Below are 118,633 nucleotides of genomic sequence, written 5' to 3'. Positions count from 1 at the left end.
CCCCCTGCAGAGGCCAGTTCTCAGATCTCCCTTCCCCTGTGCCCACCTGCAGCAGCACCCCTGCACTGTAACAGAAAGGTTGCTGAAGTTCCAACATGTCACAACAAAGATTTAGCTTTAGGATTCATAAATGTTTCTGATTTTCTTCTTTTCCACCCCCTAATTTTTTACCAGGGAAAAACATTAATAGTGACCATCATTAACAGTTTCTCCATATGGATGACGAAAATGTTCTTTCTAGCACAAATAGCTAATAGATGGAAATAATATTTTTATCCTAAAAAATCATAAACTTTGTGCATGTCCTTTTTGAATTTTCATTTCCAAGAATTCAAAGTCACAGCAAAATGTGAGTGATTGAATCAGAAAAAAATTGAAATAGTTACATTATGTAATAAGAAACATTTTCCATGCTTATTGGTAGCTGCAATTATTTTTAATATTAATATTACTAAAGCAGACACAAACAGAGCTTCTAGAGGTAGCATAAAAAAAAAGCTCCTAACTTCAGAAAGGAAGAAACAATCAATTATTCAATTTTTTGAAATACTGGGAATATCAAGCCAGTCTAATAGCTGGTGGTTTTAATTCTTCATGTCAGAATTTAGAACCATGTAGGAAATAATTTCATGTTTATTGACTTAGAATAATTGAGATTTCTGTCTTCTGGAATCTGTGAAACAGGCTCTATTCACCTGCTTTGTTCCTGATCTCCATTTTCAGGTGGAACAATTTAAATAGTGTATCTTTCACTGCCAGGTTCCTTCATGCTGTCAAGGAAGAAAGTTTCCATTTTACTTTTTATTTTTCAGGTCTCCTTATGCTTATTTAATGAAGCATAAATATGGATGGCACCTTTTTCCTTACAGCAGCTGAAAACATACAAAAACACATTCAGCTGCAAAAGCACCTCCTTTTTAGCCAGCCTTTAAATAGTTCCCTTGGTTTCCATTATTTTTACAGAGACCTTTACTTCCTTCATACATGCCAACCACACCATCTCCAAACAGCTGTCCACAAAAACTCATCACACTGATGTCAGGAAAAGAAACATATGGAACACTCAGAACAAGAAAATTCTTGCACACAGAGACCCATATTACTACTAACTTCATTTTCACTTCACTTCTTGATGGAGTAAAATGTCTATGTCATTCTTTCCTCTTTAACTGTAATTAACCCCACACAGAGTCTGTCAGGACTATTTTAAAGTACTTATTACCTAAAATATTGATCACTGATAAGTCCTTATTAAAATATGCCTAGAAGTACCAGAATTTTATGCATGTGCTGTTTTCTGTTTCTGGATTGAAATCATCAGGTTTTGCCAGAAATATCTTGTCAAGCATTCCCTGTGCCAATGCCAGAGTTCAAAAACTGAAGGCACCCCTGAAAAGTCAGAAAAGATTTTATCAAAATATACAACTGAAATGTCTGCAGGAGGTCTGCAGGAGACAGACTGTGCATGGCTTTTACTTTTCCTTCAGTTTTCTAGACCTTTATCTCATGTTTGGTAAACATTTTGTCTGAATAAAATATTTCTTATTCTCCTTTTTCCTCATATTCCCCCTCATGTTCTATACCTCATGGCCATCATTTGTCCATATGCAAGGAGATTTTTCAGCTGGATCTCTGGGGCTCAGTTTTGCCTTTCTACAAAGAGAAGGAAAAATTCAGAAATGAAGGAGAAAAGATAAAGCCCCAATTAATTCATCTTGAGTGAATAGGCAAACAGGTGCAGCTGAGCAGGGATCACCCCTCCAAAAAACTCTTATATTCTTTTGGTGACATTTAATTATACTTTTCAAAATATCTCAGCTCTAAAAAAACAGGCATTTCATTTCAAAGAAAGGAGAACATAGCAACATTCTCTTATACAGAGATGAGAAAGCACATCTATGAATCATAGCAGAAAGCCAGCTAACCCTGCAGCAGATTCTTCTGCCAAGCAAACCTAGAAAGGACAGAGTTTGAAGGATTTTTGCATTTCCTCAAACTAAACCATTGATGAGCCTGCAATATTAACACAACCCCACACTGACTCCCAGGAGCCCTGCTCCTCAGCTGGGACACTCCATCCCAAGCTGACACATTTCATTATGGCTCTGTTGTGTTTCCAGACCCTTTTGGGGTCACCAAAAGGGCTCAGCTACAGAGCTGATCAAGGATCCTCTGCACACTAATGGATATTTTACAGCTGGGCTTTTTGGAACATGACAGATTTTGTACACGTCATGGATTCTAAAGAGTTCCTATAAAGTGTGAAAGAAGAGTGAATTCTAGAACCAGAGGAACAGCTGCAGGACAGAGCTGTCCCCCAAGTCTCAGCCAGCAGAAAAAGAACACAATTTAAAATAAAAAATAGGGAGGAGAGATCTTAAGATGCTATTTCATCCATTAGGCTGCAAATTCCACCATTTCTGTGGGAATATAAGAAATAATTAGTCCTGAGGAAATATTCCACCTACTGAAGGACAACAGAAAAATTACAGGCTCTAGAATACAGGTAACAATTAAAAATGTGTCACTTGTTCTTTCTCAATGCTTCCTTCTTCCTTTAGTATTTACCCCAGCCCAGACATTTTCATTACAGCTAATGTTAAGAACAGTTACCCAGCCTCAATACCCACTGGGCAGGAAGCTGTAAATTTTTTGCTTCTCAAAAAAAAAATTAGGAATAAAATAACCAGACTTCAGGAAAAAGCCCCATGCAAGTCCTGGAAGAAGACTTAGAAAATCACTGACTTTTTTTGTGCCACAACATTTCCTGCAATGCTACTTTTGGAGTGAAAGAGATTTCTCTGTGCACACAAAGGGTGTTCCACACCTATCCCTGGGGAGCCTACCAAGAGCACAGAAGGCACTGCTCAGTAATGGTTTTATTGCAATGGAACCTGACTGCAGAAAAAAATAAAAGTTGCTCCACAACACATAAGACTTGCCTTAACTTAATTAGGAATGCCTTTAATCTTGTCTTGGATAGGGAGTTATTACAGATTAGTTACAGTCAGACTAGGAGCTCCCTGCCTCTGTTCATTTCTACAGAATTTCAGGAAATCTGCATGTGAAGGAGTGGAGATGGGCCAGGGAGACTGAAATATAACTCCACATAAGAACACATCATCAGATCTCAAAGGTATAGAACCCAAAATGAACTTTCATTCACAACTGAACGAGCAAACCTCTTCATTCTACTTAGATAAATCATTACATTCCAAAACATCATTTTTAAGCCCTTTGTGTACTTTTATTATACAGCCTGATAACTGCTGAGATACCTGAAAAGCACCTTACAAAACACATGAATATTTTATTTAGGTGGGTGATCATAGCTGATGTTTCCTACCCATGAACTTTGACATCTCCCTACACAAAATGCAAGTTCCAGCTTGAAGTGAGCCCATGGATAACAATTTGTTTGGGTGCCACAGTGCAAGGCAGCACAGCAGGTCTATTTTGGTGTGTGCACTGCATGTATAAACACAAGCAGGAAATAGAAGCATCTTTCCAGCCTCCTCACAAAACCACCTTTTGCAATTTATTATCTCTTACTAAAGCCTACTGTTGGCTTGATTGAAGTGTGTAGGTTGCACTATACTTACCTGCAAATAAAGCACCTTCTTCTGGTTCTTAAGTAACTTCAGAAGCTCTCCCTGTTATTACATGCCTCCTTTTCAAATTATGAATTTCACACCCTTTGCTGCTTTTGTGTTTCATTTAAAGCCTTGTTTATTGGTAGCACAAAAGTAAAGCTTGACTAGCAATGCCTGCCTTTTTCTTTTCATGCTTTCCCTCAAGGGATGCAGTTCAACTCACATTATTGATGTCAATTATTCATTTCTGAAAGTCTTTCAAGTAAGTCTGAAACAAGCAGGTTCCAACTTTTTCTACATTCAGAAAGAGGGAAGAACCAAATTAGAGAGTTTCCATCCTTTCATACATATGATTTAATCACAGAGCATGCATAATCATCTTTCCTGACAGATAATGTTGAAGTTAAAATCTATATTTAGATGGACTACTGTACCCAGCCAAAATCAGGTTTTCTGTGACAGGACCACAGGATTGCTTCTTATGACTTCAAATGTAAGGTTGCTTTTACAAGCAAAAGACTGGTACATCTCAAAAGGCTTAGGACAAACATGTTAAAAAATAAAGTAGGTAAACCAAATTACCCCTATGGCTGATTTTATTTAATATAAAACTAAAATGCATTCATTTGGTACATACATTTTATTACTATTTAAACTATTTTATAGTCTTTGAAAAATAAATCACTCATTTTTCCTGCATTCAGAAATGTATAATTAAAGAGACAATTCTACTAAGTTGTAAAATACCTAACTCTGTAAAAGAGTTTTTATCCACAGACTGCAAACTCAGTAACTATATGATCCCTCATGTTCATGTAATGTTCACACAAGCAATATTTTCCTTTAGTCCTATTTTCAAAATTAGAGAGGTCTGTTCACTGTGACAGAGAGCACATTAGATCTTCAGATTATATGAAAAACATAGTTGCTGTCTGCTATTTCCTTCAGCTTTTCTCTTTTGGTAAAATGCTCACCACAGGTCAAAAAAACAAAAAACTAGAAAATCAACCCTGCTGGAACAAGGGGTGGGTTTGGGTTTTTTTTTTTCAAAATTGGCTGGAGTTAGGAAAACAAATTGAAAAGCTGCTAGACAATCTAGGTTTTATCCTCAGGTACTCCAGGAGCAAATGTGGTTTACACATCAATTTATATATATCCATATGCACACAAACCCAAAATGATGAGGACTCTCAACATTGTGACTCCAACACCAAGCTGTGCACACTGACTTAGTCATGTGAATTTCTGTAAGTTCAGTTAAATGCAGGTTACTGAATTCCAACTGCTTATTTTAAAAATTACAAAATTTTGCTTTCCATGCTAGTTTTGCAAGGAAATAAATGACACAGATGCACTGCCAGCCTGTTGGTTCTTATCCTTTCCCTCATAACTTTTGAATGAATTGGCTAATTTTAATCAAATTTGACAAGAGGACTCTGTCTAAAAAATTTGAAGTTCCAACAAGTTTCCATGAGAACTGACAGTTGAGTAGGAGATAGAGACTGACATGAGTCTTCCAAGTGAGGAAAATATTGCTGTGTAAGCTCAGCAATTATCTATTATGCTTGAGATACCCACCAGTTGATGATTGTGTATGTATCAGCCACACAACCCTCTTGCATGGGATTTGGAAGCAATTACAGGTCTCCCATTTCTCTGCCAGCCACAGGCTGGGAAACAGGGGAGTGGCTGGCAGAACATTTTGTAGGTTTTAGCAACGAAAAGTGAATGAAGAAGGGAGCTGTAATTTGATTGGAAATAACTTCATTTGAAACCAAGCTTCAGCATATGCACTGTAATCAATTAAATGTGTTAAATTCCAAAGTGTTTATAATCATGACCCACTATAATCTGGAACAATAAAACCCAGGATCAGGTTGGAAACCGTCACTGTGGCACTTGGGGTGAGTTACCAAGGCTGCACACAAGCTGCTGCTGCATTCTCAGGGCCAGTTAAAGGAGCACCTTGGGAGCCAGCCCTTGCTCCAGGAGGCCACAGGCAGTCCCAGCCTGCTCTGGCTGGATGCTCAGGAGCCCTGCTGGCAATTGCCCAGTTGGCACTGGGGTTGCTGGTGCCACATCCTGTGGTAACACCTGAGTAACTGAGTATTTTTGAATGCTTGATACAATGTGAAAGAACTCTTGTACCTTTCCAGGCCTTTGTCTGATGCTCCTTGGCTCACACCTGAGAGATTCCCAGTGATGCTGGCTCCTCACCTCTGCCCAGTTCTGCTGATGGCAGCCCCTGGCTCTGAAGGTGATGCTGTTTCTTTCCTGTCTCCTCAGCCAGGCTCACCAATGCCATGGAACAAGGAAAAACAAGCTCCCATTAGTCCTTACCCCTGCTCAGCTCTCCTGCTTACTCAGGACAAGGATTGCATTACCTTTGTATGCTAAGGCATCACACCAGGACCTTATGTTCTGTTATTTTTCTACTACTATGAATCCTTGATCTTTTCCAGTCATTGCTTCCAAAGACAGTATTGCATTCTGCTGATGAAGTACTTCACTTACATCTGCTCAGACCTAATAAACACTCCAGAACTGGAGGTCCATCACTGTTACTCAAAATACTTGTTTGAATTAGCATTTAGGCAGTCATATCCCTCCCTCATTCAGATGTTGCAGAGCATAAATGATAAGAAACCATTCCAAAGAAATCTGCATTGCAGTCATAATCAAAGTGAGTAAATAAAGAAAAGCTGACAGGCCCTCACACAATAGGCAAATTGCTGTGATCTTCACAGAGAAAGGTAATGGGGTTTTTTTTTTCTTTTCTTTTTAATACAGATTTCCTTCTAGTATCAGAGGCCTTCATGTTAAATTAAATATTTTTAGCACCCACACAACTATCTAGAATTAAACTGCAGCAGTTCCTTCGCATCTAAGAAAGCAATGATAGATCCCTGTGATTCTCCTGTCCTTGTACAGAATCAGAGAATCGTTTACTAATAGACTGAATGCTTCCACAAGCAGAAATCACACAGCTCCATCTTGTGGAAGATGAGATTCCTTGTGAAATGTCAGCTCAGTTCATCTTCTGTCTTTGGTAATGATTTAGCCTTAGATGTTTTAACATATAAGTTTTACCTACCACAGACATTTCTTTTCATATGTGCTTTACACAACTTCACCAAGAGCAGGAACAATCTGCCCAGGGTTTTTATTTATATTCTCCTGTTTTATTTTATTTACCCATAGTATTCTCCCAAACTGGTCCATACTTCAGCAGCTCACATTTGTACCAAGTGGTGCAGAATCAGGTAGCTAATTTTCTTTCTATCTTCTTTCTTTGTCCTGTAAGAGCTTGAACACCTTGCAAAAGGGTCCTCAGTGAACACACCATAGATAATATTAAATATACTTGATTTTCAGCCTAGGAGTACTTCTTAGCAGGAAGCATTTTCAGCACAGTTTGGATGACATAAAAATACAGAGCAGCAGAGTTTTCCTCATTGATGTAACACAGAACTTGGATCTGTAATGTTTCCATAATCTAATGCCATTGAGGTAAACCAAGTCAGAATTACTTTCAGGTCAGATGAACTAAGTAACTTTTCACAACACTACAAAAACATCCTAATGAATTCTGGAGACAACTGTGGGATTGGTCCTTATTTCCTTGTTACCGAATCTTTGTCCTTTTGAGAGCTTTGGAATGGTTTGGACATCAAACCCCAGCCCCAAAAACATGCACTCAACATAAACCTCTGTGCCACACTAGCAAGAAAAAAAGAATGTTTATATTTTTGACCATATATTGTACTTTGGGATAGCACATTAAACCACAAGTACCAACACAGGGCTACAAACTGAAATCCACCAAAACAAAAGTTCCTTGGGCTTTAGGATGGAACACTTCTTAAAACCTTACCATGTATTTGGATGTTTCCAGCAAACCTTGGTGTTTGAAGAAGGCATTTCTCATAAGTCACAGTCAAATTCTCTATGAGATTGTCCCAGCCCACATTCCCTGAAGTTTCAGAAAAAGCAGAAGTAATGTGACTCATGGGACTACTCACAGATGACTCTGGAAACTTATTTCCCATTAATTTTCAACTGAAATGCGTGAGTGGTCAAAAATGACCACAAACCTCCCCTTAAGTCTTTTAAGTTAATTAAAAGTATAAAGGATCCTAAGTATTTTCATCTTTTAAATCAGTTTTTAATTAATTTTCAGAGAGCCAGAAGTCCTAAGAGAAAAGTAAGGAATTGCTCATAGAAACTTCTATCCAAATCTGAATGATGAATGTCAGCATGATAACCAAAAGTAACTGCTTATTAAAATAGTGGTTTGGACTATATTAATACATATAGGCAAAAGAAAAAACTAAGTAGAGAAAATTCTCCTAAAAATCATCCCAAATATGTATTTTTAACTAGCATTCTGGGGCCCAAGGGGGAAAAAAATAGAATAGCATCATGATTGTTTCCCTCCAAAGGATATTCTTTATTGTCCTGTTGAGATGATTCACCACAACTTCATTCCCCTGAACTCATCTTCCACACTGAGAAAGGTTATGGCATTCCTTCCTCCTGGCAGGAGTCAAAATAGCAACTTTTGAGATATGACTGACAAGAAAAATACCTCATCTCTTCCACTAGCATTTTTTATTGTATGAAATTTCTGGAACTGTATCGACTTGATTTTATTAAGTCTTGAAGTGATCTTTGTTTCTCTTAGAAGTACCCATATTACTATGAAACACTAAAACCCAGAACCCACAGAAAGTATGAAGAAAAAAAGCCAAAGGCAAAGACCTTTCAGGGTTCATACACCACCCCACCAACAGCTGCCAATCCTGACACGACGCAGCTGCCTCTGAACGAGGGTGGATGCAAGAGCTCAGCTTTGTCCCAGGTTTCAGAATCTGCCAAGGTTGGCAATTAGTGCCAGTCATGACAGGCTTTTCTTTGATATGGACACCTATTCAAGAGATATTGGATTTATGCTATCAAACTACTTTGCAACCTTCAGTTACTGCCAAGATTAGCCATGTAGATATTGAAACCATATTCCTCCATCACAGAAAGGCTACACTGTGCAGTTACAGCTGGAAGTGCTCTTAAGCTTTTCAAGAAGGTGCCAAGAGACATCAGCTAGAAAGACCAAGTAATTTGTCCAATAAAGCTGCAATTATTTCCTTCCCCAAAAGCAGAGGATTAAAAATCCTGTTAATCAGGATAAATATTGAGAAAGTATTAAAGCATCATTACAAGACAAACCAAACCAGAGTTGCTGACTATTACAACTCTACGATTACTTTATAGTGATACAGTGTTGCCTATGTTGCTTAGAAACCACATAATTACACACATTTAATCAGCCTTAACCTATGTATTTTCATTACCTTAATACATACCATTAAAATTCAAATGTTATCAAAATACAACATTACAAATAATTTCGTATTTCCTATTTTATATTGAAAAAACATATGATTAAATGTTATCTTTGAGGCAGGGCATCCTAGTTAAAAAAAGGACAAAGGACAGTACCAACACCTCCATCTGCTTGTTTCCCACTCATTTATCTATTCCTTTTCTGATCTATGAGCATTTTGAATAAGGTATTGAAAGTGTAATCCCAATTTCCCTGGTAATCTAAATGGGAGATTTGACTGCAGGAGAAATCAAACACCAGCCTTAGAGCAGAGGGAAATAAAAAGCAAAAAGCCTGTAAGACTTTGCAGGTAACCAGTTTTAATGTAAAGGCCGTTGTTTCATTATGCATTAATAGGAATAAGATTCTTTGGATTCTAAAGTACTTTAATCAAGGTTCAAGGGTTTTTAAGAACCTCATTATGTACCTCTTTTACAGGATTATGAATATTTGCAAATGGGGTCATGTGGTAAAGCTTCAAAGGCTAAAAAGTTAGATCAAGAGATATTTTCTAAAACTCTTCAAAATATTTCAAAATCAGAAGAGCTGCCCCAATATGTATTGCCACATTCAAAGGATCAACCTTCCATTTGAATCAATTTGTCATATATATTATATGTATTACTGTTCCCTTTGAATCAATTTTTCTTATGTATTATATATATTACTATTCTCCTTCCTCACTGCTTTCCTGTGATGATGATGAGGTCTGCAACATTTCATCCAAAAGTAGTGTTTCACTCAAATAAAAGAAAAAGGTACAAAATTAAAGCTCTGTATACTAAACGAAGTTGATTAAATAAGCTTAGTTTACTTGACAATAACATGCAAAGATTAATAAACAGACTTAGATTATAGGTGATCACCTCTATTGCAGTTTTGTGCTTCTTATGAGGAATTTTCTGCTCATTAGAGGAACAAGAAAAATCAAAATGTAATAAATAGGATAGGTCAGCAAAGACAGAATGGGGTTTAAGCAGTAACACTGCTTGGAAAAAAGGGATCTCCAGCTCTCTGTCCATAAGTGACACTTCTGGAGGCTCTCCAGGAAGGCAAGAGCCAGAGTTTTAAGCACATGGTCTGATGCTGTTGTCTTATTGCAGGGGTTCCACACTGCTGTCTCCTTACCACAACAGTTCCACACCTTCTTGGTGTTTCTCATGGGCAGCTCCTCACAGCACTGACTCTTTCTCCTTCCCAAAGCAGCCACTGACTCCAGTTCCCTTCTCACCCAGCCACCCCACTCTTTTCTAGCACTCTGCTTCTCATTGCTTACAGCTGTGGCCTGGTAAAGTCAGGCCTGCTCCTGATCTTTGCTAATTGGCCCAGCTGCAGCTCCTTAGGGGTGAGATTCCTTTCTACACTACCTTTAGTTTCTTATATTCTATCCCCCTACAGTCTGACAGCACAGGAGGGACACATTGTAACATATTGAACCCAAAAAAGCTTTCACAAGGGGGTACAGTGAAATCCAGAAAAAAATTAGTCCAAACTTCCCTGAAGATATTTTTGAATTGTATCTGTGAGGGGCGTCAGCCCCACAGCCCCTGCACACAGAGCGGCCTCTGGCTCTCACCCACGGGCGCCACACCCTGAGAGCAGCCCTGCCAGGGGCTGTGCTCAGAACCGAAATGGGTTTTGTACAGGGTGGAGCAGACTCACGTCTGTGAAGATCCTCCAGAGGGGAGACAGTGGTTGATTACAGCACCAAGGAAGAACAAAAGGCAGATTTGGTACACCATGAGTGTGTCAAAGGAGGCACAGCAGAAGAAATAATACCCATAATGAGTTATTAATGGTACTGAAATTGTACCATTCATTTGTTAAAATGAATATGCTTGACTGTAGATTTTCTTGTCAGTCTATATATTTTGATTTTGTGCACCACACAGCTCAGCAGTAAATTACTGCAATTAACTTTGATTCCTTAGGATCCACAGCACTAGCATTTCCACATCTCGTGACTGAGGCTGGAATTCAATTCTAAATTCTTGTCTAAAGAGCCCTTACAAAGTAAGTGGTTACTCTGAAAAGTGCTGACAAACTTCAGCAGAAATTCTATACAGATCTATTTCTCATAAGAAAAATATTTCCAAAAATACCCCAAGAAAATTTAGTTTATCCATCACAGTAAAGTTTGAAAAAGAGCTGAACAGCTTGAGTTAATTCCTTAACAAACACCTTATGTATTCAGTCACCATTTTTGGATTCCAAAGACAGACATTTCAGTGAGAATCTTCGCTTACAGATAAGATGTTTTTCATGCTGTTCCTTTTAAATTTTAGTAGCACATCCACTGTGAAAGTAGCACCGTTCCATCTGTGCCCTTCTAGAGAGTCAGACACTTTATCTCATAACAAATCTGCCTAGCTCACTGGTTTTTGGCTGTGTGAGTACAAAAGAACTTGACACAACACAAACTGCAAATAATCAGATGCAAGGTGTAACTCTCTGGATAAAGTTAGAGCCCTGCCTTGGTTAGGAGACACCACAAATCACATGTCAATAGAGGGTGGGCAAGGGAGGAGAGATGAAATATTAGAACTAGGGGAACCAAGAGATTACACAGGAAAAAATCTGCCAGGAAATAGCAATAACCCATCCTCTGAATGAAATTTGACAAAGTGTAAGGAGAGTCAAGACAGACATTTATTTCTGATGAAGAACTCTAGTAGTTTAGTCATTTCTCTAGTAGTTTCATGTCTATGTATGAGACATGCTTTCCTGGTTTTGTTCCCATAACTTCACAGTGAGCTACTGGGCAATTCCCAGCACTGAATTAATTTAACTTCCAAAAGAAGGGTCTGTGATTTGTAGAAGTCCCTGTGTGAAACAATTGCTGCTGTATCACTAGAGTATAACCCAGAAAATGATACATAGATAATGGAGATAATGGAGAATTTTGTCCTGACTTGGAAATCCTGTCAAGGGATCATGATCAAAGAGGCAAAAGCCAGCACAGAACTGGACCAAATCTACTCTCCAGCACTTTCTTTTTACATCACAGCAGACTTCAGGGACCACAAAGAGCATCTGATCCTCTTTTGGTAGAGCACAAGCAAAGAGGGTTTTACAAGCTATAACACTACTTGCTCCATTTGACTCCACTCTGAAGAGCCAGGAAAATGAAGCATGTGCACACATCTCAACCACTTACAGCTCAAACTCTGACCTAGCTGCACGAAACCAATGCCCTGTGAAGTGGCACTCTTACATATTCCATTAGGCTACAGATCTGGGGAGATAATAGAGGTAGTTCTTTAATTGCCAAATTATTCACTGTGGTTTTGACAAATGGCTAAGATGGCTGGTCCCTTTCCCAAAAGCACTCAACAAATCCCCTTTGCAGCTCTCTTATAAAGTTACCTTGCACCATTCATCTGGTAAATAAAAATCCTTGGAAAAAATGGAAACAATGAGAAGGCAGTTCCAAGCATATTGAGACAGTTGTAATTGCTATGGAAACCATATCTAGTAATAGTCTTGCTTCAGAGCATCAGAGGCAAATCATGATAAACTGACAGCAAAGCAAAGTGTAATAAATACTGCCTAAGAATTCAAAGTTCAAGATTCAAGAGAAAATGAAACCAGTGCAGAGGAAAATCTTTCATGGCCTCCCATCCTCCGGGTTCCTTTGCAGCACATCTCTGTGGATGAGCACTTGGGGATTGATTTCTGCCCAGGCTTCCCAAACTGCAGCTGAAGCAGCGCTCAGGGCTGGCAGCATCGTTACAGTGGTTACAAAATACAGGGATACAGGTTCTTTAGCCTAGAAGTTATCCTAATGTTATGGCTAGAAAATTTAGGAAACCTGAAAACATGGAACTCCATTCAAGCAATGTCAATTTTTTCAAGCTCCAAGGAGACTGATAATAGGGTCAAAGAGGGTAATGGGGTCGTGGATTCAGAGATCATGAATGACAGCAATTTGCTTTAATGGTTTACCCACCTAAATTAAGGTGCGTAAAATAAGAAGCTACTAATCTTAGACTAAAAAAATCAAATTATTTTAGAATATTGTATGCCTTGCTTTCATTTCTGTATATGAAATACTCTCAATTTATGTGGCTGTGTCTGTACTACACTAACCTGTTAATGGATAGGTCAGAATATTTCCAACACTTCATTTCCTTCCCTTGCAGCAGCCTACCTGCTGATACACCAGAGGTTATCTCCCTACTCTTCCTCATCAACCCCAACAACTCTTTCTGAGTTTCACCACACCAATCCTCAAATCTGTGTTCTGAATAAAATCAGACAATGCAAGATGCAAATATCTACCACTCCAAATCCTGTCCAAAAGTCATCACTGCTGAAGTGCCAGCCTTGATTCTCCCCAGGTACATCATTCCCAGAAAGAGAACCCCTCAAATATCACTGCAGAAGAGCACTGCACCTCCAACACTGACACTCCTTTTGCTTTCCTCAGGGACATCCCCTCCCATTACAACCTCAAAAAGTAAAATTCCACAAACACTTTCATTTATAAAGGCTTACAGTAATAAATCATTATTGTTGTTGTTTATAAGCAACAACTTCTGCTTTTTAAAAAGTTACTTTGTTTGAAAATTCCACACAGCTGCCCATAAATGGTATCTGTGTAATTAGGGTTTGGGTTTATGACATCTGAATCTTGTCTTTCCCACCTTTTTTTTTTTAATTAGGGTCTTCTAAGCCATAGAAAGCAACCAACTTCCCACAAAAAAAATCTATAAACATCCATTTTCTATGCTACAATCAGTTAGATGGGAGCAAACAACTCCATTTTGTCAGGAGAAGCACGGGATGCAAATTTGTGCTAACATTATTCTGATAATCAGAAGGCAAACAAGAACTATTTCTCCCCTAATGCCATTTGTTTCAGCACTAAACCACCAACATTTTTTACATCAATGTGGGCAGGCAGGATGTGAACCTTGCATCCACCCTGCCATGTGGTCACAGCCTTCCCAGGAGAGCTGCTGTCACTCACAAAGGTGCATTTATCCAACCACCAAATCACACCCTGGGCTTTCAGAAAAAAGAGTGACCAAAATATACAGCAAGTTACACAATCAGCTACACACAAACACTTAAACACTTGTTCACAAGCCAAAACAATGTTTGGTTCTAAAAATTAATTAAATAAAACCCCCTTTTGTTCATAAAACATAAAGCAATGTAACACCAATAAAGCAAGGACATTAATTTGGCTTCTCTAAAATCTACCACTGGGATACCACCAGAGTTACCAAACAAATGTATTAAAACTGGCAGGAAAATTGACACTTCTAATAACATTCATAACATTATATTGTCATCAATATTTTTTTTTTTCATTTAGGATCAGAAAACACAAAATCTTCAACTCAAATTGAAAAAAGCAGATTTGCATTGCCACTACCACACAACAACTCTGCACTGGCCACAATGGTGCAGATGTTCCTCACTGCACCATCAACGTTTGTTAATAACAAAGTAGGTTATTTGTAAAATTTCTTCTATTAAATGAGCACCTAAACATCATTGAGTGCCCATGGGCCTCAGAAATGTGTGAGAGACTTGGACACATGGAATGCATTAAAACATTTCCTCTATCTGATATTTCTATATATTGCTACAATAAAGAAACCTCTTTGCATTTCATGACTTTTGCATCTAGAAATTATTAAGTAGGATAGTCTACACAGTCACCACATCTATTATTTATATAAGATGCAGAAAGAGGGGGGGAGAAGTCAAAATTGAGGATACTGAAGTACAAACTATATGTATGTATCTTTGAAGTTTTAAACTTAGCTTTGTATTGTGGAGAAAAAAACATCCTGTGGAAAACACTGACAGCTGCTTAAGTCTAATTCAGAGTTTACTTCAATGACACTGGAGGCACTTGCTGTGACTTGCATGGCAATCACACCTAAGGGAAAAGGGGGTTGGTAATTCCAGGGTGTCCTGGTCTGGCAGAGCCAGGGCCGGATGAGAACTCACCTTTCCCTCACTAATGCTCCCTATCCATCAGACCAGAGCCCAAATATCAGCTCTTTTATTGCAGCTCATTCTTTACCCAGCCAAACCATGTCACATTTCATTTTTACAATGGCCTCATTGAAAAAGAATAATTAGGTTTTCTTTTATAGGGGTAATATTTTTTAACTTATAAAGAATGTTCTGTATGTAGACTGCTGGAGAAAAATCAATTTCAGCCAGTTACAGATCACAGAAAGTGCCCCCCTCAAAACTACCTATTCTAAGAATATGAAATAAATGTGGCAGGTCCTAATCAATTTCCAGATGATAAACCATAATTTTTTTCAATTTCCAATGTATATCTAAACAAAAGACAAATACTAATATTTCTAAATCCAAACAACAAAGCAAACCATAGACACAAAAAATCCACAGAGTTGGCAATCTCACCATGTTTTTTATATGAGTTATTTAAATGTTGTTTTTCTTCTCACGGGGAGTCCTCTTCAGCTCTTTACATGACCAGTAATAAAAGTTTATAATTATGGCACAAAAGATCTGTTACAGTTTTCAGACAAGACTGTTGTCATTACCCAAGTGAGCAGATTAATCACTTAGTCATGATTTTAGCATTTTCCTCTTTCACAGTAATGAGAAATAACTTGTAAACATTAAAATTTAAAAACAAATTAGTTGTCAAAAGTGTATCATAAAGACTAACATGAACATTGCTGCTCCAAATAACAAGGAGTGAGCCAAACCCTGATCCCCTCTGCAGGGATTTGTTCTATTGCACTGGCAGGCAATTAACCTGACTTGCATTTACTGTTGATATGATAAAATAAATAGTTCTGTTCATGCATTTTTAAAATACACAAGTAAATGTCTTCCTTGGGATGCTGATAATGGGCTGCACTGATCATCTCACATCAGTTTGAAAGTAACTTATAATTTGTGTGTGCTTACTATTTTATATGGAATGAAACTCTGAAAGTTACATTAAAAACATGTTTAAAATGAAAAACAAACCTTGATTGTTGGATATACAAATGTGTTCATGCACTCCCCTGAATAACATTCTCCCAGCCTATTATTCCCAAATTTAAAATTAAATAGCTATTTCTTAGACAAATTTTATTTATCTTGTTCCTAGTCAATTATTTCTTGTGTGTTTATTATTTTTTTCAATATTAATCTAGTGTTTTGCAAAGAAAAACTGCACAAAAATAAATTGCAAGATTTAGGCCTAAATTCTGGTCTCCAAAGGTAAGAAATGACAGCCCTCTGCTGGCTAACAAATATGTACCCACAAGAAGGACATTTCACAACAGCTTTACATTGATACAACATTTAGCCCAAGTAAAAAAATATAAAAATATATTGAGTAAAAATAAAATTGTAATACAGGGATGCCTGAAATATTTTATCTGGATCCATAGGAAAAATTCTGTCTACTTCCTGTAGGGCAAGGAAATGGCTGAATCCTGAATTATATGGACAATTCTGAATACTGAAATTCCTCAAAGAAGTAACTTTATTGGGCTTCAGTTTCCCATATAGTATTCAAAACCAGCAATAAATGTGAATGTAATAATTGTGTTACTGTCTTTGTTTTATTCAATTAAATGACCTACAGTCCACAAAAATGAAAAGTTGTCCAAAAAAAAACCAAAACTGATTTTCTGACATTTTTATGGTCTGAAATAAGTTCTAAATGCAAACATCAGAGAGCTTATTGGCAGCCAGATAAAAATGAGAATCACAGTATGGTATTTGCCACACAGTTAGCAATGTGATCCAACTTGCAAAGAAGAAACTGTTTAGGTATCAGCATAAAATTTCATAAACATGAAACGTGCATGAGAAAAATCAAGACCAGTCCCTATATCTTATTAATTTTTGCGTGTTTTTAAAGACTAGTTTTCTACTTTGCTCTGAGGACCTGTACTGCTTTTTAAAATAGAAAGACATACATTGTAAATAATCTGCATTTTTCCTGCATTAATTTAAAATGTTCTTTAGCATAATTCTGACTGTGTGGAAAATTTACAAATAATGCTTTACAAAGTGTTCTTTCATTAACTGTGCTGACTGGAACCGGTGTGCAGTAAAGGAACACATTGGCAGCATGTGCTTTATTTTCCCTCATTAGAAAAACACAGAAACCCAAAGGAACCCCCACTGCAGCTGCCCACAGGTGACAGCGTGAAACAAAGAACTGAAAGTGTTTATTTGAATATATTTGACCGTTGGCTCAACGCCTGATAACGGCATTTTACCCAAAGCAGGGATTATTGACAGACATAACTGGAGTAAATAGGAGTGATGGGAGCATTTAGCGCAGGTTCCCGGGATGGAAGGAGCCCCCCAGCCCTGCACACAAAGCCGGCAGCTTCTCCTTCCCTTTCCAGGGCGGGATCGCGACCCAGCCGAGCCGGGGCCACCCCGGGAGCTCTGAGGGGTGTCCGTGCCACGGCAGGGCGTGGAACTGGGAGATGTGAGGGTCCTTTCCACCCCAAACCCTTCTGTGATTCCATGATGCTCGGTGAATGGCAGGGGAAGTGTGAGGAGTGCCCCGCATTTCCAGCTGTTTCTGAAAGCAGCTCTGAGCGCCTTCACCCTCTGCACACAAACTGCACTGACCGGGGCGGGCACCACGGAAACGGCGAGGGGCCGATGCCTTGTGAGAGGAGGGCTCAGGAGAGTTTGGGTTTGGTGCTTAAAAGAACCCAGTAAAGAATAATGGAATCACAGAATATTCTGAGTAGGAAGGACCCACAAGAACCATCGATTCTGGTCCTGCACAGGACACTCCGACAATCCCGTCCTGTGCCTGAGAGCGGTGTCCAAATGCTCCTGAAGCACTGTCAGCCTTGGGGCCGTGCCCACTGCCCTGAGGGGCCTGTTCAGTGCCCACCCTATGGATGAAAAACCTTTTCCTCGTATCTAACCCAAACACAAAATGATTGGAGAGGACCGGCTACCTCGCATTTCCACTCGGCACACACTCTCCGCACGGGGAGAAGCGGAGGCTCATCTATGGGAGCCCTCTGTGTGTGGGGTCCCGTCCCCGCCCGCTGTGGGATCCGTGAGGGGACGGACACTTCCCTGAGGCCCCTGCCCGCGCGCCTCAGGACCCCCGCGCGCGGTGGGAACCCGCCCGTCCTGGAGGACCGCGCGCGGGCCCGGCAGGAGGCGCTGTCAGTGAGCGCGCGCACGCGCGTGCGCGGGAGCGGTGCCGCGATGGCGGCGCTGCTGGAGCACGAGAGCCAGATCTTCCTGGAGCTCTTCCACCGCGACGGGCTCGTCGTGTGCGCCCGCGGGCTCGGCATCGACCGCCTGCTGCTGCGCTTCCTGCGCCTCTACTGCGAGCCCGCCAGCCTGGTGCTCGTGCTCAACACCAGCCCCGCCGAGGAGGTGAGGGCAGCTGCCAGCGCCCACCCCTTCCCCTCCCGGCGCGGCGGGCGCGGCCCGGGCACGGCCGGCGGCTCCCCGGGCTGGCGGGAGGGTGTGCGGGCTCCGGTGAGAGCAGCGCGGGCGCGGGCCGGGCGCTGTGCACCGACCCCGGCACAGAACCACGGAACGGGTCAGGCTGGTCGGGAGCACAGGGCTCATCTGGTGCCGCTTCCCTGCTCAGGCAGGGTCGTTCCAGAGCACACAGCACAGGATTGTGTCCAGATGGGTCTGGAATATCTGCAGCGAGGGAGACTCCCCAGCCTCTCTGGACAATCTGTCCCAGGGCTCGGGCACTCTCAGGGAAGAAGTTCTTCCTGGTGCTCAGGTGGAACTGCCCGGCCATCAGTTCCTGCCCGTTCCTGCTGTGCCATTGCTGGGCCAGGGAGCAGAGCCCGCTCCCTGCTCTGAGCCCTCCCCGCTCACACTGACAGGCACTGCTGAGGTCTCCTCTGAGCCATCTCCTCTGGAGGCTGAACGGCCCCAGCTCCTTCAGCCTTTCCTCACAAGAGAGAGGCTCCAGTCCCCTCATTCTCTTTGTCACCCTCTGCTCCCGCAGCTCCGTGTCCCTTTTGTCCTGAGGTGCCCAGAACTGGACCCAGCACGCCACTGAGCAGAGGGGCAGGGTCACCTCCCTGATCTGCTGGCAATGCTCTTCCTGATGCACCCCAGAATCTTCCAGGACTTCTTGGCCACAAGGCACTGCTGGCTCAGGGACAGCTTGTTGTCCACCCGCAGGTCCTGGGGAAGCTGTCAAACCATGCACATTCGGGATTGGGGCAGTTGGATTTCTATTCCTGCAGCACAATGAAGTCCTAGTAACACTAATGACCTAAAACAAATACATAACATAAGTAACCAGTAAGGAGAAAGGGATGAAACATGCTTGTCAGACTTGATGGGTTTGTCCCTAATTGTACACAAAAAAGCTGCTCTTTTTCCTCTGGAACATCAGGAAGGGCATCAAGAAGGGGAGATCTTAGAGGACCTTTTATAGCAACCATAGGTGAATAAAGATCACAGCTATAGTTTATAAGATTGAGCTTGGTGTATATGATCTGCCTGCTGTAGTCATGACTATAGGTGATGGCACTAAAAGATGATCTCTTCCCAATTCTTTGTTCTTAAGGCAGTATTAAAATTGCATTTTCTCTGAAAATGAGATATTGAAATATAAGAAAATGTAAGCTCCTTGAAGTGTCAGTTGCTCATTTTTATGTAAGTATTGTCCAGTTACTATTGACTATGTAGATTTTTTTTTAAATCACCTAGATGAGTTTGAAACTGAAGAAAGTATGTCAAAGAAGAAAAAAATCATAATTATTCTGACTTATTCTAGTATGTTATACTGTCATGTCTTGTTTTTGACAGCTCCTCAAAATTACCAGAGTATTTAAATTACCAGAGTGAAACAAAGGTGCTTTATGGATCCCTTTCTCTGGATACCACAATAATGCCTTGTGTTTTTATTGTGTTTGTTTAGGAGTATTTTATTGATCAGCTGAGGTCAGATGGAGTTGTTCATCTCCCTCGACGTGTTACCAATGAAATTGCAAATAATACTCGATATGAATTTTATACACAAGGAGGAGTCATCTTTGCAACCAGTCGGATCCTTGTGGTAGATTTCCTTACTGACAGAATCCCTGCCAATCTCATTACTGGTAAGAGCTTAATGAAATAAAGGTAAGAGTGTTCTGTTTGAAAATACACAAAGCTTAAAAAAAAATTCTATATGAAGAATTCTGCTAACAGGTATTGAGGTCAAAGTTATTCCTTTTTTTTTTCCCCCACCAAGACTGAGGTGAAAGAAGCAAATATGTAGTTCTTTTGTTCCTTTTTTTTCCCTCTCAACTCATTTGATTTATTTAATCATACACTTTAAAAAGGCTTTCAAAGAGGAATAATTGATTGCACTTGGTGAAATAGTGTCCTGGGGTCTATTGGACACTGGCCTATCATTAAAACAGATTTTAGATGTCATGCTTTATGAGCCATGCACACTACCTGTATTTTTGCATTAACAAATTACTCCTGATGACTTCTCATAAAAAAAATAGCTTTGTGTTGACAGCCTTGGATGCTATGCAAATACCAGTATTTTGAAGTAATGCTGTTACTGTAATTGTAAGGATTTGGAGAATAGCTTGCAACCTTTTTTTTGTAGTTTTATAGAAGCTATACATGGAAGATGTGAGAGTTACCCTTCTCTTCTCATGTTCTGTTCCCCTTCTCCCCCAGCCACTCTTTTTTTTATGTTCCTGGAAACCCTGTTACAGCCTGGAGAGCTGGAAAAAGAGAGCCAGGGATTTAAGAATATTTTACTGTTTTCTAAGTGTTAACATCTTAATGATTAAACATAGCTGAATATTATATGCTTAGAAGAATGTGATTTTCTGCTTCAGAAGCTGTACCTCCTTCCTTTTAGTCAAGCTACAGCAAGTTCTACTGTAAAACATTTTGAACACTTATGCTGGAGTCAAAGAACACCAGATTTCTAAGTTCAAAAGAAGTGAATAGATTTTATGGGCAACCTGTGGTAATTTCTCTATTTCTCGTGCCTCTGTCCTCTCTACCCTACCAAAGAAGAAGAAAAAAAAAAAAAGATGAAAATAAGGAATACTGTAAAGTTTTAAAACTGGTGCTGTCCTTTAGTACCACAGAGCTGTGACAGGTTTTGCATTGCCACCAGAGGTCGGTGTGAGAGCAGCTGCAATCGAGTGGTGCCTTCATTGCCAGCCTCCCAACACCTGGGTCTGTGTGTGAGATGGTACAGCAAAATCTTGTAGTAGTGTTTCATGAGGAGATAACAGCAAAAGCCTTTCTAGGTGTTAAAAATGTCGTTTGTTAAATCAGTGTGAATTAACATCTGATGAACTCATAAATCCAGCTAAAGAAGATAAGAAAAGATCACTGCAGTGAAGCAGAATTATTCCTGGTGGTTTTAGCTGAGTAGAAAGGATGTACCTGACAGCACAGTGAAACTGATGCAAGTTGCTGTAGTAAAAAGTGGCAAGTTGTTTCTACCAAGGCTTACAGAGCAGGTGTGAACTCCCTGCATAAGCAGATGTATGTTGACTAAAAGCAGGAGGATATTACAATAAACACAGTCTTACTGACCTGTTAGAAATTCTGTCTTTCCTGTCGTGTCCATCTGGGGTCACATCTTGAAAAATTTGGACAATGTTCAGAGATGATCATTATTATATACTGAAAAACTTGCTTCATAGGACAGATTTATCAAATTCTAGATAGAAAAATACCTTGTAGTGGATTATTTCAGGACTTAATTATGAATGGTGAGCAGTTATATGGAAGTCTATTTTCTGGATGCTTTTCCATTTAGCAAGCAAAGGCATATTAAACCCAATGGCTGTGTGCTGAGTTGAGGAGACTTATTGCAGAAATGAAATGCTCTGTAAGTTTATTAGCTTATGTAGGCACAAGGTAAAACCTGTGGTGTTTGATGTCCTTTGCTTCCACTTTAGAAAGGCATTTATGATTCCCCTGGAACAGATACCACATAGACCTGAATTCAGTAGGGAGAGAGAAAATAATGCAGTGTGCTGTTTAACATGATTAACATGAGGAAAAACAAGCCTTGGTTTAGCAGGTCTTGGCTGAGTGAACTGTGAACTCCGGAAATGTTTGCCTCAAACACGTAATTAAATTAAACTCTTGTTTCATTTCTCTTTATTGAAATGTGCTTGATAAGTCTTTTATTCCGACTGCACCTATAGCCATGAAGAAAACTGGTGGTGTACTCATATATTTGATACTTGCTGTCCTTGAGTGTGAATATGGGAAAGTAAAGCAAAATAAATGTTTTCAGAAGTTCTTTGATTATGTAAACACTTGAACTGTTACCAATTAAAGTTACTTGACAAGTCTGTAATTCCAGAATTTCTCTAAACAAAAGAATTCAACTATCACAGCCTCGAACACATCAAACTTGCTTTGTTGTAACAATGTGTTATGTCATGCATCTGCTTTTCCTGCTTTCAAGTTATGCCTCAGGAGTAGAGAATTTTCCTAGCTAGTAAGTCCTGCCACTCATTCACAAGCTTTTTTTTTTCCTGTTAAAGATGCATTATTAACCCAATTCTGTTATTTGGCAGTTCCATGGTACTGAAACTGAGGAGTCACTTGTTTCAACCCCAGAAAATTTGTTCATTTTAGAAGACTTAATTCCTGTATTTAAATAACAGTAGAAGAATAAGACAGTTGTGAGGAAAAATCTGTACAACTTGGACCTTTCTATATTTTTTTTTAAATTGATTATTTTTTTCTCTTGCCAGGCATTTTGGTGTACAAAGCACACAGAATCATTGAGTCCTGTCAGGAAGCGTTCATCTTGCGCCTTTATCGCCAGAAGAACAAGCAAGGCTTCATTAAAGCTTTTACAGATAATGCAGTTGCATTTAACACTGGCTTTTGTCAAGTGGAAAGAGTGATGAAGAATCTTTTTGTTGGGAAGCTTTATCTGTGGCCAAGGTGAGGCACTTCTTTACTTCACTGGACAGTTAATCTGAAAGGAAAGATGAAGGATGTTACAGTGGGTTTCTAAGAAAATGAGGTGTGTGCAGTCACACTGCTAATCTGTGTTGCCTCCTCTATTCCCAAACAAAATTTTTTCAGTTTTTGACAGAAATAGTGTTAAAGATGCTGAATTTATGAGAGTATTTTTGAAAATGGACTTCAATTGACTGTATTAAGGGAATGAGCCTTATGGCAGAGCTCTCCTGTTAGTCAGCAGAAATTGCAGCAAAAAGTGACATTCTTTACAGTTTAAGAAAAACTTCTCTTACTAAACAAGAGTACTTAAGCCATGAAATGACAGGAAAACAGTCTCTCAGTTCTGCTATTCATGGACGTGTTTGTTTCCAGCTGTTATGAAACTCCATGCATCTCTTTCTGCATCTCAGATTATTTCCATCTTCTTACACACCTACGCTGTGTATGAAGAACATTTCTTGATGACTGTTAAAAAACGAATTGCCAAAATGTAGCATGCACGGAGTCTTCCAGGAAGATCCACAAATGGAACTGAACACTGATGACCCAGTCAGTGCTTTTGCCCTGGGCAGGGGCTCTGCCCATTTGTTCTGTTAGTCCAGGCTGGAATGTGTTTCACTCCTTCTTAATGAATGGCTCCTCTGCATTGTAAATTCCTTAACAGTCTTGCAGTATCCCAGGGAAGTAGAAGTGGACATAGCTGGGGTAGGAAAAGTTGAGTTGAAGCTCTCTAGATTTCCTTCCTTGACTTCCATGAAAAGACCTGGGGCTGCAGGCTGCAGTAAGGGAAATGTGGAGTTGCAGAGGTCAGCAGCCATGGGGCTCTCTGAGCCTCCTCCTGCCAGGAACAGTCTGGTGGCCTCAGTGGGTCTGTGCAGCTGGAGTGGCTCCAAGGACAGGCTTCCAACAAGGACCTGCAGGTTGGCATTGCAAGCTGGAGCATCATAAAATCTGCTGGTGCAGCTGTGTGATTTCACAGAATTTATGAACCCCTTCCAGTTTCTCCCTTATATGATTTTTTAGGTGTGTTTTAATATTTGTTATGTGTGATGATGATGCAGAATCCAGTGCAGTAATTTTCCATGGATCATTCACCAGCACTGTAGGCTCACATGACTAGAATGACTACACTCATAATTGTGGAACAGATGGTTTTCCAAGGCTGTTCATAAGATTGCAGTCTTCACATCAGTAGAAACTGATTTTGGAATTAACTTAGTTGTTTACATTTTAAATAATTGTAATTGTAGTTTGTACAAACTTTTGAGTAATTCTAAGTCAAATAAAACTATCCATGTAAATGTTAAGAAGCTGTTTTTCTCTTAGATTTCACATAGCAGTGCACTCGTTTTTAGAGAAGCATAAACCTGAAGTGGTGGAAATCCACGTGGCCATGACCCCTGCTATGCTTGCCATCCAGACTGCAATCCTGGACATTCTGAATGCATGTCTGAAGGAACTGAAACGTTACAACCCAGCTCTTGAAGTAGAAGATCTATCTTTAGAGAATGCTATTGCTAAACCTTTTGACAAGGTAACAATTTTGATTGTTCTCTAGTGTCTAAGTAACGGGCTATAGATCTCCAACGTGCCTGCCATGCAGACAGAAATGTTATTTGCAAAATAAATAACCAGCAGCAGCTGAGTGTTCTCCCATGACATGTTTATTACTGGGACAAGGGGATGGAATGGTGATGTGACAGTTGCCAGTAGGGTTTTTGATGTATTGGTGTTACTGTTCTTCCTTCATTTCCGAAGTCCCAAGAGTAAGAACATCCCAGTTCGTGGTTATAATAATGATTGTTGCTGCTGTTATTAAAAAGATAGCTGCAACTTCAGCTCAGAACACTTTGGAGATAAGTATCAGTAATTGCCATACACATACTCCCTTTTTCCTTCTGAATTTCTTGCTTGTGTTTTTTTTCTCTAGTAGGAGAAGCACTGTGTGTACTAGACAATATGCACATGCATGCATCTGCTGTATCTTTAATCATTATGTATGTCAATAACTTTGGGTTCACTGTTATTTTTGACAGATCTGCAATGTTTGACACACATATGCTTTTGTTAGGGTGAAATCAACTGTCATAGTGTAACACAGTTACTGGTTAAGTGTGATTCATTCTGGATGGAAGGCCTTCTAAACTTTAAATATTTGAAGGTTCTTTCTTGGGATCTATAAGTTGCACATCTTCATGGTACCTATCTTGATTTTGGAAACTAAATGACATTATAATGGTTTTTTCTGTACCTAAGTAAAGGACATTAGATACTAAATACAACAGGCCAGTATCAGTAAAACAAGGCTATTTTTTTATTATTTCACTATTTTATTATTAGATGGTGAGGAAAAAATTTACTGAAAGCATTAAATTATGTCTGCTAATTGCTGAAATGTGTTTCATAAAGACATCTATATTATGTTAACTTTGTTTTGATATAAGTTACCATATTTTAGCAAACATCTCACCAGTACATATTTATTTTGGTATCTGTAATAACTTTGGAAAACCAGAGCCTGTAAAGTTAAAGTGCATTCTCAGCTTGTTAGAAGCTATAGTGCAATACATATGTAGTATGTATATAGTGCAATATAGTGCAATGTTTGACACTCCAAACTTTCCAATTTTCATTTCCAGACAATCCGCCACTATTTAGATCCTCTCTGGCATCAGCTCGGAGCTAAGACAAAGTCTTTGGTGCAGGATCTGAAGATCCTACGTACTTTGCTACTGTATCTAACCCAGTATGATTGTGTCACTTTCCTTAATCTCCTGGAGTCACTGAAAGCAAGTGAAAAAGCTTTTGGTGAGAATTCAGGTAAACATGGAATAACCATACAAGTTAATGCATGAAACGGTGCAATGTTGATGTTTTTTAATTATCATTCCCAAACATATGAAGGTACCTAATTAGGTTTTACACAACCAGCCATAAGGACGTAGGTTTTTATTGACAGATAATTCTTTCATCTTCCCACTTAACTGCTGTTACTTAACAGAGTGAGATTTGCATCACATTTTTGTCATTTATTAAGCTGGTGATTACACAGCAAGCAGGTAGGGCAGGTATTCCAGCTGAAGATCTGGGGCTTTTATTGCAGAGGGTTGGAACTCATACACATTGCAGATGTCAAACTACTACTGCTTCCTTCTCATTTCCTCCCCAGGCTGGCTGTTCCTTGACTCCAGTACTTCAATGTTTGTGAATGCTCGCGCTCGAGTTTATCGCATTGCAGATGAGAAACTGAATCAGAAAGGCAAAGGCTCAGGCTCTGAAAAACGTGATGTAAAGAAGGAAAATGGTACTGATCATTCCTAATTTCTAATTTTAAGTTTAAGAGTGTCACACGATTCCAAGTGCTTCGCATCTTATTACGTGTACTCTGGTTCCCTGCTTGAACTTCCACAGCTCAGGATCTCAGTCTGTTAGCTGGGATAAATTGAGATATAATCTTAGTTCCAAAAGCATATGATCAACAACGTCAAAGAGTCACGACGTAGGGATTCTCCTCAGCTTGCTCAGCTGATCACTGAGCTTTTGTGAAATTGTGCTTGCATTACATTGATGTTTAGCTTCATCTTTATTATCTTATGTGAAAGAGTAGGAGGCTGTGGTTGCTTTTATTAAAAAAATATATTCAGGAGTTTCAGAATTGAAGAATGAGTGAATACTTTAGTGTTTTGCTTCACAAAAGCATTTATCTCCATTTTTAAATTTCAGAGTGTTCTCCACCTCATTAGCATAACAAGTTGCATATGTAGGCTGTTGAATATCATATGTGCCAACAACAATCACACTAATGACATCTAACCACTGCTTTAAAGTCTGAAGGATATTTTGCCTGCAAGAGCTGCTATGTTCAATCTTACTTTGTTTCAGAACTGAAAAGGGAATTGGTTCTAGAAAGTAACCCAAAATGGGAAGCTTTGAGAGAAGTACTGAAAGAGATTGAAAATGAGAATAAGAACAGTGACAACCTTGGCGGTCCAGGTGAGAGAATATGAAACCCTGCAAGTTTTCCATTAATCCTGCTGGTTTGTACTTCTACTTGACCTTGGAGAGAAGGAACTAACCCTTTTCTGTAGTTTTATCAAAGAGCTGGTTTAAATTTAGTAATTTGTGGCCTCAAGATGAGGAATTTCTGTACATTATGTACATAAACTATGTAAAATTAAACTTTTATTAGGTCTTGCTCTAAAAGAGAAATGCTGTTCCTACAATGCAATACTTTTTAGGAAAGAACCTGCATTATTCTGAAAAAACATTTTAGGTTACATTTCAGAAGTGTACTGATACCTTAGTTCCAAGCCAAATAAAAGAGATATGGAGATTTATAATGATTAAGGTGCCATTCACTCATTTCTGAAGTTTGGGTTCAGAACAAAAATAGGGGTTCTGTCTTACACCCTTTCTAACTTGCACATTCTTCTCATGCACCTGAAAATTTGCTTTGCATGGTTTGCATATAAATGAGGTAGAAATTAGGAGGCAGGGAAGAGAGTCTAACTGCTTTGCTGCCTTTCCTAATTTAGGGCTTTTCATTCCCTTAAAATTCAGCAAGTTTTATTTTAGGAAATAGTAAGGGTAAAAAAGTGCTCTTTTCTCCCACCCACAGTGTTCTGACTCTGGGTAAGAACTGGCTCTCTCTCCCAGTGTTGTAGGAGTTTATCTGAGTCAGCTTGCAGGGAATTGTTATTCACCAATGTCAATAATACTGTGTGAAACATGTGTTTTGTAGATTCTCTAACACAGCTGACAAATTAGAACGGTCTAAATTAAGTTCTCTCTTATTCCACATCTTAAAAATGAGTAGTTGTTCGAGTATGTTTCAACACGCACTGTATCTGCCTCATTTCCAGTGGTCAGAAGGAAAATTTATGAATTTAGATATTGTAAGAAAAAGAAATGTTGAACTTCCATTAATCTACTCTAATTTTATTTGGTACAAAAAGCCATGCAATTTAGATTCTCTCAAAGTTCAGAGCAGCTGTGGCAGCCGAATGTGAAGGCATTTGGCAGGCCCAGGGCTTGGATCAGTGCAAGCCATTGGCTCGGGAGGTGCTTTAGCTGGGTAAGAAGCACAGCATTACAGGCTGTAAACATGGTATTGTTTCTTGACTGCAGGGCAAGTGCTCATTTGTGCCAGTGATGACCGAGCCTGTGCACAGCTCAGGGAGTATATTATTACTGGAGCAGAAGCTTTTCTAACAAGACTTTATAACAAAACCTTCGGGAAGGACGAGAAAGCTGGAGAAGTGTGGATTAAGGACAGAAAAGCCACGAAGTCCAAAGGAAATGCCAAACCAGACACAGGGCCTCAAGCCAAAAAGGCCAAACTGACGGCTTCTTCAAAACAAAATAAACAGAAGAAGCAGCAAGACCGGACTCTAATCCAAATGATAGGGAAAACTGAGGAGGAAAAGAGAGAAGAGGTCGAGGTGGAAGACAACAAAGAATTAAGTGGTAGCCAAGAAAGCAACACTGAAGAGACCATTCCTGAAGATTTTGATTTCAGCTTGCCCTCGGATTGTTCCTATGGGATTTTCAAGGACCCACTGACAATTATCCACCCGCTGCAGGGCTGTGGGGATCCCTACGCGCTCACTCGGGTGCTGCACGAAGTAGAACCCAGATATGTTGTGCTGTATGATGCAGAACTCACTTTTGTTCGGCAGCTGGAAATCTACAAGGCAAGCAGGCCTGGGAAGCCTTTGAGGCAAGTTGGCTTGGCCAGGGTAATTCTAGTCTGAAAAGAAAAAATTGGAAGTGCAGTGTCAGCAGTCAATGCAGAACATGCTGCTGTTCAGTTTCATTAGCTACCTTCCAGTTCCTGTTGAGCCCTTAAGTTTAAACAAAAGCAGAATGTCTGGTGTACCCAAAAGATAATTTTTACTTTCCAGCAGGTATTTAGTCCCTTAACAGCAGAAGCATATCTGTTAAAAAAAAGAAACAATTCCAAGATCTCTGCTTCAATGATTTTACTGGCAGTAGATCATTTTCAGGTGGTGTAGTCTCATTTTAAACCATCTCTGAAGATACGATTTTTAAAGAAAAGGATTCATTTTTGGTTTAATTAATTTTCACATTTCCTGATGTTCATCATGCTGAAGACCAGTAATTCAGAAATTGTAACAGAGAAGCAAGTAAAGGAAACACAGTAAAGAAAATTAGTATTTGCAGTTATAGCAACTGACAGAAAGATCACCACATTGGGTATATGTATTTAATACACCTGGAAATTGCAAAACTCAGTTTTATGAATAAATGTCACATACTGATTAAAAATATAGAAAACTTAATATGCTATTAACTAACTTGTCAGGCATTTACTGCTGCTAACCTTAAATTTACTGGTTGTGAATTTTTTAAACTTAATACAAAGTTTTATGACCTCTTTTATTTTCTCTTTTATACCTACAGAGTTTATTTCCTCATATATGGGGGCTCCACAGAAGAGCAGCGCTACCTCACAGCTCTGAGGAAAGAGAAGGAGGCCTTCGAAAAACTCATTCGGTAACACAGTTGAACTGCCCTTAGAATTAGGGTTTCATGTAATTCCCCAATACTAATTCAAGTAATTCAATATTAATTCATGTAATTCCCCAACATTTTAAATAGAGTGATGTTCTTAACTGTGTGAAGGCTTTAAATAAACTTTTAATTCAATTCTTTGTCAGATGTAAAGACTACTTTCCTATTGAGAATCACCAAAAAGTCAAAACTTTCCTTTTCAAAGCACCTGGTATTTCTTTCATTAATTTTAGCAGGATTTAACATTAACATAAAGGCTAATCAGCATTGCTTGAATTTTTTCCTAATTGTCTGTGAAGTTCATTTGTGTAATTGTGTTTTTGCAGGTAACATTTCTTGTAAGATAATTTCTAAAGCTCTTATAACCTAAGTCAGTTGGGTAAACAAAACATTTCCTTAGACTGTATAAGACAGTATTTTTACTGACAGTGCCTTCTCACAGGTTACAGTGCTATTGCTAGTCATTAGTTCCTTTGTAAAAGGAAAAACCTAGAAAGACTCGGAAAATTGCATTTCTGATTGGGCTTGCATTTAGTATTAAACTATATATAATTTTACATCTGGATGAAGGGTATTTCAATCTTCTTTACTCCTGCATTTGCAGTTTTTAGTGTGTGTTTGTTTGTGGTCCCTTAGAGAGAAGGCCAGCATGGTTGTTCCTGAAGAAAGAGAAGGAAGAGATGATACAAACTTAGCTCTCCTCAGAGACGCCAGACCTGCCTCTGTCTCTGCTGACACACGCAAAGCAGGTGAGCAGCTCCTAGGTCAGCCTTGCAGCCCAGAGCTTCCCAAAAATCCCTGAACTATTGCACCTTAAATCTCCCTCAAACTGTCTGGGGCAGAGACACATTGTACATTGGCTTCATGCTGAAAAAACATTATTTCCCTGTGACAATGAACTGTGGTTTCCTTTGAAAGTACAGGTTAATGAAGTATTTGACCATTAAGATGGATACCATTTGGATTGTTCCTAGTCAGGTTCTTGGTTATGAGGCTGTCTAGTGCTGCTTGTAGGAAGAGAAATTAAAACATAGAAACTGAAGTCTACTGATGGTCAAAGGCAGTGTTGTCCTTGAGCTAGTAAATGATGGGGATTTCTTTTCATCTTGACAAAACATGCTGCCTGGGTAAACAACTGCACATTATGGGTGTGATCACTTCCTTTGTAGTCCTTTTTCTTTTGTTGCAATTCCAACCATATTTTTGTTCTTTTCCTCTGACAGTATGCTATGCCTCTGCCTGTTTTTCTTTACTGTTGTTTCTGTAATCCTGCTCTCCTTTGCCACATGCTCTCTAATCTTTGCTATTACATCTTCTGTAGCCTTGGTGCTGCAGTCTTTTTATGTGTCCTGCAGATCTGTAGAGCGCAACACATAATTCCCACAATAAAGTGCTGTATTTCTGTGGGAAAGAGCTGGAAATAAAAGGGATCAGCTTCATTATCTTGTTTTTCAGGCAGCCTTTTAAAGATTTCTCTGATTCATTTAAATAATTTTCATCTACAGCTTGATCTATTTCATTGTCACCTATACAAAGCTTTCAGCAAGCAGCATGGTAGTTCTATCAAGCTGCAGAGCATGCTCCATAAACTACAGTATATGTTTAGGCAAGTAAAACAGTTAAAAATCAAATGAAGTCTGTATTTATTGTACTGCTGAATTTGAGGTATAACTTAAGATGAGAAGTCCATCCATTGCAGAAGCCTTGGCAGCACACAGGAAAACAACGAGAGCAGGATGTATGGGGATAACTGTGTTTACTTTGCCCTTCAGGTGGACAGGAACAGAAGGGTGTCCAGCAAACCATAATCGTGGATATGCGGGAATTCCGTAGCGAGCTTCCATCCCTGATCCATCGCCGTGGCATCGACATCGAGCCCGTGACGTTGGAAGTTGGGGATTACATTCTAACCCCTGACATCTGCGTGGAGCGCAAGAGCATCAGCGATCTGATCGGCTCCCTGAACAACGGCCGGCTGTACGCGCAGTGCGTGGCCATGTGCCGCTACTACAAGCGGCCAGTGCTCCTCATTGAGTTTGATCCTAACAAACCCTTCTCCTTGATCCCACGAGGCTCTTTACAGCCAGAAATTTCCAGCAATGATGTTACTTCTAAACTGACCCTTCTCGCACTGCACTTCCCAAAGTTACGAATCCTGTGGTGTCCCTCTCCCCACGCTACTGCTGAAGTCTTTGAAGAGTTGAAACAAAACCATCCCCAACCCGACGCAGAAACAGCGATGGCCGTCACCGCAGACTCCGAAATTCTCCCCGAGTCAGACAAGTACAACCCTGGGCCTCAGGACTTCCTGCTGAAAATGCCAGGGGTTAATGCAAAGAACTGCCGTGCCTTAATGACCCACGTTAAAAGCATTGCAGAGCTGGTGACGCTGTCCAAGGACGAGCTGGCCAAGATTTTGGGTAATGCTGCCAATGCCACACAACTCTTTGACTTTATTCACCTGACCTATGCAGAGGCACTAGCCAAAGGAAAAAGCAAAAAATGACTCATGAGATTGTTCAACACGCAGCACAGATAAGCTTTGCTGGCACAGTACTTTGGCAAATACATGAAATATTTTAATAAATGCCCCCTCTAAGATAACCAGCTGTTTCTTGCTCATGCTATTCCATCAGTTTTAATATGTGAGTTAATTATTACTAAAGGCAAGTTTCAAGAGGAAAAAATATTTTTAATAGAGAAATATGAATTATTTTTATTCTTTTTAAAGCACTTTAACCAATTCTATAATATCACTGAATTAACTAAATTTCTAACTGAAATTAGGAATTTCAGTTAGAAAACTGAAATAAATTTCTAATTGAATTAACTAACTTTCACCAAGGCCATAAGAATTAAGTGCTAAGACTAACTGATAAAGGTGTTTTCTTGTGAAAGTTATGATGTCTTGTTCAAGCTAAAAATGTGCTGTGTTTTGATTAGTCTGGCTGACCTGCTGCATGATACAACACTGCTTTTGCCATTTTTAATGTCTCATTCTCTGGCAACTGCCACTTTTTGATTGACAGTGATGAAGCTATTTGAAACACGTTGTGGTCTTTGCTCAGGAGTTTATTTAGACTGTACTGGGACTGAATCCTGAATTTTAGAACATGACCATAAGCCTTTGTCACAGTAAAATCCATTTGTATGCTATGCTCTGCATTTTGCTTGCTTACCCAACTACCAATTACATTTTTTACCATTACAAAGCCGGTACAGCTCTGTCCTGCTAGATTTTACAAAGTGCTTTCAAAGTGCTTAGCTTACCAAGTTAGACCAAAGTTAGACCTTTGGTCTAACTGAGTAGAAATTCTGTGGTGCCACAGAGCAACTTAATTTTGAGTGTGCCTTACTTACACTTTTAAGAGGCTTTGTTTTTTACTCAGTTTTGATAGCTCTTTCACTTGAAAGTGAAAAATCTGGGTATACCATCAGCACTGTTCCTTTATACCAAAGAATATTTCCTCTTGTATAATGCAGTCATTTTCTAAGCAAGGCTTTCCAAAAGTGTTGAAAGTTCTTCCAATATTGGCTTCTTTTGTGTCCTATTGCTCTTGTATTTTTATGTTCCAAATCAACTGTCTGTCAATAACCTCAGTAAAGCCATTGTCACTTAGAAGATAATACTTTTAGTGTTTTGTGTAGCATAAAAGAAGGAAATGTTTGTGAATATGTGCATTGTTAAATTATATATTCTACACTGAACTTTGATACAACTGTGTACAAACTGCCATTGCCAAAAGGGTTGGTCCAGTGTTATTCCATGCTAATGTATTTACATTTGTTATTTACAAAACCTTTATCTATGACTTGCACATGTATTTATATGATTCTAATGGGAACAACAGACCAATATTATCTCCTTTGTGAAAGAAGAAAATGGTTTTTATGTTCAGGTTTGGTAAAAACAGTACTGTGAACTTTCAGGTAAAATGTTTATTGTGCATTTTAAGTATGAATTATGAATTGTTAACATTAATCTGTGGTTGAGCTATGATAAATTTCCAAAGGAACATTTTTCTGCAGATGCAAATTTTAGTATTAAATACACCCATCATAAGATTAAAATTTGTTCATTATCTTGTTTTTCATTTGGCTTAATTGATATCAAAACATTTTTATTTTTAGTGTGTGGTTTACAATCCAGATTTTTGGGTTTCTGTTAGATTCTAACTTATTTAATATGAGAAGAAGTCTTTCCATTTTGACTTTTGCTTATTCAAACTCATGTTGTCAGATGTGCAGAGGGTTGAGAATGCTGTAAAGTGGTGCTAAGAGAACTGGAAATCAGAGTAAGATCCAAGTGCCCTGAGTGCATGGCCTTGGAGCCTGATTGAGAAAAGGGCAGCTGGGCAGCCTTGGAGAACAAACCTTGCTTGTGCAATGGGGTTAGGGTGCTCCATGAACTGTGCCTTTGGGGTTTTTCACAGATGCTGCCTCAGCTGTCAGTGAGGTTTGGAGTTTTTGCATTGATGTGTATGGGGTGAAAATGAAGGGATAGTAATGGGTGATAAATTTGTAGCCTTGTGTTGTGTGCTAGATCAAAGTTACATCGTGCAATTAAATAATTATTTGCTAAACATTTTAATGAAATTGCCTTTTGATTATAGGTGTGAAATTTTCCTTTTTCCTTCTCTATGCAGGATTTGCCCCTTTTCTCTAGAACAGCACAAGTACATGTTGTTGCATGTTATTATTGCTCCTGTGCTTTGGCATTTCACTGCATTAGTGTGATGGCCAGTGAGAGCTGTGTCCTCCTGGGGCAGGAGGTACAGACTGAGCTCCAAGCGGGGAGAGGTCCTGAAACCACCTGAAATTATAGAGCCCAAGGCTCTGCCTGAATGCAGTCACACACAGGGCTGGGTCAATGATGAAAACCCTCTCTTCCACCAGCAGTCATGGAATTTGTACATCTTGTCATTGCTGCTGTTTTAAATTTGTGCTTTTTTATTAAAAAAGCAAACACAAACACCCCCTGCCTTCAGTCTGGGAGTGTCTCAGCTTCTTGCTTGTCCCCAAACCAAGACTCCATGTTCCCAGGTCCCTCAGTAGGTGAAGCCTCTCTGTGAGGGGTTCACATGCTATAGAGTTGCCAAGTTGCTCCTTTCTGCAACTTTCCTGGGCTTGGATCACTGACAGTTCTTCTGGAATAACCACACAACCTTTTAGAAGCAAATGTAGCTTGTATTAGCAAATCTATTTAGCCCAGGACCCTTTTATGTGCTTCATAAGTCTTTAATATTTTGTTAACTGTTAGGTACCTTCTTGCACTGAAAATACACCAATAGTATCTGCACCTTCTTAATTCACGTCTTGATAAGGTTTTGCAAGGAATTACTCAAATGTTATGAGTTTCAGGGCCATTTTTTATTTTGAGCACAAAATGTTAGGAACTCATCTCCCAGACTTTTCAATACAAAGAGGCTGATTGGTTTTTTATTTGAGTTTTGATCTGTATTTTGAAAGCTTCTCCTCAATAAATTAAAGGGAAGAAATATCCTCTGTCAAAGTCTTGAAAACCGTGAAGTAGCTTGGCTGGCCAAGACTTAGCTGAGAGATGGATTCTTGCTGAAGTTAGTGAGGGTAACCAGGGCTGCTGCACTGCTGTGGTGATTTCTTGTCTAAACAGAAGATGCTGCTGCAATATGTCAAAATGGGCCTGTGTATGTGCTAAGTTTAGCATCATTTTTTTTTTAAAGCATGATAAAATTACCTTAATCCACAACTTCTGTAAAGCAGACTTCCTAGGAATATTTAATCAGGGCTAAATAGGTACCAGTTTCTCAGCTTGCATTTTACCCTAGTTCTGTCTGTGAGAGCTTCCCTCTATAAATTAAAGCATAGTTTTCATTTCTAGGGTCCTCAGTTCCTCATTGTTACTTCTTTTTTCTTTCGCCTTAATCATCTCCCATCAAAGCCTGGAATTATTAAACAGCTGACATTGTTTCCAAGCTGGCATTTTCAGTCAGCTGTGCAATCTTGTTCTTGCACTCTCAGCTTCCTCCTCAGCTCCCAGAATGACACGTAGACCATTCTTATTTTTATTGGTTTTTGTTTAGGAAAACACAGTGGCTATGTGACAAAATCTTTGGAGCTGACTTGCCTTTTTTAATGTAACCCTAACAATAGGCAGCATCATTCTAATCTGAGCTCTTTGCACAGAGCCCTGCAGTTCCATAAGGATACACAGTGGGACATGTGCATTGTCCCTCCCCTGAACATCCTGGGGTTAATGGGATGTCCCAGCAGTGTCCCTCTGAACACCCTGGGGTGACGGGGATGTCCCAGCAGTGTCCCTCCCCTGAACACCCTGGGGTTAATGGGATGTCCCAGCATTGTCCCTCTGAACACCCTGGGGTGACGGGGATGTCCCAGCAGTGTCCCAGCTGTGCAGCTGCAGTGGAGATCTGTGAGTCCTGTACTCACAGCACCATTTAGCACTGAATTAAGTAACATTTTACAGTTTCTTCATCACTTTTTTTCTTGTGAAAATGTAAACTCTTGTGAATTTACTTTATTCTGAGATTCTCTATTCAACTTTTATCTTTCTTCTATTTTTCCTCTGGAATTTTCTGATTTATTTCTTTTTTACATCTCTTATCCTAACCATGACTGTCTGTATTCTTGTCCTTTTGTTTCCCCTCAAGAATGCTGCTTAAATATTGTGGCAATTTGTGATGTCTGTTGAGCACAAATAACACTGAATTCTTTGCAAGACTGGCTGCACTGGAGCCTTGTCCAGTACTTATGATCAAGGGGATTACATAAAAAGAATATTGTACTTTGCTTTCATTTTGTCCCCAGCCTTGAGGCGTGTCACACTTGGAAAGTGACACCAGGGAAAAGAGAGCAGCAGGTTGGCAGTTCTTGCAACTTTAAATTCTTGGGTTTGCCTTACATTTCTTTTGAAACAGATTAAAAGCAGTCCAAATAACAGACACAATAAAATCATAATCAGTTGATTTTATAAATTTTTCCCACCCTGAAAAAATTTTGAAGTATTTTTTATGTGTCACAAAATTCTTGGAATCTTATTCATAGATAGTAAAAGTTGGAAATTTTCTTGTGGCATTTATATCCCACAACCATTTTTACATATTGCAGTACTACAATTGGCAAGTTCTCAGATCCTGCAAAAAGTCTTATGCCATGCTTAAGCATTTACATTAGGGTGTGGGAGATCTGCAACAGCAAAAATATTAACTGCATGTCTTCTACTTTTGTCTAATTTTTCTTTATCCCCTTCTCTAACTCCTCCTATTGTCAAAATATGCTTTATTTCTGCATCATCTTAAATCTCTGAATGCTGAGTGTTGGGAAGAACTCCAGTCTATAAAATCAACATGTATTTGTGTTAAGCTATCACAATTCTAACTTCTGGAGTCTCTGTAATGCTCTTGTTTTGTTTGTTACAGAAGCATTTGGAAATCTATCAATGCATTTTCCCTACAGCCTACACAATGTCTTTCCAACATTGACAGCAAGGGGGGCAGACACTCCTAACAAAAGCTGGCCAGGATGGAAATGTTCAGCTCACCTGCAGCTGTAGCCCAACAGCAAAATCGAGAGACCCTTCAAGAAAAGTCCTGCCCATATTAAATATGAAAAAATACCGAAAATCTTCAAGACACGTCCTGTGCAAATCTTGGTGCATGAAGTACAATCTATACAGACAGTCCTTCAGAAAATGAAGATGTCTCAGCCAAGCCCTGTACTGCAGCAATAAATCTGGTGTACTACAGTTCATATAACTATTAAAGTTGCCATTTTCTTAAATATTTGCATTATACTGCACATCACTAATTGACAGAAATCATAACCAAGTTCTTCTTTTTCACTTTAATATTCCCTTGACAGAAGGTCTGAGTCACATACTAAGGTACCCAAGCTCTTTTCCACAAAGTACTATTGGTATTGAAATGAGACTTGGGGCTTTGGTCAGCCCCACCAGCTCCTTAGGGATCTCTGACATATTTCAGAGGCTTCAATAACTCTTGTGTTATTACCCAACCCAAAGAGGAATTTCAGCTGGGGTCCAGCAGGAATGTCTGACTTTCCTGGGCCATTCCCACCTTCAGCACCTGCAGGGGCACACACAGAGTGCCTGCAGGAGGGACACGAGCCTCACATCTGCAGTGGCCCTGAAAAAGCCAGCTAAGGCCATCCCCCGTTCTATATTTAAAACTGTTTGTTTAATTGGTGGAGTGCACCAAGAATAAATAATGAGCTAATTCTGAAGATCATTCCCAGAACAGCCAGCTCGGATTTTTTTTCTGCAAGTCAGAACTCTTGCCTCTCCTTTGTTTGGGTTTTCTGGATTTTGGTGTTTGTAGTGGTTTCATTATCTGAAGGTGAACAGCTTTATCTAAATGCAATTGTAGGAACAGTACAATATTTCAATCATGAAGCATTCTGCACATGAATGATGTTTTGCAGTGTTTTTTTAACCTGAATAAAAAAATAGTTAAAAGTTCAAATTCTAAAAACTGGATCAAAGATTCTAACCAGATTGGAGATGAAGTTTCTTCCATTAACAAAAAAATAAAAAAAACCAACAAACTAAAACCAACCCAACAACAACAACAAAAACCCAGCAAACCAAAACAAAAGTCAGTTAAGGAATATTGCCACCAGAGTTTTTCCAATGTATTGTACAGACCTTCTTTATCTTCCTTGATAACAGTTAAAAACAAGGAACTTAACTCAAATTTTATCTCAGAAAAGAATTTTAAAAGACTTAAACAGATGCAGAAATTCCTTTTTCAAATTTTTCATTAATGTTTTAGCTGTAATGGGTTATAAAGGTTTGATAATAATTTTTTTAAAATAACCTTCTCTTGTATTTTGCTTTGTTCTAATGCACCAGCAGCATCCACAGGTCTCTGTGTCTCAGTGAGAGCACAGGCAGGGAGATGAGGTACAAAGTAACATACAGAGGTCAGAGTGCAGTGAAATGACTGTCCAGTACAGAATAGGCTTGCTCATGGCCTTGATGATTAATAATATTGATACAGCAATTAATGACTGTGGACTTAAGTGGGTCTCATTTAACTTGACTTACTGTGGTTGAAAGAATACGAGCTTTAGTCAAATACCAACCAGGCACTGTGAGAAGAATACTGTGTCTCTTTTCTAGGTTATAAAATAAAGAACTTAATTCTGTCATGCACTTGGTGTTGTATTCATTTTATCTCACAAATAGGGAGCCAAAAAAACTAAAGGCAAAGGGTTATGCCCAAGCTGATAAAGCAAGTCCATGATGAAGTGTGAAATTGAAACTCACCACTGACTCATAGGTCAATTGAACCTTAAAACCTTAAAATCTCATTTCCATATGCATTTTTAGCTCTCATATGATGTTGTTTATTACCAGCTGCAGATGAAATCTTTATTTCTGTAGGAGTGTAGTGATACTCTGAGCAGCTTACACTGAAGTTTCTCTTGATTCCTAGCACTGATGCACCAATTCATTCTGTCACATGCAAAAACATTCTGCCCCCTCCAGTGTAGCTTTGGGACACCTATTCCATGGCATGAGCTCACCAAAAACCTGTCCAGAAGGCAGCTGAATCTTACCCTCTGGGCTGTGCCTAACTACCCTGGGAGACAGGAAAGCTGGGGATTCAGTGCTAGCATGGAGTCAAGAATCAAGAAGTTACTGTTTGCTGCTAGAGATTTTCAGTTCAAATCCTTTTTCTAAGAGTGGGTTTTAAATACTCAAGAACACTGAGAAATTCAAGCTGGCAGGCAGGACCCAGTTCAGACCTGGAAAATCTGGATTTCTGAGCAATTGTAATTAGCTTGACCCTTATTTTTAGGGTCACACTGCTTAAATTGGCAGATATCAAAATAGGCTGAGGGCCAAATCAGTTATGATCTGGTTTTATTTATCCAAAAGTCTCATACGGACCTAATTTGCTATTTTGTGTTAAGAAATAATGAGTAAGTAGAAAGGATTACGAACACATGTTTGGCATAGAGAGGAAGAGAGAATGCAGCCATAACTTCAATTTGGGAATGTCTTACTTCATCATAAGCTTAAGTTTCAAAGCTGACACAGGGATTTTGGTACATAATGCCTCATTTTCAACTAATTGCATCTTAACTGAACACTCAAACCTTCAATTTGGAAGCTCAAATTAGCAGCTATATGGCGGTAGTTTTTTCCCAGGTTGTGTGTAGATGCCAACTAGAGGATATAGGCATATGATCAAGTCTTTAAATGTGGTTTTATAAAGTAATAAGTATAATCAATATATGGTGACAGTTTTTACAAAATAAAACTTCTAGTCTGCTGTCTTATCCCTAGTCAATATCTTGAATAATTTACCCTGAAGTTTTCTCAGCACTCTGTAGAGAAAACCAGTACCATTCCTGGAAAGTGCCTTGCTATTCAGCTAATTGAAAAAAAAAAAAAAACAAAACAAAACAAAAAAACACCACAACAGAACAACAAAAAATGTAACTGTTCTAGGTAATTCCCATGCTACGTTGTGTCCAAACTGCATTTGAAAAGTTGAAGTTCCCCCAGGGAAAAGTAAAACCATCCCTGGTGGCATATACCTGTTAAATATGAATGCAAATCACTGCTTCCTTAACTATTTATGCAAATGAATCCTTCAGTTGGGTATGAGATGTTTATCCTTTAAGCCTACCAAGTTGATTAATGACTTGGTCAACATAAGCCTTGGTTCACAGGGAAGGCATCTGCAGATAAATAAATCAAACACTACTTGCCAATTTATAATATTGTATTTATACTTCTACCCTGAGCATGCAGAATGATGACAGTGGCACATGAATCAAATGGGTTCTTTACAGCTTCCCAAATGCCACAATCTGCCAATTTCATTAGCAATGCCATAAAATAATTTTTTCAATCTGGGCAATTTATAAGGAAATCAAACTTAGAAAAGAAAAGCCACCCCATGCTCTTTGAAAGTATGAAAAAGACATATGAAGTCAAAGCACTGGAGAACGAGGTGTGAGAAGCTGCAGAGGAGGAGATGCACCAAGGGCTGGTGGTGAGTGGCAAACAGAGACAGATGTGTGTGCTCAGTGAGGCATCCACAGACACTCCTCGGTCTGACACTCCTCCCTCCCTCCCTCCCTCCCTCCCTGGGGATCGGCAGCGATTGCCCAGCAGCCGCTCGGGGCTGCAGAGACTGGAGCAGCCCGAGCCAGAGCTCTGCACCCCCAGTGTCACCGTGAGAACGCGGGATGGCAAAGCCGGCTCACACGGCTGAGCCTTCTCACAGCCCTCATCCAAGGAACAAGCACAACAGGGCATGAAAAGGATGGGACTCAAAAGGCAGAATGAACATGCAGAATTAATTTTCAGGGACTGCAAGACAATGTGATCACCTTCAGATTTTCCCCATCTGTTGCTAAGCAGCATTCTTAAGTCACAAGCTTTGCCTTACAAAATGAACAGCAGTCTCCTCGCATTTTGCTGGTTTTCCATTTTACACAGTTCTTTTGCCAAACTCGCATTTTAACTATATTTCAAAATGCTTTAAAATACAGATAAGCACTAATCTAGCTGCAATCTTTGGGAAAAGGTTTCAGTTACTACCTGGGACTAGCAGTCCCCAAAAAGGAGTTAGAAAAGCCTCCATCTCACACATACCAAAGGAATTGCTTTCTGCCTCTCATCCCTGAGCTTCACATGAGAAATTGAACTTGCATCATGGAAAAGGCAAGAGTATCACACATTTGGGGTTGTATATTCACTATCAGCCTCAATCTGTATAAACAAAATCTTAGAATTTTCCTGTGGTGGTAGTAAATTAATTGTATTTATTCATTTGATCTGTGCTAAGGACGTTGTTCCAATGATCAAACACCCATTCAATGCTCTGGGCATTCTGACAAAAATTAAAATTAAATCAAGGAGCTCTCTCTGTTAGAAATTCTCTCTCATTTAATTAGAAGTAAAGGGCTGGCTGCCAGTGTTCCCAAAATAATACCAAACATGCCCACTGCAAACACCCTCTCCACAAATTATTCACAGCAGAAATTTCAGAAATCCTCATTCTTGAAGACCAAGAGAAGTAAGTGACAAAGAGTTCAGGATCTTTCAGCAACTGTGGGGAATTAATTCCTCACACTTAGATCCCATATGTCTGCAGTTTAACCACTCTATACTGTTAGCTCAGTTACACAAGATGAGCAATCATTTTAAAGTGCAAAATGACCAGCAGCTCCATTTTCAAGATTCATGAAATGAACAAACCACAAAGCTGAATAACAGAGGTGATCCTGTGGAGTATGCTCAGCTCTCTAGAGCATGTACCCTCAGCTCTCCAGAAAAGCATTTCCCAAAGGGATAGCCCAGAAGTTTCCCAAGTCTCCTTGGCTGACTGCAGCAGCCTTTAGAGCCCCACAGCCAACAAATGCTTCTCACACAGCCCCTGGCCCAAACCCACACACTGGTCTGTGACTCTGTATCCTTCCAGATGCCTCAGCACTGACCAAAGCACCAATTCTACCAGGTCACAGCCCTAGTTCCAAACCCCAAACTTGAAGTAGCTGCGCTGTTCTGCCACTGATTAAGCCATCACTGTTTTGGCAATGAATATTGCTTACTGAAGAAGATTTTTGTTTCACATAAATTCAGAAATAAACAGAATAGCTTTAATGTCCTGGGCATTTATATTCACCTACTGCCCAGGAGTGGCTGGGGATCTCTACTTTACAGCTACACAAGGATATGTCCAAAGCCAAATTTGTTCCACTAGCTCCAGCTGACAGAGCATTCCACACTCTTTTTGGTATATCTGTAGGAAAGAGATACAGATAGTGGGTTTGGGTATTTGTTTTTCCTTTTTTTCCTTTCATCTCTTTTTGTCTCTACCAGGTGTTAAGTAAAAGGACAGGAGCAGGTAACAAAACCTGCAGCCTAGGGGTAGGTAGGTAGGTAGGCAGGCAGACTCCTGTTGCCAACTCAATCTCCTCCCTGCAAGCCTCCAATTTCTGCAAAACTGCAGCGCTGTGGCTGAGCCACGAAAGAACAGCAGTCTCTGGCATGGGTCCTGTTGCTTAAAGGAGCAGGCAAATGAGGAGAAAAGAGGCATGAGGAGGCTGCAGAGATGGAATACACACATATTCAAAGGGGAGGTTGCAGCTACACGAGAGGAAAAACAGGCAGAAAGGTCTGATGCAGGCAAAATGGACTGATAGAGGATACAGGCACCCCATAGGGGAAAATAACGACAACAACAATAACAAAGAAGTTATTAGGAAAATTAGAGGAAAGAAACTAATGGAAAGACCAAATAAAAATGAAAAACTAGAACTTAAATGCCATTAATAAATATGCATTTCTTGTGAGAGACTATTAAAGCTTCAGTGCAAGACTGATTTTACAATTAGAATGAATAACCACCGTTTGGCAGTGTTACAACCGAATGTAATAACAGCCAGTGGTGATCAGCTATATCATTTTCTCAGATGTAACCTGAAGTGTAATGCTGTTTTCTTTCATGAGGAGCCACTGATGACCTGCAGTGAGCTCCATTCAGCAGGGTCAGCAGGACCATAGTTGGCAATGGAAACCAAACTGCAGGAAAGCTGCTCTCAGCCATCGAGTCCCTTCTGTAGAATCACTGGGTTCAGATGTTGGCAAGTTTCTCCAGGGAATACCAAAAACATTATAGCAGAGATAAGGTCAGCCTGATGTTTCTGTAACATGGCTGTTTCAATATCATAATGATTTACAATGCTTATTTAACTGACTAATTTAACTTGTAAGCTGGTGAGAGGTTTTCATATTTTTTGCTTTTGTTTTTGGCTATGATATTGATAAATGCTGCCTTTTCCTCTTTCATTTCCTTGTCAAATAAGAACTGGTTCTGTGGTTTACACTGAAAGTCCATTTAGTCCAGCATGTCCCCTTGAAGAGCAGCCACAACAGGATACTTCACAAAGACATTCCTGTCCTTTGATTTCTGTTGAGCTCAAGGAGTTGTTCCCCTGTGCAGAACCACCCCTTGTTAGCTGTGCTGCCATTTTGTAACTGGAGTGCTAAAAGCCTATACAAATGCAAATAACGCTGTATCAACAACTCATCCACTTCCCCCTCACTTACAGCCTTTGGAGAAAGCTCTGTGGAGAAAGTAGTTATTTCTTCCTCACATAACATGTTTTGTCAATCTTTTGATCTCAGGCTATTAAGGAATATATTGAAACATAATAATAACAAATTATATGACTCCAGGAGAAGCTGTAGTAGTTCTTGCCCTACTTTCAAAGTAACTTGCTCAACTGCAAGCCAACTGCACTACTATTCTGTAATTTGCAAGTTAGGTGGCAAAATGCTGGTCTTTACTCAATGTATTTCATCTAGGAATTTAATGCCCTCATGGAATATGTAGTTGACACTAATACAGAATATATTATAGTATGCCTTAAATAATGAAGCCGTTATTAACAAATCTAACCACAGTGTTTACATCTCTAGAATAATCAAATTCTTTATATAAAGCCTGTACTAGATTTGAAAAGCATAGGTTATTTCTGAATAATTTCTAAAAGATATTTGCATTGTTTCATTAAACAAACAATCCTTCCCTAAAATATGCAGCTTGCAATTGCATGATTAAATACATATTCACTATAAATAACAACAAATGTTTTTATTTGTACATCAATTGGAATATTAAAATGCTGATATTGTATCATTTATCTGCTTTTCATATTCTGCATTTTCTAACAGCAGAACACTGGTTTGAAAGCGAGAGGGGGGGTCCATCCCTTCACTGCAGAGCATTGCATTGCTCTGCCAGCTTCAACCACTGTTCCAGTGCTTCTTATCCTTATCCTGCTATAAAAAAGGTGAGTACAGCATCCATTGTTATTGCTGGAGGCATATGCCAAGGGCTCTTGTTGAACTATTCTGTAAGGAGAAGGAAGCGTTGTACATGTCCATGCCCAAGACAGGAAAGGTGGTGCTCAAAATTCAAGAACAATTGTGTGCAGCTGGACAATTTCCATGGAGTGATTTTATGGAAGAAACTGTTTATAAGTAGTTAATTGCCACTTAAAATGTGTCTTTTTCATTGAGTCCTATTTCATAAAGCACAAATACCTTCAAGAAATGAGCACCATCTGTGTTTTATGTCAAACCCTTTAACACACCTTTGTCTCAGACATTTTTTTTCCAGGCTTTTCAAGTTCTAAAGTATTCTTTAGCAAGGAATACTCCATGTGTTCTGCAATATGATCCATGTCTATTTCCTTCTAATCAATGAATGGGCAATGCCCTTTAATGCAGCCATTGGAACTACCAGAATGATCTAGGCTGCATTGCAATATTAAAGAGATTTCCACCTCTTGCACAATGCTCTTGTACATTGTTGTTTTTAGTTTGCTTCTGGAATTGGATAAAATCTGATTAGCTAACCATAATCAAGTGAAATATAAGTGACATTTACACTGTTTTACAAAGCTTAACAAAAAAAAAATAACCTTCCAATCCATCTAAAACAATTTGAGCAAGCAATTCTTTCAATGTCAAAGTATCCATCAGTAGTGAAGTGTATTGGAATGGTGTCTTAAAATCATAAGGAATTATAACTGATTCTTTTTTTGTGCCTGTGGTATTGCTGCTGAACAAGTGCACTGAAAAACTCTTTTGGAGCAGGGAACCATGTTTTGCTTGGTCAGCACATAGCATAAGCTCAATGCAGTCTCTTAGCAAGCTCTTGGACATCAGCAAATTGCAAATAATAAAAAAGCTGTATTAGACCTTAGCACCAAGTGGCAGCTTAGTACTTAATTTGTGACCTAAAAAAAAATACAACTCAAAGGCAGGGTTGCACAATACTGGGCCTGATGCAGTTTGTACTTACAGAACAGGACTGGCTCGGTATTAGTAAAAGTCAATTTGTTAGATATTTGCTGTGAGCACAGTATTGCACAATATGTGCAATAAATTACTGCATGCATGCACGATCATATTCTGATCACAGAACAAATGCCTCTGTTCTCTATTGCACATTCTCAAGTGTAAATCATCAGGTTTCCAAAACTTCTTTGAAGAATTTTTTTTCCTCGTGACTGGTTTGATGTTGAATCAAGTTCAGTCACCTCAGACACTGACAGCTAAGCCTGAAGGTGAAATACACGAGGTATGAGTCCCATCTTGTTTGTGAATGTTTGCACAGCCAACATTTGAAGCCATACCCAATCCATCGGCTTCGAATTTCAAATTTGTGTGGCTGCAGCACCCCGAGAAGAGACGCTGGCACCCTCAGCCTCCGCCTGCCCCGGACAAAGCCCCGCGGTCGGGTCGGTCCGGCCCTCCCGCCAGGGCCCGGTGCCCCCAGGAAGCAGCGGAGCCGCCGCGGCCAAGGCACCGCTGTGAGGGACGGGGCGATTTGCCTGGGCCTGGGGATTGATCCCAGAGAACTTTCAAAAATACCTGCACCAGGAATAGTGTGGCCAGCAGGACCGGGGCAATGATTGTCCTGTACTCGGCACTGGTGAGGGCACACCTCGAGTGCTGCATCCAGTTCTGGACCCCTCAGTTCAGGAAGGCCCTTGAGGTGTTGGTGTGTGTCCAGAGAAAGGCAACAGTTTGGGAAGGGTCTGAAGCACAACTCCTATGAGGTGCTGATGAGGGGGCTCAGCCTGGAGAAAAATAGGCTCAGGGGGGACCTTATTGCTCTACAAGTACCTGAAAGGAGGTTGTAGGGTAGGGGTCCTTCTTCTCCAAGGCAACCAGCGACAGGACACGAGTACACAGTCTTAAACTACGCCAGTGGAGGCTTAGGTGGGACGCATGAGAAATTTTTTTCCAAAAAGGGTGATTAGACATTGGAATGGGCTGCCCAGGGAGGTGGTGGAGTCACCGTCCCTGGAGGTGTTTAAGGACAGGCTGGACGTGGCTCTTACTGCCACGGTCTGGGTGACACGGTGGTGCTCGGTCATAGGTTAGCCTCGATGATCTCAGAGTTCGTGTCCAACCTCACCGGTTCAGTAATCTCACACCGGAGGCACCCGCGACCGGCGCCCCCAGCCCGACTCTCTGAGGGCGCGAGTGCCCGGATGTGCCGCCCCGCCTCCCGCACGTGCGCGGCGCCAGCGCGCGCGGCTCCCCCGCCCCCGCCCGCGGGCCAACCGCCGGGGCGCGCGCCCGGGGAGGGCGGTCCCGGGCGCAGAGCTCGCGAGAGGAACATGGCCGCGGCGGGCCGGGGTGAGCGGGGCAGTGCGGGCGGGGGGCGCGGGCGCGCGCGGCCGAGAGCCGCCTCACCGGGTCCGCGCCGCTCGGGGCGGCCGCGCTGCCGCGCGCTGGAACCGGGCCGGGCCGGGCCGCTGGGCGAGAGCGGCACCGCCGGCAGCCATCGCCGCCCGGCCCCGCGGTGGGCTGCGCGCCGCCCCGCCCGCAGAGCCTTCCGAAGGAGGTTGCGGGGGGCGGGAGTGCTGAGAGCGGCGGCCGCCCCCTCTCTGCCGGAGGCGGGCAGGGTCCCCGTCAGGCCGCTGCCGGGCACACGGGGGGGCGGCCCCCCAGCCCCGCCGGGCCGCTCCGGGCCCCGAGCAGGTGGAGGTGCCGGTGTCCGCACCGCGCCCTGGGACGGCTCGCCCCGGCCCGGCCGTGGTGGATGTGTGCTGTGTTATTCTTTGCTAGAGAGGAACACTGGCTCCCGGGGGCGGTGCGGGGCTGCGGGCTGCAGGGCGGCGCTGCGGGCCCGGCCCGAGCCCTGCGGGCGTTGAGATGGGAGCGCCTCGCCCGGGGGAGAGCGGAGCCCTCCGTGTCCCCGATCGCGGAGCTGCAGCGGAGGTCACCGGGCTGTGAGGAGAGCCGCGACCCTTAGAGCAGGGGCTGGTAGCGAGTTCGGCTCGTTTTCTGCGGCATGCCTGGATTTAGATGGCACTTGGTCAATCCGTTTTAGCGTGGAATAGGTTGCCCAGGAAGGTGGTGGAGTCACCATCCGTACGGCGTTTAAAAGACGATGTGGCGCTGGGTGATGTGCTTTAGAGGTTTCTGTGGCAGTGCTGGTTCGGTGGTTGGACTGGGCGATATAAAAGGTCTCTTCCAAGCCTGATGATTCCATGATTCCAGAATGAGCGCTGTTAACAAGTGTATGTATCCCCAGCACCTGCATGCACAGGTCCCTTGGCTGGCACTCGCGGCAGTGACATTCTTGGGGACGCGGGCAGCCAGGTGCAGAGCTGTGCTGCCGTGCCGTGCCTTTCTGCCAGCACATACATTTGCCTTTGTTCCATTTACGTGGGTTTTGTCTTGGTGTGCAAGCAGAAAAATGCTGTTAGGCAGTCACAGTGCAGTCGAGATACCAGGACTTCTGCCTGCTGCAGGCAATTGGCTGAAATAACGACTACAGGATTTAAAGTGAAAAATCCTGTTTGTTTAGCTATAAAGTAAATATCAGGAAAATTATCTTTTTATGAATGTTTCAAAAACACCTCCATAAAGTCAAGTGTGTCAATATGTCTAAAATAGTTAAAGCTTAAACATCACTCACCTTTTAAGAAAAAAAGCCAAGATTTTACTGTCCTGTGAGTACAGCATGATCTGAAGTTCTTCTTTATGGGAAGGTGTTCACATTTCTTCCTCATGCTACATCTTTTCCTTTATGAGAAAAAATGCCCAGGTTTTGAATTAATTGAGGTTTTAAAGCTTTCAACAAAGGCACAGCTGGAATTTCATAAAATTCTTCTCTTAATGTCTCTTAATTTTATCTTGTCCCTTTCTAAAGTTTTCTGTCCTGTGTTATTGCTTAGGGCAGATGTGACTTTGTGGTCTAACTTGCATTTAAAACTTGACTAGATTGCTGCCTGGTACTGACACCAGCAAATAAAAACACCTGGAAGCTGAACATCCTTAGTACATTATTGGGAGTACGGAATATCTTTCAGGATTTGGCAGCATTTGGAGAAGTGTAGAAATCTGAACTGAATTATGCAAATGAGTTTTTAGAAGCAGTCATACAATAACATGGGAATCACCTTTATATTTACCTTTTGTTTGTCAGATTCTGTTGAATTATAAGGTAGTATCAAACAGCTTTAATATTGAGGGTTAATACATAGATATTCAAACAAATTTAGTGATTTATATGCATAAAATACTTTAAAAATATTGGATAGGGAATATGCTTAGTTGAGGTTTGAGGTTTTTTAAACAGCACTTAGATTACTGATGAAATGATTATTGGAAGGAAGAGGGAATATATTTTATCATAGGCCATTTATTTTTGTGGGCCTTTTTGGCTCTTTTTGGCATTTCCGTCTTGTAACCTCTTCCTCTTGTGTATTTTGCTTTGGTTTTTTACATGTGCAGCTTTTAACCTCTGTCACTGACATGTACAGAAACCATAACATCAGCTTCAGCCTTTAAAAGAATTAAAAGTAATCTGTTAGGATTCATTTCTGGGATCAAAAGTAAAATTGTGTGGCTGAGCAATGTCAGGGACGTTCTGATACCTGTGGGTTCAAAGCCAAAACTGGCAAACTCCATTAGTGTTACTGTATGAAACAGCATTTGATAAATGCCAGACTTTAAAATAACTGATTTTAAACTTTTCTAAATACAGTGAGCAGTAGGTTTCTATTGACTTAATCATATGTGTCTGTATATGTATATATGTACACACACAGTCTAAAGTATTCCAATAAATGAAATATTGATGTTGGAACAGGTCCATTTGACATAGCAGAAAGGCAAAATGTGGATGGGAACAGTTTCCTTTTTTTGTAAACATTCCATTGTATTGGAATCTATAGAAAACTGAAATGCATTTCTGTTGTATAATTGGCACTTGCAGGTGTGAAGACTTGAAGGAACTAGGGCTGAGTTTGTGTATTGCAGTTGAGCTAAAAGGAGCAGATGATGCACTTCTGGTACTGCAGTTCTTGCCAGAGGTAACTGGAAAGACAAATATCATCTTAGAATTTGAGCAGGAGTATGAAAGGTGCTAAAAGATGCACATAAAGTATATCAAAATCACTTTACTCTCAGGATTGTAACCTGATAACACACTCTTACATCTGAAAACTGCAGAAGCTGAGAAAGCTGAACTAGTATTCTTAAAACTGTAATTTCTCAGGTAGAACAAAATATGTAACTTTTAAAATAACAAATCCTAGAGGCATCTTTGTGATTTTTGTTTTTCCTTTTTACTTTCCAACCAACCAGGAATGTGCTGAAACAGACACTCTACAAGGGTGCTAGATATACAAGGTAAGTGCTGTATCTTAAAAAATTTAAACTTTTTAAATAAGTTTTTTTTTAATGAAGCTGTTATGCTGTTTTTTTAGTGAGCAGTGTATTCCTTTAAGTTGTGCTTAAGGTTTTATAATCCTGTTAAAATGGAAGGTTTTCCAGGAGATCTGTTCCTATACAAACAGAAATTTGGTTATATGTAGTACTTGAATTACATAAACTGAAGAGCAAGTTATTGTGATTTTATGCTTTGGCCTTTGATGTGAGTGGGTTTTAATCACCTCTTAAGAGTATGACTTAACTACTCATATGCTGATTAAACAATATTTTCTCTTTTTAAAGGACTGTCATGCTTGCAAGCCTTCATAGATGTTAGCTGTTTTCCACATGTGAATGGTTTTGATATTAAAACTTCAGCCTGTAGAACATTTTGTTTACTTTTAACAGTTTTTCTGCAGTGACTCAGGCTTGTACCAGCCCTGCACCTCCAGAGGGACTCCAGATCCTGTGTGGTTTGGTTAAATCCATCCAGTTATAGATGAGGAAAATTCTCTCTCAAAGGGAGTCACCAAGGGTGTTTGCCTCTGCTGCAGGAGGTGTTAGCAAGGTGTCAGGCAGCTCAGTAAAACAAGAACTCGGCTCATATTGGCTAAACATTCTCAGTTCTGGAGCTGCGTGCTTCTGGAGTTTGGCTGATCCCTAAATGGTGACAATTCTGATCCTGCCCTTCCCTCCTCATCTTCAGTGTGGGAAAAAGAGGGTGGGACAGATTGCCTGATTTTCAGGATAACCAAGACTTAAAGCCTCTTGATAGTTTCCACTGAGGCCTCCTAGATGAACCAGAGCATTGGTTCCACCTCTACAGAAAAAGCAGACACTGCACACGACTGTCATGGCTAGGAGCTGCTGCAGAGCCTGGAAGAACAAGATGTGCAGAACTGGATGTGCACAGAAGGGGGTATGTATCTGTACACTGATGTGTTCCAACGAACCCCACAACTGTGGCAGGCAAAAAAGCCCAACTAGAACCGCTTAAAGCCAGGGGAGCTTCCCCTAACCTGAAGGCAAGGTGTGTGTAGGGCTGTGTGTGTGCAGGCTCCATGAAGGGCAGGTTTGATTACACTTGGCAAACCAGTTCACTTTGTGTCCTCCTCTAGTGAATCTACAACCTTTGGTTCTTACTGTGAATAAATCTGCTGCTTTTTTAGCTGCATGTCAAAAAAACAAAGATGAACCACTGAAATTAAGACTATTTGCACTTGACAGCCATGAATGTTTCACGTTTGCTTCTTCAGATGAAGAAATGCTTCTTTTTCCATGCTGTGCTGTATTCTAGCATTGTTTTGAAACATTTTTAGCACCTGAAGTTCAAGAGCCAGAATTGCCCAGTGTTAGTTACAGGATACAACTTTTTTCAAACTTTCCTTCTGTGGCAAAGATTGATGTCTACCACAAAAATCTGCCATATCCTGAAACTCCAAAGCAAATGCACATTACAGAATTTATTGAAGTGTTCAGATTACTGTTATTAAATCCAGATGTTAATGTAACAGTTTTGCACTTGGGCAATAAACTGGATCTCTCTGATTGTTGACTCAGTAGAGAGTATTTTAAGATTTCATATTTGGTACTTGGCTTAAGCATTAATTAAATGTTGGAGAAGGGGCTTTTACTTGGGCATGGTGCCAAAAGCAACAAAGTGAGAGAGAAGTCCTGGTTACACTCAGTTTTGATCTTTACACCAACTAGTGAAACACAAATTAACAAAACAAAGAATAAAGACAAAAAGGACACCCACTGGTTTTCTACCCTTCTAAGTGAATTTATGACATAGGTGGTCCTAGTTACCCACCTGAGAAGGACATGCAGTTGTGTTCATGTTTCCACATTTTGTCTCTAATACTGGAAGCCTGCTGGAAGGCTAGGGAACAGTTGTTGAAAACTTGTTTACAAATTCTAGAGACATTAAAATTAGAATCTTAGTCATTCTTTAAATGTAAAAGAGGTAGCTCATAAAAATTCAGCAGAGAGACTCATTAAAATGAGTTCAAATTGTTAGTGTATTAAGTTATTTCAGGAGTTTTTGAATGGACTAATAAATCACTCTGAACTATTTTTGAGTGTGTTTTTTCATTATATATCACTTGGTACACTATTTTTTTTAGGATTTAATCTTTAAAAATAAAATTTTAAACATATTTTTCCATGGAAAGTACAACTAAGACAGGTACCAAAAAAGAAAAGCCTTAATGTTTGGCTAATGTTTTTCAGTATGTAATTTGTACTCTTTGCACAGTTATACTTTTTATAAGTATACTAACTATATTTATAAGGTTTTTGTTAAAGACTTGTAACCTGTTTGAGTTAGGAATTTATAGAAACAACTGGAAACTTCACCATTTTCTACTTAGTGTTTTCAACATTAATTTCATTTGCAGTGTCTGGACTGCAGAAGGTATTTAATACCCACTTTATGAGGGTAGAGCTCACTTATGGTCTTTCTAGTAAATACTTAATTAAAGAGAAGTTACTGCTTTATTTTGCAGTCTTTATTATTCCTGAATTTGTATGGGTTAATTACAGTAATGCTTCTTTATGTTAATGTCAAATAATACAGCAGCATTCCAATACAAAGTACTGAGCAAATACTGTCAGTTTTTGCAAAATATGAACTGTCTCTATGGTTATGGGAATTATAAGTATTCCTGTGTGAATCAAGCCCTAAATAATTCTCTCTATATCTTTAGGCAGTTTTAACCAACTTTCTTTGCTTCTATGAATAACTGAGTGTATTTTGTGATTTCTTCTGGAATCAGATCCTCCCTCCTCTGCCAGATGTTCCACCCTTCCCCTGTTCTGCCAGTTAAACCATTTGATGACTCTTTTACCAGGTCCTGCATCAGAAGCCTAATTTAAAAAACTTGTCGTGCAAAATTGGTAAAAGAGAAAAGTGGAATCTCCTGGAAGGGGTGAAATGCAGGTGGTGAGAACCTGCTGTGGCCCACAGTTCATGCTGGCTGTGCTGGGAAGGCTGTGGGCAGGAGCTCAGGTGGGAATGTGGAGCCAGCCCAGCCCCCAGTGTGAGCTGGGATGGGTGAAACCCTGGGACTGCCTCCCTGTGCTGCAGGGAGAGCCTTGGGCACTGCTCTGCACCAGCTGGGGCCTCAGGGGGGTGCAGGAGAGAATTCCAGGTGTTTCCCTGCTGCCTCTGGGTTCTTGGCATAGGTGGGAGACTTTGGAAAGCCTAAGCCAGGCCTTGTGCTGGCTGCCTGAGGAACATGGTCAAGAGAAGGTTCTCGAGGAAGGATGGTATACAGAGCATTTGTGATGGGTAAAACTGAGTTCAGGTGATTTAGTGGTAGATGGAAGATAGAAGAAAATAGGGAATACAAGAATAGAAATCAGGAAAGTGGGTATTGAAGTAATCTGGGGAAAAATAACTATTGTCTGACACTAGAAAAAGAACAATGAAAATAAACCAAGGGCTACAGTATTTATATCTGATACCAGATTACATTTAACAAATATCTTGTATTTTCCAACAGAGTTTCTAATAAAGCTTTGTAGTATCTTTTTAAAATATTTTGAGTGCTGCTCAAACTACAAGAACTGCAGAAAGTAAATGTGTGACAGCTGCTAAGTGCAGAAATTTGTAATCTACTGTAAACAATTTTATGTTACCATCTATTTCTTACTTATTTTTAAACAAGCAGCTTTGTATGGAATGAAATATTGGAACACAATAGTTTAACAGATAAGACTTCTTTGAAACTGGCCTTAGGCAACATAAACTCTCCTGACCCAGAGTTTCTGCCCTATTCGTCCTTAGCTACTTTCAGTAGGGAAGATGGAATTCAAGTTCATTTTAGCTTTGGAGATCGTGAGAAATTGGTTCTTAAAATACTGAGGGCATGGACTGTGGATTATAGCATTAAACTGTTTGGAACATCAGAGTTTTCAGGCACCATACTAATAACATACTTTTTCTGATTATTTTAGAATATGGGTGTTGATCTGGAGATTAGGCTTCATCAGTTATGATCTTGGATCTGTATTTATAAAGAAGCAATAAGTTATATTCTTTCCTGTGGTCCCACCCTGTTCCTTGTTAGAAGAAATGTGTTTGATTTGAAAAGTAAAAATTTGGCTTCTGTTAAGTGAAGAGTGTAATTTTGTCTTTATCAAATAACTTGTTGTGCTGTTAGTCATAATACTATGTGTGTGGTATATTTTCTTGCTTACTTTCCAGTGTTTAGGAGTGTCAGGGCTGGGATTTTGTTGTTTGTTGTGGGATTTTTCTTCCTGGAAGTCTGCTTAACTGTATGGAATTCAGCATTCTTCCAGTCTACATCCTTATTGTTTCCATTAAAAAAACCCTGACTTTATTTCTTAGGAAGATGCTGTAAGGTGTAAATCTAGTAGAAGTGATAAAATTGCATTCAGATTGTGACCCTTTGTCATTGCTGTATAAAAATGAGGCCGTGTAACACAATGTGGGATTAGAAGTAAGAAACAGGAAAGAATATTGTAGGTGAACTCTTAAGCCCTTGGTGTTAATCAGGTAAAGAATGTGCAGTAAATTGCTGCTTGAGACGTACCGCAAGTTGATTTATATATTTTTTTAATTAAACATTAATGTGTCACCTTCTAAGTTTTCCTTTTGTCCATTAGCAGATTAAATACTAAAAGTTTAATTTTCAGAAGTTGGGAGCAACAAGTTGACTGGTTTCCATGGGAGCTAATTCAGGTTACTGTTTGCATTGTTAATACATCAAAGTAGCTGTGTTGGTCCAGCCAATATGCAGCAAAAGGTTTGTGTGAGAGAGATTTTCTTAGCTTTCCTAAACTTGTGTGTAGAGACTGCTTAATTGAGGGACTTCTGCACATGTCACTGAATTTCAGCTCAGACATAATGATTCTGATCTTTGCAAGATCCCCTAAATTGAAGTTGCTTGTAATCTCTTAATTATGCTTACATTATTTTGAATAAATGTCTAGTTAGCACTTAGTTTCTTGCTGAATGTAAATAGTATGTTAAATTCTGTCCAATAGAAATTGATTGCATTTTTAAAGACAAATTTAACTCCAAATATTACAATAATAAAATAATTACAATAATTAATAATCAAATTTCAATAATAAAACTTTGCTAATCTTTGTAAAGTGTGTAGATATAAAAATAAGCAAACATAGATTTTTCAAGGAATCTCATCTACTAGAAATGATTGTGCAATCAGTCCCACTTCTGATCTGAGGTAGAAAGCAGCACATTCAATGGGAGGCAGTCCTGCAGTTCCTTCCTCTTTGGTTTGAATCCTTGTGCTTTCCTTGCTTTGTTCAATTCAAGGGCTTGGTTTGCAGGCAGAAAAATAAACAGAGTAGCACCTGCAGCTTAGTCATAAATGGGAACATCTCTCAGTATCCAAGCAAACAAATGAAATCATGGAGTCATCTAACTTTTCCTTAATTGCCTTAAGAGCTTTTCCAACATTCATTTTAAGAAGGACCTCTATTTTGGTTATCAAAGGTCTCTGAACACACAGGGAAAGATCGTGATCCAATTCATTGATAAAAGTTATGAAGTATTGTCTGAGCTACCAAGTGCCTTTATTATACAAAAACAACCACTTGGGTTTTGATTTTTCCCATGTTGGCAACTTCAATTACATAAATAGATTCTTCTGGCTACACTTTGTGTTTACTGGCCACAGAAAATCATGGAGCACATGGGACCGTACTAATTGCTTTCACAAAGTTCTGTCATAGACCAGAAGAGCTGAACTTGCTTCTGAGCAGGTTAATCTGAGTTGATGGCACAATTACTCAAATACTCCTGCAAAGCACTTCATTTTAAAACTGAAATTAATAACTTTGGGATTTTTGCTAATTGGAATTCAAATAAGTGGCTTTGGAAGTCATATGTCACAATGTTTCATTGGAAAAAAAATATTATTTAAATATGTAGATATTTATGAAGGTGAGAAACTTGGGGAATCATTTGATTGCACACCACACTAATGCAGATAGCTGTTGTTTGGTTGGTTTCTTTGTTTCTTTGCCCTGCTAAATTTAGGTGTAAAACTGACCCTGTGTTGCTTTGTAAACTCAGCCTGAATGTATTTGTTGCCAGTGTTAATGTCAGCTTCTTAAATTAGAGAATTAAAACAAATTTAGAATATTGGCAATCAACATCATCTTCACAGACTGAAAAATAGGAATGTCGTATTTAGATTTTTCTGACCATTTGCATACAACTTACTTCCTTATACAGTAACACGTAAATAAGACACTACTTCATGTTTTGCCTATCTAGTTTTAAGTCTTTTTATGAAGCTCTTTATTTTAATAGAACTAGTGAGGATATGTGCTATGGCAGCTTTGTATTTATTTAATCAAGTGGAACCAGCTGAACCACTTAATGTTGCCTTAAGAGGAGCATTTTTTATTAAGAATATCCACAGAAGATATGAGATTAAATCAAATTATGTCTGTTCATATGGTGATTGAAAGTAAAAAGTTGTTGAGGACTGTGCCTGAAGTCCTTCACTTAAAACAAGTTATGGGTCAATGTCTTCTACACTTGAGGTATTGTGGCCAGAATTGTGGTTGCTGCTAAGTGCTCCTAGGGAAGATGGATTTAGTTGGAGAATAAATAAATCATTGTCTTCTCTTGATTCAGAGTTTTCAGCATAAATCTTTATGAACTCTGCTGCAAACACTGCAAGTTAACACAGCCCAGGTTCTGTTTATGAAGTATTGTGTCAGTGGAAGGTGAGCTGAAGGCTGTCCTGGGTTACCAGGGTGGGTTCCTGGGTGTTTGCTTCCATGCCAGCCTTAAGCAGCTCTCCGGAGATGAGCATCTCTCGTGCAGGGTGGAATTGCAGAGCAGCTCAGACTTCTCCCTAAAAATGGACCTTGTTGACTGGGTGGTACCTTTAAGAGGCAGCTAATGTTGGACTTTACTTTTTCTTTGGTCCCTCAGACCAATTTATTGGTTTTGGTGCACACTGCGGAGGTTCTCAACTGTTTCTTAAAGGAAGGTGACATAGTTGAACAGTTTTATATAATCAGTAAACAATTTAAACATCACTTCTGAAGGTATGGGTTCTGTTTCGGTGATGACTGTTGTGCATATTGAACCTTTGCTATATTAAGTTCTATTATTATAATTTTAAAGCCCTTGAAATGTGAATACAGAAGATAGTTGTAATATTTACAATTACTTTAAACATTTGTATGAAACCTTAAGGTATTTAAACACTAAGCTTCACAACATTGCTATGAGGTAGATTCTTCCCAGTGAAGGTTGATGTGTAGCCCAGATTTCACGAACTCTTGTTTGAGCAGGTTAGTTTGAGCAGGCAGTAATGTGAGAAAAGAATAGATAAATCATCTCTATGGCCCTGCACAGCGACAGGGTAGGCTTTAGTTTCCCCACACTTTAATGGAGCTGTGGGAGGCTGCCTTTATTCCTCACAGCCCCACACTGCAGGGTAATTCATTTGCACTTAGCAGGGCTCAGCTCCCATTACCAATTACTGTGATTTTTTTTCCTGCCTGGAGGTAGCAGTGGAGGGAATGAATGTATCATCGAGGATTCTCCTGACTCATCCCCAGCCTCTGTCCAGGTACAAGTAATTCTCTATACATTACCTCATGGACTATGTGCATTTGCCACTGTAGCTTATTCATTTTTCATTTTTGGATCAGTCCAAAGACTTAAGATTTAAAGACATCCTCTGAAGAATTAGTAAAGAGAATCTCAACATAGCATTGTCATCAAAATATGCAGAAGTGTTAAATGAGTTTCTGGAGGTCTTTTGGTTTCTGTTCAGTGGTATTAATTTAGCTAGAGCAGACAGTTACAAAAATTTAATCTCAGTTATTTAATAAAAGTGGATATTTTTCTGCAGTATCAACCAGTCCAGGAGGACTCTGCTCCTGGAAGAAACACATTATTCCAGGTACTGGAACAGTGAGAAGCGTGACAGGACCTCAGTTTTGTCAGATACTTCTGCACACTGTTTTTTAAAGAAATGAATAGTAATAGTGAGTTTTTCATAATGCATAATCCAAGGTGATTACTCATGGTTAGTCAGCTGCTATTTCTCATCTTTTTCTGCTTTTGTATAATTACCTTCATAAAAATAGCTGTATGATTGGAATCCTTATTGCCCTGTATTTGACCACAAAACTTAATTAATTAGGTTTATCGACATTGTGTTTAACTGTGAGATTGCAGTTTCTCTTTTCAATATGGTGATTAAATGTCAGTTTCCATGTCCAAGTTCCCGTGCTGCAGTCAGGGGGTGTCTGCAGGAAGGTGTCAGCCCAGCAGAGGGGAGGCTGTGCTGTCCCATTGGGGTTTGTGCCCCCACAGCCTCCAGCAGCCTTTGGAGCACAGCCCCTCTTTGGGGTTGCTCCAGGAGCTGATGGAGATGGAGGCTGCAGCCAAGCCATGATTTGTTTGTGTAATTCTCTTTAGCCCTGGCTGATAGGCAGCACGCCCAGAGGAGCCATCCTTTAAAAGCCTGTGTCCCTTGCTGTCCGTGCAGTGGTGTTCCATGCCCAGGGCTCCTCTCCGGGAAGTGACTCTGGAGCTCCCAATTCCCGCCCTCAGTGAGCTCAGTGTTCCCGACTGCTTTGTTTATGTTCAGGCCTGATGTGTGCTGATCCTCGGAAGAAAGGAGACACTGAGCATTCCAAGGCTCTGACCACTGGACTGGACTCATGTGTAGCCCAGGAAGGAAGTTTGCTGTAGGCTTGTGTAGGCATGGGTAGGTCTGCTGCATTCTGAAAGCACAGTCCTTGCCCTTCTTCGTGAGAAGGGGAGGGGAATTGCCACGTCAGGCTCACATTGTGACTGCTCACATTCTCTCAGGTCATTAGTGCCCACTGCTCAAATAGAAGGAATATTTAAAACTATAACAGCCCCCAAAGTGCTTATGGGCCTCAGTGTCAGAGAGCACTGTTCCCACTGCACACATCACCAAGTCTTTCCAGGCACTGACAGGGAGACTAAAAAGCTCAATGCAATGGCCTGCTTTGGCAGCTGTTGGTTAACCTGCTGGATCTCACACTGTTTGAGGATCTCTTTTAGTGTCTTCTGATACATTGAAGGAAAAGGTAAGAAAAACAAAACAAACCCAACTTTTGACATTTCTAGTATTCTCCCCACTGAAGATTCTGGTATATTACAAACTGCTAGAGTTTTAAATTTTGCTGAGTTTTATAAATGGAGAAACTGAGTGCTCATGTTCACACCATGATTCTGAAAATCCTGGAGCTGATATTGCTAATATCTGATGACTGTTAATTCAGTACTGTACTGGGTACAGGTTCCTTGCAGGTGTGAGTAAGTGAGCAGTGTTAATGTCAGCCAGTTGACTTGGCTAAAGCTTGAATGCATTGTCATTCTTGAACTGTTATTTTCCAGCAGATTGCTAAAATAAAAGCTGGTTTACTACTGAAGTGTCATCCAGATTTCAGAGCTTGTGCCAAATAAAATACCAGTTCTGGTGTCTCAAGTAGCAGGGAAGTATAAGATGATAAGATTTTTCCAAGGAAATACATTTTGTCTTATGAAGATAAAATGTTTAAAAATAAAAGGAGCGTTTGTCTTCAGCAGTTAAGAAGATAGCAACCACCTACAATCTGTGAGAACACTTACATAAGGCTCATACATTGTACAGGAGTTCTGGTTTGCCAGTGCTGGAACACTGTTCCTATGTACTTGTCAGGGAAATGTGAACCGAAGCCTCCTAGCAGTGCTGGTGCAGATTCTATTTTGATAATGTATTCTAAAGGCTAAGTAGGAAAATATTTTTTTTAATTTTCACTCTACTATTAAACATTTTGCTGTTTCTATGTTAAAAAAAAACCAAAACAGCTACCTGTAATCATTTAAGACTATTGGAACAATTGAGTAATGTGATTTTTAGTTTCTGGAAATAAGTTGGTATTATGCTTTCCAACAGTTCATAAGCAGAAATGGAGCAGAGGAATGGCTCACACAACTTTAACTTCAGTGTCTTAGTTGCAAGGAAGGAAGTGGAAACCCCTTGAGTGACAACTGATTTTTGTCAGATCAGCCTGGTATAAAAGGTGCTTTCTTGGATTATGTTAATTAGAATATTGAAACTTTAGTAGAATGCATTTTTAAAAATTGTATTTTCCTGTACATGTTTTAACTGTTGAGTTTCAGTTGTGTTATTAATATACTTTGTGTGTAGATCTGCTTCAATTGAGGGGTTACACAGATAATGGTTACCATCTGTAAATGCAGATGGCAAATCTGAAATAATTCTTCAAGATTGAGGAGGCTTCAAACAAACGAGAAAGGGGAGGCAAATTGTTATCTTTAATATAAAATGTGAGAGTATCATGGGCTTTACATTCTGAATCAGAGGTTTCTTAGTTTTGCAGATGGTTGCTGGATAAAGTGTTGTACAGGGTTTGATTTTAAACAAGGTGAATAAATATTTTCTACTACTCATTTTTGTGTTTGGATTGCTGATGTACAAACAGTTGGTTGTATTAGAAACATCAGAATGAAATGGCTTTTGAAGACTGGAAATAGATGGGAGATATTCTGCATATATTTAGTTGAGTTTTATGTGAAGTAAATGCTGCTGGTTGTAGCAGGCACCTGATGCTAAAGCAGCTGTTTTCATCTGGAGCTGTTGAAATGAGTGTGCTAGAAAATGGTAATGGTTTGTTATCATACATGCAGCAGTGTAAAAATACGTTTACAGAGATGTTTACAGATTTTTTTTGTCCTCATTTATTTCTTTTTTGTTTGGTTGTTTGGAAAGATATTTGTAAAAGTTATTTTTAAGTTCCTAAATTAGTTTTTTCAATCAATAAGGAAAACCTTATGCCAAAGGCAGACTTAATTTCATGGATGCCAAGTTCAGGAGCTGTCTTCAGAAAGTTGAACAGCTGAATGAATTCTTTATTAGATTCTAATAAGCCAAGAGATAAGAAAAAAATTAATTGTTTATATTATTGTAAGTCTTCAATTTGCCATCTTTCTAATGTTTTTTAGAAGTTCTGTTCATTGATTCAGTAAGGAGCTGTAAGAATCCTAGTGTATCTATGCCAGATGTTCATGATGTAGGTCACTGACTTTTTTTCCCCCTACAAAAAAACCCTGGAAATGTTGGGTGGGGATGTGTTTTCCTTTCTGGGGAAGGTTAAGAGAATTTGTTGTTCCTAGCTCAGAAATATTTCTGTAGTCTGATACAGCAGCAGTTCATAAGTAATAATAAAAAGAAATGAGAGCAAAATGTGATTTGAGATATGAGTAAAGAATTTGAGGAATTTAGACTTTCTGGGAATTCTGGAGTGTCTTTTGTTCAAAGATTATGTAGCAACATAGCAATAGGGTTGTTCTAAAGTTAAAGGATCATTTGAGAACATACCTGGGTTTTTAGCAGCCTATCTAAAAGATTTAGGAAAAGGGAAGTGCAGTGTCAGGGACTTTACTGTGAATTGGAAAGTTTAGAATTAGGGTTAGAGTTCTGCACTGGAGAACGTAGGATTTGGAGGCTTCCTAATGATGACATTCATGTATTGTATGGAACCACAGTGAATATAGGGCCCTGAGAGTCATGATCAGCAGAAGAAATTCTGTGTGAAGCCCATGGGCAGAGCATTCATGCTGAGGTTACCCACAGGTGGTGAAATCTGCTGCTTTGGAGCTTTTCAGCAGCTGACAAGGCAAGTTCCTGAGAGCTGGTAGTGCCATGAGATGGGGATGGACTAGATGACCTCCAGAAGGTCCCTTCCAACCTGATCTATTAATGTTCAAACCACAGATCAAGCACAAGTCAAACTTGTTTTGAGTTGTGCTGCTGTGCTGCAGTCAACATCATTTAATTGCATGCTGTGTTCTCAGTTGGATCTGGACAACAAACCCACGTTTCTGTACATTCCTGAACTAAAAATGAAGGGATGGACATGTTACCAATTCTGCAGTGCAGTGTAGATGTGGTGAAAGCCAAGCTAGTTTCATTCAAAGCATGATGTTTACTTACCTGTCATGGGGGAAGAAATGAGTCAAAGCCAGTCTGCAGCATAACAAATGCTGAGCCTTAGTACAAGAAGGTGTTTCTATTAATTTCAACTGGTTTAAAAGCATGAATACAGCTCACGTGGCTTCATCTCTTTGAAAAGTGACTCCAAGGCAACTCATAACTAGTAAATTGTGGATAAAATGCTGTGAATATGAACAGAAAAGCAGCTAAATTTTCAGTTCAATTCTGCTCTGAAGAGACCTGCTTGGTTAATAATGTACTTAATTTGTATGAGTGAGTGGGAGTTTGAGGAGAGTGTAATGTCAGGAAATCGAGTGAGAGCTGAGTAAATTATGCTTCTAGAAGCTAAGAACAAAGAAGAAAAATCTTGCATAACAGTAAGTTAATGTGTCTTCATTTAATGTGAAAGCTCCAGTTGGTAACTAGGGAAAATAATGAAAAATATGCACTTAACCATGATAATTGTTCTGTTTAGGTGTATGTCAAGCAGTACTTGCTTATATTTCTTATTTTTCAATTCACATTTTCAGAACATCATTCTCTATTCTTTTGTAGTGTAGGCCATTCTTTGGTTTGTCATCTTGGTTTTTTAAATATGTTAACACTTGAAATATTTTGGTATTGATCATTGAAACATATATTGCATTTTCAAAATTCTGAATACACACCCCAACACATGTGGTGTTTATATTCAGAATATTTGAAGTTTAAGGCTGAGTATGGCAAGCAGTTGTGTTTCTTAAGAAAAAAAATACAAGAGTAACAAAAAATCTCACAATAATAAGACATTTCTTCATTTTTGTGGATCTGAGTCGTTAATATTTCATATCATTCAAGTTTCCAAGAGTCTAGGAATAGGACTTCATTGATGTCCATACTGATTTATTGAAATTTTAATGTCTTGATAGTTCTGTGAGGTATAAAAAGCCTGCACCAGTAATTCATACTTCTGTCTCTCCTTACTGTAGATTAAGTGCTACACTAATGATAGAAAGGAAGGCTATAGTAAATTGGGACTTTTCTTCAACTATTCAATAAGTAGCTAGTGTGCAGTAAAATTAATTTTAAAATATTGATGGCCAAAATTCTTCCTAACTGGGCAGAATGAGGATTAACTAGTTCTGATATACTCCTTTGGTGGTGTGAAGTTCTCTATAAATACTGACGTTGATTTGGGATCTGAAGGAGAGTTGTGCAGAGCTTGACAATATTAAAAGCCATTTGTATGTTAGCATAATATATTAATTCAGCATTCTCTAATAGAAGCTATTGGAAAAAGGGATGTTGTGCTGACACACGGGTGGGGACACAGGGTGGGGCACAGGAGCTGCGGTGAGGGTGAGCACGGGGTGATGTTTCTGTCAGTGTGAGCAGAGGAGCTGTCCTGCTTTCTGGAAATTGCCTCTGAATCCATTCCCTGACTGTATTTTTGCCAACCCCGAGATCGGCAGGTAATGTCCGTAATTCTGAAGGTGAATTTTGGGTGCGCAGGGCCCAGATGTGAATGCAGAGCAGTGTGTGAAGCGTGTGTGGGTGCCGCCGGAGCACAGAGTGACCAGAGCCGCGTTGTTTCCGCAGAGCGCCGAGGCCAGCCCAGGATGGAGCCCGCGGGGCCGGCGGACGCCGAGGACGAGCCCGGGCCCCCGGCGCGGCTGGCGCCCAGCCCGCACAGCGAGGCCGTGGCACACGAGCTGCGGGGGCTGTCGCTGCAGCCCAGCCCCTGCCTGCCGCCCCTCACCGAGCGCAAGAATGGTGAGTGAGGGGTGACCCAGTGCCCGGGGGGACGGGCGGTGACCGCGCGGGTCCCTCCCCGCCGCTCTGACCGCGGCCCGGTGCTGCGCCGTGCTGGGGACGCGGTCCCGGGAGCTCTTGGAGCTGCAGCAGGCACTCTGGAACCTGCCATGGACTTCAGGAGATTTTTAAGTTTTAGTTTAATAACTGCACCTGGTGTATACTACAAGTATTGATGAAATATTTTTGAGAGTTGTATTATTATCAGACAAAAAAGGATAATTTTCAATAAGGGGTTTTTTTCTGCATAAATAATACATAATTTATGTTTTGCATTCTATCCTACAAATTTTAATTCAATATTAGAATACTTCTGGAAAAGGTGTTTTTTCTTAGTTTCCTGTAAAACTGAAATGGATGAGGTAGGTATCTGTGTCCTGTCAAACCTCCAGAGCGGCCAAACTATTGTTCATCTATAAGTTCCGATTTAGTAAAGTTGGTTAATTTGGCTAGAAACAATTTTTTGTAGAAATGATGAAAGTCAGAAGCAAATTTGAACTTTGAACTTGATGAATTCACATTTAAAGTAGTTTAAATAATTTAGTATTTTTACTTTTTACCAAAAATTGGATATTTGCAAGAGTATTTTAGCATGCCACTACTTTATAAAGTCTATAAGCGTAAGAGATTGCAGTTCATAGAAATACAGTGGCACTTTAAAAAATTCTGAAATGTTTAAAGGTATTTTTTGGTAGGATATTTTCATGCAGGAAGCATTATGCTTACTGTGAGCTCTGGTAGTGATCCTTTAAACCTTTTGTTTACTTGAATGAGTCTTTTGGCAGTAGTCCCGTAGGAGGCTGAACTGTTCTAGTGTTGTTCTGCGGTGCTGTTAAGCTGACTTGCACAAGTTAGTACAGAAACCGTGTTTCCAGCTTTTCCAATGTCACTGCAAGGGTAGGAGGCTTCTGCTCTGGTTTGGTTTTGTTTACCATGGAGGTAATCACAGCATGCCTGGGTGAGCCAGCAGTCACTGGAGCTGTTACTCCCTTCTCCTTTTTCACATTTTCCTCCTCTCCCCTGCCCTCTGCCCCAGAGATCTCAGTCACAGAGCAAAGCAGGAGTAAGAATTCGGGTGAGCTGAGCTCGGTGGGTTTGCTGCAGATTCTCATGGTTAGCTTAAGCTCCAGTGGAATTACTGTCCCTTGAGTTTACAAAGGAGCATTTATGTGCTGTGCCAACTCTGTCAAAGAGGTTTTAACTTCCAGCAGAGGATCAATAACAAAACAGTTGGAGTGCATTAGCAGCTTGAGATTTTCTAGTCACTCATTACATGCAGGTATTTACTCCCTGAACAAAGACAAATGGATAATTTTGGGAGGTGGATGTTACATGGCAGTTTCCTGGACTGTCATAATTTTAAGGTTCTCCTATTTCATTTGAGCTGTTTTCAAGTTCATGGCTGTGGGCAATACTAATGAAAGTAATTTCAGGTTCTCATTAGTCTGCATCTTTCTGGATAATTAGGCAGTACATTCAGTGCAGTGATCATGTAAGCATGTGCCCTGTGTATTGCAGTGCTTTTCCATGCCTGTTCTCTGGAGGCGACTCTTGCTCCACTTGCTAAAAAGCAGCAAAAGTTCCTATTTCATTGGTTCTGCTCTTCACACTTGTCACCTCCTGAGTGATGACAGAGATGTGTCTGTGATCTCATGACAGCCATGAGTGTACAGTCTCTCTCATGAGCAGTGGGCCTGCTCACGTACAGGGAGTTTGGGAAAAGGTTCTGCATTTGCATCCCTGCCTGAAGGACACCAGGCTGGGTCCAGGATGTGCTTTTTAGGCACGATGCTTTGTCCTTAGGAAGGACAGCTTGGAGGAAAAGTGACATGGCTGAGGCTCTTTGGAAGCAGGAGGAGACTGATGCTGGGTGTTGAGTTGGGCTCCGGTGGAGGAAGCTGACAAGAAGAGCAGCAGCGTGGCACGGCCCAAGTACCAGTCAGAACAATGTGCTGCCCACACACTGGACCAGAGTTTCATGAGCTCCTGTCTGAGAGCCAGGGGGTGGCAAGGGAGGGAAGGATGGGCTGTGCTGCTGACAGCAGGAGGGTGGATGGGAATGATGCTGCCTGCAGCTTTCCAACCTGCTGTTTCAGAGCCAAATGATGGGAAGGGATTGCACAGGTAGATACCATCAAAAAAAGGAAGCAGTGCATGACCAGAGGTTTTTGCATGCTGAATTAATACTTTTCCAGAGCTGGTGAGCATGCCACTTTGGCTGGAAGAGGGAGCTGTGAAGGACTGGGTGTGAGGAGCCATGCAATCATTATTTCCAGGTACATGTAAAATAGAAAGCTCCTTGTGTATTACAGCAGCCTCTCTTGGCTCTGCAGTGGCTTCCTTGACTATCTCATTGTGCCAAACTCTTCTTGTGACAGTGGCTACTAGTTTCTGAAAAAGAGATCTGTAAGTTGCTCTTGTGCAGTTGTCATCCACAGGTGAGAGCCTGGTTATATTTTTGTAAAATGAGTGGATAAGTGGCTGGCACCTGTCAGGGCCATTGAGGCCCCTTTGGCTCTGCATTTTGGCCATGAATCCTGTCAGAAGGAGAGTGTGTCCATTCCCTGCCCTTTGTGTGGTGTGGAGAAGCAGTTCTGTTCCAGGCAGTGGGATCTGTGAGGTGTCTGCTCCTCCAAACTCACAGCCAGCACAGGAATGGGATTGCTTCTGCCTCTCTTTGGGGTTGTGCAGCTGTTCTCCAGCAGAATTGGGCTAACTGAGAGAAGAACCAAGAGTCTTGGATATTTTGGAGGAAAAAAGCCTTGGGACAGTGAACGCCTTAAAGTAGAAGTAAGACTGGTAAAATCTCAATTAGGAGAAAACTGGCCCTGGCTGTGTAAGGACAGGGACACTCAGGAGCAGAGACCCTGAGGCACCGAAGGTCAGGTGAGAATTGCAGCTTCCTGTGGGGCTGCAGAGCTTGTGGGGTACTGTGGGGAATTCAGGGGTAGGTGGAACATACACACATGCAAAACCCAACACAAACCCAAACAAAAACAAATACTCCAAATGGTGTATATTGAGTCCTCCTAAGGGACCAGTCAAGTCAGCTGGGAGACACAGTTCTTAAAATAACTGAATGAAATCCACATCCCACTTAACCTAATGGTATTACTTAAATAAATTTGATGATCCAAGGGATTTTTTCTGGCATCTAAGAGTTGTGGTGTATTATTTTGCCTGTTATCTCTTATCTTCCACTCTCCCAGTATGGAGCACTGGTAACATGCATTCTTGGCATAGTTTTATGGCTTCTGAACAAATTCTCAATCCTCTGTGCAATTAATAGATTTGAACTGCAACTTTGATATTAGGGAATCAGGTGAGATTTGGGACATTCTTCTTGCATCTGTGTATGACAGGTTTTTCTCTGTTCCTCTAAGATCAGTGATTCGGTGGTTTTTCCCCTTGTAATGATATATAGGTAGGTCACTGTGCTTAGAATTTTTCTTTAGAGAGCTGGGAGAGACAGTGTAGAAAAGATGGCTAGTGGAAAGACTAGAGAATAACAAATGGAAAACTTAGTTCTGATTAAAATAATAGCTTGGCAGGGAATGTAATTGAAAAATCATCTTAAATTGTGCAGTTTCATAATCACTAAGCTGAAAGCAGTGAGATCTGGAAAACAGCATGCAGATATTCTGATTAACAGCATTAACAGCACCACCACCAACAATAACATCAACAAACCAAACATAAAAATCCCCCACAAACCAGACCTCAAAGGAAATGTATCCTGAAAGGCCAATCTAGATAAAGAAGTGCACAATTTCTGTAAGCTTACAGTAGAAATGTGTGTGTGCATTTATAGTGCAGTCATAAATAATGTGTGCATACAGTCCAGAGAGGCTGTGCAATCTCCACCCATGGAAATACTAAAAATCAGAGTGGGCACTGTCCTGGGCAAGCCTGATCCAGCTGACCCTGCTCCAGCAGGACTTGGGCCAGGGGATCTCAAGAGGCTGCTGCCAGCCTCAGATTCTGGGGTTTGTCTTTCCATTAAGGTTTTAAAAGCCCATGGAACATCCATTGCAAATATTCTATGAAATAATCTTTGCTAAGAACACGCAGCATATTGTAATTAATGTGTATTTGTCTTTATGCTTTGGTTTTTTTGGTAGTGCTCTGTTTTTTGGGGGAGTTTATTTTTGGGGTTTTGTTTGGTTTTTTAACATGTCAGTAGAGAAAAGCAGAAGTCCCTTTGTCTCCCTGTAAGTGTCTGAATGCATCCTGTCTGTTCCGAGAGGAGAGCGCAAACCGAGTAGGTACTGATTTCCCACTGAGTCTGTCTTTGTCACTGGTACTGCCAGTTCCCACAATCCTAGCATTCCCAGGCCATCAGTCAGTGTCTACAAGGAACAATTTTCAAATATTAAAGCATGTGAAAAGACACACAAGCCAAAACTCAGAGATCTCTAGGGACTGTGACCTCTTAAATGGAATATATTCTGACATTTTCACAGGCTACATGAAAGAATTCCAGCAGGGTCATTCCATTTGGTAAACTTCTAAACAAACATTCCATCATTTTAGTTTGATTTATAGATCTTATTTTTTTTAATTATCTGCTTATTGTGAAGAGATTAACACAGGAGACATGACCTGTGACTGACTCAATTCAAGGCATCTGGTATATGTGAAATCCTGTTTGAGGGCTGGCATTTGAGTGATTACAGGAGATACAGAAAGCATGTTTTCCTTTAAAGAGATCACTTGATCAAACTGTCTTATTCTGACCTTTTTTCTTGAAATTCCTTGTGCATAACTAAATGCATAGCTAGAAAAGAATGTTGAGTTAATTTTAAATTCCATTGTATAATTGTTTTAATTTGTTAGAACTAAGTCCTGACTGCAGATGTTGTCGCTGAAGTGTCAGTTTGTGACAGAGCCACTACGAGAAGGTAACAGGGAGCAAACAGAACTGGTGATTGGTGTGCAGCACTTACTGTAGGCAACTTGTGCAAATCAGAGGTAGCACAGTGGATGACTAAATATTGTCCTCTACAGGATATATATATGCAGTTAAATGTAGATCTGTGTAGTTAAACATATACAAAAATGCACATTTTAATGTACTCTATATACACATTTTAAAAATATTTATTAATGTAGATGTGTATATGGGTAAGACCAAATGGAAGGTGGTTTTCATTTAAGCAGTGAACACTGCCAACATATGTCCTCCCTTAAAAGGAATTTGTGTGGGTTTTAGTGGGAGTAGAAGAACATGCAGACTTATAAATTTGACATCACTGTAAGTGGTTGGTATTTTTCTGGGAAGGGTGACTGAGGTAGATGGTGACCATTATTTGTGTTGTTTGGGTCTTTATTGCCACAATGGTGGAGAATTTAGGCAGAACAGAGCTGCCCCAAAACAATTCCCCTTAATTAATAATTTGAAGTAATGTTCTTAATGTTTATAGAAGTAATAGAATAAGTTATAATAGGGGTTATGTAAACTGATGCTTTAGTTTGTGTAGTCAGAGCACTATTTTCCTATGTGAAGAAACTATTACACCATGATCAAGAACTCGATTATCCTAACAGAATATAAAGCACCAAGATATTCATCAAGGTGTATGTAAAGCCAAGGTGAAATAGATATTTGAGTAATTAGGCTTCTTTCCCACTTGAAAATGTTATTATGGTAGTGAAAGAGTTTAAACACCCAAGGGCATTTGGTTTGGATTTGTTTTTCTTTTTGATGGGATTGCAAAGGAATGAGTTCCATATGATGTGAAAGTTGGAATGTACTGTTAAAGCAATTGTTGCTTAGTTACTTGGTGTTTAATGAGGCTGTGAAGCAGCTCCCAGTCAGTGATGTCACTCAGCACATCACTGATGCTGCACCCAGATACGGATTTGTTGTGAGGGGCAGACAGGCAGGCACTGGGAAGGTACCTGGGGCTGCACTGCTTCCTCCTGTACTTGGGAATTTTAGTTTATATCTACTAGACACTTGCACCTTTTAAATAACACTTGTGCTGTAGGCTGAAGGTTGGCAGAACACGTGGAGTCTGTGCTGCAGAAGAATGGAAGGAACAAGTGCTGATGACCTTAGATGTAAAGCAAATGTTTGTGAAAAACTTGTGCAATACATTGCTCTTAAATGAGATTCTGGCTTATGAAACTGACAGAAATGTTCCATTCTGAGGCCTTTTTTCTTCATTTCACCCACTCTTATGCAGTATATTCAACTGTAATTGAAATTCAAATGAGAGGTACTTCTGCCCTCTGAAAATAATGCAAATTCTAACATTTCATTTTCACTGAAACCAAGAGCTTGTTGTGTGTCTTTTACTTCAGCTTCTGGTTTGGATACACTGATGCAGTTTGTAACAGAGTTCAAACCTGTAACTGAAAAATACAACATGCAGGACTCCAGATTTTCTTTCAGCTGGAAGAGATACTTTGGTTTTGTTGTTTGATAGAAACCAGTCTCTCAGCCACAAGTTTTGTTTTTAGGTCATTATAGGTTTCTCTGTGAGTCTCAGTTTCATTTTGCTATTTGTAATGTTAAAAACAGCTCATTTGAAACAGGTACATGCTCAAATTGCAGAGGTTTTATGTCCAATGTTTAGTTTGGAAATGAGTAGTTCTCTCTATTACAAAACATTCTCCATTTAAATAGTCAGCAGCAGAAAGAGAAAAAGAAAAATTTTCAATTTGAAAAAGTTTTCTGCCTGTTTTTAACAATGCCATCAATTTCAAATGACAATCCAAATTCCAGGTCACTTTTAGACACTGAACACAAAATCTTTTCAAACTCTGAGTGAAGTTGTAAGATCCCAAGCTCTTTCTGACCCTGATTTATATTGTGTAATTCATGGGTTGTTCTATTCACTGTATTACTGCTAAAATAAAGAGTAGTCAAAGAAAAAACAAGTTGCTGCTGTTGTTTCACTAATACTTACAATAGAGGATTTTTTGTGGTAGGCCAAAATGGGTGACTTGAGTGGGAAGGTGCTAAGTTCCCACCTGTAAAGTCACAATTTTAGAAATCACGGTCCTTTAAAACCAACAACAAAAGTAACTGAAATACAAAGCAGTTTTATCTGTCAAAACAATCTTCAAGGCAGATACTGCCCAAACACCAGCAGTGTGTTCAGTGTGTGTGTGGTGGTAGTGGTTCATGACAGAAATTCTGCCATTTCATAAGAGCTTAAAAAATTACCATCAAATTTGAAAGTGCATGAGTAAATCTGAGGAGTCATTGTGGTGCTTTAGCAGTCACAGGTAAGAACATGTGTGAGCCATTCTAGAGGAGTTCCAAATTCATTTCATTTGGCAGGGAAGGAGGAGTCCCTAACTGGCAGTGGGTGAGCACTGGGGGCAGCACTGCCTGGGTTCACATGGACCTGCTCAGGGAGCGCCTGGGTGCTGGTAGGGAGCAGGGGTTTGGTACAGGAACGTGCTAACAGTGTTTCTGTTCCTTCTGGTGCAGCTCTCAGGAGTGCTGACCAAGTCCATCACAGGAACAGGCACTTTGCCCGTGTTGCAGTGCTGTGGAGCTGGGAATTGTGAGATGCCTCCAGGTGCCTGTGAGCCTGTGAAGCTGTCCCAGAGTTTTAGACTTTTCCAACAGACACATTGAGATGATGATTAGTTTTTCTTTGAAGCCTTATCACTAAAAATATAAGAACTATATTGTTGCACACTCAAATAACCAGTAAAACCAAGTTATCAATTGAGCTTGGATTAAGGTATATTCAAGACTGCTGGGAAAACAAAAGGTTGTTGGAATAGGAATATTTTTTCATTATGTGGGAGAGGAATGTTATTCTTCATGCAGGGATTTAAGAGGAACTTATCCCTGAGCAGAATATCGAGATATTCTCCATATTCACTGTATAACTGAATCTGGAGCAGAACTATTTCCTTCTTCAAATGCATCTTTTCTTTGTCTTCATTTGTTATGTCTGCCCTCACCCAGCTATTCCATATTGTATAGCAATATTGGCAGTGGCAGTATTTGGTTACATGAAAAATGCACAGCATCATTTTGACCTTTCATCTCTCCTAGTCTGTACAAGAATTTCCTCATTCTTATTTTTCATAAAATCTGTAATTCCCACTTTTCATACTAAGGATTTTGCATGTTACTGTTGAGATTTTGATCAGACTTCTTAAAGGTCTTCTAAAATTTTCATCTCTGTTTTAAGCTTGTATTGAACTAAGAGGTGAAATTGGAGCAGAATATGAGGTATAACTTCAAGTAGCTGAAGCAAAAGCACATTGATCTGCTGTGGGGGAAAGGGGGAGGAGAGTTGGACAGCACCAACTCCTAGCTAAGATCAACTTTCTGAACAAGAGAAATGCTCCTGAAGGCTTGAACTGCACCCACCCAGCTGCTTTCACCTGAGCACTGGGTACTCTCAGTTTATATCAGGCACTGCAAAGGGATAGGAATGGATAGAACTTCCTTCAGAAATATGGTGTTGGAAGAATGTCTTTCTCTGGCACCTTTAATTACACACTTCCTCATTAGGGCATGGAATTTTTTTAAATTTCAAAATACTGTTTTTTGAATCAATGGGAAATCAGAGTGTGTGAAGTGCACTGTACCCTTTTCATAAAACAATTTGTGCTGTTATATATTGTTATACTGTTAGAATATAATTAATCAATCCATCCAAACAATTAACTTCTCTCTTGGTACAAGAAAAATGTGGAGTTATAATCTGTTATATCAGTAAGTGTGTAATACTCTGTTTATTGACTGTGTCAGAGTTTAATGAGTGTTTAAGTAGTATGTGTTTGTATTCTGCTTGTCTGTTTTATTTTCTGAATGTGTGGAGTTTCTCAACAGTAGTTTTGTTTCTTATGCACAGTAAGTGTTCAGCTGCAGGCAAGTGTTCAGCTGAGGAAGTTAATTTGATTTATAAAGGAGCTTTTCCACAGTATTTTTTCCTTGTGTTCAGTAAAAATCACTGCAAAAGCAAATGTATTGGAATAGTCTGTAACTTGTCTTTAAGCAGATAATTTAAGCTGATAATTTTTATACAAATGATGTGCAGACAACTGATTTTTAGGCTGGGAGAGTGGCCTCAAATCACTCATGCTGCAAAGAGTTTTTTGCCTGTATTGTCAGCTCCTTACATGTCAAGAGGTTGCTAAAGCCTGGTGAGCTCACTCCTCCTTGGAGTGTGCAGTTCTGAGCAGATCTAGGTCTCCTTCTCCCAGCAGAGGCAAACAGGGAGAGGCTTCCAAATCCTGCTGGCTGGGCCAGGCAGCTCCACAGCCCGTGGTGTCACTTGCCCTGGCAGTGCACTGTCAAGGTGAACAGTCAGTGCTCAGTGGCTGCCTTGTAGAAAGATCCAAAGAGGAAAAGATGGGGTTTTTTTCTAGTTTCCATTTCTAAAAATTCTGTATCTCATTGTATATAGGTATTTTCAAATCTGATTCTATGGAAGTGAAACATTTTATCTGAATGGAGATATCCTTTATAATTTCAGGTTGAAGGATTTAAAATACAAAGTAGAGGTGCGGAAAATGTGTGCAATGATAGCATTTTTAGGCCAAAGGGAAGGGAAAATACACCTGCCAGAGTTCCTAGCTGACATGTAGAGACTCTTAAACATTATGTATAGTTTCTTTTTTCTAAGTACAGGAAATTAAATGCAGACTCGTCTGCTGTTCCCTTATGGCCAATGCCAGGTAATTAGAGGGGATCCATTTCCCTGAAATCTTCCAGGTTGACACTGAAGTTGATGACTCATGTAAGATAAATGGGATATGCTGCAGAGAATGGCAGATCAGAAGCTGTGGGAGGAAATACTCCTGAAACTGTTGGGAATAATGAGATGTGTAACTAATGCAAAAAGGAAAATAATAAAATACTCGGGGCTTAGATTTTTACAACAAGGAACAGAGGCTCTCATACTGCAGGAAGGCATGGAAATAATCACTGGTTTTCCCAGTTACCTCTGCTAGGTACATGTCTCTGGAACCAGTCCTGGGGTTGATGGGTGGGAAGGTTCCTTAACATAACTATAACATTTTCAAATCCCGCTGTGCAGCTTTGTTTACGGGTGAAACTTAATGAGTAATGAATGTGCCGGTCAGGCAAAGATGAAATATTTCTGCAGCCTGCAGCAGTGTTCTGAGGAGTGGGGGCAGGGAAAAGGAAGGGGGGAAAGGGAGCGGGACCTCAGCAGTAGTTTGTCTTAGGTATCAGCGAATGCTCTCCAGCAACTGCTGGATTTATTTTTAACCGCTTGACTCATTCTTTGTCAGATGATTGACCACCGAGCTGCACATTGAACACCAATGTGCAGAGGAAGCGAGCGTAACTCCAGGCATAGGAGGAGTGTCTGCCTGGGAGGAGAGGCGGGCTTTGGGAGTTCGGCTTCACATGCTCGGTGCCCGCGCTGAGAGCGGGCTGCGGGCTCGGAGCGGCCACAGCCAACTGAGCCGAGCCGGGGTAACTGAGACGAGCCGTGCCGTGGTGGACTGAGCCGGGCTGGGCTGAGCCGAGCCGAGCCGAGCCGGGCTGAGCCGAGCCGGGGCAGCGCCATGGGCGGCGCGGCGGTGCCCGGGCTGCTGCTGCCGTAGGAGCCCGCGGCCGGCCCCGTGCGGAGCGCGCTGCACCGCTGCCCACCGCGGCCTGCGATTTTTTCGGTGCTGGATGTTGCTATTTTAAAGGATTCCCACCATGATCGATAGCTCCAAGAAACAGCAGCAGGGCTTTTCCGAGATCTTACCTGCAGGAGATCTTAAGCCACTGAAGGAGAAGGAATGCCTTGAGGGGAGCAGCCAGAAAAGTCTCAAGGAAGGTCAGTCACTTGCTGCTTGGGGGACAGAGAATGCACAAGTCCTGGGCACGTTCAGTTCACCAGCATGCCTGATTTAATGCTGTAGGTCAGAAAGAGTTTTTGTACATTAAATGAGGTATTGTTTTCCCTCTGAAAAAGAAACCCTCTAAAAGCTGAATTTATATTTTACCTGAGACTAGTATAATAATGATGATGATAATAGTTTGATAGGAATTGTAGTATGAAGAAAAATGAGCAATCAAGTAGTCTTTTCAGGGTATCACTTAGTGCTGAATTAATGAAGGACTCTGAAATTGTCCTGTAAATATTGCACAAAGCGCTTCAAAATGTCTCTATTGAAATAAATCTAATGAAATAAACATCATTAAATATAGCATGTCAAAATAAAACCCCCTGCACCTTTAGTATTAAACATATTGTTACCTCATTTTCAACAGTGCTTTTCTCAGCTCTTTTCTTTCTTTGGAATTCTGTTCTCCCCTTATACATCAAATTAGATTTGATTCTGGTTTTGAGAAGTGTGCTTTTCAAACCACATTATGTCTTTTTAAATTATTAGATTTCAGCTGGGCATTAAACTGATAAAATGCACGGGCATTAGTTTCTAAAATAGCAGTAGTCTGAGAATATTTGGAATATCGTTCAAAGCTGACAAATAGAACTATATGAGATTCATTTGAAATAATCTCTGTTAAGATGAGGCAATAATGCTGCTGAGACAGGGGAATTGTTTTACTCCTGCGGGCAGGATTCCTCCCGCTGGCCGGCGTGAAGGAGGAGAAGGCAGAGACCTCTGGAGGGCGGCTGCCGCCCTGCCCAGAGCCGTCGGACACGGCAGCAGTAACACACCCGGCTCTGGCAGCTCTGGGCTCAGCTCCAGCTGCTTAATCAATAGGACACAAACTGCATTTGTAGTAGACAAAACTCCTGCTTTGCTTTTACACCACTCTGCTTTGGCTTTTCCTCCAGATACCTCTGGATTGTCTGGTGATTCAGAGATTTCTCCCTTGGTGTGGTGGCAAGAGTTCTATATGAGATACTGCCTTTATTAGAATTTAAATGCTGGGTTTGTTTGGGGTTTTTGTCCATTTCTTTTTCTAAATTTGGATCTTAACAGTGTTTAAATTGGCAAAAAGATAGCCCATATTCAGTATTAAATTCAGTACCTGACAGGTTAGTTTTAAACGCCTATTACTTAGCTTTAATGCCCCCCATTACTTAGCCTGATCTTTGTGCAGGGTACTGGTACTGAAGGTGTGTTGCTGATCAGGAAGGTACTGAGAGGTTGGGAAGGTACTGAGAGGTTGGGAAGGTACTGAGAGGTTGGTGTTGCTGCCTGTGGCCGTGGCTGAGAGCAGAACAGCTCTGCCTCCCTTGTGGCAGGGAAGTCCTGCCTGGGAGACAGTGATGAAAGGAAGGGCCGGCAGTGCCTCTGCCTCGGGTGCTTTTGCCTCCCAACTCAGAGCAGCCCAGTTAAAGCCCTGCTGCTGCTGCTGCTGCTGCTGAGGCTCTGGGGACAGCAGCGAGAGAAGGGAGCCAGGAGGGTCACAGGGGTGGGCAGTGATGTAGGACAGAAACAAAACCTGTCTGGGGTAAGCTACCGAGAAAGCAAGGGCAGAAAAACATGGCAAAGGCAGCAGGGTGGGTAGTGTAGGTGGGCTGATGAGTAACCACAGCAATGATTATCTTCAGGCCTCTTCAAGCATGTCAGTTCTGGAGAAAGTGGATGAAAGAATGTACATTACAGTAATGATGGTCTGTCAGAGTAGCAAAAAACCTGCAATTATGGGATACTCTGCCAGTCTAAATTCATTAATATTTGAGAGCTTAAATTATTCACTGCATACAAGAAGATATGTTTTCCATAATCACTATCTTTGCTTCCTTTTCTCTGTTTTAGTACCTGTTCTCCATTTTTACTTTCCCCAGTGAATATATCTTATTCTTTTATCTCTCCCAAGTTTGGCAATGTAATGATTAAAATAATGAACCTCTTCTTGAGAGTTTGATTGACTACAGGATCTCCTCTTCCAGCCTTTCCTCCTTCTAAAGCTTAGAAAAAGAATCATTTTCTTTCTTGTGGTATATAGAATGAATTATTGAAAACACTCCAAATCTTCTTGATTTACATCTAGAGGGACTAAAACAGAGCTTCATGTTTCCAGTTCATTATGTTATGAAATATGTAGTTCAGACATTTTATAGATTTTTAAAAATTCAGTTGCAGTTGTTAGTTTAATCCTATTTAAATAATACTACAGGTAACAGATTTTACTTTTTTAAAAACATAAATTGTAGGACAACTTATTTTACAGAACAGTATCTTCTAAATTAGCTTGTGCCATTCTGTCTCTCTTTTTTTTGCTCTCATCTTTTCTCCTCCTTTCTTCCTCCTTAAAATGATGTGGCTGGTTTTGCCACGTGAATTCTCAAATATTTCTTTCTTAGGACACAAAAATACTTAAAATATGATATATGAATTATAAAACTTGGAAAAATTAAAAATGTAATTATGTAGAGATCCAATTCAAAATGCACCTTTGTTTCATAAGCTACTTTGCACAGGTTTGGTAAATGTAAAATTCCTGAGATAGTGCAGTGTTTATTTCAGCAATGAGTACCTTAAGAGAACTGCAAGGTGCAATATTTTTTACTTAGTATTTCTTTATAAGAAAAGGGATTTTTGGTGGAAGCAAAACCAATAACACTGTCTTCAGCAAATTAATATTAAGGAGATTAGCAGTTTAGATTGCAAAGCTGAACTTTTTCTTTCCTTAGGCTATTGATACACATTATAGCATCCTGTAGCATGGGAGGGAATCCTCCTAATTATCCTACTTACTTCTTGTAAACAGCTCAGATACTGTTGTTGCATATTACCTTTTTTGTGAAAAAAGTTCTTACTTTTATCTGTCTGATCAAAATTACCTTTGTTATGAGCAAGGAACAAATATATTTTCTGTCTCTGAGGTGAACCACACAGTGCTAACTAAACAGCTTTTTCAGAAATTCCTGTACCATTGACTGCACCTCCTGCAGCATCTTGTAGCACTGTCAAGTAAGCAACCAAAACACTTGGAAAATTCAAGTGAAAAGCCTTAAATGTGCATACAGTTACTAAGGAATATTCAGTGCCATCAAACAGTGCACCTATTGGGACCTGGGAATATATCTGGACTGCAGATTGAAAGGTTTCCAACAGCACTGGAGAGAGTTGAGGAGATCTTGTTTTATACCCTGAGTTGTTTCAGTACAAAGATGGATGAGCTGTATGACCATACAGAACTCCTGAAGACACAGTATTAAATTGGTGAAACAGATCAGTCTGGTGATTAGGTGGGATTTAAAAGGAGGCTGAATCCCAGTTTGTTTGCACCATATTTTTCATATCATAATCTGAGTTTCAAAGTTACCAGTTGCCTGCAGGCTACTCTAATTTAAAAAAAAAAACTAGCCAGGAAGGAAATTTTATTTCCACCTTGAAATACAATTTCTTTCCGGGATTTGTAATGCATTTTCAATTTACTGGTTTGTGAGGAACTGGAGACTGGCAAGTGCTGCAAACAGGATACAGGGTGCAATGAGTGGATTTCTCAGGTGTGCACTGGAATTGTCTTTGTGCTGCCTGAATAACAGATTACCAGGTGTAGTCAGGAAGGATTTCTTCCCCTCATCCCTTGCAATCAAATCCATGTTGCATGAGAATTGTTTATTCAACAGGCTTCCTGCTATTGCTGGCATGTTGAGTATTGATGATACTCTTGACCTCTTCTGCTCCCCTGCCCTGGCATGATAAAGATTCCTTGGTTTATTTGGTTTGGTTGGTTTTTATAAAGAAAAAGCTCTACGTTGTGTCATCTGGTGTTTAGAGGTGTTTTTATGACCCCTTATTAGTGGTAGTCCATCAGGTATGTTTCTTGAGACATGGATAATGAGAAAAATACTGGTGAAAAAGGTGTTATTCCTTTGTTAATAAAGGAAGCACTGTAAATTCTGTGTAATGATCCTGCAGGGCTGTGCTAAACTCTACCATAAACAGTCTCTTTAATGTCATGGGATAATTGTATGTCGTAAAAGTAAATCAGCACTTACTCCACAGAATTTTCTTCTTCAGTGTAGCACTTAAATTAATAATAAATATATTGTAATACCATTATAATAAACACATGCTTAACTACTCCAATAAACCAAGACTACTATGTACTAATTTGATTTGTATGTAATCTGTATACAATTAGAAGACGATGGTGGCTAACCAAGAGCTTTTAAAAAACTTGCTATGGCAGCTATAAGATTTCTTGAAGTTTTTATAGAAGGATTAGGAGTGCTGCTGCCAAGAGCCAGGGGTATTCCCATCCAGCCCTACCCTGCTTACTGCCAGCCTCTCTCTCCTGTTGGCATTAGGAGTCACACACTGCCAGCCTCTCTCTCCTGTTGGCATTAGGAGTCACACACTGCCAGCCTCTGTCTCCTGTTGGCATTAGGAGCCCAAAGTCAGTGGCTATTGCTGAAGAGCATTTCTCTCATGGTGCTGCCAGGCCAGAGCACAGACCTGGCAGGAGGCACCTCTGCCAGTGTGAAAGCAGCAGAAGCAGCTGGCAGTGGAGGGAGGCACAGACCATTGGCTTTTCATTGGTAATCCTGTGTTAGATCATATTGAGTTCTGAAAGCACTCTCTGAAAGCACTGTCTGCTTTGCTGCTCTGCTGGGGGATTCTTCTTTCCTGTCACATCCACCACAACACGTGGGAGCCTCAGCCCCCAGTGCAGGGTCCTCCCTAATGCAGCAACTTCTCCATGCCTGTGATCAGCTGGACTCACCCACAGAGCATCTGCAGAGTCTGGAGCTGTCTGCAGCAGAGGTGACTCAGTACCATTGCTCACACCCCCGGCTGCAAGCAGGCAGCTCAGTGCAATCCACCTTGCTCTGCTTTGAATTATTGTGTGCTCTCCTGAGGTGGAGAATCTGCTTGGGTGTGCATTTTGTTTGCTGTGCCTAGGAATAGCATGGACAATGGAGGGGGCTTGGCTGGAAATCATCTGTCATCATTCTGTGTAATACACTCCAAATTATCACAAAGGAAGCTGTAATAGATGTAGAATTTAAACTCAAGTTTCATGAGCCCCTTCACAGTACACTTTTTGGCTAATAGTAGTATTCAAGGAAATGCAGATTATTTTTAAAAAATCAGAGGTTTGCACTAAGCAGAGTAATACTTGCAGATTTAGAAAATGTTATTATTAATATACTGAAGTTATGCAATTTTATAGAAAATGGTAATATAAGCTTTAGTTTGTTAAGACTTCTCACCCAACATGATGATTTTTCTCATTTTAAAGACATAAACAGAATAATGAAAGGTATAGATTTTGCTTTTTACATATCCATGCACACATATATATGTATATATATATTCATCCCAGCAGACATCCCAGTAATTTGTTTGAAGGCTTGTGTATGTTCTGGCTGGTTTCTAAGCAACATGTTCCATAGCAATAGGATACAATACAGATTGTCCTATATCCTAGTCATTTAAGCCTCTCAGCTAATGATATTGTTATAGTTCGTGTGTTTGTTTGAAATGTTCAGTTTACATGCAGCTCTTTGCCATCTCGGTTTTCATTTTGTGCTTTCAGTGGATGCTGTTCCTGCTGGAGCACTCATCTGAGCATCAGCACTGGCTGCAGACAAAAGCTTTAAATCACAGTGGTGTCATTTGAGAGATCTGGACGTCCTGCAGGGCTCCCCTCCAGAATTCTGGAGAGATGATCTGAAATGGCCCTCAGTAGTCTCCTCTCATGTACTTTACATTTACACAGTACATTTCTAAGCTGAAATGGAAGTATGACTGAATAATTGTTTAAAATGAATATGCAAAAGAGCTGCTTCAACTTTTCTTAATTATTTTGGATATAGTCTTAGCAGAAAAATCACTTATACAATAATGGAAAAAAGAACGTTAAAATTACATAACAAACCAGTAAGGTTTTGTTTGTTTGTTTTTTTTTTTTAATGAAAGCAAGATAACTAAATAAAACAAAATAGTTCCTTTTAAAAATTATATTCTGGCATACATGGAAGTTGTGAAGGCATTCACTCATAGTTAGATGATGTCTGATACTTTTTACAAGATGAATTGGTGATAAATTATTTTTGTTTTAAAATGAAGAGTGTTACGAATATGCTGTTATTATCATCTTTAGGCTGATGGGGAATGAGTACCACAATTTAAAATGCATTTTATCTTAAAATTCCATACAGCTTACTTAGAATCATTTCCAGCAAATTAAAAGTAGCTATTTTCATGGTTTTCTCACCTCTCCTTTTTTGACATGCCATATAAATGAAGTTAACATTATATTAACAAATTTCTGACTTTGGACTGGTGGAATGTGTAATACCATGTGCAAACTACCATGTTCCATAACCTTCCTGAATTATGTACCTCGGATATCACCTGCTCTTTCTTTTACTTACTACACAAAATATACTTTCTACTATTTTTTTTTATTTGCAGAACAAATATTAGTGGGAAAAATTAACCATTTTTTAATAGATAGAGTACAATACCTCATCATAGAGCTGAGGGAGAAATCTCAGCTCAGGAGAAAGCAAAACCTATTTCTGGAGGATTAACCTAGCATAAAGTTAGGGTGTGTAGAAAATGCAGACTTTATGATGTGAGCAGACTGGCTGTGGGGTGCAGGATGCCCACAGAGCACTCAGTGCTGTAGGATGTGAGCAGTGGGGTTTGGGGTGCAGGATGCCCACAGAGCACTCAGTGCTTTAGGATGTGAGCAGTGGGGTTTGGGGTGCAGGATGCCCACAGAGCACTCGGTGCTGTAGGATGTGAGCAGTGGGGTTTGGGGTGCAGGATGCCCAGAGAGCCCTCAGTGCTTTAGGATGTGAGCAGTGGGGTTTGGGGTGCAGGATGCCCACAGAGCACTCGGTGCTGTAGGATGTGAGCAGTGGGGTTTGGGTGCAGGGCAGCAGTGCAGGATGCCCAGAGAGCCCCTGCAGTGTTTAGGATGTGAGCAGTGGGGTTTGGGGTGCAGGATGCCCACAGAGCACTCGGTGCTCAGGTTCTGCAGCTCTGGAGCTGCTGCCCTGTGAGGCTGTGTCCCAGTTCCAGGGCAAAGGTGATGCTGGGATCACTCCCGGTGGAATTCTCTGCTCTGTGCAGTGCCACACGCTGGTGACACCCTTGCCTTAAGGGTCCTGCTGCTTCAGCCCAGGGGACACTTCTGTGTCCCCCCGCAGTGCCAGTGCAGCCTGTGCCCGGAGCCTCTGCCCGCTGTGCCCCAGCCTCCAGGGGGCACGGGCTGCAGAAAAGCTGTTGGCAGCTGGCAGAGAGAAATGGAGGCTTTCAGTGTCCCAGCTTTGCACTGAAAGGAAACGGCCGCGGTTCCAGCACTGTCTGTTTCCATGGCAGCCAGCCTAGCAGCCTGCGCTGGAGTTTCTGCCGCTCTTGGAAATTTCCAAGGGGTTATGGAGGAATGTTGGACATTACATTTTCTCATTTCCACTTGCAGTTTGAAGTGTTTAAATAGGTAATATCTGTTGGATTTTAACTTCAGGAGAATGATGAGATTATTATATACAGAACATTAAAAAAATCTCGATGTGTTGTGTTTTTTCCTGCTGCCATTTGAAAGGACTGTGTGGTGTCTTCTGGACCCTGTGTCCACGGTGAAATGTTTGTTTCAGCTGTGTAATTGAGAAATGGCAACAACTATTTGCTGTTTCATGGTACCTTCTATAAAAAGATTAAAATTTGATCTTAAGTTAAAGATAGGCTATGTAATGAACTATGTTAGATGTGGAATTATTAGTGCTAGAACTGCTGGAGCTGTGCACAATATGTGTTCTGGTTTTTTTCAAGGCAAGAAGCAGTGGTGAAAGCTTGTCAATCAGTGTAGATAGCATTGTTCCTGCAGGACAACTATTGATTTATTTTTGGCCTCTTTACATTCCAGTGCTTGTGATTATGTAGTACTACTTTGAGACTGCTCTTCTATAGGATACACATTACAGATTCGTAACAGGCATCACTTGCTTAGCTCTGATAAAAGCTGTTTGTTGTGGGTGATTCAATAATACACTTTATTTCACTCCTTCTGCCACTCACAGCAAGTAAAACATGCCCAGAGAGCTGTTTGCTGCCTTTCCAAGGTGTACAGAATGTGCTGTGTCTCCTCAAGTGCCTGCTTGTGGCACTTCTGCTCTCACCCCCTGGCGCTTCAGCAGGAGATTGAGAGCTGCTGGCTGTGGTTGTCCTCAGTCTCTGCCCTTTGGGGCACACTGTGTGTGAACCTGAGCAGGACTCCTGGGCTGAGAACAGGGCATTCCTTGGCTTTATAAAAGTTACTGCTTTACAGAAATCCACTTCCACATAACCGAGTGCATTGGTTAATGGATGAGCTCCCCTTTCTGCACCACCATCTCCATTCCCTGCTCAGGAGTGTGGATTCCCTGGTGTGCTGACACTGGAAGGAGCTGCAGAGTGGAGCACCAGCCTCTGGCACTCAGTTTTGTGCTGGCTAAACACTCTCCCTCCAGTGCAGTCACAAGACTTCTGCTGACTCTGAGAGTCAGATAACCAGATGTTCTTACTGTGAGGAGGGATTATGCTTTTTTGTTTTGTCAGTAAGTATTAAATAAGCTATTCAAGCTTTAATGATCATTTTATTGACTTAAGAAAACGCATGGAAATTTTGGAATCTCTCCACCTGGTGTTCAAGTGTTAAAGTCGTGTGTTTAGTTGAAAACAAAAAAGAATATCCTCCCTTCTCCCTCGGTCACAGCAGGAATTGGTCTCTCTCTGTGCATGGCTTTTATTCAGAAGCAGTTCACAGACAATTTTTAGAGTTGCAGTGGTGTGAAGGAGGATTCCTGCCAGATAATGTGAAGTGCAAAATATTTGTACTGTCTTTTAACAACTACATTTGCTCAGTGGTGTTAACACTGCCCTTCTTTTGCACGTGTACTTTAAATAGGAGGAACAGCATTAACAACATTAGTAGTTTTTCAACACAGGTAAATATTTGTTAATGTTGTGCCTTCATTTTGGAGATCACTTATGATTTTAGATGTTATGTAGGTAACTTCCTGATTTTAAAAGTGTAAAAGTGAAAGGTTAACTATCTGGCAGCAAGCTGAATGGATTTACTCTGATAAGAACCATCTGTAAAACACAATATTTGAGTGAACACCATTCCAAGGGCAACTTTGCTTTGTAGTACCTCCACCTCCTGTCTTTCGAGGTCTCCCTTCCCCACATTCCATGATGGTTTGTCTGTAAATGTTTCTTTAAAATAAAGGGGAGGGAGAAAAACAAAAGAAGGTAAAAAATCCAAACCCCGACCCACACTAGAACCAGAGTTAATAATATATATGCATATATAATATATATGTATGTGTATATATAATATATATGTATGTGTATATATATATATGTTGTATTTGGGTAATGCTTCAGTGGTTTTTAGATTTTTTTGGTGAGTTTTTGGTGGGTTTTTTGGTTTTTTTTTTAGGCTGTCTTCTTATCTCAATCCAGCTTTACTAGATATACCACTTTGTGTGTTACTGACTGTTCTAGAAATCTCTTGCTCTATGGATTTCCATATATATCATAAGTAAAGTCTGTATTAGCTTTAATTACATTAGATTTAAACCAACCTGTGTTCTGTTCGAGATAGTTTCTCACAGAAATAAATGAGCAATTCTTTGCCATAAGTGGAATTCTCATATGGCTCATCCTTGTCTCTGAAGATAATTTCATTATATTTTCTGTATTGAAAACGTGTGATTCAGTTTCCATGACTCCCATCCTCCTGTCGGGCTGGCTGTTCTTGTGAGTCCCCATTTCCTCCTGAGCTTTTCACAGACCTCACTGCTGTTCCTCCCTTCACACCACAGCAGGCTCCCCTGCAGGGCAGAGACAGTGAGGGGTCACTCCTGCCTGTGCTGACTCCTGCTCTGACACCCTGACCTGGAACCCAGGGCTGCTCTGGCTGGGAGGTTTTGCAGCTCACAGACTGGTCCTTCTGCTTCATCCTTAGAAACAGCTCTGCTTTTTACTTTGTGTCACTGTAGGGGCTGAAAGTATTTTAGATCCTTGTATCTCTTTCATAGAGATAGCAATATTGGCTTTTTTTCTGATGGATTTGCTTTGGAATAGCAAAACCTTTTTAGCTTTCCAACTTTAAAAAATAATATATTTAGGGGTTTTATTCAAGATTGCTTTCTATTTGAAATTTTTCTATTTAATAATGCATTTGACTGCTCAATGTTTATCTTTTTTAAAAGTGTAGCTATGAAACACTTTTTCAACGTTAGTTTTGGAGTTGATTGCAAAAGCAAACATCTGGTTTTCATCCAGCTTGGTTTCTGTTTAACCTCCTTGCTCTGGTCAAGTCAAAATCTTCAGTTATTATCTTATACCATCTTTCTAACTATGAGTCATCTCTTCTTTAGCATTCCCCTGCAGTGCTTTCCTATTAGTCATGCTACAGGCTGTCCTTTCCTTATTATGTAATATATAAGTTCATGATATTTAGCTAGTAAGTGAATAACTACATGTTCTATATCTTCTATATCTCTAATTTTCTCACTGTTTCTATGACTTGTCCAGATACAGATGGGACAACTTCAAAATCTTCCCTTATTGCTTTGTAGTGCCCAGTGTAGATGAACAGATGATGGGCAGACAAGTAATGTTATGAGAGACAAAAACGTTTGTTACATTTTTTCTTAAAAAATGCTGAAGCTTCACATGTGAGCACACAAGGTTTATGTGCAAGGACATTCTTACTGTTCTCTCCCTTTTGCTCTGGTCCCATGTATGTTCCCTTTTTACACTGTACATTGTTTAGGATATGGCTCAGTTTTTAGTCTTTCTGTAAAGCTTAAGCCAAATATCTGACCATAAATGAAGCCACAAATCATAGATACATTCCTAAACTACACAGCAGGGCTTCCTATCATTTATATTTAGATATAACGTTCAGTATAATATATTCAATAATAATGTTCTTTCCCAGTTGTGATTAGTAATATTGAAAGCACATCCCTAGCAATGCTTAGGTAGTTATAGCTGAACCAGCTCCACCTACAAAATGGGCTTTATGAAAAAGCTTAGTGAAGAAAAAATTGTAAAAGAAAATTGTAAAGTCCGAACCGATCTGCTGTGCCACAGCCCTGAAATGTTTGTATTTGAACTCTCAATGTTTGTGTGATACAAGAAAATAATGTCCTTGTTTTCAGGACTTGCTATTCCCGGTCTTAATGCTTTAGCCAGAGGAATATCCTTCCTGTACTGCAGAACAGGAAATAAGCTGGTTCCTTTTAAATTCTGGAAACAATGAACTTTGTCCTTAGCTTAATTTTTTAGAAATTACATTCATTTTGATGTTTTGGACAATGCATTAGCTTGTTTTGCTTCCTTGTGAAATACAATAGGAACAGCATACCATAATCATACACCCATAATAAGCTCTCAAGTCGGAATTTCAGCATGTAAATATCACATCTTTAATGTGATTTATACTTTGTCTTAACTGTCCCTTGTTCAGAAGATGAAATTTCACTTTGGGGTAGTAGCTATATGTGTCAAGGAGATAATGAAGCATTATGATAATTTGATACAGAAACAAGGGGATGGGAGGGGTAGAAACAACTTTTTCCCCCTTGTTTTTCCCCCCGGCAACAAAAAGCCATAATCTTTAAAAGTATAAATATTTTATGTCTACCTCTTCCCCCAGGTTTTGTGGTTTCTGGTGTGGCATTTAATATATGTCACATTGGTTGACACACAGAAATGTGTGAGAAACATTTCATTAAATGTAATGAAATGTAAGAAGTTACCTCTGAAGCTTTATAAGCTGTTTTTCTATATTTGACAGTACTGGATATATTCTGTCCTTTAAGTAATTGTGATAACACACATCTCAGTCAAAAAAACCAACATTTTCTGATGTTCAGAGAGAGAATAAGGTGTGTTCCTGATTGTAACGCTTTTTTGTTGTTTTTAAATAAGGCAGATAAAATTCTGCTTATCTTCAGTTTCTTGTGTTTCAGCAAGGTTTATTTAATGTACAATCAGTCTTTATATTAAACAAAAACCTTAAGAAGAAACAATCAGCAAGACACACACAGACCTTTTCTTCTAAAATGCTCTGCACAGTTCATTTCTATTTCAGCCCAGTCAGGAAGGATTGGCTTAGGCCACAGTAAGGCTCTGTAATCATTATGGGCTCCAGTTTATGGTTTCAACTCTTTCTACCTCACGGTTTTCTTGATGTAAGCTCAACACTCCTCATGAGGCCTGACTGGTGGGAAAAGTGGATGCAGATGGGAAATACAGTGCTGGCATCAGGGCTGAGATTGAGAGCAAACTCCAGTGAAAGTGGGGATGGGATCATCCCTGGGAGCAGCTGTTCCTGGGATGGCTCTGGGGGGTTCTCTCAGGGCTGAATACACAGCAGAAAGGATTTCTAAGGCTGCAGTACTTGGTATCATTGGAATGGGAGTTTTGCACTTGATGAGGAGACTGTGCTCACACAGGAATCAATGTTTTCTCTTGTCAGTACTTCAGCTGAGGCTGCAACAGAGACGGACACGAGAACAGCTGGTGGACCAGGGCATCATGCCACGTAAGACTTACACCTAGAATGTGTATTTCTGTAGTGTTAATTATGAATTGAATATATGAAATGATGAAGATAAGCAGTTCTGTGAGATCATTAAAAATAACTTTAGCATTTGAAAAGACTTGTGGGATCCTTTTGATAACCTAAGTGAGCATGTAGTGAATTCACTGTGCTTCAGTGAATTCAAGTGCATCATGTTTCAGTTAAAATAGCCATTGTGACAGAAATGCAGCGATTTGTAGACCTAGTCTGATTCTGCTTTTATTTTCTCTACTTAAATAATTATGACTGATTTACTAAATAAACTGAATTACTTAAATGAGTTGGCATTATTAATAAAACCAGCAGTTTTTAAAGAGTAGAATGACAAAGGTTTCCAAACAAATGAGAGGTGCACAGGAAACATGGAGGATCTCTCAGTGGATAGCACTAAGATGGAGCACTCTACAATTTATGTTATTGCTAGGTTAACAGTGGTTTTTTTACTCTTTTTGGTTATTTAGTAGCTAGACATCATTCTGTTTTCTAAGATGAATATTTAACTCCTCCACATTTTTCTATATCATTTTTAAATCAACGCATAGTTCTTAAGGGAAGGTCCAGTTCTCTCTAATAACAGCAAGTATGAGGTATGGACAGCCAGAAAATTCAGTGGAACAAATTAAATTAAATTGGCATTTTGGCATTCTAAACCTTACCTCACAAAATTTCACTGTGGGACAGTTTTGATAACTAAACAAACACCTTTGTAGATGGTGAAAAAGTTAACCATTACATGGTAATAATCTGTTAAATATTCCAGGTATTCTATAAAGGAGTATTGCTCATCTCTGCTAAATATAGGTGGATACAACTAGCACAGATCAAATGTAATCCTGCAAACACAGCTCTGAGGTGGTGTTAACACTCATACACACATTATGGTTAGCATATTTCTTTAGAAAATTACTTCCTGTCCGTTTAACTCTTCCTCTCCCTTCACAGCTTTGAAAAGTCCAGCTGCATTCCATGAGCAGATAAAGAGCCTGGAGCGAGCCAGGGTAAACCACTTTGTGTAAACTTGGAATTAACATATGGAAATGGAGAGTCAGTTTTTTGTGATACTAAATTCTTTGGGTATATGGAAAAATTCTTACCATTACAGTAAAAATGTGTGCTTTTATTTTGGGAGAATTTGTTAAAATAAAATATCAAATCTGAGAGGAACTTCTCTGAGCCATCACAGATCAGTGGGGATTAAATTAAGGGGGGTTAAAACATATGGGGGGGTTAACCTCCAGTTAAGGATTGGATACTTGGGGAAATTATGCTTCAGCAGTTTTTTTCTATGGCAAATCTATACTATTGTGATTATGTGGTGGTGTGGGATCAAACCAGAAACATTTCCATCTTGTCTGAATAAGTTGGAAATCCATCACCCCCGCTTAACTGCTAGGAAAACAGAACAAAGCAGGAGGAACCCCTCTACTGCCTGTGTTCTGACAGTGCTAACCCCCCATCTGAATGAAACTGCAACTATGCATTGATTGGACGTGGCTGATTTGTCAAACTGCTTTGAGTTTTTGAGTGAACAGTAGCTAATGGTGCTTCCTCCTCTCTTTTAAGACTGAAAATTTCTTGAAGCACAAGATCCGGAGCCGGCCGGACCGCTCGGAGCTGGTCAGAATGCACATCCTGGAGGGTACGTGCTCACAGGGTGCATCTGGAGCCTGCTCAGGCTGCTCACAGCAGGGCCTTGCTTTGCTCTGCCTTGGCTCCCTGAATGACACTGCCTGGGAATTCATTCTAAAGGTTTATCTGCTCTGTTTCTCTGCTTCTGCAGTGTCTGTGGTAGTCTGCATTCTAAATCTGTGTATTAACAGATACATCTATGGCAGTGAAGGTATTCCCAGCAGTGTGTTTATTTGTTTGCTCTTGCATATTGTTCTTGATCTATAATGGTAATTATAGTATCAGATCTGTACATGGAGTGTTTCTATTTCAGTTTCTACTCATGCCCTAAAATGACCTGACAGCCTTATGCTCTCCCCTGGCCCTAAAGAACCTTTAATAAATGTGACTGTTATCCTGTTACCTGTTGTACCTGGCTGCTTTTGATACAAGTGGAATGGTTATTGCAAAGACAAGACAATGTTGTTTGTCATGAAATTGGGGAACAAGGGGAACAGAATATCTGAATCAATATATCCTTTTAGAGACCTTTGCAGAGCCTTCACTACAGGCCACTCAGATGAAACTGAAGAGAGCTCGCTTGGCAGATGATCTGAATGAGAAGATTGCTCAGAGACCTGGCCCTATGGAACTGGTAGAAAAAAATATTCTTCCTGTAGACTCCAGCGTTAAAGAAGCCATTATAGGCAAGTAGAAGTCCCACAGCTTCTGTTTGTGATCTGTGTGGCATTGTGGAAAAGAAATAATTTAACTCTTGAGGGTAAAGTTCACTAGAAGATAACACATGCTAAGTTTATTACTACTTACTCTTTCAGCTTCTGAGACCTAAACTTTGTTATCATTTAAATAAAGTAGTCCTATTTTTACATGAAACTTTGAAAATAGCTTTTTTAAAATAAAAATCATTACAAATAATCAAACATCTGTAGCCATCCCTCAGCCTGTCGTAGGTGTCTGTGTGCACCCCATATCTGTTGAACTTACCTTTTAATCTCTTACTAAAACCACTTCTGCTCCACACTTGGTTTTATTGATTCCTTGAATATGATTTAATATGGCTCTCATATTAAAAACACAATAAATACTTAGGTACCATATGTTTAGACTGCTGAAAACTGATCATTTTCCAGCAATTAGCTAATCCTGCCATAAATGTCTAAATTCAATTTGTGCAATTAAAAAAAACATTGTTTCTTTCTATGTAAACATTTTAGCAGTTGGACAAGAGAATTACCCTCAAGCTTTGGATGATTTTTCATTTGATGAAGACAGCAGTGATGCTTTATCACCAGATCAACCAGCCAGCCAAGAATCCCAGGGTTCAGCAGCTTCCCCTGGTGAGCCAAAACCAAGTGACTCACCCTCACCAATAACCCCAAATGCTGCTACATCAACACAGGTACAGTTTTTAAATGTTAAGATTTTCACAGTTTGCTTTTGGTGTGGCACTGTAGAAGTGGGGCATGGTTTCAAACAGGATGAATACATCTGCTGCTACAAAGGGCTGTCTGGGACTCTCTTCTCTGCTTGGGGGTGTAGAGAGTAGAACCCTGGCTTAGCTGGTGGCAGTGATGAAATTCCCATAGGCTGCAGTGAAGCCATAAATTCCCTGAAATTCATTATGACAAGATCTGCAGCTTTCCCAGAAGTTGTTTAAAAGGTCATGGCCATGGTTTACTCCAGCTGTTATTAATTACTTAATGTCTGTCTGCCTTCTGGGCAAGGTCTTGAACTCATTTAGAATGAAACTTTACTGAAACAACAACAGTTGATGTCAGTTCTGTTACCTTCAGAAAAGTCCACAAAAAAGGTTTCCCACATAATTTAAATATTCTTTCCTATATTATTAAAATACTGCCTAAGGAATTTACTATTTAAGAAATCAAAATGACAGTTATATTGATTTTTCTGAGGTTTTTAGTATTTCCTCAAGGTACTTACAAAGAAAGAAAAGTAAATGTGTCGTGGCAGATAAAATGTTATCTCTATAGCAGAGCATCTAAATGTGTGAGGATTTAGAGAGCTGTGGATTTGCTCCTTACTGCAGAAAGTAATGTAAAAGTCAACTGTTAAATAAGTAAAAAAGAGACAGCTCTGGTTAATGCTCCAAAGTCTGTAATGTCTTTATGACCATGGACACCTGACAGCTGAGTGGTTCAGGATCTGGTGTTACTCTCCTTGGTTTTCTTATTATCACAGGAGATGGAAAAAGTATTGTAAATTTTATATGCAGAAACAATGCTGGATGCAAAGTACAGCACATCCATTGTATTTCATTGTTCCCTCACATACAGATTAAGATATGAGTTGGGTTTCACATTGAGAGAACATAATTTGTGTTGAATAAATTGAAAAGAAACCACATGAAATTAGATTCCTGAGTAAGGAATTAGGTTCCTAATGGAGAGTTAAATAAAATACTCAAAGCAATACATGCCAAAAGCTTTTCAAGTAGGAAGCATAAGAGAGATCTGTGATTGCAGAAACAAAAAGTAAGGCACTTGAACTTGATTGAAAAAGCGCTTCAGAAAACCTTTAAGCCTTTGCTTATGGATTTCATATCACATTACAGCCACTTCTGTGCACACATCTAAAATGAGAAGTTGTTCTTCTGCAGAATAAAACAGATGCTCACCTTGTTGTTCCTTTTGAATTAAAGAATAACAGCACAGCAGGTCTCTACAGGAGACATGTCTGGGAATGGCTCCTTTATTCTTTTAATTTCCTCTGATAAATTTTAAATTTTATTACAACAAAGTAAATACAAAAAATACTAAGAAAGTTTGGAATAAAGCAGAGTGCAGCCAGAGTTCTTTTCAAGGCTTCCTCCTCCGCACATTTCCAGACATCAGAGGATGTAACATAAGTTTCAGAACCTTCAGCTCTTGCTGATTGATGACCTAAAACTTGCTTTAACCCAGTGTACTTGCATCTGGTAAGGATTAGGCATTTTAGTCATACTCTAAACAGATCAAATTGAGGTATTCACAATTCAGAAGATATTAAATAGTTATCTTCAAAACAGCTGAAGAATTTTGCTTGATGGCACAGAATGACTGTTTCCCTGATATATTCTCTGTAGCTTGTTGACCTGCTAGATTCTTGTTGGCATCCAGCAGAAAAGGTACAGAAATCATATTATTTGGAAATAGGGATCTGATCAAATTAAATAATGACTAGTTTATGAAGTAATCAACTGAAGAAGTCAAGACCTGTTAAATCTAAGTTTTTGAAGTTAAAAATAAATTATGTGCATGGTTCATTGCCTCATCTAACACTTGCAGGTAAAATTGGGAAGTCTGTAAAAAGCTTTGTGTGTAGGTTAGGGTAATGACTAGTGTAAGGAGAAATAATTTACTCTCTGGCAAGAGGAAAATGTTTAACACCATGATTTTCATTCAATGTGAAAAGAGGTAATTTGGGGTTTTGGTGGTGCTTTTTTTTTTGTTGTGCAAGTCCAGCAAATAACAGACATTGTGTAGATATCAGATGCTTTCCAGAGCAAACACTTGGAAACTTGGAAATAAAAATAGAGACATTTGTATCTTTAGCCTGCCACCAGGCTGGATAGGACAGGCCAGGCGTGTGCACAGTGTTTCAGTGACAGGGAGGGCATGGTAAATCTGCTGTTTAATGAAGCATCAGGAGCTGTTCCTCTGTGATCAAACCCACTACTCAGTTTACTGGGTTAGGGGCTAGAGTTGCCTCTTGGCAGCTGATGGTTGGGAACACAGTGAGATGTCTAAATGAAACATGAAGATAAAATGGAAATTTCTTACAAATTAATGGTGAGCAAAAGTCAGAGAGCTTTGTTCATGCAGACTGGCACCTTGGGAACTGCTATCCCAGAAACACAAAAGAACCAGGACATAGAGTTGCAAAATGTGTACCAAGTTAAGTCCTTTGTAGTACAGAAAAATACAGGAAAGGTACAGGAAGAAATGAAACAGAAAATACCTGTCAGACTTCATTATAATGCAAGTCTTGGAATTAATTTGGAAGAAAAAGGATGTTTACTGATAGGAATATAAAGAAGGGGCTTTTATAAAAGGAGGATTGTACTAGGGGATCTAATTGCTTTCTTAAACAATGGAAGTGCAACTGATGTCATCTGGCTGGATTTATTACTGGATGATATTAAACACTGGGAAAATGAGGATGGAGATTACCAGAAATGAGCCAGAAAGAGGGAAGTGCTGGCTGAAAGGAAGCTGGGACCAGTGCTCTGTGGGAGCTGATCTGGGACGTTCTGGTTTCATGTTACCGTTAACAGCCTTGACGTAAGAACAGGGCACCTAACAAAAGTAGGAAGGCACAGTCAGCACACAGTTGGATTGTTATTATGCAAAAAGAACTGGTTGATATTGCTTTTAGGAGAGAAATGCAATTCCAATAGAATGAATAGTTCTTGGAAAGAAAAATACACAACGCCCCTCTTTGCCATGACAAAGAAATGTGGAAACCTGGGAACTCAAGAGCAAACTGAGGAGGAAGAGAGCTGGGGTGCAGTGTTCAGCAGTGGGGTCAGGGAGCTCCTGTGCACATCCTCTGTAAAACTGCAAGCCTGTCAGAAGAGGTGGTTCCAGGAGAAGTGCTAATGCCACTGTAAGGATGCAGTGAGACTCTACGTGGAATATCCTGAACATTTTCAGTTACTTATATCCAAGAAAGACTAATGAAAACTGTTAACACAGTTAACTGTAACAGGAAGATAATCAGAGAATGAAAAATCTGTTTCTGAGTAAAGAGTAAAGATTTCTGTGTGTATCTAGGAACACAGGGGCTGAGATCTGTTTATGTAGAGTCTGTGTTCCATCAGAGGGGTATTCACCACAGAAGGAAATAATAAGGTTTCTTTAAGACCTAAAATTACAAACCGATTTCAGCACAATAAAAATTGGTATGACAAATAGATGATGAGCAAAGTTTGGGTTTACACTTCTGCTGGCATAAGATATAGAAGAAATGCACCTCCTGGCACAGTCAGAGGTGGGGCTCTGAAAATACCACAGGAAGGGTGAAAATGCACCTTCTGTCCTGCTGCGTGATCATTCTGAAACAAGAAGTTTGTTTGCCTGTTGAAGTTTGACCTTTATGAAAGCAATGCCTTTCTGACAGTACTTGTTTGGGTGGTAAGATTCTCCTTGTATACACAGAAATCTGACTTCACAGACAAAAAATACTGAAGGCCTCAATTTTATAGTAATAAAGCAATGTTTTCTTAGCTAACTAAGAAGTCAAAGTAAGAAACCATTTTATTTTATTTGCTGTGTTTGAAGTGTGCCAAAATGTGCCCTTATAGAGTACCTGTATACATGTACAGGAGTTCTGTTTTCACCATTCCTCCGAAAAAGTATTTTGTGAATTTGATGTGATAGTCAATTGTCTTAACTTTTTCACATTTTTTCCAGTTACTCTGGTGGTCGATGTTTTTAATGTTTCTCTTTTTCCTTATATTTTTTTAATCCCAGTATCCACCTTTAACCTCTCCAGTTCCTGAATTCCTCAAAACTCCCTCTACAATCGAACAGCACGTGACTCGTTCCACTGCTGCAACCACCCTGACCACAAGCACTGTATCTGCAGCAAAGCCTGGGCCAACCTTAGTGAAGGTGGGTTTATATGGAGGATAACTGAATAGAGAGTCACTGCATTCATAGCCTACCTGCAGCCAAAGTGGTGAGCAGCACTGCTCCTTTTCCACACTGTTGTCTCAGTTGTTTGAATGTATAAGCAGAATGCATTGTGAGGGAGAAGCTCCTGTACCCTTGCTGAAGATCAGAAGAACATACTCAATTCTCTTTTCTGCACTGACTTTGCCAGCAGCATTGGAAACCTTTCAAATACAGTTAGAGAGGGATTTCTTTATGTCCATAATGTTTCATTTCAGTAACTCCACTGTCTTCAGTTGTGTTAATGAATATTTGTATGTAGACTTCTACTTACCTACATGAAATGAACTCAGTTAAATGTACCAGGATGACCTCTGGCAGTCATTTTCTAATAGAAATTTGGCTATACCTTTGAAATCACTGGATATGTACCAGCTTATTTAATGCAGGACCTTAATTCAGATGTGCCCCAAAAGGGCATCTACACAGCATTTCTGCTTTGATACCTTCTGTATGATTAGGTAACTGCCTTCAATTTTCCCTCAAAATAATTTCAAAGAGCTTGTAAAGGAAGATAGTTTTAATCACTTGAGCGTTGCTAATGAAGATGTTGCTGCCTGTAATTTATAGGAGTGTCTGTCCATGCTTTCAGTCTAGACCTCTAAGTACCTCAGATGTTTACAGATGGAATTTAGAATACTGGCTTTTACTTCCACAAACTGCTAAGTGGCTTTGAATTTAGCTGCTTAAGAAGGATGCCTCTTTGCAATGACAGGTCATGACTTGTAGAATGAGTAGTAGCTGTGCCAGCTTTGAGAAACCATTCCCAAACTGTGATTTGATGAGCCCTACGTGTGCAGGGGATAAGCCAGCTGGAGTATGTTACCCTTCCAAGGATGGTTCATCTGGGGATGTTTTTAAGGACAGTTGTTTTCAGCAGCTCTCTACAGTAAAAGTGCTCTGGTATGCTGCATCTCTGAGCCATGCATAACTGCTTTAAGTGACATTTGTTGTGGTTTTGTTTCAATCTTTTCCATCCATAAACAGCAAAGCCACCCAAAGAACCCAAATGATAAACATCGGAGCAAGAAATGTAAAGAACCTAAGCCAAGGGTGAAAAAATTGAAGTATCATCAGTATATTCCACCTGATCAGAAAGGTGAGAAAAATGAGCCACAGATGGACTCCAACTATGCTCGTCTGCTACAACAGCAGCAACTGTTTTTGCAGCTGCAGATCCTGAGCCAACAGCAACAACACTACAACTACCAGACAATTCTGCCTGCACTGCTGAAGTATGTGAAGCATTGTTTGTGTCCTTTTAAGAAAAAACATATACATCAGTTATAGGCTTAGGGCTTTAGAAGTAAACATGGTTTGCAAGCATTAAAGAGACAGTTGGAACCCAAGAAAACTTTAAATGGTATTTTGCATCACTGTGGGTATTATTTGCCTTATTTAACAAGGTGTGAGGTTGTTCTCTTGTTAAAATAACCCTGAGGTCTGAGAAGCCTTGAGGTGGTCCTAGTTATTTTTATGTGACATGGAAACACAACATCTTACCTGTCAGATGTGTTTTTTCTGACTAAATGCATATTTGAAACTCAAATGCATTTGTGCAAAATCAAGAAAGTTTTGACACCATTTTCACTCAAATGTGAGCTAGGTAGGCAGGAGAGAAGCTTGCAGACCATGTCTTTAACAAAGACATGCACTATTCCTGTGGCTTTATTTTTTTTACATCAAATTCACAAACCACATTCTTGCAGTTTACAAATAAGACATATCGGTCTTTTTAGATATGATAAGATCTGTCTGTTGTTTATAGCCTCATCTCTAATGCTGGTATGAGTTCCTCATTAGTACTTTTATCAGTGAGAAGATCTTTAGCACTTTTACCAGTGAGAAGTACACTCACTGATTTATAGGTAGAAACAGTCAAAAAAATAAATGTTTAAAGAGTTGCCAGCATCCCATAACAAAACAAGAAGTTGACTATCTGCAGAGTTTAATTCTCATCATCTAAGACCAGTCTTTTCCTAGAAGTGCTTAAAGTGTAGCATGCCACTGTCACACAAGCCTAAATTCAAATTGACTTTCAGCTATTTTTTTAAAATGAGTTTTCACTGAGTTCTTTTTCTTCAGCAAGTGAGGCTAGAAAAGTTAAAGCTACCATCTGTGGTTGTATTTATAATTACCATGTATCCTAACATTTGGACTGGCGATGTTTCTGCCTGCCTGCCCACGCTTCTTATGTTCCATTTACTGACATTTCAGAAACATTTCTTCATAAATCAGCTGAACGAAATCAAAGAGCTGACTTATGATACCTAGTGTAAATGGTGGCATTTTTAATTTTTTACAATTACTTCAGAATCTTTCTATGAGATTCTTGAGTACAGCTGATAAAAATGCATCATCATCAAAGTGAACTGCTTTATGTCAGTCCATACTGTGTGTGAACATTGGACATCTATGGAAGGGTTCCATCACAGAGTTCAGTACTGGGGGGTGGTTATTGATGCCAGACAAAAAACTAACTAATTGCCCTGGCTGGTGATTACTTTGTGTAAATAGAGTTTGCAGTCCATAGTGTTCTTCAGAGATACCATGACAATAATCAAAACTATGAAGCATAAATTGGTATGCTTAACTGCAAAACCAAACCAAAACAGCAACATACTACTCTCTGTTTTCCTGTTTGTTTTGTTTTACTGAAAAGACTTAACAGTAATGTGTTAGGTTAAGCATAGATTTGTAAAAAAGTTAATTTGTTCATTAGTTTCACAGACATGAGATTCAGAATCACAGCCTCTTGACTGAAAACGTAATATATTTAGCATTGACATTCTTGTTTCTCTTTTTCCTGTTACTTGAAGGCCACTGAATGACAAACAGAACAACAATGGGAATTCACCACTGAATACTCTGAACAACAACAGTACACCAACATCAGCTGCCAGCTCACCCAGACAGAACAGTAATGTTCCTAGCAGGAAACCAGGTCCTCTGCCTTCAAGCTTGGATGACTTGAAGGTAAAAGATAAGAGGGATTTGTCCATTCCTGTAATTCATAACTTGTGAACTGTTACTGTTGAGAATGTGCCTGGTAATTTGTACCAATGAAAACTGTCCTTTCCTCCGAACTGGTTAGAATAAGAGTGTCTAAGTTTTCATACACAACTCTCCTGGACTGAAATGTTTGATTCCTCATATGCCTATGTTCCAGAACTGACATTTCTTTCCCAAAGAATTAGAAGAGGAGGAATTTCAGACACATTGTAATGGTCCCTCACTATGACACCTTGGGTAAGATGTGAGGTTCACTTCATGTGAAGTTTTTCAGCTCAGGCAAATTTAAACACAGGAGCAGTAATTCCCTCATGACAATTTCAGTGTATCAGTGAAGAGGTTTAGTTAAGCAATATAAATTAAAAGATGCCCTAATAAAAACATATTCTGAGAGGTCACTGCTATAAATAGAAACAGAAATAAGACTGTAAAGAGAGAACAGAAAAGATCTTCTTACCAGAGTTCAACACTACATATGAAAATGAATGCTAAATTCCAAAATTTAAGTTATAACTAACTGTAGACTGTTCAGGTTGAACTGTGAGGGCATTGCATAGGATCCTCTTCCTTCTGAAATAAATGAGAAGGAATAAAGACAAATCTGAAGCAGCTTGTGGGGGTTTAGGATTCAGCAGCTGTAGGAATGTGCCAAACTTCAGCAGCAGCGTAGGGACATCTAGTGGGCAATGAATTCCTTTCTCTCTGCCTTTACCAAGCTTTGTGAGGGGTGGGAGGGAGGATTCTTTTAGATTCGAAGGGATAAAAAGAAGAAATTTCTGAAGATTGGATTCTCAATGTGGTAATATATTGTCCTAAGTTAAAGCCAATCTTTTAATATGAAATAAGTCTATAAAATGCAATTCAAACAAAAACATTTGAAATCAGTTTTCCAGTCCTTAAATTTTTAACTAAAAACTTGTGAAGATTTTAAAGTTAATACCTGGAATTGTGCTTTGCAATGATTAAAGCTGTTCACTTATCTATTTCTTGGCACAATTTATTGGTATTCCTGCTGATGTGGTAACACTCACATAAGCCTTCCTTGCAGACCTGCTGGTGGTGGTTTTACCTCTGAATCAGCTAAATCAGTTCTGAGTTCAGAAATGAATTGTTGAAAAAGAGAAAAATTAGAACACACTCTCAAGTGCAGAGGGTACCAGACTGGGGGAAACAGCTGATAGTTATTGGCTAGGGAGTTATTTAACATAAAATTGCCGTGGGTTTTAGAGATGTAAAATATATTGCTGTGAACTTCTCATCATTTCCAAATCAAAAATACATCCAACTTAAATTCTAGGCTGGCTGAGTACTGAAATACTACTGAGGTCACTATCTTTTGTTCTGTTAGAGGTAGCTCTAATATGCAGCTCTAATATGTGGTGCATGTTTATGATAAACAGAAGTCATTCTTTGTGACTGCTTTTCTTTAACTGATATTTTGAAATATAGAATCAATTTACATTCAACATATTTGCACTTTACTTTGTCTGTAAGCTTATTGGAAAAAACTGAGAATGTTTTTCTGTCAGAAAGCAATTTTGACTGCTTAAACTGCTTTTGTAAAGGAAACACAGATGGCACATAGGGTGACTGTTTGGTTGCTAATTAGCAAGAGAGCCTTTTGTGTTTGATGAGTCTATTAAATCATCAGCTGACCTGATAAAGTTTCTCAGGAACAGATCTGTCTGTCCTGATGGTGTAACAAAGGGGCTCAGCGTGCTGCTGCTCACTGCTTTTATCTGCACTGCTGCCATTGGCTGCTGGTTTGCTACAGAGGTTTTTAGCTCAGAACTGGAGCTGTAGGTGCATTTTTCCATGTTGAATATTTATGAAAAAACATCATCAGTCTGCTACTATTCACTGTACAGCTGAACACTGCTAAGATTTTGGCCACCTAAATACTAAAGTAAGTAGGAGGTCATGGCAATGTGTTCATAGATAATGCATACTGTCAGAACCCAGAGATTTAATAACTAGCAAATATGGGAATGAAAATAATTTTCATTATTAAGATGTAATAAGAATGCCTATCAGTAAGTTTTAATATTTTCCTTTTTTATTATAGTGTTTTATTTTATTTTATTTCAGGTAGCAGAGCTTAAAATGGAGTTGAAACTGAGGGGATTACCAGTGTCTGGAACAAAAACAGACCTTATTGAGCGTCTGAAAACCTATCAAGATCTTAACAACAATGGGGTTGCTACAAGTACCTCTGTGACAGTGACCACTTCTAGTGGGGCCACAGGTAACACTGGGGAAGTGACTGTGGCATTTCCTGTTGCAGCAGTAAATAAACCAGTGGCTACTACGATATCCAGCTTCCCTCCAGAAAAAACATCGACTGCACCTGGCAGCAAAGCAGTAAATACTGAAAACGTCAGCTCTCCCCTGCCTATATCTCCCTCTCCCTCTGAACAGTCCAGTCTGAGCACAGATGACACGAGTATGGCAGACACTTTCCCAGAAATGACCATGATGTCACCATCCCAGTTCCTGAGTACTTCACCCCTGAGGGCAAGTACAAACGAGGATAATCAGAATCGCAGCAGTGGCAGCATCTCAACCATGGAGTTTGATGTAGCAGAAAAGGACCGCAAGCTTCAAGAAAAAGAAAAACAAATTGAAGAGCTCAAAAGAAAACTGGAACAAGAGCAAAAACTTGTGGAAGTATTGAAAATGCAGCTTGAGGTTGAAAAAAGGGGACAGCAGCAACAGTCTCAGACTTTTGGTAACTCAGCTGCTTTGGAACAGAAGCAGTTCAGTGCTGCTGTCAAAGATGAAAGTGCCCCTGCTGACTGCTCAAGTACCAGTCAGTCTGTCCCTGTGGCCAGCCATTCCTTAGGACAGCCCGTGTACACCGCTGGCCACAATCCAGTTGCCAAAAAGGCAGTTGTTATCAAGCAGGAGATACCTGTGGCCAAAGCTGAACCTCACAATGCCATTTCTCAGTTTTATGTTAGTCCACAGAGGCAGCCACAAACTGCAGTTGTTGCCCAGCCTCAAGCTTTATTAACTACCCAAGGAACTGCCCAGCTGCTCCTCCCACTGTCCATCCAGGGACCCAATGCTGCTACTGCAGTGCAGTTACCAGTTGGAAATATCAAGTTGCAGGTAAGGGTGTTTCTGTTTTTTTTATCATGTAACCTGCATGGCAGTATTTCATAACTTAGTGTAAGTAGGTAAATGTGCTGCTTGTAAGATTAACTTAAAACTCAGGCTTAGCCTGTTTCTGCTTAAGGGAAACAGTACAAAAGCTTGAGCTGATCTTGTAATACCTGCTTCTAATACTTATTTCTTTGCAACTTTGTTCCTCGATACTCTTTCCTGATCAGCAATTGCCTTACCATGTACTGCCTCCATGCACAATTTGATTTAAAATAGCATATACCATCATTTTGTTAACTGCAAATTGTAATGGAGAGCTACAATCTCAGTACTTTGAGATAGCCCTGTTTGCAAAACATATGTGAACTACCTACTAGGTGGTGATGCTTCAATATATTTAAAAATGTGAATGCCAGATTGTACAACTCTCCTGTGGACTTAGAAAAAGAAACCATGGTTGTGCAAATATTATTTCTAGGCTGATTATGGGTAGTGAATAAACACAGCATAAACCAAGACAGGCTATAAATACAGATGTACAGGAGTAATCTGACCAAGCTGAATCAGTGTAACCTGTTGGTCTGAGCTAGGAATGGTAGAATTAAGCAGTAATGCACTTCCCACTGGCATTGTTGGAACATCCCCTGCCATCATGGCAGCAAAGTATTCTTCCAGCTGCAGTGAGTCCCTGGCTGTTGTGCATGCTGTGGGCCCAGCACATCCAGAGCCTTCATGAGGGGTGGAAAATTCTGGTGAGGATGGGCCCCAGTCTGCAGTGCAAGAACTCTTCCTAGGAGCCATACACCCAGATCTCCACATGAATTGTTCTAAAATCCTACTAGAATTCTGTCACAACCTTAAGCTGCTTGTCCTGGTATTTTACTTCATTTATACTCCAGAAAGTTTTCCACTATCACTTAAAATTGTTTTTAATGAGTTGGACATACTTCTTGCCTTTCACTGGCCATGAAAAATTACCATGGTCTTAAAAGCAACCTTTTTCTTGCATTATCAGTTTTGTCTTCTAATTACTCAAGCCAGTTCTTACAGTCCTTTCTTACTGATATCTGCTCTCTCTGTGCCCTGTTATTTTTAGCATTTCCGCTGGGCTCTCTCCAGTTTGTCTTTGTCTTAAACTCTGTTGGCAAAATAAACATCACCTTTTAGCTGGGAACTCCCCAGTACCAAACACAGTAACAGTTTGGTTTCCTGTACAGTTCCCACTCATCCCTCCCAGAATACATGTTACTGCTATTCTGCATAAGGTGTGCAATAGATTATGTAATTTAGTGTAAGATACAAATAATTCAAATATTTTGTCTTCATCCTTTAGGCTCAATCACAAGCTGGAATACAGACCCCATCACAAATACCTGCTCCTATTTCTTCCTCTGGCCTGGTGCAGACAGCACCTCAGATGCATGCTCCACAACCCAAACAAAATACCATCACGCAGCACGCACTTGGTCAGAGCCAACAAATCAGAAAGGTTTGTGGATAGCAATAAACATGAAGATAAATAGTTGTATGATCTACTTCTAGGCAGTGCTTTGAGAATCTTTTTTGTGTTATATACAAATGATCAAGTCACCTAACATCTGTACCATATTTTTCTGTGTGATACAATGGGCTTGTAACTCCTTCTTTTCCCAAATTTTTAGTCTGTGCAGGACTTTATTTTTCAGTTGCAGATATATACATAGTCTAAAGACTTTTTATCTTAATGGTACACTTAGGCCATGACTCCTACTGCATCCTTCCTCACGCTTGGCACAAGTGGTGCGTGCCAGGTATATTCCAGTCAGCTTCTCTTATTTGCCACTGGCTCTAAATGTGAGATTTTCATAGACAGTTCTTAAGAGAAAGCTTTTACTTAGGACTTCAAAGATTTATTCTTTTATAGAAGTTAATTCTGGTGTTCTGACTTTCCTTGTTGATTTCATCCCTCCTTATGAAGAAAGCGCTGGACTCAGATACTGTGGATGGTAATTCCAGTGAGTCCAAACCCTGCCATACTCTTCCTAAGGAATGCAGGGGATGGTTCAGAGAGATCCTTCTCTTCCTTCTACCAAAAACCATCAGCTCTGTAATGTCCCATTCCAACACATGTTCTCAGCACTGGATGTACACTTGTGACTGCCACTGCAGTCATGTTCATATGGGAACTGATACCAACCCATCAGCACCAGTCATCACAAAAAAAAGGCTTTCTCCTCCTCTGAGCCTCTTCTAGACTGACCCCTGTTATTGGGAATGTGGACATTAGTTTTGGACCTTTATTGCATCCTTATCGGTGGACAGCAAGGTTTTTCAGCCTGCCCCTAGGGACAGATAATTCAGAAACAACTCAAATTCCAAGATGAAGAGGGTCCTTTTTACAGTATATTATGTAACTGTTACATCTCAGCCTTCAAAGTTCTTATTTCAGTTTACAAAAGTGCATCATGAACCCCATGTTCTGCTGTGATTTGGGGATTGTCCCTGAGTAACCTTATCTGCCTGTGCTTGGGCTCTTGTTGCAGATAAGAACTTAACTTAGAGGATGTACAATTGTGCATTGCCATTCTCTAGAGAGCTGGGTAATAAAGGGGGACACAGCTGAAAGAGCATCAGTACTCTTCACACTGCTTGTTCAGTCTATGTAATTTCATGGACACTGAGGACATTGAGGTTATCCTCCAAGAGTCAAAACTGACATACATCCAAAAAGCAGATTTAATGCAACTTCTCTGGGGTTTGGTGAGGGGCTAATCTTAGCATGTTAATGTAACAGGTCCTATAGAGAAATTTTCCAGTCATCCTGAGGCATGTACCTGTACCAGAGACTGGCAGCTTGCTGCCATTGCTGCCTCCAAGCTCCCTGAAATGTCTGTAGGACATAATCAAGATCTGTACCCTCCAGTCCTCCCCGCTATTCAGATCAGTTGTCATGAAGACCACAGTTCCCAGCAGAGTTTGCAGCCTGCTGTTGCATTGGTTTTAACATCAAAATGAAAATATTGATGGGGTACAACAGACCAGGACACCCCTCATGCATTCAGCATTAGATCTACATCCATGACCTAAGATTTGTCACCTTTGTTATAAAGGTATTTGGGAGTGATGCTGAATTTACAGCAGCCTTACATGCTGATGCATTCATAGCTTCTCTTAATCTCCCTGCAACTCAGAAGTATGAGAAACAGCATTCTGCTGGGAATCATTTGCAATGAGTATGTGGACTGCCAGTTGAAGAAATAAAAACTTTCATATACCAGTAACCAAACTTATAGTTGATACCCAGTTCATCAGTTTTATCTTTTGCCTCTCCCTCAATTCTCATAGCCTGTAGTTACTTTCCAAAAAAAATTAGAATTATATGACAGACAAACCATTCTGCCTTAAAACTGGCAGGAGAGGGCAAATTGTGTACAGTTGGTGTCAGGCCAGAAATAAGCTCATGTTATTGACTGTCCACTAGATGGGGAAATCATGGATATGCTATTGAACTGTTCCACACACTTTCCTCATGCTTCCTGGAAAATTGCAGGAAAATGTTTTTAGTAATGAGTGATGAAAGAAAGTATGTCAGAGCACAAAGTTTCTTTCAGAAACTAACTGTTCTGAAATTAAAAATTATTCCACTTAAAGGAAAAATCAGTATAAATAACATTCACTTAATAGGGAATTTAAGCAAGCAAGTATTTTTAAAACAAAGGTCTTCTATTTCATTAATGTAATATATCCAATGTTACCTTTCTTTAAAAATAAAAAACCCACAATCTGAGACTGATCTGTTAATCCTTTTCAGGTTTTTCCACCTGCCACATCAAATGCAGTATTTTCCTATCAGACTGCACCAGTTTCAACACCTTCACAATCTTTTATTAATAAAACATCAAACTCTAACATTCACCCTGGTGGTAACCAGGTCCCTTCTGTGCAGAATGGACCTGCTGCTCCCAACAAGGTAAGGATATCCTAACAATCTTCCATAAAGTTCATGTTTACATTATTATTCTTATATAATATGTGACTGTTATACATATGGCAGTTCACTCAAGAAAGAATGTTTTGTAGATTAAAATAATGCTGATATGTGCATATGTGTTAGAGGGAGAAATAAACTTATTTTATTTTATCCTCTGATTACATTAATAAGGGGACTGATGTGATAAAATAGAATAATCTGTAGAGCTTGATACATCCTCAATTCACTAAATCACATTATTTAGTCATTATTTTGTTATTTCATGCAGCCTGGGTCTCCGTCTCAAGCCCAGCCTTACATAGTTCAGCAGCCCCTGTTCAACAACACAGTGTCCAAGACAAAAGATCCTCCTCGTTACGAAGAGGCCATCAAACAGACCCGCAGCATTCAGCCGTCCCAGCGTGAGGTACTTGCTTCCTTCAGGCTCTTAAAAACAAAGCTTTTCTCTGTAATTACCAAAACCATTGCTTGGTTTAGGTTTTGATTTTTTTTGTTTGGTGTCAAGATTTTCTAACATACCCTGTCACTGATTTCATAACCGTGTTTAACTACAGGACTCCTGTTTTATTATTCTATTATTAAAGCAGCATATATGTAAATAAGTCTTACAGTTCCCAGTGTGTGATACATCTAGTTGGGATAATGCTGCTGGTACTAACAGTAACTGGCCTTCAGATGACTTGTTCTGAGAATGTGGGATACCCAAACCTCACACTTAAGAGAGGAAATATGTTTGTATTTTCCAAAGTGAGTAAACGTGAGGAGAATGTGTGTGAATGTGTTTATACACACAGGCAAACACGAGCATAGGTGCTTGCTGGAAAAGAGTCTGTATTGAGTGATCTTGGTGAATAATCCTGTGTAGTGCTCTGCCAGAATGAGTAATAATGAGTATTCCTAATGTTGTGCGTTTCAGAATGCAAAAAAGAATTCCAAAAGATAAAACCTTGTAGCCCCTTGTGTTGGTTGGGATTTTGTGGTGGCAGATGTGAGGCACAGCAGTGGGTGCCTAATGCCCTTTCCTGTGTCCTTGGCACATGTGGGACATGCCCACAGGGAGGGCACACAGGTTGTCTTAGGTCACTCTGTCCCTACCAGTCAGGCAGGGACTCCCCACTGGATCTCCTGATGACAAATCACTTCCATCCCTGGAGTACAAGCAATGGTTTAAAACACTTCTTCAGACCTTCATGGAAGTCTCCACTTTTTCTAGACTTTTTGAATGAGTGGGTTTGTGGGGGGTTTTCTTACCTTTTGCTTAAGGTTCAGTTATTTAGGGGATGGCTGTTTACAACAAAGATGAGCAGTTCCTGAAAGCTTACCCCCTCCCCCTTAAAAAATAAAAGAATATAAATCTACAAATTGGGAAGAAACCCCAAAGACACCTAATAAAATGCATCTTGCATGATGGACATTTACAGGCTGTCTCTGAGAGACAGCAGAGCAGGGTTTGCAAGCCCAAAGTGCTGCAGTTGTTGCTATCCTGTACAAAATGGGGTTGGTAACTCTCCTGGTCCCTGGCTTCCTGCACCTCTCTCCTAGGTTGCCTTTGCCATGCTTTTTCCCTATTGCTTTGTACTGAAACCAACTACAGAGATTGCAAATGTCTCTCCAAAGTATCTGTTTTCTAGCTAGACAATTTCCTATTAAGGATTTTAGTCTTTATTATAGGTTAGTACTTACATACTGTTGATAAAAACTAGGAAAAATAAGCATAGGAAAAAATCCCACATGAAAGAGAATAACCCTGTTCTCCTGCACTACAGATTTCCAGTGCACACAGTCAGCAGATGGATGATCTTTTTGATATTCTCATCAAGAGTGGAGGTAAGCTCATTGACAGCTGTGTGATGGAAAGATTTAAAACCTGATAGTAAAAACTCACTGCTATCATCAAATGAGAATTCTTTTAGGAACAGGAGTTAGAATCTAGCGAGCCTGAATGAAACTAAATTTTTGAAAGTTTGCTTGGTTCCTTATTAAAAAAAACATTTACCAAAACACATACAGTCAACCTGCTGTGGAACTTCATAGCTGCAAATTAGCTCAGGCAGACCTGTACAATAATCTCTACAGCATTCAAATGATTAAAATAACACCTTAGGTTAGCACAGACATACTTTATCAAAATCAGAAAGGTTGAGCAAGTCCATAACATGTTTATTGAAATTATACAAAGAATAGAGTAAGGTAAGAGTTCAAGCATGTTGATAGTAAAATTTCATTAACTATAACCATGTGTTATCAACTATAAACATCAAAGATACATTACTGGGAAAAGTGTGCATGAACTACATGGAGACATTAATGAATAACAACTTGATGTCAGTTAAAATAAGGGAGCTATCAGCAAGGCACTGATAAAACTAAAGTAATAAACAGAGGAGCTCAGCAGTAAAAGGAAGAGGCTTCCAGCCATAACCAGGCTTAGGAGCCCAAGAAGCCATTACAGTAGTGGGAGATGTTGTGGTGCCCAGTGATTCCATTAAGGAATGGATTGTAACTGCTGTCATGGAAGGATCCTGACAGGAGGGAATGCCAGGGCAGAGGGACTGGTTCTGGGCTACTGGAACACTTCAGCCATATTCTAAATATCAGAGTATTTTTTTTCTTTTTCAATGCAAATTGCAAGGTCACCTGCAGAAAATATGAGTAGACTGAGATAAGTAACTTGAGTATTCAACAACTCAAGCTAAATTAATGATCATCTTTATGAAAAAAACAAAGTAAAGCATTCAGGGCTGTTGCAATTAATGTAAGTAAGCTCTGCACTGAAAAATGTTTCATTTACTAATGTACTTCAGGAGAGTGAGAAGGCTGTGGGTTTTTGCTTGGAAAACCAGCACAAAATATATTGTCAGGTATATTTTTTCTGCTGGGAACATCACTTGTGCTAGAGGATTTATTTGCATATTTGTCTGTCTTGTTTTTGGGCTTCATTCATGCCTAAGAATAAATTGGAATTTAGGCTTTATTTCCCCTTATTGTTACTGCCACTGTCTTATATGGAACTTCTTGACAGAAGTGTAGTTTTAGATTCTAGAATTGAGAATAAATGCTTCTTAATCACATCATTTCATCTCATGGGCTCTTAATTAACCAATGTGGACAGTAGTAAACAGGGATGAAACTGAAAATTGGTTCTGTACAAGGAAATGTGTTAGTTCCATAATTATTCCAGTTAATGAGAAGAACTATAAACATGAAGGAGGTTAAGGTAACATCTAGAGATACATTCCTTTTTTCATCAATACTCATGCTAATTTGCTGAGCTGTCACTGAAAGCAGAACTTTGGGACTTGTTTAAAATACTCTGTGGTTATGGAGGCCATGCCAGAGTCTGATACATGTGAATGTGAGTGGAGCAGCACAGTGACTGTTACTGCACTGAATTCACTATGGATGCAACCCAAAATGGGCTGGAATTTCTCTGTGGGAGGATATTATGTCATTATCTGTTTGAATTCAATAGTGGGCTTTTTTTATTGCAGAGATTTCCCTTCCAATAAAAGAAGAACCATCTCCCATATCTAAAATGAGACCAGTAACAGCCAACATCACTACAATGCCAGTGAACACAGTGATATCCCGTCCACCTCCGCAGATCCAAATGGCCCCTCCTCCTGTGTCCTTAGAACCAACAACCAGCTTGTCCATCAGTTTGGAAAACCAACTTGAAGCCCTCTTGGATGGAACTTTACCATCAGGTAATGAAATTCCTCAACTGACAAGCAGTAATGAGGACAGAGAGTCATTTTCTTTAATTGAAGACCTCCAGAATGATCTGCTTAATCACTCCAGCATTTTAGATCACTCTCATTCACCCATGGAAACATCTGACCCACAGTTTACTGCTAATAATTCTTGTCTGTCTCTTGACCTTCCCGATACAAATTTGGACAATATGGAATGGCTGGACATTCCAATGCCCAGCTCCTCATCTGGACTCACCCCTCTCAGTTCTGCTGCCCCGAGCGTGTTTTCCACTGACTTTCTAGATCCACAAGATCTACAGTTGCACTGGGATTAAGCTACAGCCAATGAGAACACAACCTGCAAGTCTCTCTACAGCAGAGGTCCATTATTAAACCATTCTGATTGCAGTTAACATAAACTAAGACAGTAATGTTGGGAAGAACAAATGCTTGAAGCTAATTCCTTATTGATTTTCAAGTTTACAACAGTGAATCACTTTATGCATCTATCAGTAATGCAGATCAGGGCCCTCTGGAAGCTGTATTTCACAAGTCAAGAAAGGATGATTGTACTTCGTGATTAAAAGTACCCCAAGGTATCACAAATATTTAAGAGAGAAGTTACATCTCTGACTTTGTAATGCTTAAATGAGCAACACAACCTGACTAAACTGAGAGTGAGATGTCAGTTCTCTGTATTGACCCAGTGAGCAAATGGCTGGGGGAGGGGAGGTATCACTGCACTTCATTGTTCCTGTGGAAAGCCTGAGCCAGGTTCAGAACTGATTGTGAGGGCAAAGGCAAATAGAAGCACTGGCTGGTTCAGTGAAATTTCATATCTCTAGTCTCTTAATTTGTTCAAATTGTTTTTATATTTTGCTTTTGTGGATTTTAAAACACTTCCCCCATTCTTTAATCATGAGGGAGGAATTTACCTGCATCCAAAGGGATATTAAGTGTAACTGCAAGAAATCCACTGTAGCTAATGCCAGGTAATATTGAGAACACTGAATTTTCTATAGCAATGCTCTGGATTTAATAGCTAGGTTTTAATGTGTATATCAGACAGTTATTTGTATACTCTTTTAACTTTATATAGCTTATTTTTGTGAACAGAGGGGAACACAGTGGTCTTCAAACAAGAGATTATTATAATGGAAGTAAATATCCTATTTTGCTTTGTGTTTGAGGATATTTGTTAGATCATTGAATCCAGTATCTCAGCATACTAGAAAAGTTTGAGGAAGTAGAAAGGTTTTAATTAATAGTGTTGTGTACTACAATCCTGCAAGCATCTATGCAAGAATAGTCCCAATGCCCTCAATAAAAGATGTTTGTAGGATGAGATCAAGTTGCAGGGGACAGTGCTGACAGGACAACCATAATTTCTCAGTGAACACTTTGTCTGTTGAACAGCTTTGTCTGCCACTACATAACACCAGGGAAAGCAACAGAGAAGCTGCTCAGTGCAAATCCTAAACGCCAGGATCAGAATGTACTGTTTGTGATAAGAAGGCACACTGCATATCTGAAACAGAGAATAGCAAAAATTAAGCTCTTACCTCACAGCACAGCACATGAATATTTTTTTGTTGTTTTAAAGCCCATAGTTGTTGTTTTCAGAGTCTATTTTGAAAGGAGTAAGAAAAACAAAAAAATCAAGTAGAACTAATATACTTTGACATTCTATGGTTGTCTCTCAGGTAATAGCTGTTAAATGTTGCCATAGATGATGGAGGTTTATAATCAAACACAAAATTGGAATTTCCTATTAGGGAATTCCTAAATTAAGATAAAAGGAAACACTCCCTGTTTCCTGAAATGCAGAAATAGTGCATGTTTTCTAGTCTGAAAACTGATCTCATTGCATGGTTATTTCCTCACCAACAAGTTTCAAAAATAAAGTTTTGTAGGCTTGAATGAAAAAATGTCCCAAAGCTTTTGCCTACTTCTTAGAATAATGCTATGTATCAAAGAAATACTGAAAACAGTAAGTAGCTGTTAGCCACTTAGCAACCTTCACCACATTTTTCAAAAATTAAAACACAACACAATCATGTTAACATCAAACAAATACTTTTGTCAGAAAATGTTACGGAATTAACTGAAAATTTGCATCTCCAGATATAACGCAGTCTGGTTCACTGATATGACAGAGTTCCATTGGCTTCAGATAAAATGATGGATTCCATCACTGATTCAGGGTTTGAACTGATACCATATGTTTGCATCATATCAATTACAGCACTTTAAATCATTATGTACCTTCACTGGTTTTACTGGCCAAGAATTACTGTAATATGAAAGTAATACAAGAAACAATCTTTGGAGATTTTCACTACACACAGTTGAAAGACAGAATTCCTTATTCCTTCTTGCTGTGCCTACAATACTTGAGTACAATATTACATGGGGACTGTCTGCCTTAAGCTTTGACGGTATAGGACTTTTGAATAACAGTGAACACTTCACATTCAACTTTTTGCATTCCTGTTCATCATCCAATCTTGGGAGCTGACACTCTGAGATACGAAGTGCCCTCAGCTGTTACGAGAATAAGAATTAAGGACTCTTGGTCTGATAGGAACAACTCTGAATGAAATTTAGTGTTCTGCAGTACTGTCAGTTTATTATGTGTGATACACCAGACATCATACAATATATGTGTGGTTAGAGTTATCCCTTTTTGACCCTGCCTCCTGATTAAATGAGAGGCAAGTAAATTAATTTTTAGAGGACAAATTAACCTAGAGCAACTGTACTGTTGTTTTTGATGTGCATGTAAATACAGCTTGAAACTGGCAAAGTCATCTTGCTACAAAATTACCCTTATTGGCAGTGTAGAATGTTAATTAATCCATAGGAATCTTTGTGCAGAAATAAACCCAAACAGTTGGGATGTCTTGTTATCAGTACGGTATAGCTTTCTGCTCTGAACGTCTATTTGAAAAAAAAATAAAAATTAAGGGATCATTTTAGTTTCTGAAGTACAAATATTCTAGTGTAGGGAATGTGTGATTACTTTTCTGTACATTTCAGAATTGTGTATTAAACCTTATATAAAATGGTTTGCTTTAGACTTTGTTCTGAAATGTGATATGTTTGCCATAGTTGTATATGCCTGTTTATGGCAGAAATAGGTTTTGCTTAGACTTTTGTGTGTGCATGTTTTACATGAAAATTTTTGTAGCACAAATACATCTTAGAAATTTAATCGTGCCTGTGCAGTTTGACTGCACAGAACTGAATCTTTCTCATTAAGAGAACAGTTGCAAAGGAATGCACTGGCACTCAATTTGCCATTTAATGGCTGCAGTATACTAACAGAATGCATCCTATCAAATGTGGTGTTAGTGGGTTCTTCCAAGTAATTAAGAATACCTTTTAATCAGTATGAAAATCAAAAGTTGGTTGTTTACACATCTAGACAGAGAGAGCTCAGACAATGTTTCCCTAGGCTGGTGTTACTCAGGAGGAGTCACATCCTGTGTTCAGTAGAGAAATGGAATTTGCTGTGCACTTGTAGTGCCCTTCAGCATCAGTTACAGCAAGGAAGTTTACAGGCAAAATTTTGTTTAACCTTAGAAATAGTTAAAAAAGCATTGTCATACTCTCTCTGACAATAAAATTAATTTTTGGCAGTTGTTCTCTACAGAAATTTAAAGTGTAATCCAGCAATGTGGGCTTGCAGACCTGCAGAATCAGAACTTTAGAAAGCTAAGGCCATAGCTTTTAGAAATGATCACTACTTAATACTGACATTTATTTCCCAGGTATTTCTAAATTCACCAACAAGAGTCATGTTCAGAGATGATGGTGATCCAAAGAGAAGTGTCAATATTAAACTTTTTCTGTTACATAATCTCAAGCATTCAGGTGCCTCAAAAGTGTAGGCACTGTCATCAGAACACAAGTACAAGCTGCTGAACTATTTTCAAGGCAGAGAAACTGCAATTACAGGATACATTGAACTGGAAGGGCATTATGTAATCAAAACACAGGAAAGGTCACCAATGTAAACAGTTATTATTTGGATGGCATCTTAAGTGTATTGTAAACTTAAAGCAAACTCTATTAAAACTGGAAAAAAATCTTCCACTTATCTCTAATAAATGTTGTGTTGAAACTCTTTGTATTGTGGTCCAAGAAGTCACCTTTCAGTGACTTCTAGGCCAGACCCCAGGAGGTGTTTTATGTGAGATCTGTGGAACTGAGTTACACATAGTACATACATGGCCAATAAAGAGCATCCATTAAAACCTGAAATAATCTCAAATATTCCTTTTATACCGGTTTGCTAGGAATAAAGTGCAAAAAAGAGACACCTACATCATTCTGTAGTGTCCAATACTGAATAGAAAGTGTTTTTAAGTTAAAAGTTCATAAATGTATTTGTAGAAATCTAGCCAAAAAAAAGCCATTCTAGCTATGAGAGCAAATTCTCAAAAAGAAAGCAGGGAATGGTTAATAACTATATAATCACACTATTTTTATAAAATTATACAGCTCAGATATTCAAAAGACAGCCTAAAATAAATTATAATAATATAAAAATTTAAATAGGAACCAAAGCATTGCCATTTATATTGCCAAAGGAGGCACTTTGTATTTTAAAACATAGGAAATTAAGTCCCCAGAAGTGTTATCCGTACTTTTTTAAATTAAGGATGTAGATATTTTCAAAGCTGTTTTTGATGTTTAACAGTACAGATTTGTTTTTGTTGTTTGAGGAATTTGTAGTAACTAATAGCACAGGCTTTTTTTCCTGATAGGATTTTCTTCACAGTACTGCTTGCAGTAGAAATAACGCTAACCCGAGTAGGTGTTTCTCTTCTTACTTTCATAGTCATAATTATGTCTTAGCATCTCATTTTGTGAAAAGAAGAAGATAAACACCTGTGTCTGGGGCCCTCTTCATTTAAGCACTACTTTACTAAATGCAAATTATGGCAATCAGGGCGTCAGTTTATGTATTGCCTTTCTAGAACCATGATGCCTTTGTATTTGCTGTTTGCACCCCTAAAATCAATTCCATATGTTTGAATGCCATATGTTTTGCACATTGTACTGTATATATGTAATGCATACTGTATTTTTATATGTGTACTACATTTATCAAATATTTTGTACATAGTGGCAATATTGTAGCTACTGAGGAAATGTTTGATATTTCAGCATTTTTGCTAAGTGTCTCAAAATAAAAAAGGAAAACTGTGTTCATTTGTCCATGGTTACTACTTAAAATGAAAATATCATTCTGAATTTTATGGGTCTGATACATTTGGCCTATGTTCTAAGTTCCTTTCTCACAAAAAGGAGTAAGAACGAATCTGCACTTCGACAAACTCCAACAGAATTATGGTTTGTCTTTAAAATTAGAGCCAAAATCTGTAAGAACAGAGACTTCCTGAACCCTTGAAGTTTAGGTTTGGATTTCCATTTTTTTTCAGCAACTTTTAATATAGCATCATTTACTCATAGAATGGCCTGGGTTGCAATGGACCTTAAAGTTCATCTCATTCCCTGCCCTGGGACACCTCCCAGCCCTGCCCAGCCTGGCCTTGGGCCCTGCCAGGGATCCAGGGGCAGCCCCAGCTGCTCTGGGGGACCCACTCGGTGTCTCAGCACCCTCACAGCAAAGAACTTCCTGCTCATACCCAACCCAAACCTACTCTCTTGCAGTTTGAATCCCTTTCCCCTTGTCCTCTCACTACAAACCTCTTGGAATGCACTTTAATACATGATTTTCCCAAATTCTTCCAAGATTTTCAAGATGTGTTGGGTTGTGAGATTTTGTATTTTTGATTTGCATTCTGCTCAGCTTCTGGAACACCTGAATGCATTTTTTCAGGAGTATGAGCTATGAGCTGTTTGCACAAGCTTCTTTTAAAGATGAAGCTGTTTCATTTAAATATTTAGTGTTACACTTCCTCTTGTGAAGGCAGTCCTGTACCAATCACCCACCCTTTCCTCATTAAAGTCTGTTCTACACTGATAACATCAGAAATTTTGTTATTTGGCCAAATATTAAAAACTCCATAAAGTAGTAAGGAGTAATTAGGTGAGTAAAACTGAAAAAATTAAAACCTACTAATAAACACTGTAAATTTCATATAATACCTTTTCTCTGTGAACTTTAAGCATTGTAAAAGCTTGTGGGCTGTATGGGCCACAAACTTACCTTTGATATCACACACCAAACACAAATACTGCAAAACAAGTGCAGCACTTTTTGACCATGTATTTGTGCATAAAAGAAATTACAGCTGGAGTATAACAGAGATAAAGCACTTGTTTGGTGCCAGCTGACAGTCTGGGGGCTTGATTGTTTTACAGTGACAAAATATAAACACATAACCTTCTTTCACAAACTGTGTTCATATTGCTATTTGATGTAAACACAAAGCAAGGCTTGATAAAACTTGAGATTATGCTGAGTGAACTTCTTCCACAGGCTAAACCTTGATTTTCAGTTAAAACTCAGTTTATTCAAACATGCTCTACAGATGGCCATCAGCACATTTGTCTTGACTCTGTTGCACATTCAATGCCATTTACTCCTGCCCATTGGCTTCTTGTTTATTGTACAGATGTTGCTAGAGGAACATATTCCTTAGAGTATTTGGAGTGTCTCAAGTAGGAGATGTTTCTTGGATGGCAAAGAAGTCACATGGATTTCCCCACAGTTCAAAGTATAGTGCAACTTTACCAAGACATTCTTAATGCAAAATCAAAGTAACAAATTAGAGCTGCTGAGAGCCAACAGCCAGGGCCAGGGGTTTTTTCTTCAAGTGTTCACCCATAAATGAAATGAGAAACTCTAAGATAAATACTTCACTTCTTGTAAAAATATTACCTGTGAGTCTCCAGTCTTCTGTGCAGAAAAAGGACTGCAGGGCCATTCTGCCATCTACTGCATCATTCTTGAGCCCCTTCCAAGACAAGTGCTGTGGATTAGAAAGTAGAACAGTGAACAGAAACATTCTTCATACAGCTAAGACAAAGCTCAAGTAGCTGCAACAGCTCCTCAGCATCCCATAGCAAGTCTTTATGAAACTCAATTGCACCACATCTACATAAATAGGATTGTTCCCCTGTGTGTATCTCAGAAGAGTCAGGGAATGTGTTGAAAGGCCTTGTTTTGCACATGGAAACAGACACCAAATCAGCAAGAGAGTCCTCTAACACTTCCCTTTTGAAAAGCCACGTTGTGTTTAAAAGAAGCTTGTGTCAGAGGAGAACAGCCCTGAATGCACAAGGAGGATTCAGCACGGGGGAAAGGCTTTAACACCCAGCTCTACCAAGGGTAAGGGCCAGCATGAAAGACACTTCCAAACAAAAGTATCCAGACACTGAAAGGGCAATTACAGGGTTTTTTTTAATCAAGTTAACCCTTTTAATTATAAAAACTATTGTGACAAATCAGCTCACCATTAAACAACACTTTGTTTAGATAGAAACAGTTTCTCGAGGCACACTAAGGAAGTTAGGCCCAGAGAGTAGACAAATTTTTTAAACTTTAATAAGCATTTCCTCTTAATCTAGTTAGAAGATCTATATGAATTCAAATTGAAGTTTCCATCTCCCCATACAGTTATGGAAGAACTTGATCAATAGAAGTTGATTTACCATTAAATACTGTTCTCAATGCCAAGCAAATACATTTATTACAATGTAGTGTATTTGAAGACATAAAACCCACATGAATTCCACCAACAATTCAAATATTCCTTCCACTCACCACAAAATTACCTCTCAGCTCATAAGGATCAAAAACCATTAATAAACACAGATGTGAGCTGCACAGGACCTGTAATGACAAGTTACAACTGGCAAGTGTGGCACATAAAAGAGCATATTTTGTAATAAGCAAGTAGGCCAGAAATGGTATATCATCAGTCAAACATGAATGGTTAAAACAACTCCTTTCTCTTGCCAGCTTGGTAATGCTAAGAGTAACTCCTTCAGCCAGGGCAGATAAGTGGCTCTCTGAGGTCACCCGTTCATAAACTCACAGGTGTGAGAGTTGAGGGAGGCAGCTTCCACTCCTACACACCATCACACTTTGAAATGCTGCAGTGACTACACTAAGACAAAAGCAGAATACAACAGTGCCGTTCTCATTTCCTAGCTTTCCATAGTCCAGATGAGGGCATGTGATGAACAAGACTAGCAGAAAAATTTCAGCAAGCATTCAGACTGCCAGGCCATCAGTTATGCCCATAGGGACTGGAAAACCAGGTCACTTTCAGGGCAGCTTTACAAGGGCTGACTATCCAGTAAGGTAATTTAAATTAAACACTCTTCACTGCAGGGCAAGCTCATTCAAATCACTCTGTTTAAATACAGGCAGGCCTAGAGTTATCACAGACAACCTAACAAATCATAAGTTTTAAAGAACTAAAATATTTTCAAGCATTCAAGGCATCAAGCATGACTTTCCATGATGACAGTTCAAAGAACATCCCAAAAGGATACATAAACATTCCCCTCCTCACTGCAGGTGGTTCAACTAGAAGACCTTTGAACGTCTCTTCCAAGTGAAGTTGTTTTGGTTCTATATCAGCCTTGTAAGGCACCTGCATTACAGCACTACCAAATCAGTGCTCTGATCTAAACCTTTACAATGGCACCTCTGCAATATGTTCACACGCTTCTTCCACAAGGAAACCAAAACCACACCGAAAGGAATATAAAACTTGGGATATCAAGCAACAGTTTCATGGAGAATTTAAACAGACCTCCACAACACATTAAATGAAAACTAAAACCTTCGTTTTCACGTCACACTTGTAAAAATCTAGGAGACCCTGTCTAGAAAATATCTAGTATCTTTTCTGCAATTCACAACACTGAGTTTTTTGAGGGAACAGCTACCAGGCAGCAAGTGTGTTTAATTCAGTATTTACCATTTAGTTATCCCAACGTTTTGCATTTCTGCTTCTCTTCTTGGAAGAGGAAAACTTTAATCCCGCTTTTTTCCCCCTCTCTAAGCCGTGCCGGCCTATGTGAGGCCTCGAGTGCCGCCTCCGGGTACCGCGCCCTCACAGCCCCGGGGCGGACGCTGCAGAGGGCGCTGCCCTCAGAACGCCTCAGAACAGGCGGAGGGAGGCTCCGGGCAGCTCCAAGAGCGAGAGCCAGAGGGAGACGAAGGGAAAGCGAGGGCCAGAACGAGACCGGGAGCGGGGGCAGCCCGGGTCGGTCCCTCCCTCCCGTTCCGCCCCCTCAGCCGCCGCTGCGCCCTCAGCGCCTCAGGGCCGCGCGCCCCCGGCAGGTGGCAGCCCAGGCGCGCGCGAGGGCGGGCCGTGGGCGGGCGTGCGGGAGTGGCGCCAGCGATAAAAAGGCGTCAGGAGAAGCTCTTAACGCAGGCGCGGTGGCCAAGTGGTAAGGCGTCGGTCTCGTAAACCGAAGATCACGGGTTCGAACCCCGTCCGTGCCTTGGCGGGTCCGCGCAGGCGGGAGCTCTCCCCTCCTTTTTAGGGGAAGGTGGAGCCCCGGCCCCGGGACCCTCCAGGGAGCGACCGCGACCCGCCCGGCACCGGGCACGGCAGTTCCGCAGAGCCGCGGCCGCCGGAGCGCCCCCGGCAGCAGTAGCGCCACGCCCCCCGGCGGGTCCCCGCTGTCCCCGAGCGCCGGTACCCAGCCACGGCTCTCGCACCGGCGACAGCGCCTCCTCCGGCCCCAGCAAAGGGTTTTGGTCTGTTCTGGTGGATGTCGTGCCAGGTCTGCCTCTACATCGGTCATTCCTGCCCATCCCTCAGCCGCATGACCGCCCTACTCACATCCGCAGGAGCAGAACAGTTTTCCTTCGTTTTTCCTTGGATTCTAATCCTGCTTTCAAGAGACCCTCAGCTCAGCCTGAAGAAACAAAAAATAGTTTGAAATGCGAAAGGCCAAGACGAGTGCTGAGGTCTAGTGGAAAGCTTTTTCCACACAACACTATTGAGGCAAGTGCTCGTGCCTACCTTATCACGCAGTCATTCCTGGGAGAAACAAGTGGAGCCTCTGCAGGATCTTGTTTGAAGAGATCCTCCACCTCCTTCAAATTCTTGTTTGAAGAGAGTCTTCTCCAGAGGCTGCAGCTATCAAGATCATCCTGTAATCCCCCAGTTCCCTTTCATTGGTTCACCCCACCCTATCACCATGAAATTAAGTATTTATTAATTTGATTTTTTCTTCTGATTGATAAACCATGAGGTTTCTTCATCTCTATCACTAACCACTTAGAAGGATTCTTTGCAATCTGATTAGTCTGTACTTTACATTTCCTATTTTCTAATAGGAAAAACCTCCCTGTGACACTGAAAATGGATAAGGAAAGGGTGCAGTGGTTATGCTCACAGGAGCCCAGCAGTGCTCCCCTCCTCCAGTGAAACAAACACTGAGTGCTTTGGACACAGCTGATCCAGCAGCACCACAAGTGGCCAGGAGGTCCAGCTCAGTGACACTGATGGCACCAGGCACCAAACCTTAACACACAGTTAAGGGTTGACAGCACATAAATGCATCCTAACAGTGTAAATAAGAAAAGAATTACTAATTGAAGGAAATCTTTATTGATTCATGTTTGATATTTACTTACCATTTGAAATTTTACTGATCACTCTGTCTACACAATCAATTTTGTTCTCTGCCTGACAAA

General features: G+C 39.9%; 2 protein-coding genes, 2 long non-coding RNA genes and 1 other non-coding gene across 9 annotated transcripts; 3 read left to right on the top strand and 2 right to left on the bottom strand.

The window, feature by feature from the left end:
* Window positions 1-440: 440 nt before the first annotated feature.
* On the bottom strand, window positions 441-10,173 carry LOC135454281 (uncharacterized). Its single transcript, XR_010442057.1, has 5 exons — window positions 10,105-10,173; window positions 7,468-7,566; window positions 5,742-5,884; window positions 1,584-1,653; window positions 441-770 (listed from the first exon to the last, which is right to left on the bottom strand). It is a non-coding gene; the product is annotated as an uncharacterized LOC135454281 (long non-coding RNA).
* A 7,992-nt stretch (window positions 10,174-18,165) lies between these two features.
* ERCC4 (ERCC excision repair 4, endonuclease catalytic subunit) lies at window positions 18,166-34,002 on the top strand. The gene is made up of 11 exons (XM_064726296.1): window positions 18,166-18,339; window positions 19,859-20,039; window positions 22,674-22,869; window positions 24,217-24,424; window positions 25,530-25,710; window positions 26,060-26,194; window positions 26,773-26,883; window positions 28,018-28,609; window positions 29,314-29,406; window positions 30,061-30,173; window positions 31,197-34,002. Exons 1-11 carry the CDS (start codon window positions 18,166-18,168, stop codon window positions 31,928-31,930), a joined length of 2,718 nt encoding a protein of 905 aa, XP_064582366.1. The 3' UTR covers window positions 31,931-34,002.
* A 12,548-nt stretch (window positions 34,003-46,550) lies between these two features.
* On the top strand, window positions 46,551-113,207 carry MRTFB (myocardin related transcription factor B). Of its 5 annotated transcripts, none has more exons than XM_064725436.1 (17): window positions 46,551-46,624; window positions 49,586-49,630; window positions 63,229-63,402; window positions 86,804-86,869; window positions 87,851-87,906; window positions 88,472-88,547; window positions 89,062-89,223; window positions 89,752-89,936; window positions 94,009-94,149; window positions 95,197-95,444; window positions 97,029-97,185; window positions 99,310-100,332; window positions 101,660-101,815; window positions 104,117-104,275; window positions 104,565-104,702; window positions 106,063-106,123; window positions 107,788-113,207. In XM_064725436.1, the coding sequence occupies exons 3-17, from the start codon at window positions 63,249-63,251 to the stop codon at window positions 108,324-108,326; spliced, it is 3,321 nt and encodes a 1,106-aa protein (XP_064581506.1). In that variant the 5' UTR covers window positions 46,551-46,624; window positions 49,586-49,630; window positions 63,229-63,248; the 3' UTR covers window positions 108,327-113,207. The 5 variants fall into 5 exon arrangements, with proteins under 5 accessions (XP_064581506.1, XP_064581510.1, XP_064581507.1 ...); XM_064725437.1 differs by lacking the exon at window positions 46,551-46,624 and adding an exon at window positions 47,481-47,511; XM_064725438.1 differs by lacking the exon at window positions 46,551-46,624 and adding an exon at window positions 49,292-49,311.
* On the bottom strand, window positions 106,437-117,596 carry LOC135453917 (uncharacterized). Its single transcript, XR_010441995.1, has 4 exons — window positions 116,901-117,596; window positions 115,733-115,801; window positions 114,848-114,938; window positions 106,437-106,933 (listed from the first exon to the last, which is right to left on the bottom strand). It is a non-coding gene; the product is annotated as an uncharacterized LOC135453917 (long non-coding RNA).
* TRNAT-CGU (transfer RNA threonine (anticodon CGU)) lies at window positions 117,359-117,430 on the top strand. Its single transcript has one exon. It is a non-coding gene; the product is annotated as a tRNA-Thr (tRNA).
* Window positions 117,597-118,633: the final 1,037 nt, after the last annotated feature.

The sequence above is a fragment of the Zonotrichia leucophrys genome, chromosome 14 (genome assembly GCF_028769735.1).
Source record: "Zonotrichia leucophrys gambelii isolate GWCS_2022_RI chromosome 14, RI_Zleu_2.0, whole genome shotgun sequence".
Classification (NCBI taxonomy): Eukaryota; Metazoa; Chordata; class Aves; order Passeriformes; family Passerellidae; genus Zonotrichia; species Zonotrichia leucophrys.
Note: the sequence above shows the minus strand (reverse complement) of the source record. Positions and strands in the feature narration are given on the sequence as shown.

What these genes read in the sequence shown, in the direction of transcription:
- ERCC4 (XM_064726296.1), top strand. Translation starts at nt 18,166, where the DNA reads ATGGCGGCGCTGCTGGAGCACGAGAGCCAGATCTTCCTGGAGCTCTTC. An exon ending in AGGCCTGGGAAGCCTTTGAG is followed by an intron (nt 28,610 to 29,313) that starts GCAAGTTGGCTT and finishes TTATACCTACAG; the next exon opens with AGTTTATTTCCTCATATATG. An exon ending in GCCTTCGAAAAACTCATTCG is followed by an intron (nt 29,407 to 30,060) that starts GTAACACAGTTG and finishes GTGGTCCCTTAG; the next exon opens with AGAGAAGGCCAGCATGGTTG.
- MRTFB (XM_064725436.1), top strand. Translation starts at nt 63,249, where the DNA reads ATGGAGCCCGCGGGGCCGGCGGACGCCGAGGACGAGCCCGGGCCCCCG. An exon ending in AGAGCCTGGAGCGAGCCAGG is followed by an intron (nt 87,907 to 88,471) that starts GTAAACCACTTT and finishes CTCTCTTTTAAG; the next exon opens with ACTGAAAATTTCTTGAAGCA. An exon ending in ATTCTGCCTGCACTGCTGAA is followed by an intron (nt 95,445 to 97,028) that starts GTATGTGAAGCA and finishes TGTTACTTGAAG; the next exon opens with GCCACTGAATGACAAACAGA.